Source organism: Ranitomeya imitator, chromosome 2, assembly GCF_032444005.1.
Source record: "Ranitomeya imitator isolate aRanImi1 chromosome 2, aRanImi1.pri, whole genome shotgun sequence".
In the NCBI taxonomy this organism is placed as follows: Eukaryota; Metazoa; Chordata; class Amphibia; order Anura; family Dendrobatidae; genus Ranitomeya; species Ranitomeya imitator.
This window is the reverse complement of record NC_091283.1, coordinates 375366718-375510896: the sequence shown is the minus strand read 5'-3', so window position 1 is coordinate 375510896 and position 144179 is coordinate 375366718. Positions and strand designations below refer to the sequence as shown.

At 44.8% G+C, this 144179-nt stretch overlaps 1 protein-coding gene across 1 annotated transcript; it reads right to left on the bottom strand.

The window, feature by feature from the left end:
• Positions 1-65880: 65880 nt before the first annotated feature.
• Positions 65881-135763, bottom strand: LOC138664013 (uncharacterized). The gene is made up of 13 exons (XM_069750414.1): positions 135706-135763; positions 113886-114036; positions 113580-113756; positions 113373-113496; positions 113192-113289; positions 112913-113003; positions 100907-101004; positions 100628-100718; positions 100462-100559; positions 100192-100282; positions 100029-100123; positions 98645-98735; positions 65881-67702 (listed from the first exon to the last, which is right to left on the bottom strand). Exons 2-13 carry the CDS (start codon positions 113961-113963, stop codon positions 66396-66398), a joined length of 2439 nt encoding a protein of 812 aa, XP_069606515.1. The 5' UTR covers positions 113964-114036; positions 135706-135763; the 3' UTR covers positions 65881-66395.
• Between the last annotated feature and the right edge of the window lie 8416 nt (positions 135764-144179).

Here is a 144179-nt window from a genome sequence, read left to right as displayed (position 1 = left end):
GGCTGTTATTGATAAGGAGAGTGACCATATTGGTCATATATATTTTGGAAATGTATTTTTGTTCATGTTAAAGTGTTTGGTTCTTATTCTCACTGTAACAGATGTAAAAAATTATGATTAAAAATGTACATTTTTCTTTTAACCCATTACTCGCCAATTTAGCAATTTTATTTTTTTTTTTAAATTACAGATTTTTAATGATTTTGGGTCCTAAAGAATCAGAAACAATTTGCCAAATTTTTACAAGTACGGATTTTTCAGAAGAGGGCGTCTCAATATTCAATTAAAAATGACAATGACACGATTTCCTGTTTTGAAAACTTTCATTTTACAAACACAACACAAAAAAATTGGACCTAATTATAAAATCTTAGTTGCTACAAGCAAAAAATTAGGCGTCCCAACAAAAGGACATTGGTAGATAAAGGGTTAATTGCATAATAATTCTGCTCACCAATAGTTGATTTTAGTGTGTTGCGAGCTTGCGTATTTTGGCCAAAATCTTGACCAGTGCCTAAAGCATATTATATGTATTTTACTGCACAATTTTTATGCAGGCTGCAACCAGGACCCCCTCAATGTTGGCTTTATAAACTTGGGTACATTGGGTGCATGTCACCACGGGGTGCTTATATAGTTCTTGGCAACCAGACTGATCTAATAGCATGGGAGTCACTAATAGGTCATACACTGGGCATCACATGTATCTGTATGAGCGCCACACTTTACAAGCCTTATTTGGGTACAATTTCAATGCTAATCAATCACACCCTCTATGGATTGGTGGGATGTGCAGGGTTGTCTCAACAGTATTTTGCATCTGTGTTGCCTCTGCCATTATCAAGGAAGGTTGTTGCGTCTTTACATGCATTCATTTTATGACTTGTGTTAGTAAATACAGCTATTACCATTATTCTGCTATTCTTTTATATTTTATGCCCCTTTGCTGTGTTTTTGATGTTAGTGTAGAGTCTTGCATCTGTTCTCATTAATAATGTATAAACCTTATTAATTATTCATCCCATATTGAATGAAAGGTTAATCTTGCAGCTCCAGTTAACACATCATCAGTCGTTGCTGCCAGTGTCGGAAAGGGAAGCCAAAGGCTCACCAGTAACCAACACTAGAGCCCATTTTTCAACTACATGCAAATGTAAAATTATCCTCAATCACAAATTTATATAACAATGAACTGGGTTGATTGTTAAATGAACAAGATGTTGCCTCTGTCTGCACATAGTGATGCAAGTATATTGTGCCAAGTACTGCTCATATAAGAGGGTGGTGGCCCACTCTAGCACAGGGGACCACTGGAAGATTCTCCTGCTCACCAATCCAAGCCTGGCTGCTGCCACCACTCAGACCGGTTCTGACCTTGACGCTTCTTTCTCTGAAGCAAATTGTCATAAGCAGGCAGTGATAGAGCCATGTTGATTGACACCAGCACTACCCCCTTATGAAGTTTCATTTGAGGGCAGAGACACAAGCTATGGGGAGGTTCTGCTTTCACTCACCCTGCTTCTATCACCACCCCCTGTTGACATCTCATTTAAGAAAAAAAGGTGACAGGGATATGTTAATGAAAGCTGCATAGAAGAGACTGCAGAGCCATCCTCCTGGATGACAGTGACATCATATTTGAGGCTCCCTTCAAATAAAACGTGACATGAAGTAAAGAAAAAAAGATGGCTCTGACAGTTTTCCTGCCCAACACATGTTGCCTTCCCACTAGGTGGCAGGTAGTGTTAGGTTTCCTATTACACAGCGGCATTGGCCCTATTGAGTGAGCTCCATTACTTAGGTGGACCTGCAGGAATGCCTCTTCCCTACCCAGCGTCCTTCTTAACAATGTCCTCAATCATGGTCAAGTAGGATGGAAGTAGGCATCCGCTGAGCATGTGCTTTGGCGGATCTCTGAATGCCAAAAGGACGTCACTGAAAGATGCAACCAGATGATGTAACAGCGCGAACCCGTAAGTAACTGAAACACTCAGGAATTTCATATGGAATTAGACAGAGGGCTCCTCCGGTGGTTACACAGCACAGTAAAGTGAGTTGGCAGCTGGCCCACGATCTCCTGAATCTGATTTAAAAAATGGATCCAGTAGCGGGAGGATAACTTCTCCTCATGAACACTTCGGCTTATAGTATGGAATGCCCAGGTGAAGTGAATCATCCTCTATGGCAGGGGTGTCAAACTGCATTCCTCGAGGGCCTCAAACCATGCGTGTTTTCAAGATTTCCTTAGCATTGCACAAGGTGCTGGAATCATTCTCTGCAGGTGATTAAATTATCACCTGTGCAATGCAAGGAAATCCTGAAAACATGACCTGTTTGCGGCCCTCGAGGAATGCAGTTTGACACCCCTGCTCTATGGTATCAGGGATGGTATGTGTGATTGGTTGCTGGCCAAACCTTTTTCTTCCTCTAATCTTTTTACATTCATGCCTTAGGGGAACAGACCTAGCAAAGCCTCAGCTAAAACAAGGTTTAAGGTTTGTACAATCTGCAAAGTTCACCTGGATGCCTGGCTAAGAAATGTACAGTATATATAGGCAATCTCTTTCTCAGAAACCACTGGAGTGGTGGGAGGCTCTGTCTTTTGTATCCAAAGGTTTCCTGTCCTAGGAGGCAGACCCTCTCTCATGGAGCTGTCATGGGGTTCGAAAAATCAAATTACTAGTTAATGAAATCATCATTTCCATTTTGAATAAAGTGAACAATGTTTGACTGAGCGATCATAAGAAGATGGAAGATTTCTTGGCTAATTTTTGTGATACGTAGAAGCTTTGTTTGGCGTCAAGTACTGATAATTTATTCTAATCGTATCGCTAATGGCTTACATTATTATCTACTCATCTAAACGGACTTTTATTACTATGTACACAAGAATACTAGAAGAAACGACATCCTAATCTCCATGTGTGTCTCATGTGAATAAGAGTGCTGCTAAATGATGTGTCCGGTTTAGACTTTAGCCATCTACCCACGTTGGGCCAATGGATGCACAATTTTGTTTCACAATCACGAGGCAAATGTCTTTCTTTGGTTGGATAGGGTTTTGACCAACAACCAGCTACATCATGGTTCCACACCCTAAAGAATGAAAGATTCAAACCATAACAATATTAGCACATACTGTTTGCAATATGTAATTTAATTTAAAAAATTGCAATGTCATGAAATTATTTTCAGGAAGTTGTCTTGTAGGATCGCTACTTCCAACAGGTGGCGCTATAGAGTTTAAGTCCTCTTTTTCTCAGAAGAGGCAATTTGCATATTTCAGGAAGTTTACATTTATGTCTTAGGTCTTACTATTGTGTGTTCTACAATGTTTCTAAATGGCTTTTCCAAGGTGACAAATTTGTGAAGAAATACAATTTTTAAGGTTACCCATCGGCAGGATTTTAAACAATAAACTACAATCACCATGGTTTGCAACACTAGATGAGAAAGAAGTTCAAGAAAACCTGACTGACTATGCAATACGAGTTCAGTAGAGCAGAATGCTGGGAATCTATGAGTTTTGAATGTGCTTCCCTCAAATGTGTAGTTTAGAGTAATTATCATACCATTAAAGTTTTTTTCAACTATTATGAAAATTAAAAAAACGGTATCTCTTTCTCAAACTATATTATGAAAATTAAAAAACTGTATCTCTTTCTCATATTACCCTCCACAAAGCCTAAGTTATATTTTAGAAATGTTCCAGTCCCACTGGGTACCTGGTATCCATCATCAGGTTTGTTGACATTCAACTCATCCGGTCGCAGCATTTCCTGGCTGAAATCTACATTTCTCAGATGTCTTTGCTTTGTAAAGCAGGCTTTTCAGTCTGTTCTCAACTCTGCCCATCCATCTATTTTCTATTTTTGTGTCTGCCCACTATAAACAGCATCAGCCATCTTAGTGCTGCATTCTATAAGTATCTCTGTCTCCCCCTCTGTTTTTTTGTGCCACCCTCTTTGTGCCAATCTAATTTCTAGGCACAGAGTGAGCAGAGAAACTCACTCAAGGAAATGGGTTTTAAATAGTATGGATTGTTGCTAAAACAGCAGTTCAAAGCATCTTCAAAAGGACATAAACTAGGCAGTTACAACAGCATCGTTTTGGGGAAAAAAATTAGGCAAATAATGTAATGGAGTATATTACAAAGATTAATAGCTTTGCAAAGGCAGATCAATAATTGAATAAAACAATGTTCAATTACTCCTTAACATCTGAAGGGGACATTCACTGCACACATAACTTAAATAATACTGTAAAGAGTTAATTCTCTTTTAACACTTACTCATATAATAACATATTGCATTAGACTAAAAAACAATTACATAAAGGGGTTGTCCCATGAGCAAAAGTTGATTTTAATCAATCTCGGAATAATAATAATTTCCACAATTGGGCGTGTTTACATAAAATGTCCCTGTGCTGAGCTAATCTTATAAATGTGCCCCCATTGTGTGCTGTGTAATGGCCATGTCTGACCGTGCAGGAACATGGTCTAATCATACCACAGATCCTGGGCGGAGGCAGACACAAAAGAATATACAGACATTACTGCATGCGATCACTACTGATCCTTCCTGTGAGGTAAAACATTTCACTGCCTGTTTTTAAACAATGTTTTACTTAAAAGAAAGAATCAGTTGTGATCCTGCGCTGTCTGTATACTCTCTTCTGCATCCTACCTTGCCCAAGAGATGCGGTATGATTAGACCATGTTCCTGTATGGAAACTTTTTTTTTTTGTTTAAATGATATCTTAGGATCCCCACATAGGTAAAAATCTATAGCCTCCAATCCCGAATTGTGTTCCAATAAGATGGCAATTAATAACATAGCCTTGCAAAAATAAATCTATATAATAGGACAGTGAACTGGTGAGTGACCCTATTCCTGAGATGCTGGGATATCCAGGAGGGTTATTTAAATGTTTTGAGTATTTTCTGGAGATGGTAAAATCCAGCTTGATTGGGACTGTTGTTTGTTAAATAAACTTTTTTCTTTTTATTACTTTTTTTATTTATATACCTCATCTATAAGTGAATGGTAATCTCTCTCGATTTGTCCTGAAGGTTCAGGAAAAATAGATTTGTAATATTTAGTTATTCTCATGGTCCTTAATTATATATTTAGGCAAATGGTCACTTTAAATACTTTGTTCCACATATTTCACAATGGTAAATTCCATGCAAAAAAAAAAAGAAGTGAAAGAAAGTCCCAAAAAAAAATGAAATAAAATTAATGTCTTTATTGATAACAACATCAAATTTAATTAAAAAATTAATTAAAAAGACAGGGTATGGGCCTCCAAAATTGGAGGGGGTAATCCTGTAACAAAATAGCTTTTCCCGGAGTGCGCAAAAATCCAAACTGACCTTACAGAAATTAGAACAGACTGCCAGGGAACTAATAGGCAACTTGAGGAGAACCACCTATGTGGTAATTTTTCCCCATCAAGTTTTGCAAAAGCAATATAAAACGCTATATATTATATATATACACTTGATGGTGGCCCGATTCTAACGCATTGGGTATTCTAGAATATGTATGCGTAGTGTATAGCACAGCCCACGCAGTACATGTTGTATATTGCGCAGCCCACGTAGTATATTGCCCAGCCCACGTAGTACATTGCGCAGCCCACATTGTATATTGCGCAGCCCACGTTGTATATTGCGCAGCCCATGTTGTATATTGCGCAGTCCATGTAGTATATTGCCCAGCCCATGTAGTATATTGCACAGTCCATGCAGTATATTGCACAGCCCACGTAGCATATTGCCCAGCCCACGTAGTATATTGCCCAGCCCACGTAGTACATTGCGCAGCCCACGTAGTACATTCCGCAGCCCACGTAGTACATTCCGCAGCCCACATAGTACATTCCGCAGCCCACATAGTACATTCCGCAGCCCACATAGTACATTCCGCAGCCCACATAGTACATTCCGCAGCCCACATAGTACATTCCGCAGCCCACATAGTACATTCCGCAGCCCATGCAGTATATTGCCCAGTATACTGCTGTCTAAAGCAGTGCAGGCACCATATCCCTGTTAAAAAAAAAAAAAAATTAAAATAAAAAATAGTTATATACGGTACTCACCCTCCGTTGGCCCCCCAGATCGAAGCGATTACCGACGATCCTCGTGCGCTCCGGTCTGAAGAGTGCATTGCTGTGTCGCGAGATGATGACGTAGCGGTCTCGCGAGACCGCACGTCATCATCTCGCGAGACCGCAATGCATGGAGCGGTCACCGGGGCATCGCAAGGAGAGTCGATAACCGCTTCGATCCGGGGGGCCACCGGAGGGTGAGTATATAACTATTATTTTTTTAAATTATTTTTAACATTAGATCTTTTTACTATTCATGCTGCATAGGCACCATGAATAGTAAAAAGTTGGTCACACAGGGTTAATAGCAGCGTTAACCGAGTGCGTTACACCGCGGTCAACGCTGCCATTAACCCTGTGTAAGCACTGACCGGAGGGGAGTATGCGGGCGCCGGGCACTGACTGCGGGGAGGAAGGCGCGGCCATTTTCTTCCGGACTGGGCCCGTCGCTGATTGGTCGTGGCTGTTTTGCCACTTGGATTTCCATGACAGACAGAGGCCGCGACCAATGAATATCCGTGACAAAGAAGGACAGACAGAAGGACAGACAGATGGAAGTGACCCTTAGACAATTATATAGTAGATATAATTATATAGTGCACTTTAGCCTGTAGGTATATTTAACCATTGGTAGCACAGTTGAAATCAATGAGTATTAAGAGTAAAGTCTATCCCAAAGAAAAGGAATTTTGCGAAAATATTCGCATCTATAGGAGTGAATACATCTGTAATGCTTGTTGGAAATAAAATTTTACCTTATATTGGATGGATAACTGAAATACTGCTGAAATGATGGTGTAGGAAAATGGTTGCTGCAGGAGTAGTCTCCTCGCCCTACGAGCGCCGTTTCGCTGTGTAGCTTCTTCCGGGTGCGTGGAGGTACATAGGTGTAGCGGTGATATATATACACTAAGGTGCAGGGAACACTATGTCTGTTTGTCAGGTGTGAAAGAAATGCCCCCTTGGTCCGATGTTGCGCACATCACCAGGGTCCGCCTCCTCAAAACCAATGGGACATCCGGAGCTGCACTCTGTGGCACGTAGTGGAACGCATTGCGGTCACCTATCACTTCCGGATATCAAAGGGAGAATACAGGACCCGTGCGTGCGCAGGAGACCAAGCAGGCAGCGGCAGGCTGGCTGTGAGATGAATCGCCGTGCAAGAGACACGGCAACGCAAGAAAAGGAAGCGGCGAGGGAACCCGCGCTTGTATGAAGTAGGAAAAAAGTGAAAAAGTATATGTGTGGGGAAAAGAAAAGTGAATGAATGGGAGGGCGGAGAATATGAAATGAAACAAAATTTAAAGGAGAAATGTGGGGATCAAAGAAATGTTTGAGTATTTTCAGGAGATGATAAAATATAGCTTGATTAGGACTGGTGTTTGTTAAAAAAAACATTTTTCTTTTTTTACTTATATACCTCATCTCTCGATTTGTCCTGAGGGTTCAAGAAAAATAGATTTGTAATATTTAGTATCAGAAAGTATATTAAGACCTTCTTCAACATAATCCTCAACATTTTGTACAACTGCTCTCCCCCTTTATAAAACAGTTTAAGTGATATCCTCTAATTTCTCTTGAGGCCATCCGAGTTTCCCCGATTCCTCTTGATATTTTTAAACTCCTCCATCACTAAGGCCATGTTCACACAGTGCGTTTTTTACCGCGGAACCGCGGCGGTTTTGCCGCTGCGGTTCCGCAGCTGTTTTCCATGCAGGGTACAGTACACTGTACCCTATGGAAAACAGGACACACTGTGCACATGGTCCGGAAATTGTAAAAAAAAAGCCGCGCTGAATAGCTCCCGGAAAAAAGAAGGAGCATGTCAATTCTTCTTCCTGAACCGCAGCGGTTCTGCACCCATAGACCTCCATTGTGAGGTCAAAATCGCAGTAAAACCCGCAGATCAAAAATATATCTGCGGGTTTTACTGCGATTTGATGTGCAGAACCGCTGCAGCAGGAAGTGCGGGGGAGCAGGCGGAAGTGCGTGGGCGGAGTGTGGCTGCCCCCCTGTGCTCCGATCCCGCCCCCCCGTGCTCCGATGCCCCCCCCGTGCTCCGATGCCCCCCCCGTGCCCTAATCTCCCCCCCTTATACTTACCCGGCGTCCCGGTGTCCGTCCGGCCGTCTTCTCCCTGGGCGCCGCCATCTTGCAAAATGGCGGGCGCATGCGCAGTGCGCCCGCCGAATCTGCCGGCCGGCAGATTCGCTCCAAAGTGCATTTTGATCACTGAGATATAACCTATCTCAGTGATCAAAATAAAAAAATAGTAAATGACACCCCCCCCACTTTGTCACCCCCATTGGTAGGGACAATAAAAAAATTAAGAATTTTTTTTTTTTTTCACTAAGGTTAGAATAGGGTTAGGGTTAGGGGTAGGGTTAGGGGTAGGGTTAGGGGTAGGGTTAGGGTTAGGGTTAGGGGTAGGGTTAGGGTTAGGGTTAGGGTTAGGGTTAGGGTTAGGGGTAGGGGTAGGGTTAGGGTTAGGGTTAGGGTTAGGGGTAGGGTTAGGGGTAGGGTTAGGGGTAGGGTTAGGGGTAGGGGTAGGGTTAGGGGTAGGGGTAGGGTTAGGGGTAGGGTTAGGGTTAGGGGTAGGGTTAGGGGTAGGGGTAGGGTTAGGGTTAGGGGTAGGGTTAGGGTATTTTCAGCCATTTTAGCCCTAAAAAACTTCCTAGGAAACACACAGTAAAAAAAGGATAAAAAAACGCATCAAAAAACGCATCAAAAAACGCATCAAAAAACGCATCAAAAACGCATCAAAAAAGGACAAAAAAAGGACCTGCGTTTTCTGCCAAGAGCTGCAGTTTTTTTAAAAAAACTGTCCTGAAAAAAAAAGGATGGAAATCCTGAACGTGTGAACATACCCTAAGGAATATAATGTAAATGCCAGAAGGGCCTGTCTGGTCTTGGGTCAACTTTCTGATACATTGTTCTCAGAATCTGCATCCTCAATGCACCAATACTGTTAACAGTTGTGATGGCGCACAAAGTTGCCGGCTCAGTCAATTGCCCTAGCAGACCGCGGGTGTGTCCTCTCTGCCTCAGACCTTCTGGAGGCCAGCACCAACAGGAGACGGCGGCGGTGGTGAAATTATGTCACTGCAAGAATGGATAGAAGATGAGTCAGATGCTGTGAAGGATGATGAGGTGTCTGGATTGAGTATAGAGATTTTTTTATTTTCTTTGGAGGGGGGGGGGGGGGGTTGGGGGGGACCATAACACTATATAGGGCGCTGCGAGTTGAACCATCATAATTTATAAGGGGCTGTGAGGCAGACCTTCATACTATATAGGGGCTATGAGATGACCCATCATACTATATGGGGGTGCTATTGGAGAGTCCATCATACTATATAGCGAGCTGTGAGGTGGACCATCAAACTAGGGGTTGTGAGGTGAAACATCATACATGGGTTATTGTTGAGGGGCAGCGCCCGACTGTCCATTTGGCAATTCTGGAAAATGCCAGAAGGGCCTGTCTGGTTGTGGGCTGCCTTGTCTGCTACGTTGTTAACAGAATCCGTGTTCTCAAGTTACCCATACTGTTAAGAGTTGCGACGAAACATAAAGTTGCTGCCCCCGTCACTTACCCCAGCAGGCCACGGGTATCATTAGATATATTGGTCTTGTAGTAAATCTTGCTTTCCTCCATCCAGGGTAATATCTAATATATAAAGCTGAATGTGTGTGTGTGTGTGTGTGTGTGTGTGTGTGTGTGTGTGTGTGTGTGTGTGTGTGTGTGTGTGTGTGTGTGTCCGGGATTGGCATCTGCACCGTCACAGCTACAGCCACAAAATTTTGCACAGTCACACGTCTGGACCCCGAGTGCGTCATAGGCTATGTTGTGAGGTGAAATTTTAACCCCGCGCTTTCCAATTCACCAAACAATTTTGCCCCTATCTACATAATGGGGAAAAAGTGAAAGGAAAAGTGTTGGAGGCAAATTGAGAGCTACCAGATGTGAACAAGGGGGATTTAAAGAATGAGAGCGATGGCGCCAAAGAGTATATACCGTACAGTTGCTAAGGTGGGGCCCGGACATGGGAAACTCACGACACACGGGGATATGAACACACACAAAATGCGCCACACACTACCACGTGCTTGAACACATATCACCCTCAGCACACATTTCACCACACATACACCAACCTCGCCACATAAAAGTCGAAACACAAAAGTCGCCGCTCAAAACTCGCCATGCGCAAAACTCACCACATGCAAAACTAGGCTCACGCAAAACTCACCACACGCGCAAAACTCACCTCATGGGAAAACTCGCCACACGCAAAACTTGCACCCGCGGAAAAATTGCCACATGCACAAAAGTTGCAACACATGCAAAAGTTGCCTCACACAAAACTTGCACATACTCAAAAGGCACCACACATAAAACTCGCCACGCACAAATCTCGCCATGCGCAAAATTTGCTGCACACAACTTGCTACACTAACCTGTCACATGCAACTCGACACACAAAAAGTTGCTACACGCATGTCGCCACACAAAACTCATCTCACAAAAGTCGCTACATGCATGTCACCACACGCAACTCAACACACACAACTTGACACACGAAACTCGCCCTAAAACACACACAAATCTGGTATTATCCTTCAAAAATAAAAATCTGATTAATAAGCAGACAAACTACAAGAGCAACAAATGTACCATATAGGATATCCGGCAGCTGTCAGTCACATGACCTGTCTATTATGTGTATGTGTGAGCTAATATATACTGCCAGGGAGGAGGGCTTCCTGTTGGCTGGGGATTTATCAGGCTGCCAATTTAGCTTACACAAATACTGAGGTAAAAATATTGACCAAATAACGTGTGAACGAGGTCTAATACAAGAGGAGATGACATACAGATATATACTATGTACAGGGGAGATAACACACAGATATATACTATATAGAGGAGGAGATGACATACAGGTATATACTATATACAGGAGCAGATGACCTACAGGTATATACTATATACAGGAGGAGATGACATACAGGTATATACAGGAGGAGATGACACAGGTATATACTATATACAGGGGAGATGACACACAGGTATATACTATATACAGGAGGAGATGACATACAGGTATATACTATATACAGTGGAGATGACACACAGCAGGTATATACTATATACAGGAGATGACATACAGGTGTATACTATATATAAGGGAGATGACAAACATGTATATACTGATGTGAAAATGAGAGGTGTGAGGTGAAAATGAAAAGGTGTGAGTGCAAAATGAGAGGAGTGAGGGAAAATAGTGGAGTGATCGGAAAATGACAGATGTGAGGTCGAAATGACAAGTGTTAGGGGGGAATGAGAGGAGTGAGGGGGAAAATGAGAGGTGTGAGGGAGAAAATGAGAGCTGTGAGAGGGAAAATGAAAGATGTGATGGGAAAATAAGAGAAGTGAAGTGCTATAACTAACCACAGATATTTACTATGCCCAGGCAACGCCGGGCTCTTCAGCTAGTTAGTAATATATCCCATCTCGTGCTTGGTGACAGTGACAGCATGGGCCTGTGCAGTTTCAAATGCCATGGCTGAGTTTCAGTCCCAGTCCGTACCTGTTGAGGGGTTCCATCATACTATATAGGGGTTGTTGAGGGATGATCATACTATATGGGGACTGTGAGGGTAATGATAAGGAGCCAGAATTGTGGGGGTTGTTATCATTATAGGAAAGCAAGGAGTCATTATTAATATAACAACGCACAGGGGATATTATATTATTATTTTGAGGCACAGGGTCATTTTTATAAAAGGTCAAGGTAGACCATTATTAACCCCCTAATGACCAGATATTTCTTTTTGCGTTTTTGTTTTTTTGCTCCCTTTCTTGCCAGAGTCATAACTATACTTTTCAGTCAAAATGGCCATGTGGGGGCTTATTTTTTTTTGCAGGACAAGTTGTACTTTTGAACAACACCATTGATGTTAACATTCTGTACACTGGAAAATGGGGGGGGCGGAAAAAAAAAAGTGTGGTGAAATTGCAAAAAAAAAAAAAAAAGTGCAATTCCCTATTTTTTTTTTTTTTTTTAATATGTTCACTAAATGCTAAAATTGATCTGCCATTATGATTCTCCAGGTTATTATGCGTTCATAAACACCAAACGGGTATAGGTTATTTTATTTAAGTGGTGAAAAAGGAAATCCAAGCGTTGGTTAAAAAAACAAAAAAAAATGACACTATTTTCCAATACCTGTAGCATCTTTATTTTTCAACATCTGTGGCTAGTGAGGGATTATTTTTTGCCCGCAGAGCTGAAGTTTTTATTTATACTCTTTTGGTGTAGATACGATCTTTTGATAGCCTGTTATTGCAGTGTAGTGGCAAAAAAAAGTCTGAAGTTTTTTTTTGTCCTTACGCCATTTAGCAATTGAGTTTTTTTTTTTTTTTTTTAATATTGATAGATTTGGTATCGCTGTGCTCAGAATTGCCCAATGTGTATATTTGATTTTTCGTTTGAATGGGGCGGGGGAGGGGTGATTTGAACTTATATTTTTTTATTTATTATTTTTAAAAACTTTACTCTCTCAATGCTCCAGTTGTCTGATCGGCTCTGCTACATACAGGCGATGATCAGATCGCCCGCGTGTAACATAAATGCTCACTTGCTATGACAACCATAGATGTCTGATGGAGACCTCTGGTTGTCTTGCCAGCCCAACGGTGACCCGCGATCATGTGACTGGGTCACTGATGGTGGGATTTATGACGTGCTTCTGGTAAGTGCGAGTTAAATGCCGCTGTCAGATTGACAGGGGCATTTAAACATGAGGAGTCAGACTTCGGCATACTATTATGCCCGATGCAGGGCTGGACTGGCCATTGGGCACTTCTGGCAAATGCCAGAGGGGTTGGTGCCAGGAGTGGGCCGCTGCTGCTATTAGCAGCGCCAGGGCCGATTTACCCCCACGACCGCCCGCCTGCAATCAACTATACAGTTGAATGCAATGATGGAGGAGAGAGCGTCTGCTGTTGCTCCCTCTCCCATCATTCCCCGCTCTGCCTCTGACACTGCGGGTGCGCGGTGACGTCATATCATCGCGCATCAGCTGTGTGTCGGGCGGGCAGACTGCAGCCGCAGAGACTGGAGCCGGGAGCAGCGCCGTGCACGGGGAGTGGTGAGGAAAGTTAATATATATATATATATATATATATATATATATATATATATAAGCACAAAAAAAACAGTGAGTGATAACTGGATTGTGGGGCAATTTGGGGGGGGCTGTATTACGTTCTATGGGGGCTGTGCATTACATTCTGTGGGGGGGATTTATTACATTCTATGGGGGCTGTGCTGCATTACATTCTATGGGGGCTGTGCTGCATTACATTCTATGGGGGCTTGCTGCATTACATTGCTGCATTACATTCTATGGGGCTGGCTGCATTACATTGCTATATTACATTCTATGAGGGGCTTTATTACATTCTATGGGGCTGGCTGCATTACATTCTATGGGGGGCTTTATTACATTATATGGGGCTGTGCTGCATTACATTCTATGGGGGCTTGCTGCATTACATTGCTGCATTACATTCTATGGGGCTGGCTGCATTACATTGCTGTATTACATTCTATGGGGGGCTTTATTACATTCTATGGGGGCTGGCTGCATTACATTCTATGGGGGCTGGGCTTCATTACATTGCTGTATTACATTCTATGGGGGCTTTATAACATTCTATGGGGGCTCGCTGCATTATATTCTATGGGGACTGGCTGCATTACATTGCTGCATTACATTCTATGGGGGCTGGCTGCATTACATTGCTGCATTACATTCTATAGGGGCTGGCTACATTACATTCTATGGGGGCTGGGCTGTATGACATTGCTGCATTACATTCTATGGGGGCTGGCTGCATTACATTCTATGGGGGCTTGCTGCATTACATTCTATGGGGGATGGCTGCATTACATTCTATGGGGGATGGCTGCATTACATTCTATGGGGGCTGGCTGCATTACATTCTATGGGGGCTGGCTGCATTACATTCTATAGGGGCTGGGCTGTATGACATTGCTGCATTACATTCTATGGAGGCTGGCTGCATTACATTCTATGGGGGCTGGCTGCATTACATTGCTGTATTACATTCTATGGGGGCTGGCTGAATTACATTGCTGCATTACATTCTATGGGGGCTGGCTGCAGTACATTGGTGCATTACATTCTATAGGGGCTGGCTGCATTACATTGGTGCATTACATTCTATAGGGGCTGGCTGCATTACATTCTATGAGGGGCTTTATTACATTCTATGGGGCTGGCTGCATTACATTCTATGGGGGGCTTTATTACATAATATGGGGCTGGCTGCATTACATTCTATGGGGGGCTTTATTACATTATATGGGGCTGGCTGCATTACATTGCTGCATTACATTCTATGGGGGCTGGCTGCATTACATTGCTGTATTACATTCAATGGGGGCTGGCTGCATTACAATCTATGGGGGCTGAGCTGCATTACATTGCTGTATTACATTCTATGGGGGCTGGCTGCATTATATTCTATGGGGGCTGGCTGCATTACATTGCTGTATTACATTCTATGGGGGCTGGCTGCATTACATTGGTGCATTACATTCTATAGGGGCTGGCTGCATTACATTGCTATATTACATTCTATGAGGGGCTTTATTACATTCTATGGGGCTGGCTGCATTACATTCTATGGGGGGCTTTATTACATTATATGGGGCTGTGCTGCATTACATTCTATGGGGGCTGTGCTGCATTACATTCTATGGGGGCTTGCTGCATTACATTGCTGCATTACATTCTATGGGGCTGGCTGCATTACATTACTGTATTACATTCTATGGGGGGCTTTATTACATTCTATGGGGGCTGGCTGCATTACATTCTATGGGGGCTGGGCTGCATTACATTGCTGTATTACATTCTATGGGGGCTTTATAACATTCTATGGGGGCTCGCTGCATTATATTCTATGGGGACTGGCTGCATTACATTCTATGGGGGCTGGGCTGTATGACATTGCTGCATTACATTCTATGGGGGCTGGCTGCATTACATTCTATGGAGGCTGGCTGCATTACATTCTATGGGGGCTGGCTGCATTACATTCTATGGGGGCTGGCTGCATTACATTCTATGGGGGCTGGCTGCATTACATTCTATGGGGGCTGGCTGCATTACATTCTATAGGGGCTGGCTGCATTACATTCTATAGGGGCTGGGCTGTATGACATTGCTGCATTACATTCTATGGAGGCTGGCTGCATTACATTCTATGGGGGCTGGCTGCATTACATTGCTGTATTACATTCTATGGGGGCTGGCTGCATTACATTGCTGCATTACATTCTATGGGGGCTGGCTGCATTACATTGGTGCATTACATTCTATAGGGGCTGGCTGCATTACATTGGTGCATTACATTCTATAGGGGCTGGCTGCATTACATTCTATGGGGGCTGGGCTGCATTACATTCTATGGGGCTGGCTGCATTACATTCTATGGGGGGCTTTATTACATTATATGGGGCTGGCTGCATTACATTCTATGGGGGGCTTTATTACATTATATGGGGCTGGCTGCATTACATTCTATGGGGGCTGGCTGCATTACATTCTATGGGGGCTGGCTGCATTACATTCTATGGGGGCTTGCTGCATTACATTGCTGTATTACATTCTATGGGGGCTGGCTGCATTACATTGCTGTATTACATTCTATGGGGCTGGCTGCATAACATTGCTGTATTACATTCTATGGGGGCTGGCTGCATAACATTGCTGTATTACATTCTATGGGGGCTGGCTGCATAACATTGCTGTATTACATTCTATGGGGGCTGGCTGCATTACATTCTATGGGGGGCTTTATTATATTCTATCGGGCTGGCTGCATTACATTGCTGTATTACATTCTATTGGGGGCCTTATTACATTCTATGGGGGCTTGCTGCATTATATTCTATGGGGGCTTGCTGCATTACATTGCTGTATTACATTCTATGGGGGCTGGCTGCATTACATTGCTGTATTACATTCTATGGGGGCTGGCTGCATTACATTGCTGTATTACATCCTATGGGGGCTGGCTGCATTACATTCTATGGGGGGCTTTATTATATTCTATGGGGCTGGCTGCATTACATTGCTGTATTACATTCTATGAGGGGCCTTATTAGTGGGGCAGCACGGTGGCGCAGTGGATAGCACAGCAGCCTTGCAGCGCTGGAGTCCTGGGTTCAAGCCCCACCAAGGACAACATCTGCAAAGAGTTTGTATGTTCTCTCTGTGTTTGCGTGTGTTTCCTCCGGGTACTCCGGTTTCCTCCCACATTCCAAAGACATACTGATAGGGAATTTAGATTGTGAGCCCCAACGGGGACAGCGATAACAATGTGTGCAAACTGTAAAGCGCTGCGGAATATGCTAGCGCTATATAAAAATAAAGATTATTATTATTATTATATTCTATGGGGGCTGGCTGCATTACATTCAATTGGGGACTTTATTACATTCTATGGGGGCTGGCTGCATTACATTGCTGCATTACATTTTATAGGGGCAGGCTGCATTACATTGCTATATTACATTTTATTGGTGGCTTTATTATATTTTATGGAGGCTTGCTGCATTACATTCTATGGGGGGCTTTATTACATTATATGGGGCTGGCTGCATTACATTCTATGGGGGCTGGCTGCATTACATTGCTGTATTACATTCTATGGGGGCTGGCTGCATTACATTCTATAAGGGCTGGCTGCATTACATTGCTATATTACATTCTATGGGGGCTGGCTGCATTACATTCTATGGGGGCTTTATTACATTATATGGGGCTGGCTGCATTACATTCTATGGGGGCTGGGCTGTATGACATTGCTATATTACATTCTATGGGGGGCTTTATTACATTCTATGGGGGCTGGCTGCATTACATTCTATGGGGGGCTTTATTACATTATATGGGGCTGGCTGCATTACATGCTATGGGGGCTGGGCTGTATGACATTGCTGCATTACATTCTATGGGGGCTTGCTGCATTACATTGCTGTATTACATTCAATGGGGGCTGGCTGCATTACAATCTATGGGGGCTGAGCTGCATTACATTGCTGTATTACATTCTATGGGGGCTGGCTGCATTATATTCTATGGGGGCTGGCTGCATTACATTGGTGCATTACATTCTATAGGGGCTGGCTGCATTACATTGCTATATTACATTCTATGAGGGGCTTTATTACATTCTATGGGGCTGGCTGCATTACATTCTATGGGGGCTGGGCTGTATGACATTGCTGCATTACATTCTATGGGGGCTGGCTGCATTACATTCTATGGGGGATGGCTGCATTACATTGCTGCATTACATTCTATGGGGCTGGCTGCATTACATTGCTGTATTACATTCTATGGGGGCTGGCTGCATAACATTGCTGTATTACATTCTATGGGGGCTGGCTGCATTACATTGCTGTATTACATTCTATGGGGGGGGCTTTATTACATTCTATGGGGGCTGGCTGCATTACATTCTATTGGGGACTTTATTACATTCTATGGGGGCTGGCTGCATTACATTGCTGCATTACATTCTATAGGGGCAGGCTGCATTACATTGCTATATTACATTTTATTGGTGGCTTTATTATATTTTATAGAGGCTTGCTGCATTGCATTCTATGGGGGGGCTTTATTACATTATATGGGGCTGGCTGCATTACATTCTATGGGGGCTGGCTGCATTACATTGCTGTATTACATTCTATGGGGGCTGGCTGCATTACATTCTATAAGGGCTGGTTGCATTACATTGCTGTATTACATTCTATGGGGGCTGGCTGCATTACATTCTATGGGGGGCTTTATTACATTATATGGGGCTGGCTGCATTACATTCTATGGGGGTCTGGCTGCATTACATTCTATGGGGGCTTGCTGCATTACATTGCTGAATTACATTCTATGGGGGCTTTATTACATTCTATGGGGGCTGGCTGCATTATATTCTATGGGGGCTGGCTGCATTACATTGCTGTATTACATTCTATGGGGGCTGGCTGCATTACATTGCTGCATTACATTCTATGGGGGCTGGCTGCATTACATTCTATAGGGGCTGGCTGCATTACATTGCTATATTACATTCTATGAGGGGCTTTATTACATTCGATGGGGCTGGCTGCATTACATTCTATGGGGGGCTTTATTACATTCTATGGGGGGCTTTATTACATTCTATGGGGGCTGGCTGCATTACATTCTATGGGGGCTGGCTGCATTACATTGCTAAATTACATTCTATGGGGGCTTGCTGCATTACATTCTATGGGGGCTGGCTGCATTACATTGCTGTATTACATTCTATGGGGGCTGGCTGCATAACATTGCTGTATTACATTCTATGGGGGCTGGCTGCATTACATTGCTGTATTACATTCTATGGGGGCTGGCTGCATTACATTCTATGGGGGGCTTTATTATATTCTATGGGGCTGGCTGCATTACATTGCTGTATTACATTCTATGGGGGCTTTATTACATTCTATGGGGGCTGGCTGCATTACATTGCTGCATTACATTCTATGGGGGCTGGGCTGTATGACATTGCTGCATTACATTCTATGGGGGCTGGCTGCATTACATTCTATGGGGGTTGCTGCATTACATTCTATGGGGGCTTACTGCATTACATTGCTGTATTACATTCTATGGGGGCTGGCTGCATAACATTGCTGTATTACATTCTATGGGGGGCTTTATTATATTCTATGGGGCTGGCTGCATTACATTGCTGTATTATTATTATTATTATTTATTATTATAGCGCCATTTATTCCATGGCGCTTTACATGTGAGGAGGGGTATACATAATAAAACAAGTACAATAATCTTGAAAAATACAAGTCACAACTGGTACAGGAGGAGAGAGGACCCTGCCCGCGAGGGCTCACAATCTACAAGGGATGGGTGAGGATACAGTAGGTGAGGGTAGAGCTGGCCGTGCAGCGGTTTGGTCAATCGGTGGTTACTGCAGGTTGTAGGCTTGTCGGAAGAGGTGGGTCTTCAGGTTCTTTTTGAAGGTTTCGATGGTAGGCGAGAGTCTGATATGTTGTGGTAGAGCATTCCAGAGTAGGGGGGATGCACGAGAGAAATCTTGTATGCGATTGTGGGAAGAGGAGATAATAAGGGAGTAGAGAAGGAGATCTTGTGAGGATCGGAGGTTGCGTGCAGGAAAGTACCGGGAGACGAGGTCACAGATGTATGGAGGAGACAGGTTGTGGATGGCTTTATATGTCATGGTTAGGCTTTTGTACTGGAGTCTCTGGGTGATGGGGAGCCAGTGCAGGGATTGACAGAGGGGAGAGGCCGGGGAATAGCGGGGGGACAGGTGGATTAGTCGGGCAGCAGAGTTTAGAATAGATTGGAGGGGTGCAAGAGTGTTAGAGGGGAGGCCACAGAGCAGGAGGTTACAGTAGTCAAGGCGGGAGATGATGAGGGCATGGACTAGGGTTTTTGCAGATTCTTGGTTTAGGAATGTGCGGATCCGTGAAATATTTTTGAGTTGGAGGCGGCAGGAAGTGGAAAGGGTTTGGATATGTGGTTTAAAGGTAAATGTAATGTGGTATTACATTCTATGGGGGGGCTTTATTACATTCTATGGGGGCTGGCTGCATTACATTCTATTGGGGACTTTATTACATTCTATGGGGGCTGGCTGCATTACATTGCTGCATTACATTCTATAGGGGCAGGCTGCATTACATTGCTATATTACATTTTATTGGTGGCTTTATTATATTCTATGGGGGCTTGCTGCATTACATTCTATGGGGGGCTTTATTACATTATATGGGGCTGGCTGCATTACATTTTATGGGGGCTGGCTGCATTACATTGCTGTATTACATTCTATAGGGGCTGGCTGCATTACATTCTATAAGGGCTGGCTGCATTACATTGCTATATTACATTCTATGGGGGCTGGCTGCATTACATTCTATGGGGGCTTTATTACATTATATGGGGCTGGCTGCATTACATTCTATGGGGGCTGGCTGCATTACATTGCTGTATTACATTCTATAGGGGCTGGCTGCATTGCATTGCTATATTACATTCTATGGGGGGGATTTGTTACATTCTATGGGGGGTGGCTGCATTACATTGCTGAATTACATTCTATAGGGGCTGGCTGCATTACATTGCTATATTACATTCTATGGGGCTGGCTGCATTACATTCTATGGGGGGCTTAATTACATTATATGGAGCTGGCTGCATTACATTCTATGGGGGCTGGCTGCATTACATTCTATGGGGCTGGCTGCATTACATTCTATGGGGGCTGGCTGCATTACATTCTATGGGGGCTGGCTGCATTACATTCTATGGGGGCTGGCTGCATTACATTCTATGGGGGCTGGCTGCATTACATTCTATGGGGGCTGGCTGCATTACATTCTATGGGGGCTGGCTGCATTACATTCTATGGGGGCTGGCTGCATTACATTCTATGGGGCTGGGCTGTATTACATTCTATGGGGGGCTTTATTATATTCTATAAGCCTTATAGTATAAGGGGTGATTGCATCATACTCTATGAGGGGGCTACATTATATTCTATGGGGAGCTGTATTATACTATATGAGGAGGGCTGCATTGTATTCTATTGAGGGGCTACATTATATTCTATGGGGGGCTGCATTATACTATATGAGGGTCTGCATTATATTCTCTGGGGGTTACATTATACTCAGGGGGCTATAATATATTCTGTGGGGTGGCTGCCTTATACTCTGTAGTGGCATCATTATACTATATGTGGGCTGCATTATACTGTATCGAGGACTATGAGGAATACATTATACTTTATGAAGAACTATGGGGTGCATTATACTATGGGAAGTGAATTGTACTACATGGATGACAATGGCGGTGCATTATACTCCATGGAGCACAATGAGGAGTGTATTATACTATTTGGAGGACTGTGGCAGTACATTATACTATATGCAGGGCCGTATTTGCCACTAGGCACTTGAGGGCATGTGCCTAGGGCGGCAGGATCCGGGGGAAGGGGGGGCGGCACCTGAGCAAGTTTTTTTTTATAAAGTCCGGCCGGGGTCACCTTAAACCCCCGCGCACCCGCCCGCTTCCTTGAAGACATCATACAGTATGATTCATACTCATCTACTCCAGCAATGCCTGGTCTGTTCTCAGCGACTGCAGCTCGTCCTGTGTGAGCGGTCACGTGGTACCGCTCATTAAGGTGATGAATATGGACGCTCACGCAGGCAGAAGGTGCTGCGCAGGGAGCCGGGACAGAGATGGAGCTGGAGGATTCCATTCTGCACGGTGTGGAAAGTGAATATGACAGCCAGCCAGGGAGGACGGGGGGAGGGGGGGGGAGATGAATGAGGATGAAGGAGGACAGGGAGCCGAGCCATACAAGATGGGAGCTTCGGGGAACCGAGCCGATGAGCCATGCATGGAGGGGACCAGGGGGGAGAGATGAGACATGATGCAAGATAGGAGTGGCGGGGAGCCGAGCCGATGAGCATGCATGCATGGAGGGGGCCAGGGGGGAGATGAGAGATGAGCCATACAAGATGGGAGTGGCGGGGAGCCAATGAGCTATGCATGGAGGGGCCGGGGGGGGGGAGAGATGAGCCATGCAAAATGGGAGCCGATGAGCCATGCATACAGGGAGGGGGGAGATGAGCCAGAGCCACCCATGCATACAGGGAGGGGGAGATGAGCCATGCACACAGGGAGGGGGGGGGGAAGAAGAGCCACTCATGCATACAGGGAGGGGGAGATGATGGGAGGGGGGCTGAGATGAGCCATGCATACAAGATGGGAGGGGGGGGTGAGATGAGCCATGCACACAGGATGGGGGGGGGTGAGATGAGCCATGCACACAGGATGGGGGGGGGGGGGGGAGATGAGTCATGCATACAAGATGGGAGGGGGGGGTGAGATGAGCCATGCACACAGGATGGGAGGGGGGGTGAGATGAGCCATGAACACAGGATGGGGGGGGGGGGGGGGGAGATGAGCCATGCACACAGGATGGGAGGGAGGGTGAGATGAGCCATGCATACAGGAGGGGGGAGATGAGCCATTAATACAAGATGGGAGGGGGGAGATGAGCCATGCATACAAGATGGGAGGGGGGGCATTATACAGTATGGAGCATCATGTGTGGCCATTATACAGTATTGAGCACTGTGTGGTCATTGTACAGTATGGAACACGGTGTGGCTATTATACAGTAAGGAGCATCATGTGCGGCCATTATACAGTATGGAGCATCATGTGTGGCCATTATACAGTATGGAGCATCATGTGCAGCCATTATACAGTATGGAGCATCATGTGCGGCCATTATACAGTATGGAGCATCATGTGCGGCCATTATACAGTATGAAGCACTGTGTGGCCATTATACAGTATGGAGCATCATGTGTGGCCATTATACAGTATAGAGCACTGTGGTCATTATACAGGATGGAACACAGTGGTCATTATACAGTATGGTGCACTGTGTGGCCATTATAAAGTATTGAGCATCATGTGGGGCCATTATACTGTACGCAGCATCATGTGGGGCCATTATACAGTATTGAGCATCATGTGGGGCCATTATACAGTATGGAGCACTGAGGCCATTTTTTTTTTTATAATTGTTTATGAAACAGTGTGATCAGCAGTGCTAAATGGGTGTGGTTGGGACATGGATGTGACGAGTTGTGAAATAGATGTGGTTAGAGGCATGGCCTAAAATTTGCCGCGGCGCGCATAGCGCCACAAAGTTTGTCCCTCTTTCTCTTCTTCAAAAGTTGGGAGGTATAATATGGCATTTGCCAGATCGCGGCAAGTGCCGCAAATCCCATAGGGAATGAATGAGGCCGAACTCAGTGTTGCCGTAAGTGATCTATTACGCAGCAGATGCGGAAAACCTCCCTGTTTTACTGGAAAAGGCTACTTTCACATCAGCGATTTTTTACAAAGTCACTGCCGATAGTGTCTTAGTCAACGAAGGGGGAGGCAGCACACGTAGAAAGCTCCTCTGCAGATTTTTCCGCAGCAGATTTGATAAATCCGCAGTGCAAAACCACTGGTTTTTCCTGCGGATTTATCGCGGTTTCTATTGCGGATTCCGCTGCGGTTTTACATCTGCAGTTTTCTATTGGAGCAGGTGTAAAAACGCTGTGGATTCCGCACAAAGAATTGACATGCTGCAGAAAATAAGACGCTGCGTTTCCACGCGTTTTTTCCGCAGCATGGGCACAGCGTTTTTGGTTTCCCATAGGTTTACATTGTACTGTAAACTCATGGGAAACTGCTGTGAATCCGCAACGTGTGCACATACCGTAAAAGTGCCTAGGGCAGCAGAAACTCTAAATACGACCCTGACTAGATGGAGGACTGAGGAGTGTATTATACTATATGGAGGACTGAGCAATGTATTTTAATATATGGAGGACTATGAGGAGTGTATTATACTATATGGAGGACTGAGGTGCACATTATAATATATGGAGGACTATGGGTTGTATTATACTAAACAAGCAAAATGCTGCCTATTCATCGAGTGATTGGATTGTTTATGTGGGAACAGAAATCCTTGTTCTCAGCAGCACATCACCGGTGTAAACTGTAGATGTGCTGCTGATAACATGATACTGTATGGGGACAGATTGATCTAATTGTGATTGATGGGGACAGAACATTCTTTTTCAGTTGGTGTAAAGAGACTGGGAAACAAGCGAATGACTTTAGTATTGTCGATCACACTCGTTTAGTGACCTGAGATCAGCGCATGTGAAAACAGCAGAAATGCTTTGCAGGGAGACCAGGCAAGGATGATGACAGTTGTAGTTAGCACCCAACGCCTGGGAATAGCACTAACTCTACTGCTTTTCCCAGCCGCCAAAGCATTTAATTCTGGCATGTGTAATGATTTTTAGAGTTGATGTCAGCTGCGTAATGTCAGCTGCTATCAATCCCTGCTGTAAGTAATAGAGAGGTGTCTATCAGACATCCCCACTACTAGCCCAGACCTGGCGAGACCCAGCGACTCTGAAGAGCGGTGACGGTAGTAACAGTACCGCTCTTCAGAGTTGCCAAGCTCAGCGCAAGACCTGGAATATCTGAAGAGGAGTGATGTTACTGATGATGGGAGAAACCTCAGTAAAGTGAAGATGTCTGTTACATTTTGCAGGGAGGGAATCGATGGATGGAGGTAGGTCATGGTGTTCTGGACAGAACGCAAAGCAAAAGGGATAATGAATGAATCAGCAAGACATTACTGGTTAGAACCTGTGTAGTATACACATATGGACTGCAGAGCACTGGTGGAAAACTAATATTATATGGTCACTGTATGGTCGTGATATCAGTCTTCATACAGGGGTTTTGGTTGTAGTAGTTGTCCAAGCTTGAGGTTGAAGTCTGCGGACTTCGGAATCCTCACAGAGCTTGCGCGCTGGGAGGATTTTCTCATGCAGGGAGTTGGTGATCATGTACAGTGGTGTAACTTGAACAGCATGGGCCTCAAAAGCTATAATGGGGCCACAATTACAAGTCTTTAACAGTATTGATCTTTATATAGGCCAAATGGCCTTCAGGGCCCAGGTACGATTGCAACTCACAGGGTGTGCCGTGAATATGGACTATAACCTCAACACCTTTATCAATGTGGTGGTATTAACACTGTATATGCTGGAAATAATTGGTTATGGTTTGTTAATATTTGTCCAATATTGAAATGTTATTTTGATATTGCAATAGAAGATTAAATAATTACAATATTAAAAATAGTTTTGTAGTAAATCTGGATTTCCTCCAGGCAGGGTAATGTTAGTAATATATCCCCATCTGGTGCTGAGGGACGGGGCCATTACAGACCTGTGTAATTTCGAGTGCCAGGGATGAATTTCAGTCCCAGCCCATCCCTGGTGATAACCTTTGTGGAAGGAAAAAAAAAAAATACACTTTGCTGCAGGAAGTAGTTAAAAGTTCTTTACATGATGTTATGTACATGTAGTTAACATTGGTATGCCATATAAAATGCTATTTTGAGATGTTGCCATTTTAAATAAATAATTTTCAAGAAAGGAAATTCAAACATTTATTAACAAAATTACAGAAAAGTTGCACATAAAAAAATATAATAATAATATATGGCCAGAAATTTAATATACAAATAAGTTAAAACCGTTATAACACGGGGTCATGAATTAAAGGAGAATAAGGGGCCAGAAGGTCAATGACCAGGCTCACTGCTGGTACAAGGAAGAACTTTAAGATTAGGATGTAGTGGATTAGGAAGGAGGAGAGGCATGGTCAGCAAAGAAAAGGGGGTCAGTTTGGGTGGACATAGTGATCACCCTTGTTTGAGGCAAAATATGTGGTGGAGCACTTCTAGCACCAGTTACCCATCGAAGGTGGTTAACAAGGTCTCTCACTTCTGGCATGGACTCTACTGACTCAAACACTGACGCCACGGAGGTGACAAAAGCACAGAAGTCATCTCTGATGTCAGCTGGCATGTGGCGGCAACGAGATGCAAGGCCAAAGTCAAAAGAATCTAAGTCATCAGTTTCAGAGAGCCTCGGGCTATAGGATAGGGATTCAGATTCCATCTTTAGTTTCTTATCCAATTCTCGAAGAGATAGTGTTTGCATATGAGTGCAATCAGTTTGATTAGAAATGGGGAGACGTGGAGGGGCGGCTGCCGATGCAGTAGCATCCAATGATGTAAAGGCTGTGTGAGCAGCGGTTGTTGCCTGGTTTCTTAAAGCTGTACAAGGTGATTGTGTAGCCAGCCTTGACTGTCCCATCTGCTCATTTTCCTTCCCCTCATCAACACAGGCGGTTGATAAAGACGTTGGCTCCAGCTTCTTCGGTTGCTGTCGACCATGCCGAACTGGGTACTCTGCCATTCCTAATTTTTCGTAAAAGTTTACAAATCTTTGAAAACAAAAAGTTGATACACATTTATACTGGATGTTTAGGCCTTGTTTAAAAGGGAATCTGTCATCCCAAAAATTGTATATGAGCTAAGGCCACCACCATCTGGGGCTTATCTACAGCATTCTGTAGATAAGCCCCTGCTGTAACCCAAGAGGCAAGAAAACAGGTTATATCAGGGGTGTCAAACTGCATTCGTCGAGAGCTGCAAACCATGCGTGTTTTCAAGATTTCCTTAGCTTTGCACAAGGTGCTGTAATCATTATGTGTGTAGGTGATTAAATCATCACCTGTGCAGTACAAGGAAATCCTGAAGACATGACCTGTTTGCAGCCCTTGAGGAATGCAGTTTGACACCCCTGGGTTATATTATACTCACCCAGGGGCAGTCCAGGTTCGTTTCAGGTCCAATGGGCATCGCGGTCCAGTGCCTCCTATCTTCATACAATAACGTCTTCTTGCCGTGGCTCCTGCCTAGGCGTACTTTGCAGACAAAGTACTTCAGTGCACAGGCGCCGGGCCTCTCTGACCTTTCCCAGCACCTGCACACTGTAGTACTTTGCTCTGCGCTCAACAGGGGAGACAAAGTACACCTGCGCCGGAGCGTGAAGACAAAAAGGACATCATCGTAAGATGGGAGGCGCCGGAACGGACCATGACACCCATTGGACCAGACCGCCCCCAGGTGAGTATAATATAACCGGTTTTTCTTACCTTTCAGGTTATATTGGGGGGCTTATCTACAGCATTACAGAATGCTGTAGATAAGCCCCCGATGGCAGTGGCCTTAGCTCATATACGATTTTTGGGGTGAGATTCCCTTTAAGTTTTATTTTCTGCAGTAAGCATTTTAGACAGCAACACCACCGTGTGGCAATAGAAGAAACATGTAGCAGAGCAGTAGTTGCTACTTAAACAGAGCCCCTGGCTTCATGAACAAAATGGCCCATTAATTAAAATATGTCATTCCAGTCATGAAGAAAAGCCTGTTTAACACAGCACTGTCCTTACAATTGCTCGTTTTGCCTTTCTAACCAGAAAAATTCTCTTTTCCCTGCATGAATCATCCCCTTTAACTCCTGATTCAGCTACTCTGCTCCTCCCTCCACCAAGGACTTTTGCAGGGATGACTCATGGAGGAAAAAAAAAATAAATAAAAATAAAAATATAGATTTCCTGTTCCTACATAGAGCTTAGAAGTATTCAGCTATTTGGTTTTTAATCAGGTTATAGATCTAATGGAAAAAGAGAAGAATTAGCTGGGTAGAAAGGCAAAATACAAATATATTTTTATTCTTGCAACTATTAATTTAACCCCTTCCCGACCCATGACGCCACGTAGGCGTCATGAAAGTCGGTGCCAATCCGACCCATGACGCCTATGTGGCGTCATGGAAAGATCGCGTCCCTGCAGGCCGGGTGAAAGGGTTAACTCCCATTTCACCCGATCTGCAGGGACAGGGGGAGTGGTAGTTTAGCCCAGGGGGGGTGGCTTCACCCCCTCGTGGCTACGATCGCTCTGATTGGCTGTTGAAAGTGAAACTGCCAATCAGAGCGATTTGTAATATTTCACCTATTATAACGGGTGAAATATTACAATCCAGCCATGGCCGATGCGGAAATATCATCGGCCATGGCTGGAAATACTAATGTGCCCCCACCCATCGCCTCCCCATCTGGCTGGTACACTGCTCCGGCTCCCCTCCATCCAGTGCTCCGCTCCCCCCGTGCTCCAATCACCCCCCCTGCATTCCGATCCACCCCCCCCCCGTGCTCCGTTCCACCCCCCGTGCTCCGTTCCAGCCCCCCCGTGCTCCGATCCCCCCCCCCCGTGGTCCCCCCCCACCCCATCATACTTACCGATCCTGCCGGGGTCCCGTCCGTCTTCTCCCTGGGCGCCGCCATCTTCCAAAATGGCGGGCGCATGCGCAGTGCGCCCGCCGAATCTGCCGGCCGGCAGATTCGTTCCAAAGTGCATTTTGATCACTGAGATTATATCTCAGTGATCAAAATAAAAAAAATAATAAATGACACCCCCCCCCCCCCTTTGTCACCCCCATAGGTAGGGACAATAAAAAAAAATAAAGAAATTTTTTTTTCCCACTAATGTTAGAATAGGGTTAGGGGTAGGGTTAGGGGTAGGGGTAGGGTTTCGGTATGTGCACACGTATTCTGGTCCTCTGTGGATTTTTCCGCTGCGGATTTGATAAATCCGCAGTGCTAAACCGCTGCGGATTTACCGCGTTTTTTTCCTGCGCATTTCACAATTGCGATTTTCTATTTGAGCAGTTGTAAAACCGCTGCGGAATCCGCACAAAGAAGTGACATGCTGCGGAATGTAAACCGCTGCGTTTCCGTGCAGTTTTTCCGCAGCATGTGTACAGCGATTTTTGTTTCCCATAGGTTTACATTGAACTGTAAACTCATGGGAAACTGCTGCGGATCTGCAGCGTTTTCCGCAGCATGTGCACATACCTTTAGAATTAGGCCATGTGCACACGGTGTGGATTTGGCTGCGGATTGGCCGCTGCGGATTCGCAGCAGTGTTCCATCAGGTTTACAGTACCATGTAAACATATGAAAAACCAAATCCGCTGTGCCCATGGTGCAGAAAATACCGCGCGGAAACGCTGCGTTGTATTTTCCGCAGCATTTCAATTCTTTGTGCGGATTCCGCGGCGTTTTACACCTGTTCCTCAATAGGAATCCGCAGGTGAAATCCGCACAAAAAACACTGGCAATCCGCAGGTAAAACGCAGTGCCTTTTAACCGCGGATTTTTCAAAAATGGTGCGGAAATATCTCACACGAATCCGCAACATGGGCACATAGCCTTAGGGTTAGGGTTGGAATTAGGGTTGTGGTTAGGGTTGCGATTAGGGTTATGGCTACAGTTGGGATTAGGGTTAGGGGTGTGTTGGGGTTAGTGTTGGAGGTAGAATTGAGGGGTTACCACTGTTTAGGCACATCAGGGGTCTCCAAACGCAACATGGCGCCACCATTGATTCCAGCCAATCTCGTATTCAAAAAGTCAAATGGTGCTCCCTCACTTCCGAGCCCTGACGTGTGCCCAAACAGTGGTTTACCCCCACATATGGGGTACCAGCATACTCAGGATAAACTGCGCAACAATTACTGGGGTCCAATTTCTCCTGTTACCCTTGTGAATCTAAAAAAAAATGCTTGCTAAAACATCATTTTTGAGGAAAGAAAAAGGATTTTTTATTTTCACGGCTCTGCGTTGTAAACGTCTGTGAAGTACTTGGGGGTTCAAAGTGCTCACCACATATCTAGATAAGTTCCTTGGGGGGTCTAGTTTCTAAAATGTGGTCACTTGTGGGGGGTTTCTACTGTTTAGGCACATCAGGGGCTCTGCAAACGCAACGTGACGCCCACAGAGCATTCCATCAAAGTCTGCATTTCAAAACGTCACTACTTCACTTCCGAGCCCCGGCATGTGCCCAAACAGTGATTTACCCCCACATATGGGGTATCAGCGTACTCAGGAGAAGCTGGACAACAACTTTTGGGGTCAAATTTCTCCTGTTACCCTTGGGAAAATAAAAAATTGCAGGCTAAAAGATCATTTTTGAGAAAATAATTTTTTTTTTTATTTTCATGGCTCTGCGTTATAAACTTCTGTGAAGCACTTGGGGGTTCAAAGTCCTCACCACACATCTAGATTAGTTCCTTTGGGGGTCTAGTTTCCAAAATGGTGTCATTTCTGGGGGATCTCCAATGTTTAGGCACACAGGGGCTCTCCAAACGTGACATGGTGTCCGCTAACGATGGAAATAATTTTTCATTCAAAAAGTCAAATGGCGCTCCTTCCCTTCCGAGCCTTACCATGTGCCCAAACAGTGGTTTACCCCCACATGTGAGGTATTGGTGTACTCAGGAGAAATTGCCCAACACATTTTAGGATCCATTTTATCCTGTTGCCCATGTGAAAATGAAAAAATTGAGGCTAAAAGAATTTTTTTGTGAAAAAAAAAGTACTTTCATTTTTACGGATCAATTTGTGAAGCACCTGGGGGTTCAAAGTGCTCACTATGCATCTAGATAAGTTCCTTGGGGCGTCTAGTTTCCAAAATGGGGTCACTTGTGGGGGAGCTCCAATTTTTAGGCACACGGGTGCTCTCCAAACGTGACATGGTGTCCGCTAAAGAGTGGAGCCAATTTTTGATTCAAAAAGTCAAATGGCGCTCCTTCCCTTCCAAGCCCTGCCGTGCGCCCAAACAGTGGTTTACCCCCACATATGAAGTATCAGCATACTCAGGACAAATTGGACAACAACTTTCGTGGTTCAGTTTCTCCTTTTACCATTGGGAAAATAAAAAAATTGTTGCTAAAAGATAATTTTTGTGACTAAAAAGTTAAATGTTCATTTTTTCCTTCCATGTTGCTTCTGCTGCTGTGAAGCACCTGAAGGGTTAATAAACTTCTTGAATGTGGTTTTGAGTACATTGAGGGGTGCAGTTTTTAGAATGGTGTATCTTCAGCCATATAGACCCCTCAAACTGACTTCAAATGTGAGGTGGTCCCTAAAAAAAATTGTTTTGTAAATTTCGTTGTAAAAATGACAAATCGCTGGTCAAATTTTAACCCTTATAACTTCCTAGCAAAAAAAAAAAAATTTTGTTTCCAAAATTGTGCTGATGTAAAGTAAACATGTGGGAAATGTTATTTATTAACTATTTTGTGTCACATATCTCTCTGGTTTAACAGAATAAAAATTCAAAATGTGAAAATTACAAAATTTTCGCCAAATTTCCGTTTTTATCACAAATAAACGCAGAATTTATTGACCTAAATTTACCACTAACATGAAGCCCAATATGTCACGAAAAAACAATCTCAGAACCGCTAGGATCCGTTGAAGCGTTCCTGAGTTATTACCTCATAAAGGGACACTGGTCAGAATTGCAAAAAACGGCAAGGTCTTTAAGGTCAAAATAGGCTGGGTCATGAAGGGGTTTAAAAAAAAAAAATATGTAACATTTATTATTGACAGATGAACAAATTAATCTTTAACAACAAGAAAACAGCAAGTATATTTTCTATTCCACAGATTTTCCTATTGGTGATGAGTGAACGTGTCGGAAAAGGCGCTATCAGATCATGCTCGGGTGCTAACCGAGTGTCTTCAGCATGCTTGAACAATATGTTCAAGTCCCCGCAGCTGCATGTCTCGCCACCGTTCGATAGGCAATCCCTGCATGTGTTGCGGCTAACAGGTAGGCATGTCGAACAGCCACAGGGACTCGAGCATACATTATTCAAGCACACCAAAGACACTGGTATCCGAGCGTGCTTCTTGTGCGCTAACGCATATTCGCTCATCACTAGTTACCATCTGTCACCAAAAATGGAAACAAATTACTCCTTTGTAAGAGCTTTACAATGCACCAACACCAGTGCATGCTTAGATAGTACTAGTACAACATTACACCCACCATTAGTTGCCTTTTAGATAAAAAAAAAAATATATATAATATGGGCTTGAGACAATTCTGTATTCTACACAATGTGAGCAGGCAGATGTGTGACCTCATGTATACAGTTTGCGTATTTGAGGGCAAGTGCTGACAAGACTCCTGCGTTTCTCTCACCAGAAGAAAAAAGTCAAAGATAAGTGGAATAGAAACCAGCCGGCAAGTGACCACAAGTATATACAGACTGGGAATAATGGACAGAATGCTGATCACAAAACAGTACACCTGTGAGATTTGCCATTTTTCAAACACCTTCATAGAATATGCACCAGTCTTTTCAGAGAAGAAACTCCCAGATTTTTGGTGGTTAAAAAGAACCTCCTTGTACAGATACCATTAAACACACCTGTATTTCCAGACACTTTAGACCACGTGCTCAAATTGAGCATTTGGTGATAAATACAGGCATGGGGACATGTTTCTATGATATATTTCATCTAGGTGTTCCACTCCTGGTATGGACTCATAAATACTGAGGTAAAAAGAACCCCTCAAATACTCAGTGTGCACATGGCCTAAGACCTTAATCAGAAGTTCATTATTTTTTCCTCTACATACACATTCTAGCCATGATCCTCATAAACAGAGCAGTCAGCCATTATAGTTTTGTGGGGATAAATACTATAAAAATGAACTATATAAAAAAAAAACACACCAGAAACCCCCACCCCACTTAGTCCAGCCATACTCACTAAAACAAAACTGGTCACCAACATAATAGAGAACCCAGCTATGCCCCACTTATATAGGGTGGAGGCAGCTCAGGTGTAGAATTCTGATCAACAATCTATACTAATCAGCCTCCGCATAGGCTTGTATTCTAGCAAACAGCCGGAAGCGCCGGATCCGGCGCTTCCGGCTGCTTCGCTAGAGACAAAAACGTTGACATTTTTTCTAGAAACCGAAAACGGCAGATTTGCTGGATCCGGCAAAAAACGGACGAAACGCAATGTCATCCGACGCAATCCAGCACTAATGCAAGTCTATGGGGAAAAAAAACTGAATCCAGCGGCAACATTCACCGGATCCGTTTTTTTTTTTAATTTAGCCAGATTTAGTCTGACAGTGAAAATCTTATGTGTGAAAGTAGCCTAATTGGGTGTGTGCTTGGTTGTTTTATCAGTATTTTGCACCTGAGCTGCCTCCGCTTTCATCGTGGAGGCTTCGGCATTTTATACTGCATTAGGCTATGTTAACACTTTGCGTTTTTTGGCAGCGAGGTTTTTATTTCATGTCAAGTTTAATATGCTTACAAAAAACAGGTTTTGCTTAGATTTTGCTGCTTTTTTCTGCGTTTTTGGTCCTTTCTTTACTTACTTTTTTGTCTGGGTGCATTTGTCTTTTGTGCATAAAAAAATCTGATTCAGCTTCATCAAGTTTTGACAGCAAAACACATGATAGCTGCGTTTTTTGCTTAATTTTTGCAGCATTTTTTTGCGCCACCCATGGCTTTCAAAGAGCGAAAAACGCTGAAAGAAGTGACATGCTGCATTTTGCAAAAAACAAGCTCTCATGACAAAATAATCAGAAAAAAAAACCAAGGTGTGCGGATGAGATTTCTGAATTCTCATTGATTTTGTTGCTACTGTCAAATGCAGCTGAAAAATAGCATAAAAAAGCCAAATAAAAACTCAAAGCACCATGTGTGAACATAGCCTTAGGCTCCTTTCCGATGATGAGCTCTTGTAGAGTTTTTCATGCTGTAAATTTCCTACAAGATTTTTGCACCCAGTAAGTAAGATAGGTTATTTATGTTTTTTACTAAAATACGGAGAATAAAATACTCATCGAAAACTCATTGTGGGAACGTAGCCTTAGGCCTCCTTCACTTGTATGAGAGAGCTATCCATATTTTTCACGGATAGCACTCGATAGTCTATGGGGTAGTCCACATGTCCAATTTTTTCCTCGGACCGAGGAGTACACACAGAGACTAGTCCGATATTGAGCCGACTATTCAATGAAACTCGCCAATGCAAGTCTGTGCAAAAAATTGGATGTTGCCAGCCCGCTTGTCCGTTTTTCCTGGACTGTTTGATAGGAGAATCTGGAGAAACTTCCATCAGTTTCTTTGTTTTGTTTTTTTCATTGGATGGTAAAAATTGACCAAACTCTTGAAACTCGGCCAGATTTTGCATACGAGAAAAATCACTGATTTGTGAAGGCTGTTTCTTTTTTTGTGATTTTCTTATTTTATTTTTTTGAGGTGGGGTTGCTGGGGTTTTCTTCATTGAATTGCTTTCAATTTTGGCGCAAACATTTGCAAGATGAGGACACTTGACGCGGGTTTTGAGCTTATATATTTTGACCAAAATATCGACCAATGGGGGTCAGGCTCTGTAGTGTCGGTGGGGGTAATGGGGTTTCTGTTCATGTAGGCTGCACTTATGGAGACTTAGGCAGCTCAACTGATCTAAGGCCGGCGTAAGACAATACGGTCCGTATATTACGGCCGTAATACGCTGAAAAGTCCCCAAAATAGTGGTCCGTAGCTCCTCCGTAGGCAGGGTGTGTCAGCGTATTTTGCGCATGGCATCCTCCGTATGTAATCCGTATGGCATCCGTACTGCGTGTTTTTCTCGCAGGCTTGCAAAACCGACATACGGCTATGCAAGGGATCCATGTGTAAAAAAAAAACATAAAAACATATATACTGTCTATATATATATATATATATATATATATAATGTCAGTAGACACATATATGTATATATATTAATATTTCATACAGCGCGAGACAGCTTTAAAGTCGGTAATTCAATTGCCGGCTTTTGCTATCTCCTTCCAAAACTCGACATGATATGAGACATGGTTTACATACAGTAAACCATCTCATATCACCTTTTTTTTTTGCATATTCCACACTACTAATGTTAGTAGTGTGTATATGCAAAATTTGTCCGTTCTAGCTATTAAATTAAAGGGTTAAATGGCGGAAAAAATTGGCGTGGGCTCCCGCGCAATTTTCTCAGCCAGAGTAGTAAAGCCAGTGACTGAGGGCAGATATTAATAGCCTGGGGAGGGTCCATAGTTATTGCCCCCCCCCCCTGGCTAAAAACAGCTGCCCCCAGCCACCCCAGAAAAGGCACATCTGGAAGATGCGCCTATTCTGGCACTTGGCCACTCTCTTCCCATTCCCGTGTAGCGGTGGGATATGGGGTAATGAAGGGTTAATGCAACCTTGCTATTGTAAGGTGACATTAAGCCAATTTAATAATGGAGAGGCGTCAATTATGACACCTATCCATGATTAATCCAATAGTAGTAAAGGGTTAAAAAAAACACAAACACATTATTTAAAAGTATTTTAATGAAATAAAAACAAAGGTTGTTGTAATATTTTATTCTACGCTCAATCCATCTGAAGACCCTCGCTCTGTAACAAAGAAAAAATAATAAACCAACAATATACATACCTTCCGAAGATCTGTAACGTCACACAATGTAAATCCATCTGAAGGGGTTAAAATATTTTACAGCCAGGAGCTCTGCTAATGCAGCGGTGCTCGTGGCTGCAAAACCCCTGGGATTGAAGGTAAAGTAGGTCAATGACCTATATTTACCTTCATTTGCGGTGAGGCGCCCTAGGTATATATACCTATTCTATGTGTACACATTTATTCTACCTATTCTACTGTAAGTTGTCAGTGTGATTTTACTGTACACCGCACTGAATTGCCGGCTTTTCTCTCTAACACCAATGCGTATTTCTCGCAAGTCACACTGCTGGTCCGTGTGTAATCCGTATTTTTCTGGCTTCCATAGACTTTCATTGGCAATTTTGTTGCGCAATACGGTGACAAACGCAGCATGCTGCGATTTTCTACGGCCGTACAAAGACTTATAATACGGATCAGTAAAATACGGCAGATAGGAGCAGGGGCATAGAGAATAATTGGGCCGTGTGTAATGCGTGTTTTACGGACGTATTTTATGCGCTCATACGTCCGTAAAACTCGCTAGTGTGACGCCGACCTAATAGTAAGGCCGGAGTCACACTACAGCGAGATACGGCCGAGTCTCGCAGGTTAAAACCAAGCTCTGGCACCGGCACTCCGGAGCGGAGCGTGCAGATCCATGTATTGCTATGCGGCCGTACGCTCCACTCTGGAGTGCCGGTGCCAGAGCTTGGTTTTAACCTGTGAGACTCGGCCGTATCTCGCTGTGTGTTATCCCGGCCTAAGGTTGTCACTAATAGGTTGCTGCCTACAATCCAAGGCACAGGTACGTCGGACCTACCCAGGACTCAGGTGTCATTTTGCAAGCAGGATATCCTTTACACCGTTCAGTGAACTTTGCCAACAGCGACTATATGAATAAGACACTATGAGGGTCAAACGTTATGTTCACCAGTTCCTCTATCCCTGCACTTATTCTTGAGGCTATGTGCACACGTTGCGGATTAGACTTAGGAATTTCTCGTGCGGATTCTGCCACTCCTGGCAGAAAACGCACCTGCGGATTTGTTGCGTTTTCTGTGCGTTTTTGCTGCGGTTTTCTTGTGGATTTGCTGCGTTTTTTACCCCTGCGGTTTTCTATAATGGAATGGGTACAAAAAAGCTGCAGATTCACAAAAAAGAAGTGACATGCTACTTTTAATCCGCAGCGTTTCCGCAGCGGATTTTCCGCAAAGTATGCACAGCATTTTTTTTTCTCATTGATTTACATTGTACTGTAAATCAATTGCGGATCTGCAGCGTTTCTGCACCTCAAAAAACGCTGCGGATCCGCAGAGAATCCACAACGTGTGCACATAGCCTTATTCATGAATTGTGTTATTGCTGCATCCACATCTGTATAATAAAGTCTTCACAGGCATCTATCAAGAATGTGTGGTGATTGAACATTACACTAATAGGTTGTAAGACGGCATAGCCACTACTTGTTTTGTGTGACTGGTGCCCTATACAAGCCTTTGGCTACTTTCACACTTCCATCTTATGACGGCCGTCACAATGCTTAGTTTTGGAGAAAAAACGCATCCTGCAAAGTTGCCCGCAGGATGCGTTTTTTCTCCATAGACTTGCATTAGCGATGCATTGCAACGTATGGCCACACGTCGCATTCGTCGTGCGACGGATGCGTCGTGTTTTGGCGGACCGTGGGCACAAAAAAAAGTTACGTGTAACTTTTTTTGTGCGAAGTGTCTGCCATTTCCGACCGCGCATGCGTGGCCGGAACTCCGCCCCCTCCTCCCCGAACATTCCAATTGGGCAGCGGATGCGTTGAAAAACTGCATCCGCTGCCCCCGTTGTTCATTTATTTCACAACCTCCGTCGGTACAGTGGGCCGACGCATGGCGACCGCCCCGTACCGACGGAAGTGTGAAAGTAGCCTTATCTGTATGTGTCTATAATTAGCAGCCATGTACAATGCATGGTGTGAGTGCTTGTTCATCAGTGTATACCCCTGTGCCTCCCCCACCATACAAAACTGCAGTACATTGTATGATGATTTTGGCCACACCCCAATCCTCGGCCATTTACCATTTCTTTCTCCCCTGGCAGGAGGAGATGTCTGAGGGGTGGTTGTTGTAGTGAGGGACACTCAGAAGACGGCCAAGACTGTAGGGCGTAGACCCAAATCCGGGACTGTCCGCTGTATCCGGGACGGATGGAACTAGAGAGGAGCTGATGGATTCATGGGTCTCTGGTCCAGGTCTGTGGTACATTGTGGCTGGAGGGAGGACGCAAATCTCTAACCATCCAGCGTCCCTGGAACAGCTTTTCATTAGAGATGAGCGAACATTGTCAGCTTCTTCCTTATTCAGCAAATATGGAGCGCTCTCGATAATCAGGAGTCCAGCGCCGCAGCTGCATGTGTTGTGACTGTGTGACAGTCACAACACACAGGCTGTCCATGCATGTGTTGTGACTGTCACACAGTCGCGACACATGCAGCTGCAGAACCGGACACCTGATTATTGGGAGCGCTCCAGGTATCCGGGTTCCCGAGGCAGCTAGTCTGTAAGCACTTTATGTAAGCGAGCTGAATATGGAGGGATCCAACGATATTTGCTCATGTCTACTTTTGATCACTCAGGACTGTCGGGACATCATCTGTGTGTCCTGCTCATCTCTAGTTGAGAACTGTGGATTATTTTTTGCTCCCTCATTCAGTCATCACAGCCAGAACTATCTCATCTTTATGTAGCTCCATTATGACATCTGGCTTTTTGGTCTCTATAAGGTTGTGTTCACACATTGCAGAAATGCTGTGGGTTTTTTGGTTTTCTGCAGGATCTTCACCAAACTACACAATAACAATCTTCTCTGATTATTGAATATTTGCTTCATTTTCAGTAAATGCTGCGGGTTGGACGCTGCGTACATCTGCAGTGTCCAACTCGCAGCGTCCAGATGTATCAAGAAATCCCATGCCCACTATGCGTCCAGAGACATCTGCAGATCACCCGTGGAGATGAACATGCGGCGCGTATTTCTAGACCGCACATGTCAATTTATCTTGTGGAGACGCGAGTCTCAGCAAGATAAATACCACCCGTACAATGTGTTGGGCGCTGTGATTCCGCACGGTTCAATGAACACATGCAGATTCACTTGCGTTCAAAAGACAACAGTGCTTTGGACGCAGCAGACATGTGCTGCCGATTCCTGACCCTGGGCACATACCCTTAGTTTCTTTCCCTATTTGATGCATTTTTGGTGCAGATGTGAAGCCGAGTTTTTAATGTGCTTTTTTATAGTACCGAAAAGATTTGATTCTGGGCTTAAAAAAATAACCACAGTTTTTTACATGTGTTTTTTTTAGGTCCACATAGAAAACAAGAGAGGAAAAAAAAGCACCAAAAACGCACAGTTCAGCAGTGTCATTAGATACACATGGGGCAGAGTCTTTAGATAACACTGGGTGCAGTCTTTAGATGCACAGGGGGCGGAGTTTTTAGATACACAAGGGGTGGAGCCTTTAGATGCACATGGGATGGAGCCTTTAGATGCACAGGGGGCAGAGTCTTTAGATGCACAGGGGTGGAGTATTTATATGCACAGGGGGCAGAGTCTATATATACAGGGGGCGGAGTCTTTATATGCACAGGGGGTGGAATCTTTAGATGCACACGGGGTGGAGTCTATCTACAAGAGGCGGAGTCTTTAGATGCACAGGGGGCAGAGTCTTTAGATACACAGGGGGCACAGTTTTCATGAAATCACATCCACTTTGCTTGGACAGGTAAACAACTGAATTTTAGTTAAAAAAAACTAAAAGCAGCAGGAGATATGCAGCATTTATGATGCATGTGAACACTGTCTAAATTTCCAAGCAATGTGGATGTGGTTCCATGATATCTCCTCCCTCTGTGGTCTAAAGACGCAGCTGTACTGTGCAGTTTTTTTTCTCTATAGGTTTCTTCTGGAAATCATGCATGGGAAAAAAAGTAAAAATTTTAAGTGCAGAATTAAAGCTTTTCTGTATTAAAAAAGCTTTGAAAACTCTGCTTCATATCTGCTCCAAAATTGCATCAAACAAGAGGGAAAACACATAATAGAAAAGCAGAAAACACCTAATAATCAAAGAAGATTGTTATTGCGTTGTATGGTGAGGACACCTGCAGCAGAAAGAATGCAGCATTTACGCTACATGTGAATATGTCCTCTGCGTTACATTTTTATAAAAATTTTTAATGCGTTTAATAGATAAAAAAACACTTTTTTACATAATTTCCCGTTGTGATTACACGGGCATAAATATGTCTGTTATTTGCTGATTTGTGTTTATAATATTTTTTTAAAAACTCGTTAAAAATGTAATTCTTTTATTCATTATCAAATGTTTTTAATTATTTTTAAGCAATTTTATAGGATTTATTATTATTATACATTTTTTTATAGGATTTTATAGGATGAAAAAAATGTATTTTATCCTCCCTCTAGAATACAAATACATAGAAATAAACTGCTGCGTGCAATCTATCTGTACAATCTGCCTGTGGAGTCAGAGCCTGCAACACAGATCAAGTATACAAAATTCTCCCAATCACCAAAGCCGGTGCCTCAATTGCTTTAGCTCCTGCCTGAAATGTTAAAGGTTGTGTGTTCAAATATCAGAGCAACTCACAATAAAAGAAAACACTACTTTTTTCATAGCTTTTTATTATTTTCAGTAGTATTCTGACTCCTTAACAAAGCTGCAAGCATAGGGTGCTAGAGACACCATTTCTAGGATGCTTCTAATAACCATTACAGATCTCGCCATTCTTTGTAGGTGGGAAAACTTGCAAAATTGGCAGTGTATCAAATACTTATTTCCCCCCCTGTATATAGTTTTTCTGTGCTTACCGGACCTGTCATGGTGTGACAGTCATGTGATCAGTCAGATGGAGGGGAGGAGTCAGGGTCACATGATCAGAGGCCTTAGCGCCTTTGCCCTTCAGTTTGTTTCTTGACAACAGTCTCAAACATAGAAAAAAGGTAATGGTGTGCACTCGGCCTATAGAGCGAGGTGCTGGTGTAATAGACCAAAGGTCTCCAATACAATAGAATATGAAATTCACCGCACACTCTGAAGTAGCATGAAGTATAGTGTGAATTTTATTAAACACACATTCTGGGAGCAAAACAGAATATATAACTAGTGCGACCTTTTAAACAACGTTTCGGCTCAACCTGAGCCTTTCTCACGAGATCGCTGTGAAAAAAAGAAAAGAAAAGACCACATACGTGGAACAAAAACAAAAAAACAATAAATAAAGTAATAAACAGTGACAAAACATTACAAATAATACAAAACATGAAAGCATCCGTCAGATGAATCATCCTGGGACAATAGTAGGCTAGATGAGTCCACCGTAAGCTTCCGCCATATATAAATGCCAGTGGAACAAGCGAGTAGCTATATATAAGACGAGTCGAAAAATGGCATCGAGAAATGGTGACACAGGGTAACGTAACATTCCAGAGTGCCCTGTGGGTAAAAGCGAAAGTTGTGAATAGTGCGTTAATCCAAGAGACAAAATAGCCAGCGGGCTATGAGGAAGGGTGCAATATATATAAAATGAGATCCATCTGCTCCCATAGGTACACTATCTGAATACACCCCATGGTGATGTGGCTAAGCGGCATATTCGTTACCTTAATGCACTATAAGAGATGTCTGGGTAGAGGAAAAAAATCCTATAGATAATGATCCCACACTGTAGAAAAAAGGTCAGTAGGTGTAAGTATAGAGGAACCAAAACACGAATGAAGTGCCCCTGGAGATGTATATGATACCTAATGAGATGTCAAGACTCCACCTGAAGCAGCCAGGAATCTGGTTCTGAAAGGGCAAATAATATAAGTGAGCTCGGTCCCACGGAGAACGGACTGAGAGGCTGTCAGGGATGTCCCGTGTTACCTGCGGTATGCTGGGTAGTAAGAGGCGCTCCCGCGCCCTGCTGTAATCGGCGTGTCCATGTAGCCGTGCAGGAACTATATAAAGGGGAGCCCCTGGCCGCCGCACCGGAAGTGCGCGGTATGGACCGGAAGTGACGTGTCGCGATACCGTGGTAATGATTGCGCATGTCCGAAAGTCGTCATGACAACCGCTAAGCATGTACGCTGCAGGGCACGAGTAATGTGAGCAAACTGAATGCGTTATCTATTGTGCCTGTTAGCGAATCAACCTAAGGGACATAGGATTGGTAAAGCATGGGTAGCATAAATAGTGGGATACACTGCGCATGTCAGTAAATTAATATATTGTAGGTCTCGCTGTAGGATACGGCTCCAGTAGTACCTATTATACCAAGATAGTGGGCAAAGCGTATGTAGTAAAGACTGGATGGTGCAAGATATATGGTATATGGAGGTACCAAGGGGCTATAGGGGATCTATATATAAAAAAGGTGACTGTATAGGGGCATATGAGCTTATCCGAACCCTTATCTAAGTGTACATAAGTAATCTCTATGGGGAATCTTATCATCTAAAGGTAAAAGGCCTATTCGGGCCGGTACACATGTAAGTATAGACTAGAGATAAATGTACTGGTAAGGCACTAAGCAGGTGTTGATGCTCGTATGTAGGTAAGGGGGTAACTCACCAAAAGGGGAAGAGGATCTACTGTCACATCGGATTAACGAGTCTGGAACAAGATAGCAAAAACGGTTAGTGGAGGAAAAAAAACTTATTATGAGAGAGAAAAAAATACAAGAAAAACCAACAACAAATGTTCACACTACCCAGTCAATTTCTCTATTAAGTCCCTTTGGGGTCAAGGTATCCAGCTTATGGATCCAATAGGTCTCCCGTGACCTGAGGATTTTAATGTGATCACCCCCTCGTCTAGGGCGGGGGACATGCTCAATTACTTGAAATTTTAATTGGGCCACCGTGTGCCTGAATCTTGAAAAATGGTCTGGAAGCGGTAGCCAATTCTTGCCACATCTAATGGTAGATTTATGACTGGCGATTCTGTCCTTAATGTGTTGTGTGGTCTCGCCCACATAAAGGAGCCCACAGGGGCATTTTATCAAGTAAATGACAAAATTGGAGTTGCATGTAAAGAAACCCCGTATGGGATAAGATTTACCGGTCATGGGGTGGGTAATGCAATCTGATTTTATGATGTTAGAACATGCTGCGCAGCTAAGGCAGGGGAAGGTACCGTGCCGTCGGGTGGTAAGGTATGTCTGTGTGTTGGTGGGGCGTGTACCGCCTATGTCTGCCCTAACAAGCCTATCCTTAATGTTGGTGGGTCTTTTACTGCACATGAGTGCCGGTTCCCTAAACGGGGAGATATCGGGATATGCCTTTGCCAGAAGGGGCCAATGTCTCCTGATAATTGAGTAGACCTTGGGCATTAGAGGGTGGAAGACATGGACAAATGGAACCCTTTCGGTGGGTCTGTTGCATGGAAGAGGAGAGATGCTACTTCAGAGTGTGCGGTGAATTTCATATTCTATCCCAACAGTCTCAAACATGGCAGCTTTTCCTATATTGTGTACAGATGTAACATTGCGCCCCCAACATAATGGCCAAAGAAATTAAGAAGATTGAGTCACTGTAATCACAGGAGAGGTATAAACATATTCCCATACCTGGACGATTGGCTATCAAGGTCTCATCAGAACACACCCTCTCTATTCACCTGGATTTAATATTCAGACATATCCAGGTACTTAGATCAGTGTTTCTCAACTCCAGTCCTCAAGACCCCACAACAGGTCATGTTTTCAGGATTTCCTTAGTATTGCACAGGTGATAATTGCATCACCTGCACAGGCATTAATTCCATCACCTATGCAATACTAAGGAAATCCCAGACCAGGGTCACTTCGACAGATGATGATAGGGACTGATGGTAGCAGCCAAGTGGGCTATGTGGCACAGGTGCCCTTTACAACTGGATATACTGCAAAAATGGGGCTGAGACTTAAGTTCTCTGGACGAGTTGTCCTTTTCGAGTCATAGAAATGAGATCCTCACAGAGATGGTGGCTTGACTTTAAGAACAGCAGACCATTTTCTCTCCTTGTATGTACAGAGATCGCAATGGATGTATCTTTTAAAGCAGTGTTCCCCAACTCCGATCCTCAAGAGCCACCAGCAGGTCATGTTTTCAGGATTTCCTCAGTATTTCACAGGTGATGGAATTCCTGCCAGTGCAGGTGATTCAATTATCATTTGGGTAATACTGAGGAAAACTTGAAAACATGACCTGTTGGTGGCTCCTGATTATCGGAGTTGGGGAACACTGTTTTAAAGGATGGGATGCCAAAATAAAGGGCAAGGGAACAAGGAGTAAATAGGGAGAGAAACTCTTGTCATCTAACCTCAAATTTGAGAGCAGTTCACAAAGCATGCTCTCATTTTTATCCATCCATTGGAAAGCCGTAAGGATCATGTCGGATAATCAGACAACCGTATCCTGTATAAACAATCAGAGAGGTACAAGATCCATACCACGCTCTCTAGAGGTGGCACCAATTTTTATCTGGGCAGAGACGGTTGACAGCCGTACATATCAAGGCGAGCCAGAATGTCCTTGTAGACAAAATAAGTCACGATCTACCCCTTCCAGAGAAGTGGACTTTGGACCAGAGCATTTTCCATCACATTTGAAATTATGGGGGAACCCTCAAAGCGACTTGATGGCTACCAGAGAAAATGCGAAAGTAGTGCTCATAAGGGCTTTTTTGTTGAGGTTGTAAGCACTGTTTTGAAGCTGGCCAGGATCACGGATACCTCTTAACCTGAGCCAGCATCAGCACAGTACTTACAAGCTAGACTACAGCAGTAGTCAATCTCCAAGACAAAAAGCTGTAAACAAGCATTAATATTTCGAGAACAGCTGCAGATTTTAACAAGCAATAAACTTTCAACACTATCCGAGAATACAGTGGGATGTAAAAGTTTGGGTCCCCCTGGTCAAAATTACTGTCATTGTGAGCAGTTAAGAAAGTTGAAGATGAAAATATCTCTAAAAGCCTAAAGATAAAGATGACACATTTCCTATGTATTTTAGGGGGGGGATATATTTTCATTTTTTACATTTTAAAAATTTCAAAAAGGAAAATGGGCCTATGCAAAAGTTTGGGCACCCTTGGAGATGTGTGTGCTTGGATAACTTTGACCAAGGTTTCAGACCGTAGTCAGCCTGTTAGGGTTATGGCTTGTTTACCATCGTTACGAAGGGCCAGGTGATGCAAATTTCCCAGCTTTTTAAAAACCCGGCCGCCTCTAACCTGTTAAAATACAGCAGCCATGGGTTCTTCTAAGCAGCTGCCTAGCAGTCTGTAAATGCAAATGTTAAAAGACTACAAAGCAGGAGAAGGCTATGAGAAGATAGAAAAGCGTTTTAACGTTGCCCTCTTCTCAGTTCGAAGTGTAGCTAAGAAATTTACAGGAACTTTGGAAGTCAATATAAGATCTGGAAGACGAAGCAAAATTTCAGTAAGAGCTGCTCATATTATTGCTAGAGATGCAAATCAGAATCTCTGCTAAACTGAAAAATACCTTCTGAAAGATTTGGCAGACTCTGAAATTGTGGTACATTGTTCTACTGTTCAGAGACATCTGTACAAATATGGCCTTCATGGAAGAGTCATTAGAAGAAAACCTGTTTTGCGTCCTCAACATAAAATTCAGTATCAGATGTATGCAAAATATCATCTAAACAAGACTGATGCATTTTGGAACAAGTCCTGTCGACCAATGAGGTTAAAATAGAACTCTTTGGCCACAATGATCAAGGTATGTGTGGAGAAAATAAAAGAGCACAGAATTTCAAGAAAAGAACATCTCGACAACAATTAAGCATGGGGATTGATCAATCATGCTTTGGGGTTGTGTTGCAGCCAGTGGCATGGGGAACATTTCACGGGTAGCGGGAAGAATGGTTTCAATTAAATTTCAACAAATTCTTGATGCAAGCATAACACCATCTGTAAAAAAGCTGAAGTTGAAAAGAGGACAGCTTCTACAAATGGATAATGATCCTAAATACATATCAAAATCCACTAAAGACTACCTTAAAAGGCGCAAGCTGTGGGGTTTTACAATGGCCCTCACAGTCCCCTGATCTGAACATCATTGAAAATCTGTGACTAGCCTTCAAAATAGCAGTGCATGCAAGACGACCCAGGAATCTCACAGAACTGGAGGAATTTTCCCAGGAAGAATGGGTGAAAATCCCTCAAACAAGAATTTCAAGACTTTTGTTTGGCTACAAAAAGTGTTCACAAGCTGTGATACTAGCAAAAGGGGGTGCTACCAGGTACTAACCATGCAGGGTGCCTAAACTTTTCGCCCATTTTATTTTTTAAAAGGTAAAAGATGAAAATATACATATTTTTGCCTAAAATACAAAGGAAATGTGTCATCTTTAACTGTAGGCCATTTAGAGAACATTTCATCTTCAACTTGCTTAACTGTTCACAATAACAGTAATTTTGACCAGGGGTGCCCAAACTTTTACATGCAGGTGAAAGTTCATAAAAAAGTAGAAAAATCTGTGACAAGCCCCAGCCTTCTCATTAACACTGTAGGGCATTATGCAACATTAAGAAGGAATTTCCTAATTATCCCCAAGGGTTCTCCTAGTCTTAACCCTTAATTTTGTCTTAACCCTTAACTTTGGCAAGATCTGCAGGTCATGGTCTCCAAAATGTTCATGGATTGGTGGCGGTAGAACGGATTAGAACAATAATGATAATACCTATACTTTTTCATGTATACAGTACATTGTACAATGCCACAAATATTATTATTATACGTTTTTATAGCGCCATTTATTCCATGGTGCTTTACATGTGAAAAAGGGGGCAAATATAGACAAATACATTAAACATGAGCAAAAAACAAGGCACACAGGTACATAAGGAGGGAGGACCCTGCCCGCGAGGGCTCACAGTCTGCAGGGGATGGGTGAGAATATACAAGGAGATTGTAGAGCTGGTTGTGCGGCGGTTCAGTAGGTTGAGGATCACTGCAGGCTTGTTGGAAGAGGTGAGTCTTCAGGTTCTCCACATCTCATCATCCACCGCCACTAGATCACAAGGGTTAACGTGTTCTGTGCTGCTACAGCCAGTCAATTTTTTGGCAAGGGTGTCTATGATGCCCATAAAAAAAATTTTAAAAAATGTACCCGCCCCATGGGGAAATGTTTGTCAGCCCATGCTCTTATGTAGGCAAAGTGTCATCTCTTGTTTTGCCATCTATATTCTAAATTAGCTAAACAGTATATTTTTAATAGGAATGCACCAAAACACCAGCCTAGAAAGGAATGTAGCTCCAACACCCTTTGAATATGTTGACATCTCTTGCATCTTCTTGACTTAGCAACTTTATTTCTGCTGAGCGTTCAGAAGAGGAGAGCAATGGGCTTCTCAGGCAATGGGCTTCTGCAGCAGCAGAAAACAGGAACTGGATTGACAGCAAAAGAAGCCTTTAGTTGTCTAGCAACCAGCGGTACCCTCTCCCTAAGCCTGAAGCTGGAACCAGGTGAGATGAGTAACAGTACCTGCCTCCTCATAGGCCAATCTCAAAGGGATTTTGCAAGGCTTGAAGGGATATTTCTGATGGATGGTCATGAACTTATTTCTTACCAGCCCAATTTCTCTCCGTGTTATCAGATCCCTTATACTAGAAAAAAAAGTACTTAGTATGGAAATTATTGCATTGCTCATAGGTTGCAAAAGAAAAATGTGAAAACTAATGATGTGAAGCCCTTAAATTCTTCCAAATCTCTTGGTTATGCATACATGCAAGAATGGAGTAAAACAGTCCACCAATAGAGTATAAAAAAAAATATTTAACTCAATACATAGAAGGCACGTATAAATGGCAATTAAAAGACCATAACAATGACAGGGCTATTTTATACAAAGGATTGGGTGCAACAAGAAAAATCAAGTGTGACACCACAGGTGCAGTGCAGTTAGGGAGAGCCTAATGCGAAACGCGTGTTGGGGCCGTGTGTGCAACACCACAGGACAGATATGGGAAAGAGCCACTACCTCTTGTGATGCTCGTGCTGCTGTATTCAATGCTCATATACTTTAATATTGTAACTTGTGTACGATGTATTAAGTACCTTACTTGCATTGACACAGTCGCATGAGTCTTTCTGATTTTTGCTATATGGACTTGGTGCGCTGTCACTTTATTCAGCATATAGGTCCCTCTACCAGGCTCTCCCTAACTACACTGCACATGTGTTTAAATATTTTTTGTACTCTATTGGTGGATTGTTTTACTCCATTCTTGCACGTATACATTCTGGTGGGAGTAATTCCATGACTATTGCATTTAGTGGTCCAGTTACAAAGGCCAAGAATTGCGTGATATATGATGTTTTCTGTCTTAAAGATTGTGTGTTATATAAATCTCTTGGTTGTCTTGGAAATTGTAACAAATATCTTGTCACGTCGCCTCTTCCTGCCGACGTGCCTGCCGCTGCCTTCCCTGATTCCCGGTTTACTTACCTGTCTAGGCACGCTGCTAGAGTGTGCGCGCATCACCCAACGTCCTCTCTTCCTGTTTCACCGTCGGTCCCTGAGTCTTGTCTGGTGCGCGTGCGCATCTCGCACTCCAGTCTCAGCAGCACACACGCACCTCCTCGGTCTGGCCTGCGGTCGCTCCGTTCCTCCACTCTATGTTCCTGGAGGATCCTAACCCGGAAGTCCTGCCGCACACATCCTATTTCAGGTAGCCTCTTCCTCTGCTCCATGCCTGTCAATTGTGCTTCACGTTTGATCCAGGCCCCACGCTTCCTGCGCTCTCTTATTTACTCTCCTGCGTGCATTGCCTTGTGCGCTACCCTGTATCTTGCGCCTTCCTTCCCTGTGTTCTCTTCGTCTCCTTTCCTAGTTTCGTCTGTCCCAGTCTACTCCTTTTCAGCTCCGTGTCTCCAGTCCCTCCAGAGTGTTCATCTCCGTCGTTCTCTTTCTGATTTTCGGTAGCCTTCCCTGTGGTTCCCAGGCTCGGCCATCTGTTCCTAGTCCGTCCTTGCTTGTGTCTCCTATCTCCTGTCCCCGGGTATCAGCTTCCGCGGCAATAGTCTCCCTTGGGCCTGCCCCTGACGCTCCCTGTATTGGGGGTGGCCCACTAGGTCAGCTCACCCTTGGGAGGTTCATTGTCGTGGTCCTGCGGGTTCACCCTAGGAGTTTCACAAGTCTCACACACAGACGTTACATATGCAAGCTGGTACTTAACCCCGTTTGACCAGGCCAAATTTTACAATTGTGACCAGTATCACTTTATGTGATAACTCTGGAACGCTTCAACAGATCCCCGTGGTTCTGAGAATGTTTTTGGTGACACATTGTACTTTATGTTAGGGGTAAAGTTAGGTCAATTTTTTTTAAATTATTTTGTGAGAAATATCGGAATTTTGGCACAAATTTTGAAAAATTTGCAATTTGGAAAAAGTGATCAATTTTAATGTTTCCCACAAAAATGTTAATTTAGTCCCACATTTTGCATTTTTATAAGGGTAAAGGAAGAAAATGAAACATACAATTTGTTGTGCAATTTCTCCTGAGTACGCTGATACCCCATTTGTTTGGCCACATAGAAGGGCTCAGAAGGGAAGGAGCGCCAATTATAGATGGAATAGATTGCGGATGCCATGTTACTTTTGAAAAGTCCGACATGCCAAAACAGCAGAAACCCACACAATTGACCCCTTTTTGGAAACTACACTTCTTGAGGAAGTCATCTAGGTGTGTAGTGAGCATTTTAACCCTCAGGCAATTCACAGAATTGTATAACATTGGACTGAGTCAATGGAAAATTAATTTTTTTTTCCAATTTAAATGTTGCTTTGGACCCAGTTCAGTTTTACAAAGAGACAATAGGAGATAATGAATGGTACAATTGTTAAGTAATTTCTCCTGAGAGCGTCAATACACCATATATTAGGGGTCTCAAACTCGGCTGGGTATATGGGCCACACATAGAAATGTTTTTAATTTGGTTGCCACATTCTTTGAAGGACAAAGTGACATCTTTAGTGATACAATTTTTTTTATATATACACCTTTTGATCATTTTTTTGGAAGATGTTAGTGTTGTTATGGCTGTGGCGATAACAAATGTGCACTTTTTTGTTTACTTTGGTTTATATATAAAACAGCATTTTTAGTGGCAAAATATTTTTTATGCTTTATTTTGATTTTAACAATTTTGGTTTCCTCTAATTGGCCACATACAGTAATACGGTCTTATACTTAGCACCATACAGCAATTGTCAAACATCTTGAAGAAATGTGCCCCATCTTAGTCCTTATCTTGTAGTAATTTACCCTATCCTTGTCCCTATCTTGTAGTAATTCCCCCTTCCTAGTTGCCTTCTTGTATTAATGCCCCATCCAGGTCCCCATATTTTAGTAATGTCCCCATCTTGTAGTAATGTGCCCCATCCAGGTCCTCATATTGTAGTAATGTCCCTGTCCTTATCTTGCAGTAATGTTCCATCCTGGTCCCCTTGTTGTAGTAATTTCCCCATTCAGGTCCTTATATTATTGTAATACATCATCCTCGTCTTCATGTTGTAGTAATGCCCCATTCTGGTCTTCATATTGTAGTAATAGTCCCCTATTGTGCCGTTCTTCATATGCACATGAAAAAAAAAATCTCACCTATCCTGTTTCCTCGTCATCCTCTTTTCCGCACGTGGCCCACAGACAATGTAGACCCCTTGATGATCGTGACATGGTCCAAGGGTCCGCCGACGTTAAGGCTTTATTTAAGTTGAATGTGCGTCTTTGGAGACATATTCAAATACACGGGTATTACATACCTGGTAATGTGTTTTTTCATGAGACATGACGGCACCACGAGAGAGGGGATCTGCCCATCAAGGACAGGAAACCTTCAAGATAAAAGGGGCGGCTCCTCTCTCCACATCAGTTGTTTTACAGAGTACGAGAGGAACTCCGCTGGTTAGTGTACACATAAATAATACATCCTATACAGTTCTATTCACCGATACCCCAGGGAGTGTATAATACAAATAATGCACCCAACTAATGATGTGATCAAAAGGGTGGGAATATAAGGGTGCCGTCATGTCTCATGAAAAAACACATTACCAGGTATGTAATACCCGTGTTTTTCCATCATACATGACGGCACCATGAGAGAGTTACAGAGATTTGTATTCTCTTCTAGGGAGGGATCACTGCTTGTAACACTCTTCTCCCAAAAGTGAGATCAGAGGTAGCAGATAGGTCTAGTCTATAATGTTTAAAAAATGTAGACGGAGAGGACCAAGTGGCCGTCTTACAGATTTGGTCGATGGTAGCATCTGCTCTCTCCGCCCACGACGTCGCCATGGCCCTCGTGGAGTGGGCTTTCAGACCCTGTGGAACAACCCTGCCTGCACTACTATATGCTAGAATAATGGCCTCTCTCACCCATCTAGTTATAGTCTGTTTTGAGGCTTTAAGGCCCTTCCTTGACCCCTGGAACGAAACAAATAAAGCCCTCTGCTTCCTCCAGGATTTTGTACTCTCTAGATACTGTAGGATACATCTCCTAACGTCTAGGCAATGGAGTCTCTCCTCTTTTTTGTTACTAGGGTTGGGACAAAAAGAGGGTAGGGTTATATCCTGAGCTCTATGGAATCTCGATACCACTTTGGGGAGATACGCTGGATCTAATTTTAATACAACCCTATCGTCCATGATTTGTGTGTAAGGGGGGTCAGCTGACAACGCGTGTAAATCCCCCACCCTACGGGCCGATGTAAGTGCCACTAACAAAGCTGTTTTTAATGTTAGAATTTTATCAGAAGTTGTATTTAACGGCTCAAATGGGCTTTCCGTCAGGGCAGTTAACACTAGATTTAGATCCCATGGTGGAGGAGTAGGAGATGGGACAGAGTCAGCTCTACTACAGGCTCGGATAAACCTCACCACCCACCTATTACTTGCCAGGTCACAGTTGAATAGGGCTGCTAAGGCTGAAATGTGTACTTTGAGGGTACTAACAGCTAACCCCAGATCTAAGCCCTTCTGCAGGAACTCCAGTATTACCACTATCGGGACCTCCCCTTCCCGTATTGGCCCTGAGCTGGACAGGAATTTCTTCCATATCCTCCCATAGATCTTGGTCGTTACTGGTTTTCTGCTGCTGAGCAAGGTGGATATTAACCCAGCTGAGAACCCCTCTTTCTCTAGTAACGACCGCTCAAATGCCAGGCTGTCAAATGAATCCCGGAGTTCTGCAGGTGGTTGAAGGGACCCTGAGTTAGAAGGTCCTGGTCTTCCGGGAGAACCCACGGGTCCGTCACTGACATCACTCTCAGCCAGTAAAACCACGGTCTTTTCGGCCAGAAGGGCGCTATCACGATCACTCTGGCCTTGTCTTCCCTGATCTTCCTCAGAACCACTGGGATTAGACATATCGGTGGGAAGGCATACAGGAGTCCAGATGTCCATTTTATGCTGAAGGCGTCTACTGCCAACGGCCTGTCTGTAGGGTTCAGGGAGCAGAATTTTTGGACTTTCTTGTTGACTTTTGAGGCAAAGAGGTCCACCCTGGGTTTACCCCACATGTGCACTATCCGTTGAAAAACGGACTTTTTTAGGGACCATTCCCCTTGCCTCAAGTGGTTCCTGCTTAGAAAGTCTGCCTTTATGTTGTCCACACCTCGGATATGCAGGGCCGATAATGACAGGAAGTGCTTTTCGGCTAGAGACATGAGTCTTGTGGTTATGTGCATCAGTGCCCGAGAACGGGTGCCTCCCTGGTGGTTCACGTATGCGACCGCTGTTCGGTTGTCCTATAGGACTCACACATGATGCCCTGCCAAGTGTGGAAGTAATCTCTCTAGCGCCCTTTCTATTGCTAGGAGCTCCCACTCGTTTGAGGATAGATCTTTCTCCTCTTGAGCCCAGGGGTCTTGGACCCATAGTGTGTCTGAGTGAGCTCCCCATACCCATGGACTGGCGTCCGTTGTGATTACCATGGAGGCTGTGAATGTCCAGGAAACTCCTCTGGGGGATGACTCTATCTGTAACCACCATCTGAGAGATTGGAGCACAGAGAGTGGGAGAGTGAGCTTCTGCTCTAACTGTCCCTGAAGTTCTCGGTCGTTCTGCAGCACACACCATTGCAGTTCTCTTGCATGGAACTGGGCCCATTTTACTGCCGGTATGCAGGAGGTTAGGGACCCCAACACCGACATGGCCCTTCTTAAGGTCATTTCCGGCTTTTTTAATGTGGCCATAATCATGTGTTTGATTTTTTCTTCTTTTTCTTCTGGGAGGCGGCACTCCTGTGCCACGGAGTCCACCGTTATCCCCAGGAAATTCTGGACCATTGCCGGCTCTAACTTGGACTTCTTGAGATTTAGTTGCCATCCCAGTGTCTGAAGAGTGTCCATCACTATCCTGACCTGCTCCTGACAGTGAGAAAAGTTCTTTCCCACTATCAGGAAGTCGTCCAAGTAGGGAATTATTAGAGTGTCCTTTTCCCTGAGATGTGCTGTGACCTCTGCAATCAGCTTCGTAAATACGCATGGGGCGGTTGCTATCCAAAAGGGCAGAGCCCAGTACTGGAAGTGACGCAGCTGGGACCCCATCTGAACTGCCACTCTGAGGAACTGACGATCTTGTTGTCTGATTGGGACGTGATAATAAGCGTCCTTGAGGTCGAGGACGGACATGTAGCACTGGGGATAGAGAAGTTTCACCGCCGATTTTATGGTTTCCATCTTGAATGATGGTACTACAAGAAATTTGTTGAGGCCTTTTAGATTTATAATTGTCCTCCAAGAGTTGTCCGGTTTTTTTATGAGAAAAAGAGGGGAATAAAATCCTTCCCTCCTTTCGTCTATAGGAACTTCTTCCAAGACGTGCTTGTCTAGGAGTGATGTTACTTCCCCCTCCAGACTGTCTTGCTTCTCTTGGGAGGACTGTACCGGGGTCTGCATATACCTTCTTGGAGGCCAGTGGTGAAACTTTAGTCTTAGGCCTGACCCTACGATCTGCCGGATCCATATGCTGGAGGAGATCCTCTCCCAGGCTGGAAGGAAGTGAGAGAGCCTCCCTCCCACCTGAGAAGGACCGTCACTGGGAGGGTTTTTTGGTGTCTCTGGGGGACTTGCCGAAATAGAAGCCCTTTCCTCCCCTGGGTCGCTTGTCCAGGTTGCTTCTGTCTCGGTCCCTGTACTGCTGTCTTCGGAATCTTTGGCCTCTCCGAAAGGAGCGACGAAAGGGCTGAAACGGCTGTCTTGGAAAGTTCTTCTTTTTATCCCCGGCCTTCTCCAGTACCTCATCTAATGCTGGTCCGAACAGGAAGTTTCCCTCACAAGGCAAAGAACAAAGCTTCATTTTGGCCTGAGTGTCCCCTGGCCAGCATTTAAGCCATACGGCACGGCGTCCAGTGTTAGCTAACGCTGCTGATTTTGCTGCCAGCCTAGCAGAGTCTTCTGATGCTTCAGCCAGAAACATAGCCGCTGCCCTCATAGTTGGAAGTGACTCTAAAATAGCTTCCCTGGGAGCTTTTTGCTCCACCTGTTCCTCCAGGTTGTCTATCCAGATCTTAAGGGATCTGGCGACACAAGTGGCCGCGATAGCTGGCCTTAGTGCTCCCGCTGAGGCTTCCCAAGCTGTCTTCAGGGAACTGTCCACCTTCCTGTCCAGAGGTTCTTTTAGAGAACCTAGGTCCTCGAACGGCAGGGAGGATTTCCTGGCCACTTTTGAGACCGCAACATCGATTTTTGGGGCTCTGTCCCACGATGAGGATGCTTCCTCTTCAAAGGGATACCTTCTTTTTAGGGAGGTAGTTATCTGGGACCTTTCTTCTGGCTTTTGCCATTCCCTTTTGATCAGTTCTTGTATTTGATCGTTAACAGGGAATGATCTCCGTTTCTTCTTTTGTAGGCCACTGAACATGAGTTCTTGGGCTGTCTTTTTGGCCTTCTCCTCTACCAGCCCCATGGTAGAGCGAACAGCTTTAATAAGTTTATCTGTAGCCTCTGCTGGAAAGGTGTCTTCCTCCTCAGAGCTACTATCAGAAGAGCGGGCCGTATCAGAATCCTGCTCTGACCCCGAGGAATCCCTTTGGGATGCTATAGAGGGGCTGGATCTGTCCCTAGATCTGGCATCTGTGTCAGGTGTCTGTAATGCTCTTACGGACTTAGAGACTTCGGACTGAATCAGAGATCTTAGGCTGTCCGTAAAGGAGGGTGTTTCCTCCGCCACAGTCTGGTTAATACAGTCCTGACACCGTCTTTTACCCCAAGATGACATTAAAGGCTTTTTACATAAGGGACATTCTCTATTTTTAGTCTTCGCCTTATACTTTTTGGGGACCTCCTATACTCCACCCCGCAATGTATGTAAGAAAAGAGGGGAGAGACGGAGATAAGAGAAGAGAAAAGAACAGACATTAGCGTGCTGGACTTTCTCGTAGTTCACTCACCACTTGGACGTTTTCAAAGTACGGGTACTGGATCCGGAGGTTGGCTGGTTTTCTACGTGTCTCCCAATGAGACTAGGGACCCCTCCTTGTTACGCCGATCCGTCCGTATACTGTCCGAGCGGCTTTTGCTGCTGACATGGCGGGTCTGGCTCTTTTCGCTTGAGCGAGACCGCCTCTCCTGCACCTGCTGCTGTGGCATCAAATGCTCTGGCGAGAAACTCTCCACTATACACACCAGCACACAACAAGAGTAGTCACCTTCAACCTGACCTGGTTTTAGTGACACAGGGCAGCACTTCTAGCTCGTTTAAATAGATTCACTTTTTTTTTTTTTTTAAATGAATCACCTGGTTGATCCTGCCTGTATTGGCTGCTCAGCACCAGGTGTATTTAATCCAATTAACTACCTGGATGATCGTGCCTGCACAACCTCCGTGCATGTAATCAATCAAACACCTGGTTGATCCTGCATCTGCCACCGCTAGCGCAATGCTGCTGTATAAACAAAGCGTGCCCCTGGCACCACTTCCGGGGAGCGCTCTTAATCATTCACCTGGTTGATCCTGCCTCAGACCCAAGTGCCACCGCTGGGTTCTGCACGCGCACCCCTTCCGATGCGCGCTGCTCTGTCGCCCTCCAGCGTCCATGCACTCACCTTCCAGGCGCGCATCCGGCCCTTACTTCCGGTGCGCGCCGAAGATTCCTGTCCTCCTGCCCCAGTGCCCTGCACAAACGTTCCGAGCGCTGCTGCCCAGCGATGTGCGCACGCGCGGCCGCCTCCTGGAATCATGGCGCCGGCCAGGCAGGAAACTCTGCAGTGTCCCCTCCGTCCGACACGCCACGCTCACCTCCAGATCCATGCTGTCAGATACCGCTCCACACCTCTCCGCTTGTCTCAGGTACCGATCCAGGAAGGAAGGAGAGGGGGGAATGGGGAGGGGGTGGGCTGGGGGGACCATCTGCAGTGCTCAACAGGGATGGCATAAAACCTCCAAGGAGCCTTACCTAGCCTGGGCACCGATGTGTCTCACAGGCTGCATGGCCACCATAGTCAACAGGGAGGGAGCACCTTTGTGACCTCCGAGGACAATTGGCAGGTGGATTTTTTTTTTTTTGGTAAAAGGGAAGGCCTCCGAGGCTCCAACTTCACCTGGGCATTCGCCTCGCGGGCTGTGGCCAGGCTTCGCTCAGGGGGGGCATGGTATACATTGACCCCCAAGGCGACTACTGGTACCTGGTGATGGGTGCAGCAGACAGCGCCTGCCCAAATCCACCCGACCCAGATCCCGGCATCCTCTTCAATCTTCATCAGATCTTCCATCTTGAGGGTTCCCCGTCAAGGACAGGAAACCAACTGATGTGGAGAGAGGAGCCGCCCCTTTTATCTTGAAGGTTTCCTGTCCTTGATGGGCGGATCCCCTCTCTCGTGGTGCCGTCATGTATGATGGAAAAAAAATGTTTTCCCGCCCAGAGACAAGCTCTTTGCACAGCAATACCAAATCCAGCAGTTGATACAGGCGTGTCGGCGCATGGCAGTGAGGTCATATGCCGCCACACCAATTTCACCTGCTCGCCTCTGGCCTGCGGCTGGCATTCATATTGTGGATAAGACAGCTTGTCTCTGAACAGCAATACATTTCAATTGAATATGCGTCCAAGGACACACATTCAACCGAAACACAGTGATTGAGGTGCCGGCCTCTCTGCCCTCTGCGCCTTTTCCCTGGCTGAGACACCGACTTACTCACCACCGCAGCCTCCGTTCCTCACTTCCTGCTTCGGCTGCTGATACTTAAGGTGCGCAGATCTCCGAGCATTGTGCTTAAGCATTGTTGGTAAAATATTTGAAGGGTTTCTGAGGGATGTTATTCTGGATTATCTCAATGAGAATAACTGTTTAACTCCATATCAGCATGGGTTTATGAGAAATCGCTCCTGTCAAACCAATCTAATCAGCTTTTATGAAGAGGTAAGCTATAGGCTGGACCACGGTGAGTCATTGGACGTGGTATATCTCGATTTTTCCAAAGCGTTTGATACCGTGCCGCACAAGAGGTTGGTACACAAAATGAGAATGCTTGGAAAATGTGTGTAAATGGGTTAGTAACTGGCTTAGTGATAGAAAGCAGAGGGTGGTTATAAATGGTATAGTCTCTAACTGGGTCGCTGTGACCAGTGGGGTACCGCAGGGGTCAGTATTGGGACCTGTTCTCTTCAACATATTCATTAATGATCTGGTAGAAGGTTTACACAGTAAAATATCGATATTTGCAGATGATACAAAACTATGTAAAGCAGTTAATACAAGAGAAGATAGTATTCTGCTACAGATGGATCTGGATAAGTTGGAAACTTGGGCTGAAAGGTGGCAGATGAGGTTTAACAATGATAAATGTAAGGTTATACTCATGGGAAGAAGGAATCAATATCACCATTACACACTGAATGGGAAACCACTGGGTAAATCTGACAGGGAGAAGGACTTGGGGATCCTAGTTAATGATAAACTTACCTGGAGCAGCCAGTGCCAGGCAGCAGCTGCCAAGGCAAACAGGATCATGGGGTGCATTAAAAGAGGTCTGGATACACATGATGAGAGCATTATACTGCCTCTGTACAAATCCCTAGTTAGACCGCACATGGAGTACTGTGTCCAGTTTTGGGCACCGGTGCTCATGAAGGATATAATGGAACTAGAGAGAGTACAAAGGAGGGCAACAAAATTAATAAAGGGGATGGGAGAACTACAATACCCAGATAGATTAGCGAAATTAGGATTATTTAGTCTAGAAAAAAGACGACTGAGGGGCGATCTAATAACCATGTATAAGTATATAAGGGGACAATACAAATATCTCGCTGAGGATCTGTTTATACCAAGGAAGGTGACGGGCACAAGGGGGCATTCTTTGCGTCTGGAGGAGAGAAGGTTTTTCCACCAACATAGAAGAGGATTCTTTACTGTTAGGGCAGTGAGAATCTGGAATTGCTTGCCTGAGGAGGTGGTGATGGCGAACTCAATCGAGGGGTTCAAGAGAGGCCTGGATGTCTTCCTGGAGCAGAACAATATTGTATCATACAATTATTAGGTTCTGTAGAAGGACGTAGATCTGGGGATTTATTATGATGGAATATAGGCTGAACTGGATGGACAAATGTCTTTTTTCGGCCTTACTAACTATGTTACTATGTTAAGGCGTGCACTGTCCTAAGTGTCCTCAGCCAATGGCTGGGAGACACTCATTATTTAAGGCACCTCACCTGTAGGTGGAGTTCATCTGTTTGTCAGCCGGTCCAGCCGCTCTTGCTAAGAATCATCTGTGTCTGCCGGTCCCATCTACACCCGTGGCTCTCGTGTTCTTACAGCGCCTGCTTGCATCTACTGGACCTTCCTTCGGGCCCTCACAGCTACCCGTCCCTAGAGGGTCAGCTGCCACCTTCCCAAGGTGTGTTCTGGAGTAGTACCTGGTTCACCTCCTTAGTCCCTCCATGGATCACGGTATCGTATGCCGCTGTGCATCCGAGGTCGGATTTGGTGAGGTGCCTTGTCGCGCCCCTCCAGGCTTTCCTTGGTCCACGGCACAGTGAGTCCACCACCAAACCAGACGTCAACGTATCCCTGGACCGGGCTGCTATCAATTGGTTTATGGTGCCTTCGGGTCACATGAAGCAGCCTCAGGGGCCGCATGCATTTGAGATCCTCGCCATATGTGTTTGAAAACTACTGTTGAGGCACAGTGCAAAGCTCAAAATTGAAGGAGCATCATATTATAGTGAAGATTTAGCTGGAATGGTTTGAGGGTGAATGTCACATCGGTAGAGCCCATGAGGTGCCACAACAGCAGAACCCCTCCATAAGTGAGCCCACTTTACAAACTACATCTCTCAATGAATTCATATAAGGGTGCAGTAAGCATGTTGACAACATAGGTGTCATCGAATTTTCTACCATTGGGCAGTGAAGAAAAAAAATGATTACATTTTTGCCGCAAAAATGTTGTTTTAGCAACAGATTTTACATGTTCACATGGAAAATGGTTAAAAATTGCACCAAAATTTGTCAATTTTTACTGAACGTGGCAATCTATAATATAACGCTGGGAGCGTCACTCTGTCCGAAGCCTCTATAGACTGCGCAAGCGCCGGCGCAGTCTGGGCCTCACAGAGCGACGCTCCCGGGAGATCGCGGTATGCGTAAGCACTGAACGCATACCGCCATCTCCACCGGAGAGTCAGGGACCGCCAGGAGGGAGGGTAAGTATACTCACCTTTCCCGGTTCCAGCGCTGCTTGCGGCTCCGTCTCCCGGCTCCTCTGCTCCCGGCTCCGGAGGGCGCGGACTGCGCAGGCGCCGATTCCTGCTGCCGGAATCGGCGCCTGTGCAGTCCGCGCTTTCCGGCGCCATTTTCTTGAAGACATACCTGCAGTGGAGCCGGACGATAGGTGAGTATGGTATTTTTTTTTTTTTTTTTATATGGCAGCAGCATTCGGGGGCATACACACTGGAGCGGGGGGCATATAATACAATGGTGGCGCAGGATGGCAGCAGCACATGACAGAACGGGCGCAGGATGGCCGCAGCACATGACAGAACGGGCGCAGGATGGCCGCAGCACATGACAGAACGGGCGCAGGATGGCCGTAGCACATGACAGAACGGGCGCAGGATGGCAGCAGCACATGACAGAACGGGCGCAGGATGGCAGCAGCACATGACAGATCGGGCGCAGGATGGCCGCAGCACATGACAGAACGGGCGCAGGATGGCCGCAGCACATGACAGAACGGGCGCAGGATGGCAGCAGCACATGACAGAACGGGCGCAGGATGGCAGCAGCACATGACAGAACGGGCGCAGGATGGCAGCAGCACATGACAGAACGGGCGCAGGATGGCAGCAGCACATGACAGAACGGGCGAAGGATGGCAGCAGCACATGACAGAACGGGCGAAGGATGGCAGCAGCACATGACAGAACGGGCGCAGGATGGCAGCAGCACATGACAGAACGGGCGCAGGATGGCAGCAGCACATGACAGAACGGGCGCAGGATGGCAGCAGCACATGACAGAACGGGCGCAGGATGGCAGCAGCACATGACAGAACGGGCGCAAGATGGCAGCAGCACATGACAGAACGGGTGAAGGATGGCAGCAGCACATGACAGAACGGGCGAAGGATGGCAGCAGCACATGACAGAACGGGCGCAGGATGGCAGCAGCACATGACAGAACGGGCGCAGGATGGCAGCAGCACATGACAGAACGGGCGCAGGATGGCAGCAGCACATGACAGAACGGGCGCAGGATGGCAGCAGCACATGACAGAACGGGCGCAGGATGGCAGCAGCACATGACAGAACGGGCGCAGGATGGCAGCAGCACATGACAGAACGGGCGAAGGATGGCAGCAGCACATGACAGAACGGGCGAAGGATGGCAGCAGCACATGACAGAACGGGCGCAGGATGGCCGCAGCACATGACAGAACGGGCGCAGGATGGCAGCAGCACATGACAGAACGGGCGCAGGATGGCAGCAGCACATGACAGAACGGGCGCAGGATGGCAGCAGCACATGACAGAACGGGCGCAGGATGGCAGCAGCACATGACAGAACGGGCGAAGGATGGCAGCAGCACATGACAGAACGGGCGAAGGATGGCAGCAGCACATGACAGAACGGGCGCAGGATGGCAGCAGCACATGACAGAACGGGCGCAGGATGGCAGCAGCACATGACAGAACGGGCGCAGGATGGCAGCAGCACATGACAGAACGGGCGCAGGATGGCAGCAGCACATGACAGAACGGGCGCAGGATGGCAGCAGCACATGACAGAACGGGCGCAGGATGGCAGCAGCACATGACAGAACGGGCGCAGGATGGCAGCAGCACATGACAGAACGGGCGCAGGATGGCAGCAGCACATGACAGAACGGGCGCAGGATGGCAGCAGCACATGACAGAACGGGCGCAGGATGGCAGCAGCACATGACAGAACGGGCGCAGGATGGCAGCAGCACATGACAGAACGGGCGCAGGATGGCAGCAGCACATGACAGAACGGGCGCAGGATGGCAGCAGCACATGACAGAACGGGCGCAGGATGGCAGCAGCACATGACAGAACGGGCGCAGGATGGCAGCAGCACATGACAGAACGGGCGCAGGATGGCAGCAGCACATGACAGAACGGGCGCAGGATGGCAGCAGCACATGACAGAACGGGCGCAGGATGGCAGCAGCAAATGACAGAACGGGGACGCAGGATGGGAGCAGCAAATGACAGAACGGGCGCAGGATGGGAGCAGCAAATGACAGGATGGGAGCAGCAAATGACAGAATGGAGGCGCAGGATGGGAGCAGCACATGACAGAACGGGGACGCAGGATGGGAGCAGCACATGACAGAACGGGGGCGCAGGATGGGAGCAGCACATGACAGGATGGGGGCGCAGGATGGAGCAGCACATACCAGGATGGAGACCATATACCAATATAAATGCTCGCCACCTGGGCGTAGAACGGGTTCAATAGCTAGTAATCCATATGTGGCTGTACAGTACTGCTTAGCCACACAGTGAACTCGAAACAAGAGGAGTGCTATTTGACTCTGAGAGAACAAATTATCGTAGAATAGTTAGCTGACTCCATATAGAAAGCCCCTAAGTGCCAGAATCCCCCCTCAAGTGTCACCATTTTATAAATTACACGCCTCTGGGAATTTATCTTCAGGTGTAGTGATGATTTTGACTCTGTAGATATTTTCCACAAACAAGCAGTAGTGAATATTGTTGAGTGAAAAGTGCAAACTGCCACTGTAGTGACCAGTAAGTTGTAATGACCAGCTCATGTTTCTGGAGACACGCACTTGTAAATTAGGCGAGCTGTCATCGCTACAGAAATGCCAAACATGTGGAAGCTAAATGTAGTTTAAAGCACACTTTAAAGGGGGACATTTGGATTTGAGAGAGAATTCACTGGCTTTCTTTTGAGGGGCGAGGAGCCATAGCTCTTTTCAAGAGACTTTGTGCTATCAGTACTGTGAAAGCCCCCTACATTTATCTGGCACTCTCTGCTGAGCACTCACATCGGAGTTTCCATCTAAATCTCCACATGACACGATTCAGATGATACCTCCGAGGGATCCACTCACTATGATGAGGCATTAGAGATACTATGGATTTCATCTAGCCTCTGTTCAGTGGTGTCCTTTTCAGAAGTGCACAAAACTGTAGCCCGACCACATGATTTTATATATGTCTTAACAGATGGACAAAGTGTCTCCTTCTGCTAGGGGTTGTTGGAATCACGTATTTCAGAGATTTACATGGAAACCCCGGTGTAAGTGCTCAGATAAATGCGAGTTGAGCCTTACTGCGATCTTTGGGAGGCAGAATGAAGAAATCAACAGAAGCTGAAGAATTAGTTTTCGTTTTTTTTACGCCTTTCCTCATGCGGTATAAGTGACTACATGACTTTATTCTTTGGGTTGGAGCGATTACAGCGATACCAGATTTATAGCGGGTTTTTCTGTTTGGCTTCTGTTGCACACTAAACAATTTTTTTTTGCAAAACAAAGTTTTTGCATTGCCCTATAATTTTTCCATATTCCTGCTGCCAGTCATGTGATGGCTTTTTTTTTTTGTGGGACGAATTGATGCTTTCATTGGTACCCTTTACAGTTACTTAACATTTTTTGATCTCTTTGTATTATGATTTTCACGAGTCAGAATAGAAAAAAAAAACAGCAATTTATTTACTGCATTTATGCCGTTCCACATTTGGTAAAATTGACAGACAAATTTATTCTTCAGGTCACTACGACTACAGTGGTACCACTTTATTATGTTTTGCTGCTTTTACACAATAAAACCAATTTTATAAAATAATTATTTTTGCATCGCTGTATTCTGAGCGCTATAGCTTTTTTATTTTTCCTCTGATGGAGTTGTATGGCAGCTTGTTTTCTGTGGTACAAGATGACATTTTCAAAGATATTTTTTATTTCATTCGACTTTTTGTTCCACTTTTTGTTTGTCGGTATGATTAAAAAGCATTGTTTTTTGACAGGGTTTTTCTTTATGGTGTTCACTGAAGGGGTTAGTTAGCGTGACAATTCTATAGGTCGGGTCGTTCCGGACGTGGCGATTTAAAATGTGTACGTTGTGTTTTTTTGTTTTTTTTACATAAACACATGTATTTATTGAATTTTTTTTTCTTTTTTTACCTTGTCCCAGGCTTGGACATCAGCTTTCCCTGCTCTGATCGCTGACCTAATACTCTGCAATGCATCTAATGCAAGGCAATAGATCAGTGAATGGGACACAGGCAGGAGACGTGTCAGCTTCTACTCTCAGCAGAAGCTTATAGGCCACTGTATCTGCATAACGCCCTGGCCATCTTTCGGCCTGAGGTCACCATAGAGACTATCGGCACAACGCGATTGCGATAGTGTTGTGTCGATCGGAGCAGAGAGGGTGCTCCCTCCCTCTCCAACCGAATCAATGTCGCTATTGAAAGCTGAATCAAAGTGGTTACGCGCCCTTGATCGGCAATAGTTCTGATCATGGGTGTTGCCGCAGGGTGTCAGCTTTCTTATAACACTCACATCCGCGATTGACTGAGCGCGCATGCGCGATAGTCAACGCACCTCCTGTAGTGAGTACATTTATGTCCGATGTCAGGAAGAGTTAATTCTGGGCAGAGACCAGGAATACTTGAGCTCCATTTTAAATTTCTCAAATGATGATAAACCAGTGAATAAAACATAAAACAGATAAAAATCAGTAACATTTTAATGCAAAAAATGTGAATTTTGGCATTTATGGCACTATTGGTCAGCTCTGTCAACATTGTGATAAGTGGGAGAAGCTGGGCATGGTTAAGTGCACCCAGATAATTCATGATGATTTACACCATTACAGTGGCGTAAATTACGCTAAAAGTGTACTTACTGGATTACCATTTTTTGGCAGTGGAAGGCAGTCCCCAGAAAAAATGCTACTAATCTGCAGATATGGGGTTAATCTGTAGGTAATCAGCAGCGTTCCCGTTTCAGTCACGAAGAAAACGGCTGTAACCGCTCAACCCGTCATTAAAGCTGTATTTCTGTCAGAGCAGTGACTGAACCAGCGCCGCCCCTGTGACTGAAACGGGGACACTGCCGGGAGAATAAAGTTAATTTTCTACCCGCAGCGTTGGGCGACGTGCAGGCGCCTGCCAGTATAACGTTATTAACCCAATATCTGCAGGTTAATGGCATTTTTGTCTGGTGACATGCGCCCTTTAAGAGGGGCTCACCTCTCTGGCACATTTTACTACAGCGCACAGTGCAACGATAATGGTGTACAAAATGCTGGATGAATTGGGATGTTAAGAGAAAACTTTGCACAGATCTAACCAGTAACAAGTAACATCACTGGCTGGCAGTTTCACATGTACGGAGATATTGCTCAAGGATGTGGTTGCTCAAACAATTAGTCTGTGGATGAGAAACAAAATAATAGCATTATCCCTCCTCTACCAAACTTTATAGCGGGCACAATGCGGTTAGGTAACGTTCTCCTGGCCTTCAGTAAATCCAGATTCATCCATCAGAAGCCAGCTAGAGAAGCGTGACCCCATCACCCAACAGAACACATTTCTCCTGCTACAGAGTCCAGTGGCTTTCCATCGATCCATCTGACGATTGTTGATGCAAGGGTTGAATGCCAGGTCATGATGCTCCCATCATGTGGAAAGTTGTTATTTTTTTAAATAATTTTAGACTATTCTGCCCAAATCTTTTTCCTGAAAACTGGTATCCAGATGCCATTCATCCACATAGTTTGGACTCGCAGATTGCTGAGGTTATAATCGCCAAGACACCAACTGATTCCGAGAATGGGGACAACATGCCCAGTTGGATTGGTCTATGTGCCTGCTTTTTCATGTAGTTCCATAAAGAATGAAAGGAGCAGTGCTCCACGTGTGGCCACTGCTCTTGTCTTACGGGACACTTCAGGGCATCATTCTTAGGACACCACTAGTGATGAGCGAGTATACTCGTTGCTCGGGTTTTCCCCAAGAACGCTCGGGTGGTCTCCGAGTATTTATGACTGCTTGGAGATTTCGTTTTCATCGCCGCAGCTGCATGATTTACAGCTACTAGTCAACTTGAATACATGTGGGGATTCCCTAGCAACCAGGCAGCCCCCACATGTACTCAGGCTGGCTAGCAGCTGTAAATCATTCAGCTGCTGTGATGAAAACTAAATCTCCGAACACTAACAAATACTCGGAGACCACCCGAGCGTGCTCGGGAAAACCTGAGCAATGAGAACACTCGCTCATCACTAGACACCACCAATCTACAAGGCAATATCTATGCCTTGGAAACATAGACAACAATATACACCATTAGTTCCAGCGATGAGCCCCCAATGATGCTTTCCAGCAATATACGGTTAACATTGTCTGAACACGTAACTCCCCTTATACCATGTGCTAAGTTTGCAGTCAATTGTCAAGACGGCTTTGGGCCTTACACAATTGAAGCCAGTGATTGTCTGCTGCTGTTACATGGGTTATACAGGCTGTAATATCTGCAGCCAATGACTGCTAGAAAAAGCTGAGGATAACCGAATTTAAGGAACAACTCCTTTAATTCTGTTATTCTCAGTTATTTTCTAATGTACACGCATTACTATTATTGCTCTCAATGCTGAAAGGGAATCTGTGAGCAGATATGTAATTTTAGAGCAGTATGATGTATTGTATGAGACCCTGATACCAGGGATGTGTCACTTACTAGGCTGGGTTTTGCGGTTTCAATATAATCAGAGTTATAACAATAGATTATCAATGTGGGACAACTGGCCTTGTGCCTCCTAGTCCAACCCCTCCCCCAACACTGATCAGCAGCTCTCTGTCACTATACAATGGACAGAAAAAGCTGTGGTGTGGGTAAGATTATACACAGCTCAACAACTGATCTGTTCTAAACCTGCAGAGAAAACTGAAACTATCATAACTTCTGCACCTAGTAAACTAAGTGACATATAGATGGAATCAGGGTATATGTCCCTACCTCAGGCTGCTGTTAGATTACAAAGCAAAAGTCTGCTGATAGATTCCCTTGAAGGAGAACATTAGAGTTAATTATTAAAATGAGAGGAATCGAGAGAAAAAAAATCCAACAATGGCAGGCAAATTATAGGTACTGGGTATACAATTGGTGCAAATTTGATTAAGACAAAAACATTCACATGACCAATATTTAGATTTGTGCTTTCCTTCTCAGAGAAAGTTAGGTTAGTTGAGCAAGAAATTTTTTTTATATATTTGGGATTTTTCAGAGCATAAAATGCAATAAAGTTTTAGAATGAAGTAAATGAGAAAAAAAAAGTTTCAGTTTCACTCTAAAATGTTTAATTGAGTAAATGTATAAAAAGTCAACAAAGGAGATCAGCAGTCTGCTGGTCATTAACGAAAAAGCAAAAAAAATCTTAGGCTTTAATTACACTACTTGTCAGAAAATTAAGAACTCCTACTTAAAGAGGAGCGAATGTGCTCAAATAAGGCGTTATCCGACCATGCTCGTTGGCTAACTGAGCGACTTCGGCATACTCGAAAAATATGTTCCGAGTTCCCGCACTTGTTCAACAACCACAACATATGCGGGGCAATCCCTGCATGTGTTGCGACTGTCGAAAAGCCGCGAAACATGCATGTGCGGGAACTTGAACACATTTTTCGAGCATGCCGAAGTCACTCGAGTACCACACGAGCATGTTCTGATAACACCTTATCTGAGCACATTCGCTCATCAATGCTCATGATCTCCATCATTATTCTCAAAGCTTAGGAAACTTCAGTTTATTATTAACAAATAAGGAGAAGCTTTCATAATGAAGTTCTCTGCTAGTTGTCAGGAAACTCTAAATATTCCTCATCACTGGTCTGACTGTTAAGAAAGTTCTCCTCACATTCGCTGGTATCTCTTTCTTCACTATCTTCGTGTAGGACATTATCTTCAGAGCCTTCCAAGGCATTGCTAATGCCACATTTTTCGAAGGCTCTTACAACAGTTTCATCCTTTATTGACTGCCATGAGGTTTTCACCCATTTACAAACTTGTGGGATAGTGGGACTTTTCAATTGTTCAGCAGGCGTTAAGTCATGATGGTCAGCAGCCATCCAATCGTTCCACTTTTCTCGCATAAAAGCTTTAAATGGCTTGTTAATGGAGACATCTAGAGGTTGCAACTGGTTGGTAACGTCTACAGGAATTATAGCTAAATCAGTTTTAACATCTTTAAATCTCTTTTTTGTACATTCACTTATATGTGCTTTATACTGGTCAAGCACTAGTAGGGCAGTTGTTTTCCGAAGTCCTCCAGGACGTTTGGACCACACTTTTTCAATCCATACCTTCATTCCATCTTCGTCCATCCATCCTCTCTCGTGAGCATGCACAATAATTCCTCTTGGGATATCCTCTTTTGGCATGTCTTTCCTTTTAAAAATTATCATCGGTGGCAGTTTGGTGCCATCTGCACAGCAAGCCAACACAACTGTGTAATGAGTTTCCTCTTTTCTAGAGATTTTCACACCTTTTGCATCCACCGTTCTGTTTGATGGGACACCAAAGGTTATAGGGACTTCGTCCATGTTCCCAATCTGGCTCAGTTCAAATCTATGTCTTTTCATAGCATCGATTACAAATTTGTGAAAAGACAAAGTCTCAGTCTCATATTCTTCTGGCATTTTTTGAGTAATTCTATTATTAGTGCCCTTATGAAGGCCAGATCTTTTCAGAAATCTGTAACACCAAGAATCTGTACCAATAAAATCCTCAATCCCTTTCTCTGTTGCGATACGTTTGGCTTCTTCGATGATCATTTTTGAAGAGACTGAAAATCCGTAATTTCTGTGGTTTACGACCCATGATTTCATTTCCAGTTCCAGCTGTGGCCATTGTGCAGGATGGCCACGGAAACCGCGCTTGGTTTTATCCATTTTTTGAAGCTGGTTCTCTTGTTTTCTCCATTCTCTTATCATTTTTTCAGTCGGCGGTCGCCCAAACTGTCTCTCGGCTGCTCGGTTTCCATGTTGTTTAGCAAATTTTACGACTTTCAGTTTAAAAGGAATTTTATACGAAAGCCTTTTCTGCTTTGATATCTTCCAGCAATGTAATGTATTCGGCAGGGAACTAGAGGGCTTCACTGCTACAAAAGTAATAGGAATATAGTAATTAAAATACTGAAAAATATAGCTGCCAAGGTTATGGAGACATCTATGTCTGAAACAGTATAACAGCAGATTTATAGATAAACGTGTTATGGAGAATCAGTAAATGACGCCCTGTCAGGGTATGTTCCCAAGATCAGTGTTTGCTCAGGCTTTCAGGCAGCTGAATTTCTGCATGAATCCCGAACCTCAGCTCACTTGCGTTTTTACACGCATCCCCTCAGCAAAGCATCTAGAAGAAGCAGTTAATCCATGGCAAGGAATTAACATCCATCTCTCTTCACACAGCTATAGAACTCTGCTTGCTGTCCATCATCTACTGCCTTGTTATCCTGCAACAACTTTAACCCCTTACTATTATGCCCGATGTCGGTATCCCTCCCTTTCATGTGGGCTCCGGCAGTGAGCCCACATCTTTCCTGGGACATGTCAGCTGTTTTGAACAGCCGACATGTGCCCGCAATAGCCGCGGTTGGAATAGAGATCCACCCACGGCTATTAACTAGCTAAATGCCACTGTCAAACACGGACAGTGGCATTTAAAATGACGCTTCCAGCAATCGCGCCGGAAATACACAAACCGGTGACCAGCATCATGTGATCTCGGGTCACCGGTGTGTCGGCATGATAACCAGATATCTCCTGGAGACCTCTATGGTTGTCACTGTCAGATTGTTTTCAGCGCCACCCAGTGGTTGGCGCTCATAGCAATTCAGCAATTCTACTACATAGAGGCGATCTATCACCTCTATGTAGCAGTGCCAATCGAGTAATGCCAGCTTCAAGTTCAAAATCACCACCCTTTCGCCCCATTCAAAATTAGTGATGAGCGAGTATACTCATTGCTCGGGTTTTCCCGAGCATGCTCGGGTGGTCTCCGAGTATTTGTGAGTGGGGGTTGCCTGGTTGCTTGGCATTCCCCAAATGTAATCAAGCTAACAGTCGCAAATCATGCAGCTGCGGCAAGGAAAACTTAGGGTATGTGCACACATTGCGGATTTGCCTGCGGATCTGCAGCAGCTTTCCATCCAGTTTACAGTACCATGTAAAACAAAATCTGCAGTGCACACGCTGCGGAAAATACCGCTCGGAAACGCTGCATTGTATTTTCCACAGCATGTCAATTCTTTGTGCGGATTCCGCAGCGTTTTACACCTGCTCCTCAATAGGAATCCGCAGGTGTAAAACCGCAGGTGAAATCCCCACAAAAAACGCAGGAAATCCATGGTAAATCCGCAGGTAAAATGCAGTGCGTTTTACCTGCGGATTTTTCAAAAACGGTGGGGAAAAATCCGCACAAGAATCCGCAACATGGGCACATAGCCTAAATATCCAATCAGTCACAAATACTCGGAGATCACCCGAGCGTGCTCACGAGCAACGAGTTTACTCGCTCATCACTATTCAAAATAAAACAATAAAAATAAAATCAAACCTACACATATTTGGTATCGCCGGGTTCAAAATCGCCTGATCTATCAAATAAAAAAAAAAGTATTAACCTGATCGCTAAGCGGCGTAGCAAGAAAAAAAAAGTCAAAACGCCAGAATTAAATTTTTTTGGTCGCCGCTACATTGCATTAAAATGCAATAAAGGGCGATCAAAAGAACATATCTGCACAAAAATGGTATCATTAAAAACCATCAGCTCGGCAAGCAAAGAATAAGCCCTCACCCAACCAGAGATTGCAAAAAATGGAAATGCTGTGGGTATCGGAAAATGGCGCAAATTTATTTTATTTATTTTCTAAGCAAAGTTTGGAATTTTTTTTTCACCACTTAGATAAAAAAAGACATGTTTGGTGTCTATGAACTTGTAATGACCTGGAGAATCAGAATGGCAGGTCAGTTTTAGCATTTAGTGAACCTAGCCAAAAATCCAAAACAACAAGTGTGGGATTGCACTTGTTTGCAATTCCACCGCACTTGGAATTTTTTTTCCCCTTTTCTAATACACAACATAATAAAACCAATGGTGTCATTCAAAAGTACAACTCGTCCCGCAAAAAGTAAGCCCTCACATGGCCATATTGATGGAAAAATAAAAAAGTTATGGCTTTGGGAAGGAAGGGAGCGAAAAACGAAAACGCAAAACCGAAAAATGCTCCGGTCATGAAGGGGTTAATGGTATAGAACTCTTCTTGCTGAATCCTTGCTATATTTCATCTCTTGCATTGTACTCAATACTGACTGCTGTATATCCATGGTTGGGGTTACTGTAGATATCTTGGGAAAAGTGTTACAGCATAGAGAGGGAGCAAGGACTGGTGTCTTTGATCATCTATCCACCACCTGGTGTGTTGAGCAGCTGCTAATTTATCTTAAACCAGCTTCCACAATCCCTCTCTCCTGATCCTGCAGTGTGGCCTATACATTTAGAAGCATTCTAAAGCCCCCGTCACACAAAGCGAGATCGCTAGCGACATCGCTGCTGAGTCACAAGTTTTGTGACGCAACAGCGACCTCAGTAGCGATCTCGCTATGTGTGACACGTAGCAGCAACCAGGCCCCTGCTGTGAGATCGCTGGTCGTGTCGGAATGGCCTGGACCTTTTTTTGATCATTGAGGTCCCGCTGGGTAGCACACATCCCTGTGTTTGACACCTTACCAACGACCTCGTTGACAGGACGTCCCTCATTGAGGTCTGAATTGTCATGAAATAGCTGCCGTGTGACATCGTTGTACAGGTCGCTGCATCGCTGCTGCGTCGTTGGGGAGATCTCACTGTTTGACATCTCAACAGCGACCACATAGCGACGCAGCAACGATCCCTGACAGGTCGTATCGTTGTCGGGATCGCTTTAGCGTCGATAAGTGTGATGGGGCCTTTAGGGATCCACACAGTGTGGGGTGCATGCACGCATCCCCTCAGCAAAGCATCTAGAAGAAGCAGTTAATCTATGGCAGTTAGTCAGGGCAGAAGACAGGTAACCCACACTTTGCTCTCCCTTTTAGCCATGTGCCTTATTTCAATTCTCCTGTGTTCCCTTGCCATCCACTTTCACAGCACCATTCCCCCTCCATCACAACTCACACATCAGCCCCTCCATACTTCCCTCTCCCATGTACAGCTCCCAAGCACTTCTAAGCCTTCCTGAAAAACCTCAGCCCATCTTGCCGAAACACATTGCACAAAAAAACTTCTTACTATTCCAATAACTACTTGCTCTCTATCTTCCTACTCCTACTGATTTCAGGAGACATCTCCCCAAACCCTGGTCCACCATCCCCCAACCTTAACCCCTACCCTACCCTACCTCACATCGAAACCTTACTAACATTATTAATATTAGTTTTACTCCATCTCCTTTTGTGTCCTCTGGGATCCACTGTCTGTATGTAACAATCTTCCTTTCCTGCACAACTACTTTCTGAACAACTCTTAATCTGTTGGCCCTCACTGAAACCTGGATTCAGGATTCTGACACTGTCTCCCCTGCTGCCATTTCCCATGGTGGCTTACAATTCTCACATTCCCCGAGACAGATTTGTGGAGACAGAAGTATGCCAACTCCACTAACAATGCACTTTCCAGGTCACCCCCCCCCCCAGTTCCATCACACTCATTCCCTTCTTTTGAGGTCCACACCATCAGGCTCTTCCACCCCCTCTCCCTCAGACTAGCGGTCATAAACTGGCCCCCAGGCTCACCCATACACTTCCTTGACCATTTCTCTGCCTGGCTGCCGCACTTCATGTCCTCCAAACTCCCAAGCCTTGGGGGGGCGTGGCCTAGCGACGAATGTGAGCGGACGTGCGAAGGGTCTCTCTCCCTGCACCGCTCCTTAAACCTACCCTTTCAGGCGCCGCCGAACGCCGAAAACCGGGCAGAGGGACCCCGCAAGTCCCCGGCGAGGGGAAGAAGGCTCCGGAGTTGATAAGCGGTGAGGAGCGGAGATGCCGCGCCGCAAACAGTCGGCGCCTGCAGCCGGCGCGAAAATTCAAGATGGCGCCGTGGCCGAGGAGGAGGCGGCCAGGGCCAGCGCTACATACCGCCGGAGGCTGGAGGTAATAGCCCGGCTGGAGCGATTTGCCCGCACGGAGGAGGGGGGAGCCCTGCTGCTGGGTCCAGAGGGACTTGAGGTGGAGGAAGCCCTGATGAGGCAAGAAAGTGGAGGGGACGCTGGGACCGGTGAAGTGGAGGTGCAATGTTCCCCAGGGAGGGCGCAGGGAGCGCACAGTGCAGAAAGTGTGACACCTGCTGCTAGCCCTGTGCAGACCAATAACTCTGATGTGGTACAGCAGCCAAGGATGGGGGAACCAACACTGCAGGACATTTTCTCTGTCGTTATTCACTGCAAATCTGCCCTGGCCGCGCTGAATCTGAGGGTGGATGATCTGACAGTTGAAATAAAGTCCCTTAACTCTGCTATGCGCAAAGTGGAGAAAAGAGTGGAGGTGGTGGAGGAGCGTGTGGGCAGTGTGGAGGATCAGACAAACGAACTGTTAAAAAGAGAAAAGAAATATATTCAACGAATTGCAGAGCTGGAATTTAAGACAGATGATTTGGAAAACCGATCTCGGAGAAACAATTTAAGAATAATTGGGGTGCCGGAGAAGGTGGAGGGAAATAATTCCACTGAATATATTGAGGCATGGCTCAAGAACTCGGTGGGAGGAGCAGACCTTACCAAACATTTCTCGGTGGAAAGGGCTCATCGGGTCCCCACTCGCCCTCTGCCGCCCGGCTCGGCCCCTCGTGCCATATTGGCAAAAATTCTGGACTACCGGGATCGGGAGACTTTACTGAGAAAGGCCAGGCTGAGTGATGGCCTGAGTATAAATGGGAATCGGATCTCCATTTATCCGGACTACTCGGCATCGGTGCAGAAACTTAGAATGAAGTTTGGGGAGGTCAAGCGACGGCTCCGTGAACTGGACCTAAAATACTCAATGCTCTACCCAGCTAAGCTTAGGGTCGTGGCGCTGGACCGTGTTCAATTTTTTCAAAATCCGGAGGAGGCGATGCAATGGCTGGACACCAACGCCAAGAAGATTGGCACTGAGCGGAACCGTTAAGAATGTTTCGGAAGGATTGTGACTCTGCTGGTTCTGCCTCTCTTCGTTGGAGGGGTCCTTTCTGAATGTTACTGTTGTAGATGGTTCAACTGCACCTAACGTTTACAGTATTATGTTCGGCGGCGTAATGAATATTTCATATTGGTCGCGGTGTGGGGGGAAGAGATGGACGGCAAAAGACTTAGTTCTAGGGTATACTAAGTGCCCTCGGTTCTCATATAGAGAAAGAAAGTTCGGAGTATCTGAGTTATCTTGAGTTTTAGATGGGGAAGGTTGGGTTAGTTGTTGGGATGGGGGGTGGGAAGGGGGGGGAGGAGGGCATTGGGGGAGACCTGGGAGAGACGATTCTTATTTTATACCTTTTTCTAAGGAAATGGGAGGGAAGGTTAATATTATAAGTTGGAATGTTAGGGGGCTAGCGGACGCTACTAAACGTGCGGCAATATTTCAGTACTTAGTGAAACAGAGGCCCTCGGTGATATGCCTGCAAGAAACTCACTTAGTGGAGGAAAAAGTAGATATGTTACAGAAAAAATGGGTGCGCAGGGCATATCACTCGACTTTCTCTAATTATGCAAGGGGGGTGTCTGTTTTGATCCATACTAGTACTCCATTTGAGGAAGTTGAGGTTAAAATTGATAAAGATGGTCAGTATGTCCTTTTGGTGTGTAAAATTCTTAACCGTCTGATTTGCATTGTTTCAATATATATACCCCCGCCGTATTCTGGTAAGAAAATTCAAGAGATTTTGGGGCATATGAGAGGGTGGGTCGGGGTTCCTCTTCTGGTGGTTGGAGATGTGAACAATATTGCCGACGACCATTGGGATAAGAGTAATCACGCTCCGCTACGTAGGGACGGTAATGGCACTCCTTTTGGGAATTACCTTAGAGAAATAGGCTGGATTGACTTATGGCGGGTTCGAAACGCTAATACTTATTCTTATTCCTGTTACTCGACCACGTATGGTTCTATGTCTCGTATCGATGTCGCCATGGGCAATGATGGGATGAACGAATTGTTAAGTGAGGTGGAATATAATCCCAGGATTCTATCAGATCATAGTCCAGTTCGGGTATCATTAAAATTATCTGAACAGGTTGGTTCACGGAAGATGGGATGGAAGGTCCACCCCTCCTGGTTACAACTCTTGGACATGGAAAGGGTGGGGGCTGAAATAGAGGAGTTTTTTAGAATTAATGATGGGAGTGCGGAATGCCACGTAGTATGGGACACCATGAAGGCGTATTTAAGGGGGATTCTGTTTCGTGACATTTCACGACATAAGACTAGGACTAGAGTACAGGATCAAGCTATTCTGGAAGAACTGAAGGCAGCTGAGGCAGCATTGGGGGCCCATTGTACTAAGGAGTCTCAGAGTCGGATGAGGAAGGCCCAAGAGGAGGTCAATCAATTATATTTGAGAAGGGCGGAGAGATTGCGGGCCTTTCAAAAAGCGTCTTTTTATTCAGAGGGGGAAAAGGTGGGGCATTTACTTTCGGTAGTGGCGTCTGCACAGAGGGACTCCTCTCATGTCTACTCCATTAGGAGGGAAGATGGAATATTGGTTACTCAGGGGGAGCAGATTTTGGAAGTGTTTAGGAAATTCTACAATAAGCTATATACTTCAAGTGTGGACAGGGGGGCTGAGGACATGACGGACTACTTGGAGGGGATTGACCTGCCTAGGTTGAGTAAAGAAGACTGTGAGTTGTTGGAGGAGCCGATTGGGGAGGAAGAATTGGGGGCCGCTTTGGCGGGGGTTGCTGGGGGTAGGGCTCCGGGGGCGGATGGTATTCCAGCTGAGATGTACAAGGTATTGAAAGAAACTTTGTTGGCCAAACTGTCGGAGGTGTATAATAGGTCATTGGAAAGAGGGGAGTTACCTGTTTCAATGAGAGAGGCTATCGTGGTCGTTATCCCTAAGGCCGACAAGGACCCACAATTACCAGAATCCTATAGACCAATCTCACTTTTGACGGCTGACATTAAGATACTGGCAAAAGCTCTGGCAAACAGGTTATCTAGGGTGATTGACAGACTGGTTCACCCGGATCAGTCAGGCTTTATGCCCAATAAATCAACGGCACTTAATCTGAGAAGGTTATTTTTAAATTTGCAAATCCCTTCTGACAATGTTGGCAAACGGGTTGTGGTATCCTTGGACGCTCATAAGGCTTTTGATTGCGTGGAGTGGAGTTATTTGTGGTCAGTACTGGAACGAATGGGGTTTGGACCTAAATTTATCTCATGGGTGCGGCTGTTGTACTCTTCTCCGGTGGCCAAAATTAGAGTGAATGACGCTCTCTCTGAGACTTTCTCTTTATCTAGAGGTACTAGACAGGGCTGCCCTCTGTCCCCGCTGCTCTTCGCCTTGGCGGTGGAACCCCTTGCCGCAAAGATCAGAGGGTCCCGGGAGGTGAAGGGTTTTATGTACGGGGAGGCGGAAGAAAAAGTAGCGTTATACGCTGATGATATCCTGCTCTTCTTGGAGGATTCCGAGGGGACCTTGGTAAAGACGGAGGCCATTATTGAGGAATTCGGGAGTTATTCGGGCTTAAGGATCAATTGGGACAAATCGAATATGATGTTGATAGATGGGGATAGTGGGGACGGTGATGGGGGGGACTCTGTCACAAGGTTGAGGCTAGTTGAGAAATTTAAGTACTTGGGGATTCAGATCGCACTCCCTCTGACTAGCTTTGAGGAACTGAATTTGGCACCTCTTCTGCGTAAGATACGTACCAAGGTCCAGGCGTGGAAAAAGCTACACTTATCGGTAATTGGTAGGATTAACCTGATAAAGATGATTGTGATGCCGCAGTTACTCTATGTGTTGCACAATTCCCCTATATGGATATCGCAGAATAGGTTTCGGAGGATTAGATCTTTGTTTGGTGAGCTGATCTGGGGTGGGAAGAGCCCCAGATTTAAACAGGAAACCCTACAGAGACCAAAGACGGAGGGAGGGGTGGCATTGCCCAATCCGTGGTTGTATTTTTTGGCCTCACAGTGTCAGCATTTCAAGGGATGGGGAGATGGGTCAGGTGGGATGCGGGCACCTTGCAGCCTGAGATCATTGATTGGGACAAAGGTGTTGAGTGAGGGCCTAGAGGGGGGACATTTCCGTGAGAAAGGTTCTAAATTTTGCACTGTAAGGCTCATTCACAAGGTGTGGGATAAAGTTAAAGGAATTAGGGGTGTACGGGCACTCACTAGATTCTCACCCATTTGGAACAACTGTGTCCTACAGGAGTTTAGACAGATGGAGGGATTTCATATTTGGAGGGAGGCAGGCATCTCTCGGATGGGCCAGATTTTACATCAGGGTAGAATTAGAGACTTTGAGATATTGCAGGAAGAATTTTTACTCCCGGAGTCTGAGATGTACCAATACCGTCGTCTTTCTCATGCGTACCGGGCACAGTGTAAGAGAGGGCCTGTTGAAATCCAGGTGGATCTTATGCTGGATTTTATCCTTGAAGGGGGAGGCACGAAGGGGGTGATTTCGGGTATATATGAATTCCTTCTATTTTCTTTTCTGGCGGAGCACCCTATTAGAGCAAGGGCGAAATGGGAGGCTGACCTGGGGGCGATTGATGATGACCGATGGGAATCAGTATTGGATTATGTGCCCAAGATATCAATGAGTGAGCCTGGTAGGCTGTCACAATTATTTGTCATTCATAGGGCTTACAGAACCCCAGACATGTTGTTCAAAGCCGGATTAAGGCCTAATTCAGAATGCCCTAGATGCTCGCAGTCCGAAGCAGGCATCCTTCATATGTTGTGGCAGTGCCCCAGGCTGTCCTCCTTTTGGGTGGTGGTGTTGAATAAAGTGGGTTTGGCATATAGTTGTAATGTGCCTCGGGATCCTCTGGTATGTGTTTTGGGCTATGTGGAGGAGGTAATAACTGATAAGCTGTATAAAACGGTTATAGCTAGACTGTTATTTATTGCGCGAAAGTTGATCGCCAAATTCTGGATTAGGGAAGAGCCACCAACAAGGAGAGACTTTATGAAGCAAGTGGACCATATCATTGCTTTGGAGAAGAGTATCTACGTTAGGAGGAATAAGATGGACCTCTTTGACAGGTTGTGGAGCCCGTGGCTTGAATCAATGTGACCTGAAGACCTTTTGCCCCTATGGAAATATTTTTTGACAAGTCATCTTCCTCTTCTTGTACTTTTGTATGTGATAATTTAGTGGGGGATGACTCTTGACAGGTCTCTAGTGGGTGGGGGGAAGGGGGGTGGGAGTTTGGTTTGGGACTAAATAAGTTTTCTAACAAAAAAAAAAGTATTGTGTATTTGTATATTGCTGAAAACAAACTATTCCTTTTATTGTCTATGCACAATTTTGATGGTTTAATAAAAATATCTGATTCAAAAAAAAAACTCCCAAGCCTTATACTGGGAGACTTCAACATCCCCCTCAACAGCCCCCCTTCCACATCTGCATCCCAGCTTCTATCACCACTTCTCTCAGCCTCTCACAGTTCTCAACCTCTGAAACACACAAAGACGGTAACACCCTTGACCTGGTCTTTTTCCAGCTCTGTTCAATCTTCTACGTAGATAACTCACTGCTTCCCCTCTCTGACCACAACATTCTGTCCTTCACGCTCACAAATCCTCCCCCAACCCAGCACACTCCTACCTACCACACATTCAGAAATCCACAAGCCATTAACCCTCATACACTTTTAGACTCCCTACACTCATCACTGTCCCCAATCTCCTCTTTTTCCTGTCCTGATCTGGTTGTACATTACTACAATGACACTCTCAGAAGCACCCTTGACCAAGTAGCTCCTCTCACCCTCAGAACCTCCAAGCATAGAGTGAAATAGCCCTGGCTCACATCATAAACTCTTTCTTCAGCGATGCTCTAGGAGTGCTGAACGCTTATGAAGGAAAACTCGCACACCAGAAGACTTCAACAACTTCAAATTTATGTTAAGAACCTATAAACTCTGCCCTTCACCTCATCAAACAGACCTACTACACCACCCTGATCTCCTCACTATCCAACAACCCCAAGAAACTTTTTGACACCTTTCATTCAACTCCGCATGGACGCAAGCACATGCCCCTATCACAGACATTTGTGCTGATGACCTGGCCTCCCACTTTATACAGAAAAGAGATAATATCTGTCAGGAAATCCGCTCCCAGCCACCAGGGGCCGTGACTCCTATCCCTCCATGCATTTCCACTGGCTCACTCTCCACATTTCATCCCATCATAGAAGAAGTCTCCAGGGCTACTCTCTTCTCATCTGACTACATGCACTAATGACCCCTTTCCCACATCTCCTTCAGTCTCCCTCTCCAGTCGTCACAACTCACTTAACTACAATCTTTAATCTCTCTCTCTCTCCTCTGGCATTTTCTCCTCCTCTTTCAAACACTATCATTAATCCATTATTAAAGAAACCCGTTCTTGACCCATCCTGCACAAACAACTACAGACCAGTCTCCAATCTCCCCTTCATCTCTCAACTCTTGGATCGCCTGGTCTACTCCCGCCTTACCCGTTACCTCTCCACTCATTCCCTCCCTAGACTCTTCACAGTCCGGCTTCCGCCCCCTACATTCGACAGAAACTGCACTCAACGTGACCAATGACCTTCTGACAGCAAAATGTAATGGTGACCACTATGCTCATTCTTCTTGACCTTTCACAAGATTTCAACACTGTTGACCACCACCTCCTACTCTCTAGGCTCCAAACACTAGGCATTAAGGACACTGCTCTCTCCTGGTTCTCTTCCTATCTTTCGGACAGTCCTTCAGTGTTTTGTTTGCTGGCTCCACTTCATCTCCTCTTCCTCTCACTGTTGGGGTACCTCAGGGCTCAGTCCTTGGCCCCCTTCTCTTCTCGCTCTCTACAAGGCCCCAACTAGACAGAACATCAGCAGATTTGGCTTTCAGTACCATCTTTATGCTGATGACACACATCTATACATCTAGACCTTACCCCCGCTGTACTACAGAATGCCAGCGACTGTCTGTCAGCAGTCTCCAACATCATGTCCACTCTCTATCTGAAACTCAACCTTTCCAAAACTGAACTACTTTTGCTCCCGCCATCTACTAACCTCCCTAAATCTGACATTTCCCTCTCCGTGGGTGGCACCATAATAACACCCCGGCAGCAGGGGTGCTGTCTGGGTGTTATGTTTGACACCAATCTGTCCTTCACCTCCCACATACAATCTCTTGCTCTACACCTAAAGAATATCTCTAGAATTCGCCCTTTTCTCACCATGGAAACAACAAAAACCCTTAGGCCGCCGTCACACATGCGAGTTTTACGGACGTAAGAGCGCAGAATCTACGTCCGTAAAACTCGCAAAAAATACGGCACAATTATTCTCTATGCCCCTGCTCCTATTTGCCGTATTTTACTGATCAGTATTATACGGCTTTCTACGGCCGTACAAAATCGCAGCATGCTGCGTTTGTCACCGTACTGCGCAAGAAATACGCCAATGAAAGTCTATGGAAGCGTGAAAAATACGGATTACACACGGACAAGCAGTGTGACTTGCGAGAAATACGCAGCTCTGTTAGAGAGAAAAGCCGGTAATTCAGTGCGGTGTACAGTAAAATCACACTGACAGCTTACAGTAGAATAGGTAGAATAAATGTGTACACATAGAATAGGTATATATATATATATATATATATGTCAGTGAGACACATATATGTATATATATTAATATTTATTCCAGCGCTATACAGCTTGAAAGCCGGTAATTCAATTACCGGCTTTTTCCTTCTCCTTCCTAAAACCCGACATGATTTGAGACATGGTTTACATACAGTAAACCATGTCTTCTCTCCATTTTTTTTGCAGATTCCACACTACTAATGTCAGTAGAGTGTATCTGCAAAATTTGGCCGTTCTAGCTCTTAAAATAAAGGGTTAAATGGCGGAAAAAATTGGCGTGGGCTCCCGCGCAATTTTCTCCGCCAGAGTAGTAAAGCCAGTGACTGAGGGCAGATATTAATAGCCTGGAGAGGGTCCACGGTTATTGGCCCCCCCCTGGCTAAAAATATCTGCCCCCAGCCACCCCAGAAAAGGCACATCTGGAAGATGCGCCTATTCTGGCACTTGGCCACTCTCTTCCCATTCCCGTGTAGCGGTGGGATATGGGGTAATGAAGGGTTAATGCCACCTTGCTATTGTAAGGTGACATTAAGCCTAATTAATAATGGAGAGGCGTCAATTATGACACCTATCCATTATTAATCCAATACTAGTAAAGGGTTAAATAAAACACAAACACATTTTTTAAAATTATTTTAATGAAATAAAAACAATGGTTGTTGCAGTATTTTATTCAACGCCCAATCCAGTCACTGAAGACCCTCGTTCTGTGAGTAAAAAAACATAATAAACCAACAATATACTTACCCTCCGCAGATCTGTAACGTCCAACGATGTAAATCCTTCTGAAGGGGTTAAAACATTTTGCAGCAAGGAGCTTTGCTAATGCAGGCTGCTCCTCGCTGCAAAACCCCAGGGAATGAGGCTAAAAATAGATCAATGATCTATATTTAGCTTCATTTGCGGTGAGGCGCCCTCTGCTGGATGTTTATAGATCGTGGGAACTTGCCTAGAAAGCCTGGGAGCTTTCTAGGTAATTTCCCACGATCTATGAACAGCCAGCAGAGGGCGCCTCACCGCAAATGAAGCTAAATATAGATCATTGATCTATTTTTAGCCTCATTCCCTGGGGTTTTGCAGCGAGGAGCAGCCTGCATTAGCAAAGCTCCTTGCTGCAAAATGTTTTAACCCCTTCAGAAGGATTTACATCGTTGGACGTTACAGATCTGCGGAGGGTAAGTATATTGTTGGTTTATTATGTTTTTTTACTCACAGAACGAGGGTCTTCAGTGACTGGATTGGGCGTTGAATAAAATACTGCAACAACCATTGTTTTTATTTCATTAAAATAATTTTAAAAAATGTGTTTGTGTTTTATTTAACCCTTTACTAGTATTGGATTAATAATGGATAGGTGTCATAATTGACGCCTCTCCATTATTAATTAGGCTTAATGTCACCTTACAATAGCAAGGTGGCATTAACCCTTCATTACCCCATATCCCACCGCTACACGGGAATGGGAAGAGAGTGGCCAAGTGCCAGAATAGGCGCATCTTCCAGATGTGCCTTTTCTGGGGTGGCTGGGGGCAGATATTTTTAGCCAGGGGGGGGCCAATAACCGTGGACCCTCTCCAGGCTATTAATATCTGCCCTCAGTCACTGGCTTTACTACTCTGGCGGAGAAAATTGCGCGGGAGCCCACGCCAATTTTTTCCGCCATTTAACCCTTTATTTTAAGAGCTAGAACGGCCAAATTTTGCAGATACACACTACTGACATTAGTAGTGTGGAATCTGCAAAAAAAATGGAGAGAAGACATGGTTTACTGTACGTAAACCATGTCTCAAATCATGTCGGGTTTTAGGAAGGAGAAGGAAAAAGCCGGTAATTGAATTACCGGCTTTCAAGCTGTATAGCGCTGGAATAAATATTAATATATATACATATATGTGTCTCACTGACATATATATATATATATATACCTATTCTATGTGTACACATTTATTCTACCTATTCTACTGTAAGCTGTCAGTGTGATTTTACTGTACACCGCACTGAATTACCGGCTTTTCTCTCTAATATATGTGTCTACTGACACACATATATATATATATATATATATATATATATATATATATATATATATATAGACAGTATATATATATTTTCTTTTCTTTTTGGGACACATGGATCACTTCTATAGCGGTATGTTGGTTTTGCTAGCCTGCGAGAAAACCACGCAGTACGGATGCCATACGGATTACATACGGAGGATGCCATGCGCAAAAAACGCTGACACACCCTGCCTACGGAGGAGCTACGGACCACTTTTTTCGGGACTTTTCAGCGTATTACGGCCGTAATATACGGACCGTATTGTTTTACGCTGTGTGTGACGCCGGCCTTACTGTCACCCTGATCCACTCCCGCCTGGACTACTGTAACGCTCTATTAATTGGCCTCCCCCTCACTAGACTTTACCCTCTCCAGTCTACAGTTTATCCTTAATGCAGCAGCCAGGGTCGTCCATCTGGCTAATCGGTACTCAGAAGCGTCCGCTCTTCGCCAGTCATCTACCTCTCTGGCCCAGACGTCACCGCTCTGCTGTCCAGAATCCCAGAGTGCCTATCAGCTATATCCTCCTTCTCCTCTCGCTTCCTCAAACTCAATGTGGACAAATCTGAACTCATCATCTTTCCTCCATCCCATAGATCTTCCTTACCTGACCCATCTATCGCAATCAATGACATCATGCTTTCCCCCGTACCAAGGTCCGCTGCCTCAGAGTAACCTTCGACTCTGCCCTGTCCTTCAAACCGCACATCCAAGCTCTTTCCACCTCCTGTCGCCTCCAGCTCAAAAATATCTACAGAATCCGTCCTTTCCTCAACCGTCAATCTCCTAAAATGCTTGTGCACGCCCTCATCATCTCTCGCCTTGACTACTGAAACATCCTTTTCTGCGGCCTCCCTGCTTAACACCCTTGCACCTCTCCAATCCATCCTTAACTCTGCTGCCCGACTAATTCATCTCTCTCCTCGCTACTCCTCTGCTTCCCCCCTCTGCAAATCCCTTCACTGGCTCCCATTCCCTCAGCGTATCCAGTTCAAATTACTAATTCTGACCTACAAAGCCATCCACAACCTGTCTCCTCCATATATCTCTGAAATAATCTCCCGATATCTTCCCTCACGTGATCTCTGGTCCTCCCAAGACCTCCTTCTCTCCTCCACACTTATTCGCTCCTTATCCAACCGCCTCCAAGACTTCTGCCGAAAATCCCCCATCCTCTGGAATTCTTTGCCCCAACACGTCCGACTATCAAACACATTCGGATCCTTAAGACAGAACCTGAAAACCCATCTCTTCAGGAAGGATTACAAGCCTGCACTGCCTCCTCATCACTACCGAAGCTACTGCCTCACCAACACCGGAGCTCCTGCAACCCCCAACCTATTGTCTCCTTCCCCATAATCCTGCAGAATGTAAGCCCGCAAGGGCAGGGTCCTCGCCCCTCTGTATCAGTCTGTAATTGTTAGTTTGTTTACTGTAAGTGATATCTGTAACTTGTATGTAATACCTTCTCATGTACAGCACCATGGAATCAATGGTGCTATATAAATAAATAAATAATAATAATAACCATCAAAGGTAAAGCAGACAGATGCGGGCTTATATTATCAGGCTGGGAAGGTCCCTAGTTATTGGGGTCTTTCCAGACTAAAAATACAAGCTTGCAGCTACCCGAGAATTGGCACATTACATTTGTCAAAAATCACAACTGCCATCAAGCCCTGGGGTTAGTAATGGAGGGGTCCACATTCCTGGAATCTTGCTCTAGTGTCTGAATAGCAGTAAAGTTACCGCTATTCACAGGCCGTGTACTGATGACAACGCTCATCATCATTGCCAAGTATTGCTGAAGACAGCGGGACCCGGCGGCTCTGATGAGCATTGTAGTGACTACCCGCCTGTGAATAGCGGTAACTTTACTGCTATTCACAGTTCCTGGTTTTGGATTTGGGGAACGTGGACTATGGCGGAGCTTCATGGGAATTTTTCTTACAAATAAATTGGTGAATGAGTGACTGTCTCATTTTCTTTCTGTAGTTTCGTGTTTTTCAGGTATTAATTTCTGGACTACATCAGATCTGGTGGATTCCTGCACACCTGCGTGGATTTATTTTTATTTTTCAATAAACTGGTGAAGGAGGGATAGTGTGGGGGACTGTTTACTCAAATAAAGTATTTTTTTTTCTGTGTGTATTTTTATTTACCAGGTATGTAATGGGGGTGTCTTATAGAAACATCTCCATTACTAACTTCAGGGGTTGATAGCAGCTGTCATTTTCAACAAACTACAGCTGACATTAACCCCAACTACCATTACTCCGACTGCCACCACTCCAGGGAAATCTGGCAAGGCGCCAGAATTGGTGCATCTAATGTGATGCGCCAATTTTGCGGTGTCCAATAACCAGAGTCCTTCCGAGCCTGATAAGCTCACATCTGTCTGCTTTACCTTGGCTGGTTATCACAAATAGGCGATCCCCAAGTCACTTTTTTAAAATTATTTATTAGATCAAACTAGACTAAAAACACCTGTGTAAAACACACTTACAGCGCATGTGCTTTTGTTAACTGTGGATTTGCTGCTTCTTATGCAAGTCTTAGGGGAAAAACTACACAGAAGACTGAGCGCTCCTGCAAAGAAATTGACATGCTGTGGCTTGAAAACACGCACCGCAGCGGAGTTTACAAAGAGTAAAAATTAAAGCACAGTAGGCATGGGATTTCTATTAATCCCATCCACTATGCTTGTACTATACAACACAGCGTTTTGGAAGAAAAAATACGCTGCTTCCCGAATGCTAGCAATACAGATTGTGGAAACGTATGATGGGCGGGGGGAATCTGTGGATGACACACTGATATGGGAGAGTCTGTGGATGATGAAATGGTATGGTGGGAATTTGTGTATGTCGCACATTTGTGGGGAATCAATGAAAAATGCATTATCCTTTCACACACTCTATCCTATCAGCCCTTCTCAACTCTCCTATGTACAGCTTTCACGCTCTTTTCACCATCTTAAAAACAGCACAGACCCATTCACTCACACCATAAAACAAAAGAGACGCTCTCACAAATCACTTAACCATCTGCTCTTTCTTTATATTCCTTAGTCTAGTCGCAGAAGATCTTTCCCAAGCCTTCTTATAATAGTAAGTTTAACTCCTCCCCTGCTACACTATGAAACCCTTGCATGTTTTCTCTCTCTTAACTGTGCTCTCCAGAACTCACGGTCAGCAGGTAACAAATTCTCCTACAGCCATGACTTTTTCCTTTCAAATTTCCTTAACCTTCTGCCTCTTACTGAAACTTTGATCCAGCAGTCCGACATCACCGCTGCTGCTCTCTCATACAGTGGCCTAAATTTTTCAGACACCTGAAAACACACCAGGTGGAGGTGTTGGTCTGTCCCGTTCAACAAAATGTACTTTTCAGGTTAACTCCCCAGTACCCTCACGCATCTTGCTTTCTTTAGCGGTCCATGCTGTCAGATTCTGCTGAACCCATCAGCCTGCAAGTGGTCGTTTTGTATTGCCGTCCAGGCCCTTCCTGGATCAAATTGCTACCTAGCTTCCACAGTTTCTATCCTATGACATACCCACCTTCATCATGGGAGTCATTAACATCCCCATTATTGATCCCCTCTCCCATTCACCATTTATCTCTAACCTCCTCCTTTGGTCTTTCACAGCTTACTAACTCTCCTATGCATGAAGATGAGAATACGATGGACCTGGTCTTCTCTCGACTTTGCTTAGTGCAGGATTTTACTAACTCTCCTCTCCCGCTCTCTGACCACAACCTTCTTTCTTTTTCTGTCAAGAACTATCACCCCACTCAGTGTACCCCTCACTTAAAGAAATATTGACCTTAACACCCATATGCTTATGAAGAATTTGCAGTTATCATTGACTCCAATCCTCCCTGTCCTAACTCTGCACTGAAACACTGTAAAGTGCCCTGGATGAAGCTGCACCTCCTACATGTAGAACTCCTCAGCTCAGATGGTGACAACCCTGGCACACGCTGCAAACAAGTTTTCTCCAGCGGTGCTCCAGGTGCACCAAACATCTGAGGAGAAAATCCAATCTGGCTGAAGATTTCATCCATTGTCCCTCACATCTCACATTATTACACTTACTACACTTGTAGTATGTGTAATAATAATACCAAATACCTAGAATTAGAAATCTAGCATAGTCTTTCTGATTCGCTGTGTCTCTTTCCTTATGTTCAAGCATTGCAGAACCTTAGGTATCCATGGTTATGTCCACTAGCAACTACCTAACTAATTGCCACTATATCAGTGGTTGTAACCATGGTACCCAAATTCCTTCAAATGAGGAAAAACAGGGAATTAAAAAAACAAACAAACCTATACTACATTTCTAATTGGAGGCATTTGCGAATATTATTACACCTTGGGATAGAATCTTGGAGATGGGAATACTCCTTTAATCTATCATCTGATATCTTTCCCTCCTCATTTAAACATGCCTGCTGAGGACTTTGCCACACACTTTAAAAATAAGATCGACCAAACAAGGCAAGTCTTCATTGTTCAACTACCACAACCCCTTTGTATACCAGACCAATGCCCAAACTCCATACCAACCTCCCTCTACAAGATCACTGAAGGGGGGCTTAATTGTCTCCTCTCCAAATCGCACCTCACCACCTGTGCGCTTGACCCCATCCCATCCAACCTCCTCCCCAACCTCACCACCACACTTATCCCATCCCTAACCCACCTCTTCAACCTATCACTTCAACTTCTGGCACCTTCCCTTCTGCTTTCAAACATGCCAGAATCATGCCTATCTTTAAAAAGCCAAACCTCGACCCAACAGCTATGTCCAGCTATCATCCAATATCGCTGCTCCCATTCACTTCCAAACTCCTGCAGTAGCACATCCACGCTGAACTTTCCTCCCACCTCTCATCTAACTCACTATTTGACAATCTACAATCTGGTTTCCGCCCCCATCACTCAACTGAGACAGCCCTGACCAAAATCACTAATGACCTACTTACAGCCAAAGCTAATGGACAATACTCTGTACCCCTCCTTCTAGACCTGTCCTCTGCTTTTGACAGTTGACCACTGCCTCCTACTACAGATCCTCTCCTCCTTTGGCATCAAAGACCTCGCCCTATCCTGGATCTCCTCATACCTTTCCAAACGCACATTCAGCGTCTCCCACTCCCACACTACCTCCTCATCCCACCCTCTCTCTGTTGGAGTCCCCCAAGGCTCTGTTCTAGGACCTCTACTCTTCTCAATCTACACACTTGGCCTGGGACAACTCAAAGTCCCATGGATTCCAGTACCACCTTTATGCTGATGACACTCAGATCTACCTTTCTGGCCAAGACATCACCTCTCTGCTGTCCAGAATCCCAGAGTGTCTATCAGCCATATCCTCCTTTTTCTCCTCTCGCTTCCTCAAACTCATTGTGGACAAATCTGAACTCACCATCTTTCCTCCATCTCATAGATCTTCCATACCTGACCTATCTATTGCAATTAACGACATCACGCTTTCCCCCGTACCGGAAGTCTGCTGCCTCGGAGTAACCCTTGACTCTGCCCTGTCCTTCAAACCGCGCATCCAAGCTCTTTCCACTTCCTGTCGCCTCCAGCTCAAAAATATCTCCAGAATCCGTCCCTTCCTCAGTCGTCAATCTACTAAATTGCTTGTGCATGCCCTCATCATCTCCAGCCTTGACTACTGTAACATCCTTTTCTGTGGCCTCCCTGCTAACACCCTTGCACCTCTCCAGTCCATCCTTAACTCTGCTGCCCGACTAATTCATCTCTCTCCTTGCTGCTCCTCCGCTTCCTAATACTGACCTACAAAGCCATCCATAACCTCCTTGATATATCTCTGAACTAATCTCCCGATATCATCCCTCACGTAATCTCCGGTCCTCTCAAGACCTCCTTCTCTCCTTCACACTTCAACATCCATTCCTCACCCAACCGCCTCCAAGACTTCTCCAGAATATCCCCCATCCTCTGGAATTCTTTGGCCCAACACATCCGACCATCAACTACATTCGGATCCTTCAGACGGAACCTGAAAACCCACCTCTTCAGGAAAGCCTACAGCCTGCACTGACCCGGCTGCCTCCTCACCAACACCGGAGCTCCTACAACCCTCAACCTATTGTCTCCATCCCCACCATCCTGTAGAATGTAAGCCCGCAAGGGCAGGGTCGTCACCCCTCTGTATCAGTCTGTAATTTTTAGTTTGCTTACTGTAAGTGATATCTGTAATTTGTATGTAACCTGTATGTAACCCCTTCTCATGTACAGCACCATGGAATCAATGGTGCTATATAAATAAATAATAATAGCTAATACACCCATTACTTTAAAAAAAAAAAAATCCCTTGACCAGAACTGCGCTGCTACTACAGACCTGTCTCTAATATTCCCTTCATCAAATATCTGTCAGATAACGCTCTTCTCGACCCTTTACAATATGGTTTTTTCTTTTTTTCACACTCTACTGAAACTGCCCTCACTAAAGTCTATAATTAGACTTATCTAACAGATAAATCTAATGGTCAATACTCCCTGCTCATTCTCTTTGATCTCTCTGCAGCATTCAACACTGTGGACCACCAGCTCCTCATCACCATGCTCTGCTCTAACGAACTCAAGGCTACTGCTCTCTCCTGGTTCTCCTCCTACCTCTCTGACAGCTCCTTTACTGTATCTGTTGCTGGCTTCTCTTCCACTCACTGTCAGGGTTCCACAAGCATAAGTATTAGGCTGCCTCCTCTTCTCTTTATATACTGCCCCAATTGGACAATCAGTAGATTCGGTTTTCAGTACCATCTCTATGCTGATGACACCCAATTATACATATTGTCTCCTGACATCACCTCTGCATTACCACAAAATACCAGAGAGTGTCTTCCGCTGTTTCTAACATTATGTCCTACCTCTATCTAAGGCCTTCTTCACATGTCCATTTTTTGTGTCTGTATTCGGTCTGTTTTTTTAGGGGGCAGAAATACGGACACATGTACACCGATTGTATTCAATGGTGGTGCGCATGTCAGGTTTTTGACATGTGTCCGTGTGAACAACCCACAGATATGTCAGTTTTTTGCGCAACCCAAAAAAAATGCACGCTGCACATGGATGACACGCATGACATCCGTGTGTCAGTAGCGTGACAAGTACCAACGCCTGGGAAACACCAAGGGACCTTACCGGTAGACTGTCAGAGGGATCCACCGAGCTAGGACAGGAAATAAAAGGGTGGTACCTCTCCCCAACTTCAGTTGGAAAGAGCATGAGAGGACCTCCTGGTTAACTTACACATATAACCAACACCACATTATAAAACACCCAAACTATAGTGCACACCCATAAGATGAAAAAAGGGGGAAAATATGGGTGCTGTCATGGGTTCTGGAAAAAAGGCTACTGGTAAGTAACCTTGGTGTTTTTCCTTCACCCATGACAGAACACCTGAGAGACTTCTGGAGAATTTGAAACACCTTAGGGAGGGACCACCACTTGCAGCACCCTTCTACAAAAGGTTAAGTCAGCAGAGGAGGATAGATCCAATCTATAGTGCCTAAAGAAGGTGGATGGTGAGAATCAGGTAGCGGCCTTACAAATTTGATCAACTGATACCTCCACTTTCTCTGCCCAGGAGATTGCCACGGCTCTGGCGGAATGAGCCATGATGTCATCAGGGATCATATCACCACTAGTAGAGTAAGCTAAATTAATGGCCCCTCTAATCCATCTGACAATGGTACCCTTACCCCGTAACCCTTCCTACTACCTTGGAAGACTACAAAAAGGGACTGGGCTTTCCTCCACTGGCTAGTCGTAGATAAATACTGTAACAGTGCCCTTCTATCATCAAGATTATGAAACTTCCTCTCCCCCGAATTCTTAGGGTTATTACTGAAGTAGAGTAGAACAATCTCGTTGGGATTGTTGGGGGTTTCGAAAATGAAGAAACTTTGTTTGTAACAAACTGGAAGATGGATAAAATGTAATGTTTATGTTTATTCTTAATAAAAATCTATTTAAATTAAAAAAAAAAAAGAGTAGAACAATCTCTTGACTTCGATGAAACTTCAACATTACCTTAGAAAGATAAGCCGGAACCGGTCTTTACACAACTCTATCCTCACATATTTGTTGTGACATAGCGATCACTAAGATGATTGGGGTACACTCACTTGGGTGCGATGGGAGGAAAACAGGAGGCACGTTCCTTTAAAGTTCATGTGGGTTTATTGCTTCATAAACCCCCAGAAGCACAAACAGAAAGTAATCAGCCTTTAGATCAGGCAAAACAAAACTACAATATTCATAGCAGGGCTCTGCTCTGTCAGGCCTGTGGTAACACTGGATTAGTTAGTGTCCAGTATTCAGACTCTGTCTGGAGCCAAACACACACACACAGTTCCCCAGTCTCTGGGTTACCTGCTCACCAGATTCTCAGGTTTTCCCAGTTGGCACTCTAGACCTGCGCAGTGGGGACCCCGCTCGTCGGCGGCTATCCCTCCCTTTCTCTAAGTAAACCCTGAAAGATATAAATAGGGTGCAAGGGAATCAACAGTAAGGTACCATATGTTTTAATCAGGTCAGTGTACACATCCTATTTCTGATATATGGTAAGTGCACTATATCAGAAGAGAACAGAGATGACTGCTTTTTTCATATCTGGAACACAATCGCGTTCCTTATCTGGATAACTTTCTCATAGTAGGAAGATCAGAGGACCACTGTGCTACACAGTTGAGAGGTTACAGTAGTTTTACAAGATCTGGGCTTGATGGTAAACACTTGAAAATCAAGACTGCAACCCTAACGGGTCCCAATTCCACACCAGGCAACTGCAGTGGGAGATAATGTCTGCACAGAACAGGTGTTTAGAAGGGAAGATCTTTCTTCAGAGGTCAGAAACTCTCTCAGATGGTGGGCAGACAGGGCGAATTTAACATCAGAGGCCCCATGGGTGAGGCCAGTAAACAACATAATCATGACAGACTTGAACATCTCAGTTTGGTGGGCACGCCTGAGAGGTCAGGCAATTCAAGGGTCTTGGACACCTCCTAAGTAGGGAAGGTCGTCAAAAGGTCGTGGAAAGGGCTCTGGAAAACTTTGTTCCTCTCCTCCTGGGTTACCACGTCCACATTATATCAGACAACTGGGCCACAGTGGCGTATATCAACCACCAGGGGGGAACGAGGTCCCACTCCCTAATGGAAGCAGCAAATCACATCCTCCAGGTAGCAGAACAGAATATTTTGTCCTTTACAGCACTACACATAAGGGGAGCAGAAAACGTTGAGGCAGACTTTCTAAGCCGCAACAGGCTGAAACAGGGAAAATGGGCCCTGAACCCCAGTACATCTATGGGGGTTGCTGGAGATTAATTTTCTTTGCTGACAGGCAACAGAAAGGTAAAAATGTTCTGTCCTCTGAACCCCAGGGAAAACCCATTTGCAGTAGACTCCCTCCAGATTCCCTGGGAATTCAGGATTGCCAACCCCTTTCTTCAAATAGTGATGGTTGCAGCGGTCTTGACAAAGATCAGGGAGGATAAGGCTACAGTGATTATGATTGCCCCCTTCTGGCCAAAAAGACCATGGTTTTCCCTGCTAAGAACAATGTAATTGTCAGATCAATGAATCTTGTACCATTTTTTTTTTTGCAGGGACCAATATTCCACACTCAAAGGGCTTGCATCTAGCAGCGTAGAATTTGAAAGGGCAGTACTGAGTAACAGGGGGTTTTCTCCAGGGTCTGTTTCCACCTTGCTAAAAAGTAGAAAATCCATAACGAGAATCTACAGCAAGATACCCTTAAGGTTCAGGTGTCTGCTTTGAGTGCATTGTATAGTTGTAACCTGGCGGCTAATACTTGGATAGCAAGGTTCATAAAATCCGGTGATAGATCCAGACCAGTCCCAATCCTGAGGGTTCCCCCATGGGATCTGCAACTGGTACTAGAGACTTTGCGTGGCCTGACGAAAGCCTCTTCTCAGTGCAAGACATGAAAGCCCACAGAGTTTGCTTAAAAAAAAACAAAACAACAACACACAAAGGACTCCCAGACTATGAGAAATAAGCAGAGATATCTTGGATGAAAACCTCTTCCACAGTGCTCTGGACCTCAGACTTGGCCGAAGGTTCACCTTCCAACAAGACAATGACCCTAAGCGCACAGCTAAAATAACAAAGGAGTGGCTTCAGAACAACTCTGTGACCATTCTTGACTGGCCCAGCCAAAGCCCTGACCTAAATTCAATTGGGCATCTCTGTAGAGACCTGAAAATGGCTGTCCACCAACGTTCACCATCCAACCTGACGGAACTGGAGAGGATCTGCAAGGAAGAATGGCAGAGGATCCCCCAAATCCAGGTGTGAAAAACTTGTTGCATCATTTCCAAGAAGACTCATGGCTGTACTAGATAAAAAGGGTGATTCTACTCAATACTGAGCAAAAGGTCTGAATACTTATGACCAAGTGATATTTCAGTTTTTCTTTTTTTAATAAATTTACAAAAACTACTACATTAGTGTTTTTTTTCAGTCAAGATGGGGTGCAGAGTGTACAGTGATGAGAAAAAAAAAGAACTTTTTTGAATTTACCAAATGGCTGCAATGGAACAGAGTGAAAGATTTAAAGGGGACTGAATACTTTGTGCCCACTGTATATTTTTGCCATGTAGAAAACCCTTGAAAAAGGCCATAAAGGCGGAAACGTTGGGATAATTCTTTTCTGGTTTTCATGGTCGGCTGTCAATTCCCTAAATAAAACACATATACTTTACTTCACTTATTATGGACTGAAATCATTTGAGTGCTTGAGGTTACCTGGCTGCAAATACTGAACTCATATTTTTCCTCTGAAGCACCAACTACTATTTTAGGAGTGCAATATTAAACTCTGACCAAAATATTACTAGCTGCTAAAAATCACAGAGTCAGCGGATGTGTCTGCCAGGAATGCTGCGGCTACGTGCAATAGAGGCATGTTTGACAAGTTCCTATCCATTGGCTCCTTGGACTTAAGCGGTTCCTCCAGCTGTTGTAGCCAAATCATAAGGAAACGTGAGGTACATGTTTCGGCGATTGTGGGTTTCAGACCTCAGGCTGCCCCTTCCCATGTGTATCACCCAAAAGGCCCCCAAGAATGTTATTCAGGGCCCAGAATGTTTTGGTTCAAAAATATAAATTTTTATTGATCCATAAGAAACAACTTTATAAAAAAACATATAAAATATGACAATTTGTACATGTACCTCCAATCCAAAAGAACAACAATTGACATGTGCTTAATAATAATACCTGACATGCATATTTCTCTTTGGTTGAATACCTTATTTCAAGTCAATTTTTAACATTCTAACTGAGTATGTGCAGGACTATTAAGGTGACCACTAAGGGACCTTCCAGTGAGGTTGAGCCAAAAAAACAGTCGATTTACTTTACCTTTATATATATTAGCACTTCCATAGTGGATTTTGGCCGCCAAATTCTGGCATACAAATAAGCACATTGGCACTTTAGTGATTTTTAAGGCAGCCACCTTGCAGTAATAGTAACTTAGAGCCTGCATAGCATTGTCATATAAAAATTGACTTGAAATAAGGTATTCAACCAAAGAGAAATATGCATGTCAGGTATTATTATTAAGCACATGTCAATTGTTGTTCTTTTGGATTGGAGGTACATGTACAAATTGTCATATTTTATATGTTTTTTTATAAAGTTGTTTCTTATGGATCAATAAAAATTTATATTTTTGAACCAAAACATTCTGGGCCCTGAATAACATTCTTGGGGGCCTTTTGGGTGATATTAGATTTTTGAATGTGTTCCAGCAATAATTATATGGACTAATATGTATAAACCCTTCCCATGTGTGCCTGAGATAAGTATCTGTCTTTTTATCCAATCAATCCCTGAGTACCCCTGAATCTTCAAAGGGAAGTATAATAAATAATAATAATAAGGATTGTGTAAGTGTGTATTATTGGAAATGTAAGAAAATAATATCGTTGATATACTCATACATGCTCATGTAGGTATTGATATTCTTTACACTTTCTTCAATAAAAATTACTCGATTAAAAAAAAAATGGTCCTGTGGATGCAGTGGAGCAGTGGTCCTTCTGCCGATCCCCCGCTAGTGGGTTTTGCATAGCACACACTCCCTATTCCTCTTCTTATCGCTAGCATTCCTAGGCCCCTCCTAATGATTTAAACAAACAATAAGGGGTCTATTAGCAAATGGTGACATTTACGAAGGTCACTCGCCACCTGTTGTCACTTAAGGGTACCGGATTCGGAGGCTGTGGTGGGACCCGTAAGGTACCCTCTATGGACACCGAGGAGTCTTGGGATGCTCTGTTCCTCTGGGTGGGATGGCTGCTGCTTCTACTACTCGAATGGCTAGCTCCCTTGTGTCCATGCTGATGGTAAGCTGTTGGCTGCTGCGGCTGATGACTGACTTTGTCCATGTTCACCAGGTACGATGACTTGGAGCCTTAGCAGCGACCTGCTCCGCTGCTTACCCTTATTAAGGGGTAGCGAGCGCAATCTTGTGGGGCCCTCCCTTCCAGTCTTGACGATTTCCCTCCCCATCTCCCTCAAAAGCTGACAGGGCATGCCGTCCCGAGTGTCTCGGCTAGCAATGCGTAGAGCACCGCCATCATTTTGCCGGCGCACCCAGTGACTTCACTCGGGCTTGCCCATACAAGATTCAAGATTCAAAGAAGCTTTATTGGCAGGACCAAATACACATCAGTTTTGCCAAAGCAAGTGTATAAAGGCAATAGGGATAGGGACTGTGGGGATGTTGGGTAGGAGCTGTAGGGAAGGTGGATGGGGCAGATCCATTGTGGGGGCTATAGTCCATGGCATAGGGGAGGTGGATGGGGGCAGATCCATTGTGGGGGCTATAGACCATGGCATAGGGGAGGTGGATGGGGGCAGATCCAGGGTGGGGGCTATAGTCCATGGCATAGGGAAGGTGGATGGGGCAGATCCATTGTGGGGGCTATAGTCCATGGCATCATAGTTCTCTTTCTCGCAGTCTATGACATTCGCTCACATACCGCGCTGCTATCTCCACCGCTCTCTCTCCTTCTCCCAGCAGGATATATGTTTTCTCTTCCTCCTTCATGGTGATGAAGTCTGGGAAGAGATGTGAGAGTCTCCTGAAGTGAGTGTCCCTCACTGCTGAGTATTTGGAGCAGTGTAGCAGGAAGTGGGTTTCGTCCTCTATGGCCTCCTGGTCACAGTGTTGGCACAGTCTTTCCTCCCTGGGCTTGTAGTTCTGCCTGTGTCGGCCACATTCGATGGCCAGACTGTGGGCGCTGAGTCTATATCGGCTCAGGATCTGGCGGTCTCTGGGGTTCCGGGAGTTTCTCCAGATATGGCGCCAGTCTGTAGTCTCTCTGTAGGCTCCGGTACATGGTCAGTTTCTGTGAGCTGATGATATCATTCTTCCAGTCACGGACATACCTCTCCTGGCCTTCGTCTGCCATCTTCCTGATTCCGGCTTTTGTCAGGTTGTTGTGATTGGTGTTCTGGTCCGGTTGGGTTTGGCTGGGCTGTCCGAGGGTTCTGGTTTTTCTGTTTCACCTACATGTATCAGGGCTTTATAGTGATGGGAGCTTGGATTGCTCCTATGCAGGTGAGCCCGGAATGACAGCGCCCTCTTTAGAACTGTTAGGTGTAGAGGGAATCTGCCCAGCTCGGCCCGACAAGCACTGTTGGAGGTGCTCCGATGGACCTGGAGAAGGTGCTTGCAGAATTCCAGGTGGAATATTTCTGTTGGACTGGAATCCCACTTTGACCAGTCTGGGTAGGTGTGAGGACCCCAGACTTCGCTGCCATACAGGAGGATTGGGGCGATGATGGAGTCGAAGATTTTTAGCCAGACCCTCACTGGTGGCTTCAGATGGTAGAGTTTCCTTCGGATGGCATAGAAGGTTTTGCAGGCCTTGTCTTTCAGGGTCTCATGCCCTGCGCCCATGACGTCAGTGGTACTTGCCACTTCTGGATATCGCGCCGGCCGCACTACCACTCTGAGACCAGAGGAGAGCAGGCACAGGGAGAGCAGTAGGGGGAGCGCAGTGCGGCACAACCGAGCCAGAACAGTGCTTACTTTGTCGCCCGCACGTACACCAAGCCCCCGAGGCATCTATGGACGGGGCCACAGGTACGCAGCCTGTTCTTCAGATGCCGGGACAGACCTGGGGCAATAGTTTTCTCTTCACCCATCACAGGTTACCACCGATTTCAGCATTGGAATTCCATTAAGGACATGAACCCAACTGAAGCAGGCGAAAGGTACCGCCCTTTTATTTCAGTAGGTTCCTGTCCTAGCTGGGCAGATCCCTCTCTTAGGTGTGATGTTATCGGTGAAGGAAAAAAAGAGGTACAGTTGATGCTGTTCCCAGGCACCGGCAGCTGAAGGCAGCTCTCATTGTCTCCTGCTCATGCTGCGATCAACAAGACCAGAAAACAATGATGGTAGCTGTATACAGCAGAAGCTGCATAACTCCTGTGTAAAATAAAGAATAAAATAAAAACGATGGCATGGGCTTCTGTGCATTTTTTAAAACAAGCAAAGGGAAAACCCCATGGCTGGGGACTGATGTAAATAATCTAGGGCAAGGGATAATATTCCATGATGTTCCCAGGAAATTAATAACAGGTCACAGCTGTTTGCTTAGCATTTACTGGTAATTTTTGCAGGGGAACCCAGAAAAAAAAATGACGCAAGTTCTTCCTATAAAATCAAACCATTCCTCCTATAAAATAGACAGCTGTCGGTTGATATTAATAGCCTTGGAAGGGATCATCGATATTGGCCCCCCAGGTTACCAAAATCAGCCCTCAGCCGCCCCAGAAATGACGAATCCTTAAGATGCGCCAAACCTGGCGCTTAGCCTTGCACTTCCAACTTGCCCTGTGGTGGTGGCAATTGGGATAATAGAGTTGGGGATGATGTCACCTTTGTATTGTCATCAGGTGTCATCAAGGCCAGGGGTTAGTGATGGAGAAGCGTCTATAAGACACCCCCCATTACTAACTCCATAGTAAGTTTGGAAATAAATACAGCATGAATGAGATCCTTTATTTGAAATAAAAAAAAAAAAACAACAACATTTAAGTCAAAATTAAAAACAAAGTTATACTCCGCTTTTCATTGAAGCCTTTGCCCTCTATTAAAAAAAACGAAAATAAACAAACATAATACTCACCTTATGCCTAACCCATTGAAGTCCTTGTCCCCTGTAAAACACAAAAAAATAAACAACCATATCCCTCACATGTCTGGGGTTAAGATAGGTCATAATGTCCCACGCCGTAATCCATGTTTGAAATATCTTGTCTACAACCTGATTGGTGGCATGATGCGATTGTCCAGTCTGACAACCAGGAGACAATGAGGTGTTGCGAGCGCAACTTCAGTGATGAGAGTAATGTCAAAGAGGTTACCACAGGTCACTGAAGGATTGTTTCCAGGCTCACTTGACTGTGAGCAAGGACCATTAACGACCGTGACCTCAATGAGATCACCGTGAGAATTTGCACACTGAGGCCACCGCAGTTCATTTAGCCGCTCACAGTGAACTGCGCTGGTTGTTTATTGTTTTATTTTTTTTTAACCGGGGACAAGGGCTCCAATGGATAATTTGTAAAGGTGAGTAAGAATATTTTTAAATAAATGTGTAAAACAGGGTGTTTTATATCAAATAAAAGGATTTTATTCTTGAAGTGTGTTTATTTCAATATTCACTATTGGGTTAGTAATGTGGCATCTTATAGACGCTTCTCCATTTCTAGCCCCTGGGCTTGATGTCATCTGACAACCCTAACCCCATTTGCCACAGGGCAAGTGGGAAGAGCGAGGCTAAGGGGAAAATTTGGAAATTTTTGGGGCGGCTGAAAGCTGATGTTTTTGGCTTGGGAGGGAAGGGGGCAGTATCTCTGACCCCTTTCCAAGGCTATTGATACAGCTGTCAGTTTAGCTTTACCTGGTTTGATTTTATAAGGGGACCATACATGTTTTTTTCTGGGGTCCCCTGTAAATTCACCAAGAAAGACTAAGCAAACAGCTGTGAGCTGCTATTAACATCCTGAGAACCTTTTGGGATATTGCCCCTTTTAACAAATTATTATCATCAGCCCCAAGCCGTGGTCTTTCCCTCAGCTGGTTGTGACAATTACGTGGGAGCCCAAAACATTATTTTAAATTTAATTCTTTATTTTACACAGGAGGGACACAGTTGCTGCTAAATACAACTCACATCATTGTCCCAAGGTCAGGCTGATCTCAGGGAGACTAAGTGACAATGATGAAAGCTGACTTCAGCAGACGGCGCCTAGGATCAGCGTGAACTGTACTGTGCGCTGGAACATGTCACACGGACCGCATATGGATGTGAAACACAGACAGCAGACACTGGAATGTCACACAAACCATCTCTCTCACCGGTACTGTTTTTTTCCAGTACAGGAATCACCAGGACGTTTGAAGGAGGCCAAAAACTGAATGTTAAAAACTGAACTCCTTATGTATGCTCCCTCCACTAACCTACATATGCCCGATATGACCATTTCCAAGTGTGCGGTTCTACTATTACTCCCTAAGAACATGCCTGCTGCTTTGGGGGTCATACTCCATTCAAATTTTACATTTAGTGCTACAGAATGTGTAGGCGCTATAGAACTAATTTTTTTTTTTATCTATGGATGAAGCACTGTTATTGGGAATCTGTGGATGATGTTATGGGGAGATCTGATTATTAAATGGATATTGACATACATGTGTGGCTGACACAGAATACATGAATTAAAAAGGATGGACTGGTGAAAACAAATTACAGAATCCCTTATCCACAGGATCAGTGAGAATCTATAGATTATGGGTCTACGAATGGTGGGACCACACTGACGGACACCTTTATTCTCATTACAATAGTTCAAGTATGGTTCCATTCATTCCCTCTGGGGCTGCTGAGCACTGCACAAGGCTTTTTCATGCAGCCCCATAGACAATGAATGGAGCAGTGGTCAGGTATCTAGAAATGCTGTAAGGTGCACCAAAGTTTTAGACCTATTTTCTGGGGCATACAATGTGCGTTTTATCGTAAAAGAAATATAGTAAGCAATCTCGGCATTTAGTGCTTACTACTCACCTGTGCAGTTATCTGTAGGAATCGCCTCTTTACACCACTCATCACGCCTCACATATGTCTCTGTAGTATTAATATGGGTCAGATCTTTATCCTGAAACAAATATTCTAAAAGTCACATCTATAATCAGCTCTAATCCTGCCATGTACACTGTTCTTATTAAACAAGTAAAAAACATATACCGTATTTTTTGGACCACCAGAAAAAAAACGGGTGAAAAATACGGGGAAAAAAAAAGAATTTTATAAAGGGGATACGTCTTACAGTATGAATTTAAGGTATATTATCTGGGGTCCGGTGGCAGTAGAGAGAGAAGAATCACAAGAGACATGGTCCCTTTCTCAGGAAGCCGGCAATGGCAGAAGTGGACCAATACTACGAGCCCTGGGTGGGACGAGGGGGTATCCTAGTGGTGCGATGCTGCAGCCCCGATGTCAGCAACGAGACAAAGCAAAGTGCGTTGTGTGGAGCAGGGTCCCTTCCTCAGGAAGCTGGTGGCAAAAGTGTGGCGATATTGTGGCCCTGGTGAGCAGAGTGAAGTGCATCATTGGTTTCCCGGTGGCTATTTTCCTGAGACTGTGGGCTTCAGGGAAATAGCTTCTGAGGCCAAGATCCCAATCTGCGTACGCGCTGCTTCCAGTTGGCCACGGATTCAGGAAAATTTCCACCAGGAAACCAATGATGCACTCCGCTCTGCTCACCGTCGACACTGGACCCACAGCATCGCCACACTTATGCTAAGGAAAGGACCTTGCTCCATCACTGCCACCACTCCCCAGTAAGTCTGCATTTGGACTAAAAAAAAGCATCCGCCATTTTTTCTCCAAAATTTTTGGCAAAAAAATGTGCGTCTCATTGTCCGAAAAATACGGTAATACTGATGGATAAAACATGACTGATATATGCAAGAAAAAAGGAAAGCACTCACCAGTCTAAAATTCCCAACTTTATTTCATCTTCATAACAACTTCATGGCCGGGGGAGTGAGGAAAGCTCTTGTGAGCAGGAAGCTCAAGCACAGCGCGAAACGGCCGTCGTTTGCTCCTGCTCACAAGAGCTCCTTTCCTCACTCCCCCGGCCATGAAGTTGTTATGAAGATGAAGTAAAATTGGGAATTTTAGACTGTTAAGTGCCTTCCTTTTTTCTTGCATATACCAGTGGAATCGTCTGCTTTTTCTCTTCAAGAGCACCCGGTTTTACTGTGTGTGTGGCTGATGGACTAATGACTGTTGAATGACACCTGGCTCCAGGATTGGAGCAGCCTCAGCTTTGTTCAGACAGTGCCGTTTTTGTTGCTTTTTGCCTGCAAAACAAGACTGAGCCCAAGACTGTCACAGCTGTGAACACATTATAGGGGAGATCTCAGGACACCTTCTCTTTATCTACCTGATGATCCTGAGGAACATTGGGATCTTCTCGTTTACAGTCCTGTGGAAGAAGAGGATGTGGACATCTATCTGGTGTCTTCTTACTGGATAGAACTAGAGGAAACACAGCCAGTGACTGAGAAGAATCTGTGATTTCTCCGCATTTAGAAGTTACTACTCACCTGTGCTGTTATCTGTAGGAATCTCCTCTTTACACTGTTCCTCACCCCTTACAGATCTCTCTGTAGTATGAATATGGGTCAGATCTTTACCCTGAAACAAATATTGTAAAAAGTCACAGACCGATGGAGAAGTCACATCTACGATTAGCTCTAATCCTGCCATCACAAGTATAAAACATACAATACTGATGGATAAAACAAGACTGAGCACAAGACCTTCACAGCCGTCTACACATTAAAGAGATTCCATGACACCTTCTCTCCATCTACCTGATGATCCTGAGGAACATTGGCATCTTCTTGTTTACATTCCTGTAGAAGAAGAGGACGGGGACATCTCTCTTGCGTTGTCTTCTTACTGGATAGAACTAGAGGAAATACAGCCAGTGACTGATAAGAATCTGTGATTTCTCCGCATTTAGTGGTCACTACTTACCTGTGCTGTTATCTGTGGGAATCTCCTCTTTACACTGTTCCTCACCCCTTACAGACCTCTCTGTAGTATTAATATGGGTCAGATCTTTACCCTGAAACAAATATTGTAAAAAGTCACAGACAAATGGAGAAGTCACATTTACAATTAGCTCTAATCCTGCCATCACAAGTATAAAAAGTATAAAACATACAATACTGGTGGATAAAATAAGACAGAGCACAAGAACTTCACAGCTGTCTACACATTATAGAGACTTCATGACACCTTCTCTCCATCTACCTGATGATCCTGAGGAACATTGAGATCTTCTTGTTTACAGTCCTGTGGGAGAAGAGGATGAGGACCTCTCTCTGGTGTTGTCCTCTTACTGGATAGAACTGGAGAAAACACATACAGGGACTGAATTCAATATTTTCATGCAGAACATTATTGGCAGTGTGTATTTAGTCCTGGCATGGGGAATCTGGATGATGCACCATTCTTTCACACTGTTTGTGCACTCCATCGATATCAGCCCCTCTCTCCTCTACTACCGCCCAGGTCCATTCACTCCCGCCATACAACACAAGAGACGCTCTCAAAAATCATTTACCATCTGCTCACTATCTATACTCCTTATCCTAGTGGCCAGAGATCTCTCCCAACCACGGCCCTTCTTGCAATAATAAGTTTATCTCATCCCCTGCTACACTCAGAAACTCTGCAAATCTCTGACATTCCTTGCATGTCTACTGGAACTCTCGGTTCTTTACAGGTCAACCCCCCCTCCCCCTAGTACCCTCACTTGCCTTCCCTTCTTTTCAGGTCCACACTGTCCGAATCTACTGGAACGTCTCCCTACGAGTTGCAGTTGTGTATCGCCCTCTAGGCCCTTTCCGTCAGTTCCTTCATCACTTTGCCAACTGGCTTCCATAGTTTCTATCCTGTGACATCTCCATCATCATGGGGGGGTCTTTAATATACCAATTGTTGATGCCCTCTCCCAATTTGCCACTCACCTTATATCTAACTTTCTCCTTTGGTTTTTAACAGCTTAGTAACTCTCCTACGCATGAAGACGGGAATATGCTGGATATGGTCTTTTCCCAGCTCTGCTCAGTGCATGATTTTACTAACTCCCCTCTCCCACTCTCTGACCACAACCTTCTTTCTATGTCAAGAACTGTCACCCCACACAGGACACCTCTCACTTAACACACTTCGAGAAATATACGTGCCATTAACACTCAAACGTAAGAGAAATTTGAAGTCATCATTGGCCAAATCTCCTCATGTCCTGATTCTGCACTGAAATATTGCAAAGTGCCCTGGATGAAGCTGCACCGCCCACATTTAGGACACCTCAGCACAGACGGCGACAATCCTGGCGCACGCTACAAACACATTTTCTCCAGTGGTGCTCCAGGTGTGCCAAACATCTGCGGACAAATCAGGCCCGAAGATTTCATCCATCATAAGTTTATGCTTAAAACATATAACTCTGCCCTTCACCTCTCCAAACAAACCTACATCAACACCCTAATCACCGCACTATCCAATAATCCTAAACGTCTGGACTTTTCATTCTCTTCTCAATGCAAGAGTACAGCCCCCCCCACCCCCCATCACCGACCTCAGCGCTGACGATCAGGCCAATTATTTCAAAGGAAAAACTAACCATATTCGACAGTAAATTCTCCAAACCCCATAATATCATGCATTCTTATCCCTCACGCACTGCATTTAGCTAATTTTGTCTTTGAACCATATAAAAAAAAACACTGCAGGAGAGAAAAAGCGCAATAGGGTCTTATCCGATGGAGATTTCAAATGCATAATAGGCGTACACTCACCTATTTTTTGAGCAAAAAAAAAAAAAAATCGCATAACAAACTTAAGAGTTCCTGACCAAATCAGAATATTCAATCTAGGCGTTTTGTGGATATGATCAGCGCTGCTATAGTGATAAATGTCCAGGCGTATTGCAGATACAGATGATAGTGACTTTGAAACGCGTTGGGAATAAAACTATCATCTTTATCTGCAATACGCCTGGACATTTATCTCTATACTAGCGCGGATGATATCCACAAAACTCCTAGATAGAATATTCTGTCTTTGAACCAGTCATAGAAGAAGTAGTAAACATGCTCCTTGCATCGAATTGCCCTACTACCTGCAGTAGTGACCCTCTTCCCTCACATCTTCAGTCCCTTTCACTGGCTGTCACCACTCATTTAACTAAAATATTTAATCCCCCTCTCTCTCTCATCTTTTCCTCTTCATTTAAACACGTCAGCATACATCCATTACTTGAAAAAAACAAAAACAAAAAAAAAAGCAAAACACATCCCTTGACCAGAATTGTAATGGTAACTAATCTTCACTTCACCTATAAACTGGAACACTTTGTCTACTCCTGTCTGATCTGCTATCTCTCTTCTTGACTCTTTACAATCTGGTTTCTGCTCTTTACACTCTACTGAAACTGCCCTCACAAAAGTCTCTAATGATCTAGTAACAGCTAAATCTAAGGTTCCTCAGGGTTCAGTCCTAGGCTCTTTCTCTTCTCCTTATACAGTGGGTACATAAAGTATTCAGACCCCTTTACGTTTTTCACTGTTTCATTGAAGCCATTTGGTAAATTCAAAAAAGTTCATTTTTTTCTCATTAATGTACATTCTGAACTCCATCTTGACTGAAAAAACAGAAATGCAGAATTTTTTGCACATTTAATAAAAAAGAAAAGCTAAAATATCACATGGTCGTAAGTATTCAGACTCTTTGCTAACTCATTTAAGTCACATGCTGTCCATTTCCTTGTGATCCTCCTTGAGATGGTTCTACTCCTTCATTGGAGTCCAGCTGCGTTTAATTAAAATGAAAGGACTTGATTTGGAAAGGCACACACCTGTCTATATAAGACCTCACAGCTCACAGTGCATGTCAGACCTAATGAGCATCATGAGGTCAAAGGAACTGGCCAAGAAGCTCAGAGACAGAATTGTGGCAAGGCACAGATCTGGCCAAGGTTACAAAAAGAATTTCTGCAGTACTCAAGGTTCCTAAGAGCACAGTGGCCTCCATAATCCTTAAATGAAAGTTTGGGACCACCAGAAGTCTTCCTTGACCTGGCCGTCCAGCCAAACTGAGCAATCATGGGAGAAGAGCCTTGGTGAGAGAGGTAAAGAACCCCAAGATCAAGGGAGATGAGAGAAAGTTCCACAAAATCAACTATCACTGCAGCTCTCCAACAGTCGGGCCTTTTGTGGCAGAGTGGCCTGACAGAAGCCTCTCCTCAGTGCAAGACATATGAAAGCCGGCATAGAGTTTGCTTAAAAAAAGACAAAAAAAAAACACATGAAGGACTCCCAGACTATGAGAAATAAGATTTTCTTGTCTGATGAGACGACGATAGAATTTCTTGGCGATAATTCTAAGCGGTATGTGTGGAGAAAACCAGGCATTGCTCATCACCTGCCCAATAGTGAAACATGGTGGTGGCAACATCATGCTATTGAGGTGTTTTTCAGCTGCAGGGACAGGACGACTGGTTGTCATTGAAGGAAACATGAATGTTGCCAAATACAGAGATATCCTGGATGAAAACCTCTTCCAGAGTGCTCTGGACCTCAGACTTGGCTGGAAATTCACCTTCCAACAAGACAATGACCCATAGGGTATGAGCTCACGCTGCGGATTTTGCTGCGGATCCGCAGCGTTTCCGCAGCTGCGGGTACGCAGCAGTTTCTCATGAGTTTACATTACAATGTAAACCTATGGGAAACAGAAAACGCTGTGCCCATGCTGCGGAAAAAACTGCGCGGAAACGCAGCGGTTTACATTCCGCAGCATGTCACTTCTTACTGTGGATTCCGCAGCGGTTTTACACCTGCTCCAATAGAAAACCGCAGTGAAATCCGCACAAAAAAACGCGGTAAATCCGCGATAAATCTGCAGCAAAAACGCAGCGTTTTTGTCCTGCAGATTTATCAAATCCGCTGCAGAAAAATCCGCAGAGGACCATTCTACGTGTGCACATACCCTAAGCACACAGCTAAAATAACAAAGGAGTGACTTCAGAACAACTCTGTGACCATTCTTGACTGGCCCAACCAGAGCACTGACTTAAACCCAATTAATAGTGATGAGCGAATGTATTCATTGCAACCAGGCAACCCCCACATGCACTCAGCCTGGCTAATAGCTGTAAATCATTCAGCTGAGGCGATGAAAACTTAATCTCCGAATACTAACAAATACTCGGAAGTCACCCGAGTGTGCCGAGCAACGAGTATACTCGCTCATCACTACCAATCTTTGGAGAGAGCTGAAAATGGCTGTCCACCAACGTTCACCATCCAACCTGACGGAACTGGAAAGGATCTCCAAGGAAAAATGGCAGAGGATCGCCAAATCCAGGAATGAAAAACTTCTTGCATCATTCCCAAGAAGACTCATGGCTGTACCAGCTCAAGAGGGTGCTTCTACTCAATACTGAGCAAAGGGTCTGAATACTTATGACCTTGTGATATTTCAGCTTTTCTTTTTGAATAAATGTGCAAAAATTTCGACATATCTGTTTTTTTTTCAGTCAAGATGGGGTGCAGAGTGTACATTAACCCCTCTGTGACCTTAGACGTACTATCCCGTCGAGGTGCCCTGGGCTTATCTGACCCTGGACGGGATAATACGTCATAGCGATCGGCAGCGCTCACGGGGGGAGCGCCGCCGATCGCGGCCGGGTGTCAGCTGCTTATTGCAGCTGACATCCGGCACTATGTGCCAGGAGCGGTCACGGACCGCCCCCGGCACATTAACCCCTGGCACACCGCGATCAAACATGATCGCGATGTGCCGGCGGCGCAGGGAAGCATTTATTTCCATTTTCCCATTAGGGCTAGGGTTAGTGCTAGGGCTAGGGGTAGGGTTAGGGCTAGGGTTAAGGCTAGGGTTAGGGCTAGGATTAGGGCTAGGGTTAGGGCTAGGGTTGGGGCTACAGTTAGGGTTGGGGCTAAAGTTAGGGTTAGGGTTTAGATTACATTTACAGTTGGGAATAGGGTTGGGATTAGGGTTAGGGGTGTGTCAGGGTTAGAGGTGTGGTTAGGGTTACCGTTGGAATTAGGGTTAGGGGTGTGTTTAGATTAGGGTTTCAGTTATAATTGGGGGGTTTCCACTGTTTAGGCACATCAGGGGCTCTCCAAACACGACATGGCGTCCGATCTCAATTCCAGCCAATTCTGCGTTGAAAAAGTGAAACAGTGCTCCTTCCCTTCCGAGCTCTCCCGTGTGCCCAAACAGGGGTTTACCCCAACATATGGGGTATCAGCGTACTCAGGACAAATAGGACAACAACTTTTGTGGTCCAATTTCTCCTGTTACCCTTGGGAAAATACAAAACTGGGGGCTAAAAAATAATTTTTGTGGGAAAACAAAAAGATTTTTTATTTTCACGGCTCTGCGTTATAAACTGTAGTGAAATACTTGGGGGTTCAAAGCTCTCACAACACATCAAGATGAGTTCCTTAGGGGGTCTACTTTCCAAAATGGTGTCACTTGTGGGGGGTTTCTACTGTTTAGGTACATTAGGGGCTCTGCAAACGCAATGTGACGCCTGCAGACCATTCCATCTAAGTCTGCATTCCAAATGGAGCTCCTTCCCTTCCGAGCCCTCCCATGCGCCCAAACGGTGGTTCCCCCCCCACATATGGGGTATCAGCGTACTCAGGACAAATTGGACAACAACTTTTGGGGTCCAATTTCTCCTGTTACCCTAGGGAAAATACAAAACTGGGGGCTAAAAAATAATTTTTGTGGGAAAAAAATTTTGTTTTATTTTTATGGCTCTGCATTATAAACTTCTGTGAAGCCCTTGGTGGGTCAAAGTGCTCACCACACATCCAGGTAAGTTCCTTAGGGGGTCTACTTTCCAAAATGGTGTCACTTGTGGGGGGTTTCAATGTTTAGGCACATCAGTGGCTCTCCAAACGCAACATGGCGTTCCATCTCAATTTCTGTCAATTTTGCATTGAAAAGTCAAACAGCGCTCCTTCCCTTCCGAGCTCTCCCATGCGCCCAAACAGTGGTTTACTGCCACATATGGGGTATCAGCGTACTCAGGACAAATTGGACAACAACTTTTGAGGTCCAATTTCTTCTCTTACCCTTGGAAAAATAAAAAATTGGGGGCAAAAATATAATTTTTGTGAAAAAATATGATTTTTTATTTTTACGGTTCAGCATTATAAACTTCTGTGAAGCACTTGGTGGGTCAAAGTGCTCACCACACATCCAGATAAGTTCCTTAGGGGGTCTACTTTCCAAAATGGTGTCACTTGTGGGGGTTTCAATGTTTAGGCACATCAGTGGCTCTCCAAACGCAACATGGCGTCCCATCTCAATTCCTGTCAATTTTGCATTGAAAAGTCAAATGGCGCTCCTTCCCTTCCGAGCTCTCCCATGCGCCCAAACAGTGGTTTACTGCCACATATGGGGTATCAGCGTACTCAGGACAAATTGGACAACAACATTTGGGGTCCATTTTCTCCGGTTACCCTTGGTAAAATAAAACAAATTGGAGCTGAAGTAAATTTGTTGTGTAAAAAAGTTAAATGTTCATTTTTATTTAAACATTCCAAAAATTCCTATTAAACACCTGAAGGGTTAATAAACTTCTTGAATGTGGTTTTGAGCTCCTTGAGGGGTGCAGTTTTTAGAATGGTGTCACACTTGGGTATTTTCTATCATATAGACCCCTCAAAATGACTTCAAATGAGATGTGGTCCCTAAAAAAAAATGGTGTTGTAAAAATGAGAAATTGCTGGTCAACTTTTAACCCTTATAACTCCCTAACAAAAAAAAAATTTGGTTCCAAAATTATGCTGATGTAAAGGAGACATGTGGGAAATGTTACTTATTAAGTATTTTGTGTGACATATCTCTGTGATTTAATTGCATAAAAATTCAAAGTTTGAAAATTGCGAAATTTTCAAAATTTTCGCCAAATTTCCGTTTTTTTCACCAATAAACGCAGGTACTATCAAAGAAATTTTACCACTATCATGAAGTACAATATGTCACGAGAAAACAATGTCAGAATCACCAGGATCCGTTGAAGCGTTTCGGAGTTATAACCTCATAAAGGGACAGTGGTCAGAATTGTAAAAATTGGCCTGGTCATTGACGTGCAAACCATCCTTGGGGGTAAAGGGGTTAATGAGAGAAAAAAAAAACTTTTTTGAATTTACCAAATGGCTGCAATGAAAGAGTGAAAAATTTAAAGGGGTCTGAATGCTTTCCGTACCTACTGTATACTGCTCCAATTGGACAAACTATTAGTAGATTTGATTTTCAGTACCATCTCTATGCTGATGACAATTATACACATTGTCTCCTGACATCACCGCTGAATAACAAAATACCAGTGATTGTCTTTCCGCCATCTCTAACATTATGTCCTCCCTCTATCTGAAAATGAATCTGTCAAAAAAGGAACTCCTTATGTTTACCTACCTATGCCCAATATTGCCATTTGCCATTTCTGTGTGTGGTTCCCACACTCCCCCGCAACATGCCCGCTGTCATGGACTCATACTATATTCAGACTTTTTAATTTACTCACTCGTCACCTATAACTCAAAAACATCTCTAGAATTTGACCTTTTCTTACCTTTGATACTGCAAACACTCTTACTGTGGCTCGTATTCATGCTTGTCTGAACTATTGCAACTCTCTACTAATCGGTGTCCCTCTTACTAAACACTCCACTCTCCAATCTGTGCTGAATGCTGCAGCCAGGATCATATTCCTTTCAAACTGCTACACCGATGCCTCCACACTGAGTCAGTTACTGCACTGGCTAACCACCCGCTACAGAGACGAATACAAACTTATCACGCTCACCCACAAAGCAGCCAAACTTTCAGCCTCACACTACATCTTCTCCCTAGTCCTTGTCGACCACCCTACCCGTGCCCTCAGTTCCAATAACCCAAGACTAACACCCTCAATAATCTGAACCTCTCACTTATATCTCCAAGGCTTCTTACATGTTGTGTAAATTCTTTGGAATGAACTACCCAGGACAATTAGATTAATTCCTAATATCCAGAGTTTTAAGCATATCCCAAAAATAATTTTTTCCCCCCACTGGCCTATTGCCTCACCATACTTATCTAACTATCCCGTTTTTTACTACACAATTTTCTTTAATATCAGGACCCTCGTAGCATTGTAACATTTTTATGCACCTATGTACTCCGTGTCCTATCTACTGTTCCTCGTAGCATCTGTTCACACACCCTACATGCACTTTATAGCCCTCTGTCTGTACTGTACACTGTAACAACTCTGCCGGCATCACTGCATGGCCTCCCAACGCTCACACACCATCTTATTTATTGCTCTAGGTCATGTTGTGGTCTCTTTCTGCTGCCGGCTCCACGCTCTGTGTCTCTTGCTTTCTGCCTGCTCTCTGCATGCTTCCTGGCTGTGTGCATAGGGGGGCAGCGCCAGAACTCTCTGGTTCTCTAGAATTTCGTTAGAGACACTTTCCGGAATGCCTTTGATTCTAACGTTTTTGCTTCGGCTCCAGTTTTCTTGGTCTTCCAAGAGCAGGGATGCGGAGTTTAATTGTGACCTGTGAAACTTTAGATTATCCTTGATGATGTTTGAGTGGCTTATTATGGAGGATTGTGTAGTTTTCAGGGTCTCTACCCTATTGCAAATTTGCTGTATGTCCATTCTAAGGCCTGAGACCTCTGCTATTAATGGCTTCATCGCCAAAGCTAGTGCTTTTTTGAGGAATGATTTTGATATTCTTTCAGAATCAAGATGTGGAGCATCACTCTCCGATGCGACATCACTAGAGTCAGAGTCATCTATGTGTTCCTCCATTGCACTGTTAGAGTGAGAATTTTTATGTGCTGAACGAGCTGAAAGGATTTTATGTTTCAGGAATTTCTCCATTTTATTTTGTTTGTCTTGCTGTGAGATAGTAGCAGAGGTTTTGCAGCGCTCTTTATTATTTTTGACCATTATATCTGTGTTAAGCGTCTGTTGTAAAAAATATCACCTGCGCGCCAGGTTGGGATTTAGCTCATCTTAGTTGTTGGGAAGCTCATCCCAGCTTCATAATATATGATGCATGAGTCAATGTAGGCCATGTTCACACAATGCGTTTTTTACTGCGGAACCGCCGCGATTTTGCCGCTGCGGGTCCGCAGCTGTTTTCCATGCAGGGTACAGTACAATGTTACCCTATGGAAAACAGGAAACCGCTGTGCCCACATTGCGGAAATTCACTAAAAAAGCCGCGCTGAATTGCTGCGGTAAAAAAGAAGGACCATGTCACTTCTTTGTGCGGAACTGCAGCGGTTCTGCACCCATTGACCTCCATTGTGAGGGTCAAACCCTTAAGTAAAACCCGCAGACGAAAAAAATATCTGCGGGTTTTCTGCGGTTTGTGGTGCAGAACTGCTGCAGCAGGAAGTGCGTGGGCGGAGTGTGGCTGTCCCCCCGTGCCCCAATCCCACCCCCCCATGCTCCGATGCCACCCGCCCGGGCTCCGACGCCCCCCCTTGCCCTTATCTCTCCCACTTATACTTACCGGGCCTCCCGGTGTCCGTCCGTCCGTCCATCTTCTCCCTGGGCGCCGCCATCTTCCAAAATGGCGGGCGCATGCGCAGTGCGCCCGCCGAATCTGCCGGCCGGCAGATTTGTTCCAGGCATATTTTGATCACTGTGATAACCTCACAGTGATCAAAATAAAAAAAAAAGTAAATGACCTTCCTCCCTTTATCACCCCCATAGGTAGTAACAATAATAAAATAAAGAATTTATTTTTTTTCCCCCCACTACAGTTAGAACTAGGGTTAGGGGTAGGGGTAGGGTTAGGGGTAGGGTTAGGGTATTTTCAACCATTTTAACCCTAAAAAACTTCCTAGAAAACACACAGACTCTGCAGAGAAAACTGCATAAAAAAACGCACTAAAAACCGCATCAAAAAACGCACCTGCGTTTTCTGCCAAGAGCTGCGGTTTTTAGTGCAGAAAAAACAGCAGGGAAATCAGGAACGTGTGAATATAGCCTAAAGCAGATTTTATTAGCTGGGTGCAGGGCTGCAGGATATGCCAGGGTATAGGCCAGGCTGATGAGAGAATAGAAAGGCCGTGAGCACTGAGGCTGTAGAAGCAGTTTGTCTGGAGGAGATCCTCTCTGTTTGCTATGTTCCAGCCTTCTGGCCGAGGGGGCGGCGGGACTCGGGTAGGAACGAGGGGAAATGGCAGCGGGGCCTCTCCCTTATCTGGGCACAGTAGCAAGGCTTCAGCCGCAGACAGCCCCCTTCAGAGACCCAACAGCTTCACATCTTCTCGGCGGTGTACAGCGGGCCTCTCCCCCGCCCACCCACTCCGCTGACCGGGCTCTCAAGACTCCCCGCTCTCACCTGGACGGCCGTCCCACATGGGGTGAGTATGGCGGCAGTCGGTAGTAGCTGCCGAGGGGATCCCGGCGGGCGGGCCTTCTCCCCGGTGTGTAGTCGCGGTCGCAGCACCCTCTCTCTCCCTGCGATCTCCACGCTCGCGTGCGGCTGGATGTGCTGGGCGCGCTGCAAGATGGCGTCCGCTCCTGCAGGCCGGAGCTCCAACGCTGTCTCCTCCGTCCTCCGCGAATCTCCCACGGGCGTCTCGGTCTCTTCCCCCGGCACTCCTGCGCCTGTTCTAGTCCAAAAGAATTCAGCCAGCAGGCATCAGCTGAGTGTTTTGTGGCCTGATTGCAGGAGCAGTTTCACAGCACGTCTTCCCTGCTCAGGGTTCAGTCCACGCCCCCAGAACTCTCTGGTTCTTATGGAATCAGGATGCACCTGTCTAATGGGTCCCTGACCTATTATCAAGAGGCCTTTAGTATGTAGGGCAGTTCCACCCTGTGCAATGTGTTAACTCAATTAGTGTCTTGCTACTGAGCTGCCAGGTCTTGCTCTGTGTTCCTCCTTCTGTGGAGGTTCTACTCCTAGCTTTGCTTTGTGATTCTCTGTCTGCCCTCCAGGAGGCTGTATATCCTGGTCTCAGTGTCTTTGTTCTTGCCTTGCTTCGTACTTGACTGTTCGCTATCCTGGAGGCAGAATATCCTGACCCCTGTGTCTTTGTTTCTGTACCTTGTCTCGTTCCATTACCTTGTCTGAACTCCGTACTACCTCTGTCTACTTGTTTCCTAGTCTGTGGCTTCTTTCCCTGTCTCTCTGTGCTTCCTTGTGTTAACTCCTTCTGCTCTCAGCTCCACATCCTGCGCCCTTACGCTGCTTCTGGCTCCGTACTCTGCGGCTTTGCTCTCGGCTCTGCACTTTGTGTCTTTGCTTTGCTCTGTTCTCGGTTCAGCACTCTGTTGCTCTGCTTTGCTCTCGGCTCTGCACTCTGTCTTTGCTTTGCTCTGCACTCTAGCCTTGCTTTGCTCTCTGCTCTGTCCTCGTTCTACCCTGCTCTGCTCCTAGCGGTTCTACCCTGCTCCGCTCCTTGTGGTTCTACCCTGCTCCGCTCCTTGTGGTTCTTACCTGCACTCGTTGTGTGAACTGGTGTGTGTGAACTGGTCTCTACCTGTTTCTCCATACACCATTCCTTCCTATCAGTTCCAGTACCTGCACCCGATGTGTGAACAGGACACTACCTGTTCCTTCACACACCACACAAGCCTGCCCTGTATCGCAGCCGTGTCTGCCTGCCAGAGTCTCAGCCATGCCCACCTGCTCGTGTCTCTGCCGTGACCACCTGCCAGAGTACCAGCCGTGCTCACCAGCCTCTCTGCTACTTGTACATGTTCTAGTGTGCCATCTCCCCAAGCGGGATCAGCAGCCACAGCCAGACACCACCGTGGAGTGGCACCTGGTAGCTGCCTGCGGCACAAGTCTGACCTCAGCATCAGAGACTCCAGAGAAGACCAAGGCAGTTGTCCTAGTCACGCCCCTTCCAGGGTAGTCTGGTTTGTGGCACAGTGGGGCCACAACCCCCGGGCTCACGCCCACCAGTCAGGGCGTGACCGGTTCATGAAGCATTATGTAAATACTCCATTTATTATATTGATGACTGGACCATACAACGCAAGCTCACTCCTTTAGACATTTGTTGATTTATGGGTTATTCTGTAATGTCTTTATTGTCTGTACAGGACTGTATAATATATATGGCTGACTCAAGGAATATATGCATGAAAAACAGGCTATCCAGTGAAAAGATACATCATATAAAGTGTGTCTTATCGTACAAGAAATATACGATAATAAACAGCATTGTCTGCATTTAGTGGTTACTACTCACCTGGATGGTTATCTGGAGGAATCGCCTCTTTATACTGCTCATCACCCCTCACACTTGTCTCTGTATTATTAAGATCGGTCAGATCTTTATCCTGAAACAAATATTCATATTCTAAAAGTCACATCTATGATCAGCTCTAATCCTGCCATCTCCACCGCTCTCATTACACGAGTATAAAACATATAATACTGGTGGATAAAACAAGACTGAGCACAAGACCTTCACAGCCGTCTACACATCATAGGGGAGATCTCATCATGACACGTTCTCTCCATCTACCTGATGATCCTGAGGAACACTGGAATGTTCTTCGTTACAGTTCTGTGGAGGAAGAGGATGGGGACATCTCTCTGGTGTTGTCCTCGTAATGGATAGAACTGGAGGAAACACATACAGGGACTGAATTCATTCTTTACATATAGATAATTATAGGCCGTGTGTATTTAGTCCTGTCTATTACCTGGTGATGTGAGAGGCTGGGGAACCTCCATCATGACGTCCTTGTACAGATCTTGGTGTCCTTCTAAATACTTCCACTCCTCCATGGAGAAATATACGGAAACATCCTCACACCTTATAGAAACCTGACACATACAATGATACATCACACCGCTCGTTCCTTTTACAGCGTTACTGTATAATGTCCCAGCATTCCCAGCAGTGTCACCTCTCCAGTCAGCAGCTCAATCATCTTGTAGATGAGTTCTAGGATCTTCTGGTTATTGATGTCCTCATGTATCAGGGGGTGAGGTGGAGGCCCCGTGATTGGGCTCAGGGGTCTTCCCCATCCCGCAGACACAGGGACCTGACAGCGCTCACTAGATGTCTTCACTAATATGTAATCCTGGTTATGGAGAGACACATTAATAAATCTCACTACAGACACCTCCAGAGTCCTCACCTCTCCATTTTTGTCCATCTGTTATTCCCATAGATAAGAATGATGTAATGTGACGTCATCAGAATCTCTCACCTCTCCCGTAAGCTGGAAGAGAATCTCTAGGGTGAGGTGTAATATCCTCTCTGCCATCTTGTCCCTGTCCCTATCCATCCTTGACCGGTCAGTTGGGAAAATTCTTTTATATAGAAGATCTTTACTAAAAAAATCCGATATTGTAAAGGACCTGAATAGAAAGAAGATGAGCCGAAGTAAGATCATAAAGAATCCCATGTAATAATACAATTTCTGGAGAAATATATGAAGAGATACAACCTATGTATGCTATAATCTCTCTTTGTATGGACTGGGACATGAGCTTAATTTCTTATAAAAGGTAGTTTCTTCATGCCTCTTATATTACATGCCCTTGCCCTCTACTGTGCTCCACTTCAGGTTTTACAAGTGGCCCTGTGTGCTTTCATAACATTATCTGCCTAAGCCTATTTAAGGCCTGCTAAGACACACACCTGTGTCTTGGTATTAAAGCGAGCCTGTCAGCAGAATTTTGCTCAGTAAACTACAGACATTGTCAAATCGCTCCTGTCAAACCAATCTAATCAGTTTTTATGAAGAGGTAAGCTATAGGCTGGACCACAGTGAGTCATTGGACGTGGTATATCTCGATTTTTCCAAAGCGTTTGATACCGTGCCGCACAAGAGGTTGGTACACAAAATGAGAATGCTTGGTCTGGGGGAAAATGTGTGTAAATGGGTTAGTAACTGGCTTAGTGATAGAAAGCAGAGGGTGGTTATAAATGGTATAGTCTCTAACTGGGTCGCTGTGACCAGTGGGGTACCGCAGGGTTCGGTATTGGGACCTGTTCTCTTCAACATATTCATTAATGATCTGGTAGAAGGTTTACACAGTAAAATATCGATATTTGCAGATGATACAAAACTATGTAAAGCAGTTAATACAAGAGAAGATAGTATTCTGCTACAGATGGATCTGGATAAGTTGGAAACTTCGGCTGAAAGGTGGCAGATGAGGTTTAACAGTGATAAATGTAAGGTTATACACATGGGAAGAAGGAATCAATATCACCATTACACACTGAACGGGAAACCACTGGGTAAATCTGACAGGGAGAAGGACTTGGGGATCCTAGTTAATGATAAACTTACCTGGAGCAGCCAGTGTCAGGCAGCAGCTGCCAAGGCAAACAGGATCATGGGGTGCATTAACCCCTTCCCGACCCATGACGCCACGTAGGCGTCATGAAAGTCGGTGCCAATCCGACCCATGACGCCTATGTGGCGTCATGGAAAGATCGCGTCCCTGCAGGCCGGGTGAAAGGGTTAACTCCCATTTCACCCGATCTGCAGGGACAGGGGGAGTGGTAGTTTAGCCCAGGGGGGGTGGCTTCACCCCCCGTGGCTACGATCGCTCTGATTGGCTGTTGAAAGTGAAACTGCCAATCAGAGCGATTTGTAATATTTCACCTATTATAACGGGTGAAATATTACAATCCAGCCATGGCCGATGCTGCAATATCATCGGCCATGGCTGGAAATACTAATGTGCCCCCACCCCACCGATCGCCCCCCCAGCCCTCCGATCTGGCCGGTACACTGCTCCGGCTCCCCTCCGTCCTGTGCTCCGGCTCCCCCCGTGCTTTTGTCCGCTCACCCCCGTGCTCCAATCACCCCCCCGTGCTCCAATCACCCCCCCTGCACTCCGATCCACCCCCCCCCGTGCTCCGTTCCACCCCCCGTGCTCCGTTCCACCCCCCCGGTGCTCCGTTCCACCCCTCCCGCGTTCCGATCCACCACCCCCGTGCTCCGATCCCCCCCCCCCATGCTCCCCTCCCACTCCACCCCATCATACTTACCGGTCCTGCCGGGGTCCGTCCGTCTTCTCCCCGGGCGCCGCCATCTTCCAAAATGGCGGGCACATGCGCAGTGCGCCCGCCGAATCTGCCGTGATCATGATATAAATATAGATAGATATAATCTATCTCAGTGATCAAAATAAAAAAAATAATAAATGACCCTCCCCCTTTGTCACCCCCATAGGTAGGGACAATAAAAAAATAAAGAATTTTTTTTTTCCCACTAATGTTAGAATAGGATTAGGGTTAGGGCTAGGGTTAGGGTTAGGGGTAGGGTTAGGGTTAGGGTTTCGGTATGTGCACACGTATTCTGGTCCTCTGCGGATTTTTCCGCTGCGGATTTCATAAATCCGCAGTGCTAAACCGCTGCGGATTTACCGTGTTTTTTCTGCGCATTTCACTGCGGTTTTACAACTGCGATTTTCTACTGGAGCAGTTGTAAAACCGCTGCGGAATCCGCACAAAGAAGTGACATGCTGCGGAATGTAAACCGCTGCGTTTCCGTGCAGTTTTTCCGCAGCATGTGTACAGCGATTTTTGTTTCCCATAGGTTTACATTGAACTGTAAACTCATGGGAAACTGCTGCGGATCCGCAGCGTTTTCCGCAGCGTGTGCACATACCTTTAGAATTAGGCTATGTGCACACGGTGCGGATTTGGCTGTGGATCCGCAGCGGATTGGCCGCTGCGGATTCGTAGCAGTTTTCCATCAGGTTTACAGTACCAAGTAAACCTATGGAAAACCAAATCCGCTGTGCCCATGGTGCGGAAAATACCGCGCGGAAACGCTGCGTTGTATTTTCCGCAGCATGTCAATTCTTTGTGCGGATTCCGCAGCGTTTTACACCTGTTCCTCAATAGGAATCCGCAGGTGAAATCCGCACAAAAAACACTGGACATCCGCGGAAAATCCGCAGGTAAAACGCAGTGCCTTTTACCCGCGTATTTTTCAAAAATGATGCTGAAAAATCTCACACGAATCCGCAACGTGGGCACAAAGCCTTAGGGTTAGGGTTGGAATTAGGGTTGTGGTTAGGGGTGTGTTGGGGTTAGGGTTGTGGTTAGGGGTGTGTTGGGGTTAGGATTGTGATTAGGGTTATGGCTACAGTTGGGATTAGGGTTAGGGGTGTGGGGGGGTTAGTGTTGTGTAGAATTGAGGGGTTTCCACTGTTTAGGCACATCAGGGGTCTCCAAACGCAACATGGCGCCACCATTGATTCCAGCCAATCTTGTATTCAAAAAGTCAAATGGTGCTCCCTCACTTCCGAGCCCCGACGTGTGCCCAAACAGTGGTTTACCCCCACATATGGGGTACCAGCATACTCAGGACAAACTGCGCAACAATTACTGGGGTCCAATTTCTCCTGTTACCCTTGTGAAAATAAAAAAATGCTTGCTAAAACATCATTTTTGAGGAAAGAAAAATGATTTTTTTATTTTCACGGCTCTGCGTTGTAAACGTCTGTGAAGCACTTGGGGGTTCAAAGTGCTCACCACATGTCTAGATAAGTTCCTTGGGGGGTCTAGTTTCTAAAATGGGGTCACTTGTGGGGGGTTTCTACTGTTTAGGCACACCAGGGGCTCTGCAAACGCAACGTGACGCCCGCAGATCATTTCATCAAAGTCTGCATTTCAAAAGTCACCACTTCCCTTCTGAGCCCCGACGTGTGCCCAAACAGTGGTTTACCCCCACATATGGGGTATCAGCGTACTCAGGAGAAACTGGACAACAACTTTTGGGGTCCAATTTCTCCTGTAACCCTTGGGAAAATAAAAAATTCTGGGCTAAATAATTATTTTTGAGGAAAGAAAACGTATTTATTATTTTCACGGCTCTGTATTATAAACTTCTGTGAAGCACTTGGGGGTTCAAAGTGCTCACCACACATCTAGATAAGTTCCTTGGGGGGTCTAGTTTCTAAAATGGGGTCACTTGTGGGGGGTTTCTACTGTTTAGGCACACCAGGGGCTCTGCAAACGCAACGTGACGCCCGCAGACCATTCCATCAAAGTCTGCATTTCAAAAGTCACTACTTCCCTTCTGAGCCCCGACGTGTGCCCAAACAGTGGTTTACCCCCACATATGGGGTATCAGCGTACTCAGGAGAAACTGGACAACTTTTGGGGTCAAATTTCTCCTGTTACCCTTGGGAAAATAAAAAATTGCAGGCTAAAAATCATTTTTGAGAAAATAATTTTTATTTTTTATTTTCATGGCTCTGCGTTATAAACTTCTGGAAAGCACTTGGGGGTTTCAAGTGCTCAATATGCATCTAGATAAGTTCCTTGGGGGGTCTAGTTTTCAAAATGGGGTCACTTGTGGGGGATCTCCAATGTTTAGGCATACAGGGGCTCTCCAAACGTGACATGGTGTCCGCTAATGATTGGAGCTAATTTTCCATTTAAAAAGCCAAATGGCATGCCTTCCCTTCCGAGCCCTGCCGTGCGCCCAAACAGTGGTTTACCCCCACATATGGGGTATCAGCGTACTCAGGACAAACTGGACAAGAACATTTGGGGTCCAATTTCTCCTATTACCCTTGGCAAAATAGGAAATTCCAGGCTAAAAAATCATTTTTGAGGAAAGAAAAATTATTTTTTATTTTCATGGCTCTGCGTTATAAACTTCTGTGAAGCACCTGGGGGTTTAAAGTGCTCAATATGCATCTAGATAAGTTCCTTGGGGGGTCTAGTTTCCAAAATAGGGTCACTTGTGGGGGAGCTCCAATGTTTAGGCACACAGGGGCTCTCCAAACGCGACATGGTGTCCACTAACAATTGGAGCTAATTTTTCATTCAAAAAGTCAAATGGTGCTCCTTCCCTTCCGAGCCTTACCATGTGCCCAAACAGTGGTTTACCCCCACATGTGAGGTATCGGTGTACTCAGGAGAAATTGCCCAACAAATTTTAGGATCCATTTTATCCTGTTGCCCATGTGAAAATGAAAAAATTGAGGCTAAAATAATTTTTTTGTGAAAAAAAAGTACTTTTTCATTTTTACGGATCAATTTGTGAAGCACCTGGGGGTTCAAAGTGCTCACTATGCATCTAGATAAGTTCCTTGGGGTGTCTAGTTTCCAAAATGGGGTCACTTGTGGGGGAGCTCCAATTTTTAGGCACACGGGGGCTCTCCAAACGTGACATGGTGTCCGCTAAAGAGTGCAGCCAATTTTTCATTCAAAAAGTCAAATGGCGCTCCTTCCCTTCCAAGCCCTGCCGTGCGTCCAAACAGTGGTTTACCCCCACATATGAGGTATCAGTGTACTCAGGACAAATTGGACAACAACGTTCGTGGTTCAGTTTCTCTTTTTACCATTGGGAAAATAAAAAAAATTGTTGCTAAAAGATAATTTTTGTGACTAAAAAGTTAAATGTTAATTTTTTCCTTCCATGTTGCTTCTGCTGCTGTGAAGCACCTGAAGGGTTAATAAACTTCTGGAATGTGGTTTTGAGTACCTTGAGGGGTGCATTTTTTAGAATGGTGTCACTTTTGGGTATTTTCAGCCATATAGACCCCTCAAACTGACTTCAAATGTGAGGTGGTCCCTAAAAAAAATGGTTTTGTAAATTTCGTTGTAAAAATGAGAAATCGCTGGTCAAATTTTAACCCTTATAACTTCCTAGCAAAAAAAAATTTTGTTTCCAAAATTGTGCTGATGTAAAGTAAAGTATACATATGGGAAATGTTATTTATTAACTATTTTGTGTCACATAACTCTCTGGTTTAACAGAATAAAAATTCAAAATGTGAAAATTGCGAAATTTTCAAAATTTTCGCCAAATTTCCGTTTTTATCACAAATAAACGCAGAATTTATTGACCTAAATTTACCACTAACATGAAGCCCAATATGTCACGAGAAAACAATCTCAGAATCGCTAGGATCCGTTGAAGCATTCCCGAGTTATTACCTCATAAAGGGACACTGGTCAGAATTGCAAAAAACGGCAAGGTCTTTAAGGTCAAAATAGGCTGGGTCATGAAGGGGTTAAAAGAGGTCTGGATACACATGATGAGAGCATTATACTGCCTCTGTACAAATCCCTAGTTAGACCGCCCATGGAGTACTGTGTCCAGTTTTGGGCACCGGTGCTCAGGAAGGATATAATGGAACTAGAGAGAGTACAAAGGAGGGCAACAAAATTAATAAAGGGGATGGGAGAACTACAATACCCAGATAGATTAGCGAAATTAGGATTATTTAGTCTCGAAAAAAGACGACTGAGGGGCGATCTAATAACCATGTATAAGTATATAATGGGACAATGCAAATATCTCGCTGAGGATCTGTTTATACCAAGGAAGGTGACGGGCACAAGGGGGCATTCTTTGCGTCTGGAGGAGAGAAGGTTTTTCCACCAACATAGAAGAGGATTCTTTACTGTTAGGGCAGTGAGAATCTGGAATTGCTTGCCTGAGGAGGTGGTGATGGCGAACTCAGTCGAGGGGTTCAAGAGAGGCCTGGATGTCTTCCTGGAGCAGAACAATATTGTATCATACAATTATTAGGTTCTGTAGAAGGACGTAGATCTGGGGATTTATTATGATGGAATATAGGCTGAACTGGATGGACAAATGTCTTTTGTCGGTCTTACTAACTATGTTACTATATTGCCACTGTTAGGCTTCTTTTACACATACTGGGTTTTTTGCTGCCCGTTATTGCGGACCGCAATTTTCAAGGTCTGCCACAATAGCGAACCGCAAAAAACTTGCGGATCGCCATTTTTCAGGTTTCCAATATTATGAAAATAGTATTGGAAAAAAAAAAAACGGCGTTACGCAAAACCAGAAGTCATGGTGCACCGCAAAAACAAGTTTCCATTGTTTTTGCGGCCCTGTTGATTTTCAATGGGGGCCGTGTCCGTAAGACGTGAAAAAGATCGAGCAGGCTCGATCTTTTTTCACAGCCATGAATACGGCCCACCGTGAAATTATTGAGGCCAGTCTTTACAGCCCCATAGAAATCTACTGGGGCCGCAAAAACAAGAGTATGTGTAAAAGAAGCCTTATACGGATTTAACCCCTTTACCCCCATGGGTGGTTTGCACGTTAATGACCAGGTCAATTTTTACAATTCTGACCACTGTCCCTTTATGAGGTTATAACTCTGGAACGCTTCAACGGATCCTGGTGATTCTGACACTATTTTCTCGTGACATATTGTACTTCATGATAGTGGTAAAATTTCTTTGATAGTACCTGCGTTTATTGGTGAAAAAAACGGAAATTTGTCGAAAATTTAGAAAATTTCGCAATTTTCCAACTTTGAATTTTTATGCAATTAAATCACAGAGATATGTCACACAAAATACTTAATAAGTAACATTTCCCACATGTCTACTTTACATCAGCACAATTTTGGAACCAACATTTTTTTTTGTTAGGGAGTTATAAGGGTTAAAAGTTGACCAGCAATTTCTCATTTTTACAACACTATTTTTTTTTTAGGGACCACATCTCATTTGAAGTCATTTTGAGGGGTCTATATGATAGAAAGTACCCAAGTGTGACACCATTCTAAAAACTGCACCCCTCAAGGTGCTCAAAACCACATTCAAGAAGTTTATTAACCCTTCAGATGTTTCACAGGAATTTTTGGAATGTTTAAATAAAAATTTTACTTCAGCTCCAATTTGGTTTATTTTATCAAGGGTAAGAGGAGAAAATGGACCCAAAAAGTTGTTGTACAATTTGTCCTGAGTACGCCAATACCCCATATGTTGGGGTTAACCACTGTTTGGGCGCATGACAGAGCTCGGAAGCGAAGGAGCGCCATTTGACTTTTCAATGCAAAATTGACAGGAATTGAGATGGAACGCCATGTTGCGTTTGGAGAGCCCCTGATGTGCCTAAACATTGAAACCCCCCACAAGTGACACCATTTTGGAAAGCAGACCCCCTAAGGAACTTATCTAGAGGTGTGGTGAGCACTTTGACCCACGAAGTCCTACACAGAAGTTTATAATGCAGAGCTGTAAAAATAAAACAAAAAATTTTTACCACAAAAATTATATTTTAGCCCCCAGTTTTGTATTTTCCCGAGGGTAACAGGAGAAATTGGACCCCAAAAGTTGTTGTCCAATTTGTCCTGAGTACGCTGATACCCCATATGTGGGGGGGAACCACTGTTTGGGCGCATGGGAGGGCTCGGAAGGGAAGGAGCGCCATTTGGAATGCAGACTTTGATGGAATGGTCTACAGGCGTCACGTTGCATTTGCAGAGCCCCTGATGTACCTAAACAGTAGAAACCCCCCACAAGTGACCCCATATTGGAAACTAGACCCCCCAAGGAACTTATCCAGATGTGTTGTGAGAACTTTGAACCCCCAAGTGTTTCACTACAGTTTATAACGCAGAGCCGTGAAAATAAAAAAATCTTTTTTTTCCCCCACAAAAATTATTTGTCCTGAGTACGCTGATACCCCATATGTTGGGGTAAACCCCTGTTTGGGCATATGGCAGAGCTCGGAAGGGAAAGAGCACTGTTTTACTTTTTCAACGCAGAATTGGCTGGCATTGAGATTGGACGCCATGTCGCGTTTGGAGAGCCTGATGTGCCTAAACAGTGGAAACCCCCCAATTATAACTGAAACCCTAATCCAAACACACCCCTAACCCTAATCCCAACGGTAACCCTAACCACACCTCTAACCCAGATACACCCCTAACCCTAATCCCAACGCTATTACCAACCGTAAAAGTAATCCAAACCCTAACCCTAACTTTAGCCCCAACCCTAACTGTAGCCTTAACCCTAGCCCCAACCATAGCCCTAACCCTAACGGGAAAATGGAAATAAATAAAAATTTTTAATTTTTTAATTTTTTCCTAACTAAGGGGGTGATGAAGGGGGGTTTGATTTACTTTTATAGCGGGTTATTTAGCGGATTTTTATGATTGGCAGCCGTCACACACTGAAAGACGCTTTTTATTGCAAAAAATATTTTTTGCGTTACCACATTTTGAGAGCTATAATTTTTCCATATTTGAGTCCACAGAGTCATGTGAGGTCTTGTTTTTTGCGGGACGAGTTGACGTTTTTATTGGTAACATTTTCGGGCACGTGACATTTTTTGATCGCTTTTTATTCCGATTTTTGTGAGGCAGAATGGTCAAAAACCAGCTATTCATGAATTTCTTTTGGGGGAGGCGTTTATACCGTTCCGCGTTCGGTAAAATTGATAAAGCAGTTTTATTCTTCGGGTCAGTACGATTACAGCGATTACTCATTTACCATATAAGCTGACCCGAGTATAAGCCGACCCCCCTAATTTTGCCACAAAAAACTGGGAAAACTTATTGACTCGAGTATAAGCCTAGGGTGGAAATGCAGCATTTACCGGTGAATTTCAAAAATAAAAATAGATCATTCTTGCCCCATAGCTGTGCCATATAGTGCTCTGCACCGTTCATTATTGCCCCATAGCTGTGCCATATAGTGCTCTGCACCGTTCATATTGCCCCATAGCTGTGCCATATAGTGTTCTGCACCGTTCATAATTCCCCATAGCTCTGCCATATAGTGCTCTGCACCGTTCATATTTCCCCATAGCTCTGCCATATAGTGCTCTGCACCGTTCATATTGCCCCATAGCTCTGCCATATAGTGCTCTGCACTGTCATATTTCCCCATAGCTGTGCCATATAGTGCTCTGCACCGTTCATATTGCCCCATAGCTCTGCCATATAGTGCTCTGCACTGTTCATATTTCCCCATAGCTGTGCCATATAGTGCTCTGCACCGTTCATATTGCCCCATAGCTCTGCCATATAGTGCTCTGCACCGTTCATATTTCCCCATAGCTGTGCCACATAGTGCTCTGCACCGTTCATATTGCCCCATAGCTCTGCCATATAGTGCTCTGCACCGTTCATATTTCCCCACAGCTCTGCCATATAGTGCTCTGCACCGTTCATATTTCCCCATAGATGCTCCACATATATCTGTGCCATTGCTGCTGCTGCTGCAATAAAAAAAAAAATGCCATACTCACCTCTCTTGCTTGCAGCTCCCGGCGTCCAGTCCCGGCGTCTCTCTGCACTGACTGATCAGGCAGAGGGCGCCGCGCACACTATATGCGTCATCGCGCCCTCTGACCTGAACAGTCAGTGCAGATAGACACCGGGAAGATGGAGCGGCGCCGGGAAGATGGAGCGGCGCCCGGCGGCTGGAACGTGGACGGGTAAATATGCGATACTTACCTGGTCCCGATGTCCGGCTCCTTCTCCCGGACAGCTGGTCTTCGGTGCCGCAGCTTCTTCCTCTATCAGCGGTCACCGGCACCGCTGATTAGAGAAATGAATAGGCGGCTCCACCCCTATGGGAGGTGGAGCCGCTTATTCATTTCTCTAATGAGCGGTCCCACGTGACCGCTGAACAGTGGAAGAACTGCAGCACAGAAGACCGTGGGACAGGCACGGAGCACCAGGATCGCTGGAAGCAGGTAAGTATGCCTCAGCGCCCTCTCCCCCTCACCCGCCGACCCTGCCGCCCACCTTGACTCGAGTATAAGCCGAGAGGGGCATTTTCAGCCCAAAATTTTGGGCTGAAAATCTCGGCTTATACTCGAGTATATACGGTATATCTTTTTTTATGTTTTGGTGCTTTTATATGATAAAAACTATTTTATAGAAAAAATAATTATTTTCGCATCGCTTTATTCTCAGGACTATAACTTTTTTATTTTTTGCTGATGATGCTGTATGGTGGCTCGTTTTTTGCGGGACAAGATGACGTTTTCAGCAGTACCATGGTTATCTATATCTGTCTTTTTGATCGCGTGTTATTCCACTTTTTGTTTGGCGGTATGATAATAAAGCGTTGTTTTTTGCCTCGTTTTTTTTTTCTTACAGCGTTTACTGAAGGGGTTAACTAGTGGGGCAGTTTCATAGGTTGGGTCGTTACGGACGCGGCGATACTAAATATGTGTACTTTTATTGTTTTTTTTTTATTTAGATAAAGAAATGTATTTATGGGAATAATATATATATTTTTTTCTTTATTTAGGAATTTTTTTACACATGTGGAAATTTTTTATTTACTTTGTCCCAGGGCGGGACATCACAGATCGCTACGGGCCCACCCCACCTCGACGGGATAGTACGTTATATGTCAGAAAGGGGTTAAACAATAGCTGGGATGAAGAAATGTGTCTTGTATAATCAGTGTTAGAAGTTTTCAGTTAATGATATGCCTGTGCTGTGGGGCGGGACCATAGGCAGAGACTTGGTTTCTCTGGCCTAGAGCAGGAAAGTAAGGAAAGACCTGCCCACAGACTGCCCCGAAGCACAAACATGTTCCTCATCATAGAGACAGACTGTTTCTGCTTCAGGGCGGCTTGTGGGCAGGTCTCTTAGTTTCTCTGGCTTACAGCAGGAAGATAAGACTCTGCCTACAGTCCCGCCCCGGAGCACGGGCATCTCATTAACTGAAAACTTCTAACACTGATTACACAAGACACATTTCTTCACCCCACGTATCATTTTACTCAGTATAACAGCAGCAACATGACAATGTCTGTAGTTTACTTAGCAAAATCCTGCTGACAAGTTTAAGTTTAAGACTCCTAGTCTTGTGTCCTATTTGTATGCTGTGCTCTTCTAGAAGTTCCTGGTCTGCATCTGCCTTGTGACCCTACACATCAGCTGCCTTTGTTGCTTTGAACTTGCCTGCACCCTCTCTACACCTGTCCTCCTGTGGTCTCCAGTGCGCCAAGTCCTCACTTGACAAGTGCCATTCTGCCGGCTACAACAACTTCCGGGGTATGCGTGTCCACTCAGGATTGAGGCTTAGTGGATCTTAGCCTTTTCAAAGAAGCCTTAGATAAAAAGGTACGTTTTTCCAGAAGAAAAACCTCAAGTCTCCCATCTTTTCAGAACCCCTATACTCAGACAAGACAGGAGCACAAGTGGAAAAGAAAATGGGCAGATGGAGTTATCCCAAAGGCAGAAAACAAAAGGATTCCTGCTTATTCCCAATTCATAGTTTCATAGGTTGAAAGACCTAGTTCCATCAAATTCAGTCTTTCTATACCAATTAAAATGATGCAATAAGTGTAGGCGTCAGACTTCCGGAATTTTACAGCAAATGGACTATCGTAAAGTTAGAATACTTGGGTATGCAAGTGATAAAAGAAGTATACCAAATAGAATTTTCACATTATCCTCCTGAAAAATCAAAAGGTTTTGGATGATATAAAACTACGACTGTCATCTAAATCCCAGGGCCAGAAGAATACAAAGGTGATTATTTACATTTGTTCACAGTGACAAGCAAAATGGCACTTTCAGAACTATTAAACAAATGACTAATTTACAGGAAGTTCAAAATTGAGTCAATCCCCTGTTATTCCTCTGCTCATCAAGCAATAATGTGAATGTTGGATTTAGGGAGTGCATATTATTATTATTTATTGTTATAACGCCATCTATTCCATGGTGCTTTACATGTGAGGAGTGGTATACATAATAAAAACAAGTACAATAATTTTAAACAATACAAGTCATAACTGGTACAGGAGGAGAGAGGACCCTGCCCGCGAAGCCTCACAATCTACAAGGGATGGGTGAGAATACAGTAGGTGAGGATAGAGCTGGTCATGCATCGGTTTGGTCGATCGGTGGTTACTGCAGGTTGTAGGCTTGTCGGAAGAGGTAGGTCTTCAGGTTCTTTTTGAAGGTTTCGATGATAGGCGAGTGTCTGATATGTTGGGGTAGAGGGTTCCAGAGTAGGGGTGATACGCGAGAGAAAACTTGTATACGATTGTGGGAAGAGGAGATAAGACGGGAGTATAGAAGGAGATCTTGTGAGGATCGGAGGTTGCGTGTAGGTAAGTAACGGGAGACGAAGTCACAGATGTATGGAGAAGACAGGTTATGGATGGCTTTGTACGTCATGGTTAGGGTTTTGTACTTGAGTCTCTGGGCAATGGGGAGCCAGTGAAGGGATTGACAGAGGGGAGAGGCCGGGGAATAGCGGGGGGACAGATGGATTAGTCGGGCAGCGGAGTTTAGAATAGATTGGAGGGGAGCGAGAGTGTTTGAGGGGAGGCAACAGAACAGGAGGTTGCAGTAGTCAAGGCGAGAGATGATGAGGGCATGGACTAGGGTTTTTGCAGATTCTTGGTTGAGGAATGTACGGATTCGTGAAATATTTTTGAGTTGAAGTCGGGAGGAAGTGGAAAGAGCTTGGATATGTGGTTTGAAGGAGAGATCAGCCTCAAGGATTACCCCGAGGCAGCGAGCTTGTGGGACTGGGGAGAGTGGGCAGCCATTTACTGTAATGGATAGGTTCGTTGGGGGGGGGGGGGTCACGTGAGATGGGGGAAAGATTATGAATTCTGTTTTGTCCATGTTAAGTTTCAGAAATCTAGCGGAGAAGAAGGATGAAATAGTGGACAGACATTGAGGGATTCAATTATCACATCCCCATTTCTTCTCTACACCAAAACTACCAGATAGTCACAATAGCAAAGAATTCCAGAATTCTTCATTATCAGTTCAGTTGCTCACCCTTTGGGATTGCCTCAACCCCATGTGTTTTCACCAAGCTCTTTGTAGAAATCATTGCATATTTAAAGGGGTTGTCCACTACTTTCAATTAACTCCCCAATGTATCCCCCGGGGCTCCTAATGAAATTTGCAAATACCTTATATTGCCGTTTTCGCCTGTGAGCGGCGCTATGCTGAGTCCGGGTCACGTGACCCCCAGGCTGCAGCCGCCGCTAATTTCCGCCGACGTCACGTCAATTTCTAGACTCTGGAAATTGACGTGATATCAGCAGCAGGCATGACCTAGCCTCCACAGACAGCGGTCACTAATCAAGAGTTACTGGGCTGTGGGCGGTGCTGGGGTCAGACTGCGGGGCTGTGCTGGGGGCGGGGTGGGCTGCTCTGCTGGCTGTGCTGGAATATGCGGCCGGAGCCGGGATCCACGTGCGGCGGGGGGTCATTGGTGTGTGTGTCTCTGTGTGCAGGCATCGTCCGATGGGACTACAAGTCCCATCGAGCTATGCCTGCTACAATGACAGTGAGTAACACGTTAGCCAATGATGGGACAGTAGTAGTCCCATCATCCAGCTAATGTGTTGAATGTAAAAAAACAAACAAACACATATACATACAACATACATTACACACATACAGTACATACATGCAACATGTGACATACATCATGCGACATGCACCATGTGACATGCGACACAACATGCGACATGTGATAGGCAACATGTGACATACATCATGCACCATGCAACATACAACATGCGGACATGCAACATGTGACATACAACATGCACCATACATACAACATACATGCAACATACTACATACCTGCTACATATTACATACAACACACATACAACATACTACATACATGCAACATATAGACATACAGTACATACAACATAGAGTAAATACTCACCATCACGTGTCACTTTGATCCCCGAAGCCAGTGTCATCAGTAAAAAACATTAAAATAATAAACAAACACTATACTCCCTGATCCGCAGATATCCAATTAAAACGAGTGTCCCACGACGATCTCCCGTGGAGAGCATCAGCTGATGCGACCGCTCTCCAGGGGCTCCAGGGATACAATGATGGAAGGTATCCTTCCGCAATGTATTCCTCCGCCACTGTGAAAAATAGTCCCTAGTCTCACTTGTGGCACTGCTGTGTGAGAAAGTTCCCACGCAGCAATGCCATAAAGTGAGACTCTGAGCTAAGGTAACCTCTGTGATACACAGCAGGAGCCATTGTCTCCTGTCAGTGTATCACTGAAGGTCTATAGAGCATTGACATCACCCGATGTCACTGTTCTATAGGGGAGATTGTCGTGGGACACTCGTTGTTAATTGGACTGCGTCAGACAGGGAGTATACGGTTTATTATTTTTAATTTTTTACAGGCGATCGAGTCTGGTAAGTATGGTTAACTTAAGAATATTAAAATACTTTTCTGGCTGTGTCTTTATTTTTTAACTCTTTCACTACTCTAGAATTAATAATGGATAGGCTTCTTATTGACGCCTCTCCATTATTAACCCGGCTTAATGTTACCTTACAATAGCAAGGTGACATTAACCCCTTATTACCCCATATCCCACCTCTACTCGGGAGTGGGAAGAAAGGGGCTAAGTGCCGGAATTGGCGCATCTCACAGATGCGCCATTTCTGGGGCGGCTGGGGGCTGGTATTTGTATTTGTCTTCTTTTGGTGCTGCTTTTTGTTTTCTTTTTCTAGATAGAAAGAGATATATCTGTAGATACATAGATATATCTATCCATATATCTATCTGGCTACTTTCACACATCAGGTTTTTGCCATCAGGCACAATCCGGCGAGTTTTGAAAAAACGGATCCGTGTTTTTTTTCCCCGCTGTATCCGTTTTTTCTCATAGAGTTGTAGGATTGCGCCTGATGTCCACACCTTTCATCCGTTTTTTGCCGGATCCGTCTTTTTAGAGAGAATGGAAAATGTGTATGATTTCAATGGAAAAAAAAAATGCATGAAAAACCGGGTTCGGAAGCCGGATTCATCATTTCACATCCTCTGTACGTTTTCTCCGTCCGCCAGAAACAGTTTCTTTTGACGGATTTGGCAAAAAAGGGATGAAACGTGAGGCCATCAGGCGCAATCCGGCACTAATACAACTCTATGAGAAAAAATACGGATCAGGTGAAAAAAAATTCAAAACTCGCCAGATTATGCCTGACGGCAAAAACCTGATGTGTGAAAGTAGCCAAACTATCCATATGGCCGGCGTCACACTCAGCGTATAATAATACGGTCCGTAATTTACGGCCGTAATACTCAGAAAAGTCCCCAAAATAGTGGTCCGTATCTCATCCGTAGGCAGGGTGGGTCAGCGTATTTTGCGCATGGCATCCTCCGTATGTAATCCGTATGGCATCCGTACTGCGAGATTTTCTCGCAAGCTTGCAAAACTGACATACAATGGATCCATGTGCTTCCAAAAACATATGTACTGTAATATATATATATATGTCAGTATATATGTCAGTGAGAGACACACACACATATATATATATATATATATATATATATTAATATTTCATCCAGCGCGAGATAGCTTAAAAGCCGGTAATTCAATTGACGGCTCTTGCCATCTCCTTCCTAAACCCGACATGATATGAGACATGGTTTACATACAGTAAACGATCTCATATCCCCATTTTTTTTTGCATAATCCACACTACTGCTAGTAGTGTGTATGTGCAAAATTTGGGCGCTCTATTAAAGGGTTAAATGGCAGAAAAAATTGGCGTGGGCTCCCGCGCAATTTTCTCCGCCAGAGTAGTAAAGCCAGTGACTGAGGGCAGATATTAATAGCCTAGAGAGGGTCCACGGTTATTGGCCCCCCTGACTAAAAGCATCTGCCCCCAGCCACCCCAGAAAAGGCATATCTGGAAGATGCGCCTAATCTGGCACTTGGCCACTCTCTTCCCATTCCCGTGTAGCGGTGGGATATGGGGTAATGAAGGGTTAATGTCACCATGATATTGTAAGGTGACATTAAGCCAGGTTATTAATGGAGAGGCGTCAATTATGACACCTATCCATTATTAATCCAATAGTAGGAAATGGCTTAAAAAAAACACACACAATATTGCAAAGTATTTTAATGAAATAAACACACAGGTTGTTGTAATATTTTATTCCACTCTCAATCCACGTGAAGACCCTCGACCTGTAACAAATTAAAAATAATAAACCAACATCTCATACCTTCCGTCGATATGTCCCACGATGTAAATCCATCTGAAGGGGTTAAATTATTTTACAGGCAGGAGCTCTGCTATAATGCAGCTGTGCTCCTGCCTGTAAAACCCCAGGGAATGAATGGAAAGTAGGTCAATAACCTGTAGTTACCTTCAGTCGCGGTAATGCGCCCTCTGCTGGATGTCCTCATATGACCTCGAGTGTGGGAACTTTTCTGAATATTTTCCCAGGCTCGAGTTCATATGAGGACATCCAGCAGAGGGCGCCTTCCATCTGCAGCGTTTTTGTACCCATTCCATTATAGAAAACCGCAGGGGTAAAAAACGCACAAAAAACGCAACAAATCCGCAGGTGCGTTTTCTGCCAGGAGAGCCAGAATCCACACCAGAAATTCCTAAGCCTAATCCGCAACGTGTGCACATAGCCTTGATGCGTTTTTGATGCAGTTTTGATGCAGTTTTTGGTGTGTGTTTTTGCGTGGTTTTGATGCAGTTTTTTATTCGTTTTTGGTGCGGTTTTGCGGCAGTTTTTAGTGCATTTTTGCTGCAGTTTTTGCGTGGTTTTGCTGCAGTTTTTGGTGTGGTTTTTGCGCGGTTTTGCTGCAGTTTTTGGCACTTTTTTATGCGTTTTTGTATACGTGTTTGAAAGCTAAATAAAGATGTATTATTGAACAATAAAAAAAAAAAGATTTGTGATGTCATTATTGTCCAACCTCCTCTTTTACATTGGTCCACCCCACACTCCATTAGACACACAGATAGATGAGATGGATAGACAGATCTGCATATAGATAGACCTATAGATGCATACATCTATCTATCTATTCATATATCTATCTATAGATAGACGGCCGAATCCGACACAAGTGTCAAAGTAGCCTTAAAGACCACAGAGCTACATAGGAAGCCCTGACGAATTATCAGTCATGTTCAAGATAAACAAGTAAGAAATCTAACACGCAATATGCCAGAAGTAGCATATCGCTGCCATCAAGTGGGCACAAGAAGTGACCATCTGCAAATTCTAGATTTAAAGATATTCTACTGAGCAGAAAAGACAGTTCAATCTCATCAATCTAAATGTCTTACAGAATCACTCAGGAGATTTTCTAAGCCCTAACACCTCAAGTCCATCAGAATTGTTCCTAAACCCAGAGGTGTTCTTTCACTTGTGCCAAAGGTGGGGTCTTGTCCAAATTTGCATCAACATCCAATGCAAAATTGGCATTTGTTTTCCGTAGACCCAAGAGACAACCAAGTAAAGGTGGATGCCTTAGACAAGAATTGGAACCTCATTTATTCCGGCAAAAGTATACTTCCCTTTCGGCCCCCAAACTAGCTGTTTCCACTTCTAAACCTTCCACTGGTCAAAGGACCGGTTGTTCTAACTCTTCGGGAAGCTCTCCAATCAAAGAGTATTTTGTATCACGCTTGAATAGAGTCAATAAACTTAACAACCTTAGACAAGCCTGGAATTCAATCTGTGCATGCACCGCCTCTGGCGCCATTGTATTGAATTCCCGCAGGAAGATCAATGTGCACATATACCTACAACCAATTTAATACAGGAAAGATATATATCTTGGTATCGTGTTAGCCAGTGGATAGAAAAATATTTAGAAATGAGAGTCCTCAGTGGTTGATACCTTTTAATGGCTAACTGAAAAGATGGTAACAAATTGTAAGCTTTCAAGACTACTCTGGTCCTTTCTATGCCTGATGAAGAGACCTGAGTAGTCTCGAAAGCTTGCAATTTGTTACAATCTTTTCAGTTAGCCATTAAAAGGTATCAACCACTGAGGACTCAATTCTAAATATTTTACAACCAATTTACTATGTCCGCTTCAAGATGAATGTGACAGTTGGGACTCAGCTCCTGCCTCAATTGCTTTCCGAAAGCCAGGACACCCACTCCTCCCAGCCCAGAGCCAGCAGCATAGCCCCATTCCTGCTGCCACCGGCTTCCTGTAGCAGCGACCCTGCTCCTGCCTCCTGTGACCCTACTTGGATTTGAAATTGGTGTTAAAAAGTCTATGCAACTTCATATTGGGGCCTCTTTCTTTGCTCAGTCCAACATTTTTATCCCTCAAGACAGCATTCCTGGGAACCATTATATCCACAAGAAGGATTGGAAACATGCAGGCCCTCTCTATCAGAGAACCATAGCTCATGATATGGGAGGACAGGATTGCCCTAAAACTAGATCCTTCCTTCCAAAAGTAGTAAGAAAATTGCATAGGGCAGAACAGTGGCTTAGTGGTTAACATTGCAGCTTTGCAGTGATGGGGTCCTGGGTTCAAATCCCACTAAAGACAACATCTGCAATGAGTTTGTATGTTCTCCGGTTTCCTCCCACACCCCAAAGACATATGGATAGGAAACCTAGATTGTGAGCCCCAATTGGGACAGTGCCGATAATGTATGTAAATCCCTGTGGAATTAATGGCGCTATATAAATGAGTAAAATAAACAAATAAAATAGAGATCAAGAAATTATACTTTCATTTTCTGCCAAAATCCAAACTATCATTGATGTAACGAGAAAAGTCCTTCCATATTTTGACATTACTAATCCTTGGCACCTAGATACCAACCTTTGGAGGCAGAACAGGAATAAGACCTCTGAGGCTTCTCTAACTAGCGAAGACATCATTTAGCGAAGACATTTACTAGCGCGACATCATTTTTAGGGAGCCCCCACTGGATGTGATGTCAAAACATCAAGACTGGAGAACTTTGCATCTAAAGACAATCAGGGGTCACTCGGTAAATGTAATCATTTGTTATTGTTCCGATGCACTGTCAGGAGGGACGTCCTGAAAAGGGGGAATTAGTCCTACCGGTAACTGGGTTTTAATGAGTCCATCCAGACTAATTCCTTACTAGTGTTGAGCGATTGTGCTCAGATAAGGTGTTACCCGAGCAAGTTCTGGTGCTAACGAAGTGTCTCCGGCGTACTCGAATACTATATTGGAGTAGCCGTGGCTGTATGTCTCACGGCTGTTCTTGAGCCACAACACATAGGCAATCCCTGCTTGTGTTGCGGCTGACAAACAGCCATGGCGACTCCAACAGAGTACACCGAAGACACTCGGTTAGCATCCGAGCGTGCTGAGGTAACACCTTATCCGAGAACGTTCGCTCAACACTTCCTTACCTGTTGCTTCTCGCAGTATGCAGATTAATATTTATGAATTAAAAAAAAAAAAAAAAGACAGTCCTCTCTGTAAAACAGGGGTCCCCAACCTGTAGCTTGTGAGCCACATGTGGCTCGCGGACAGTCACTGGAAAGAAGACTGTGTTCAATCCCCAGGGAGCCGCCCCACCACCTTTAATACCCGCCCTACCGATGGTAATATGCCGCCCATCCTGTGTATGTATGTCAATCACTGACTGCATTCACGTCTGCGTAGTGGCGTGGGTCATTGTGCTCTATTGATGTCTCGCGAGACTTCACAAATCTCGCAAAACTTTGGTTACTGCGGCTTCACTAAAGCACAGTGACCTGCGCAACTAGGACCGCCATCAGGGCATTACTGCCCTGACTGGCGTATGGGGCCTGATCAGCAGAGGAGGCCCATATCGGGTCCCATCTCTTCTGCTGATCGGGCCCCAGCGGCAGGCTTCTGCTCCATGCAGTTACCTGCGTCTGAGACGCAGGTTTAGTTACTCTATGAAAATAGAAAGAAAAAAGTGGGCCCGGGGCAGGATGGAGACAAGGGGGCAGAATGGGAGACAAGGGGGCAGAATGGGAGACAGATGGGGCAGCAATATGGGGAAGGATGGAGACAGATGGGGCAGGAACATGGGGCAGGATGGAGACAAATGGGGCATCATCATGGTGCAGGATCATGGGGCAGAATGGAGACAGATGGTACAGAATCATGGGGCAGGAAGGATACGATGGAGACAGATGGGGCAGGATCATGGGGCAGGATGGAGACACATGGTACAGGAATATAGGGCAGGATGAATATGATCGAGACAGATGGGGCAGGATCATGGGACAGATGGGGAAGGATCATGGGACATCACATGGAGGCAGGATGGGAGAACATATGGCTGGAGCAAGGAATGAGACACGGGGGCCAGGATAGGGGATATTATTACTGCAGTGAGGTATCTTTTATTTTTTGAGGATAGCGTTTTAAATGGGGGGGTGGGGGGGGGGGGCGGTCCTGTTACTGTGCAGAGCAACACTGTTGCCTTTTTTTCTTTATTTGGTGTAGTTTAGAATTTGGGGGAAAAAAAAGTAATGTGTTCTACAAGCGGAGCTCTAGATAACTGTTATTTCCTGCAGAGACAAGCCCTGGCTGGAAGAAGTGATGGCGGTCTGTGCTGGATGAAGATGAAAAGCCAACATGAATGACTCACCTAGAGACATCACTGGTGACTCAATGTGTTACCTGTACACTGACACTATACACTGTACTACAATGTGGCTCGCAACCAACTTTCATAGCAGAATGTGGCTCTCAAGGCAAGAAAGGTTGGGGAACCCTGCTGCAAAACACTGAAGGGAGGAGGAGTGGCCCAAAGTCATTTAACCCCTTAAAACATGCTACTTAATCAAATGTGTGATATTGGGCTGTATGCCCACTTTGATGCCAGTTCTGATGCCCAGAACCCATTTGGGCCAGGCTGGAGGGACCTGGTTTCGATGCAGGGCATCACTATCTGTGTGTACCTAGTGTGAGATCAGTTGCACAAAATCATTTAACCCTTTAACTCCCTTCAGTGCCCACTTTTGTGCCAGTTTTATAATTTGTGTAGCTGTTTTTAACTGTATGCACATCAGGGCACATTGCTGCATTGTATGTTATTATTGTGATGATTATTTTTTGTTGTTAAACCTATAAAAAACAAAAGAAAAAACTGCTGAATAAGAAACTAACTTTGGCCTCCTACAGTCTGCTATGTCCCAGAGTCCGCCTCCAGTAGGCACAGCAGAGCACATGGTCACACTGCATGCTCCATTATAGTCTATGGTCCCGTCCGGCAAAACCCCGTTTTACAGGGGTTTGGACGTAAACTCCGACGAGGCCATTGAACACACTGTGAAAGCCCCCAAATTCAGCGATTATTCTAGATGGCGCTTTATTGGGTAATCACCTGTGCCCTCAGCTTTTAGGAGATTTACCTATGAGGAAATGTAGCTTACAAAAAGTTGCTCTTGGGATGAAGAAACATAAGAACGCCCAAATAGTCACATTCCAGGAAGAGTTATTGCCCCCCCCCGCCCCCCGCCCAGTAATGGGGAATCTCCAGCACCTACCTCCACCTGCAGAGCCGCACACCACATATATGGCTGTTCTGTGCGCACAGGACCTGTGATGAGGTCACAGGAGGGAGGAGTCAGGGGTCACATGATCAGGAGCCTCAGTGTATGCAGGACTCTGCTGGTTGTCATGGTGCTGGATGAGGGGAAGTTTATCTGTGGGGTCAGGAGGGGTTTTTATAGGGTGGATGTAGCAGAGCCGTGTGTGTACGAGGTGTACGGAGCGGAGCCGTGTGTGTATGAGGTGTACGGAGCAGAGCCGTGTGTGTACGAGGTGTACGGAGCAGAGCCGTGTCTGTATGAGGTGTACGGAGTGGAGCCATGGGTGTACGAGGTGTACGGAGCGGAGCCGCGTGTGTATGATGTCTATGGAGCGGAGCCGTGTGTACAAAGTGTACGGAGCAAAGCCGTGTGTACGAGGTATTCGGAGCGGAGCCGCACAGGTACGACGTCTATGGAGCGGAGCCGCATGTGTATGAGGTCTACTGAGCGAAGCCGTGTGTGTACGAGGTCTACTGAGCAAAGCCACATGTGTACGAGGTGTATGGAGCGGAGCTGCGTGTGTATGAGGTGTATGGAGCAGAGCCGCATGTGTACTAGGTGTACGGACCGGAGCCGCGTGTGTACAAGGTGTACGGAGCGGAGCCATGGGTGTACAAGGTATACGGCGTGGAGCCGTGTGTATGCGAGGTGTACGGAGCGGAGCCTTGCGTGTGCGAGGTGTACGGAGCAGAGCCGTGTGTGTACGAGGTGTACAGAGCAGAGCCATGTGTGCGAGGTGTACGGAGCAGAGCCGTGTGTGTACGAAGTGTACGGAGCAGAGCCGTGTGTGTACGAGGTGTACAGAGCAGAGCCGTGTGTGTACGAAGTGTACGGAGCAGAGCCGTGTGTGTACGAGGTGTACGGAGCGGAGCTGTGTGTGTACTAGGTGTACGGAGTGGAGCCGTGTGTGTACTAGGTGTACGGAGTGGAGCCATGGGTGTTCGAGGTGTACGGAGCGGAGCCGCATGTGTATGATGTCTATGGAACGGAGCCGTGTGTACAAAGAGTACGGAGAAAAGCCGTATATACGAGGTATTCGGAGCAGAGCCGCACGGGTACGACGTCTATTGAGTGGAGCCGCGTGTGTATGAGGTCTACTGAGCGGAGCCATGTGTGTACGAAGTGTACGGAGCGAAGCCGTGTGTACGAGGTATTCGGAGCGGACCCGCACAGGTGCGAGGGCTACTGAGTGGAGCCGTGTGTATACGAGGTCTACTGTTGCCAGGAAACAGACTAGATCAGTCTGAGGCAGCAGGGGGTTTACGGAGCTGTGTAGCTGCAGTACAGCAGTTCCTGGAAAGAGACATTCAGAAAGCAAAATTGATTGCAGTGAACGTGCAGGAGAGCAAAGCACAGGAGAGGATATAAGGCTGCCTCCTTCTGAGGCTCAGAGACCGTAGCCGGAACACCGAGGTTGTAAGGACCTCTATGACTTACATCAGAGACCGGCAGGACAGGTGAACTCCAAGTTACCTGTCCGACCTAATACCCAGGAGGCACAGTGACACCCATAGAGGCTGGGGCGTGCTTGAGTCCCTATAAACCGCCTCAAGTCACCAGTCATACGGGTTTTGTCCTATCCTAGCCGGAGACAGAGAGAGAAAACATCTGTGAGGACCTTATATGAAGCCATAGGCAGTAAGGGACTACACCACCACAGCGCTAATGGAAGGCTTTGATTTCCACCTGGATAAGGGGACTCCTAACTTGCCTCCAAGCCAGCCGGACCCTGCCTGCCCTGTGATCTGGTGCCATGGACTGTGGCTGCCTGAAGACTTCAGTAAACCAGGTAAAGAGACTTCAAACCTGTGTCCTCGTTCTTTACTGCGCCATCCAGCATCTTCCATCTACACACCGGGAGCCCTGGGGACACACTTCACCTGAGGGAAGTTATACCATCTTAGCTGCCATAACATCACCCCAGAGGACCCCTTAAAGCAGCGTCGGTCACCGTGACCGAATACCACAGGTGGCGTCACAAACCTACACTTTATTCCCTTTAAAGACCTTTCCCTTTTACATGGGCGCCCAGGGCCACGGACCGGGTCGCCACCGAGACATCCCCGTGAACTCAGGACCTGGTACCGAATACCCTACGGCCCAGGCGGGGCGACTCACTGACAAGCAAAATATCATATGGGGACAGAAATGAGGGTAGCAAACATTAAAATTATGCAGTTAAATTGAAGCAAAACGTACTAATTTCAATTTGGACATCCCAAGGCCTGTCATACTCCAGGTACATTTGACTGAAAATGTTCTTCCATTACGCATCCGGCTTCTGTTTTTCCCAAGTAGCCTTAGATCCTTGTACACCATAACTCAGGCCACTCCCATTGATTGGCCTCTATTTTACTTCTCTCCATAGAGGCGTGTATGGCTTATCTTGGCTCCAGTTAGGGGAGAGTGCCAACACTTCCCTGTGTGTGTGGAACTTGTCATGGGATGATTGAATATACAGTAATTTTTTTTCTTGCATGCAAAGACTTGCATTGGCGAGCGTCATCTGGTATACGTGACCACCGGCAGCATGCTACAATTTTTTTCTCATGCCAAATACAGCTGAGAAAATATAAGCAGATCCTCACTTAACCCCTTCACGACCGTGGGATTTTTCATTTTTCCGTGTTCGTTTTTCACTCCCCTCCTTCCCAGAGCCATAACTTTTTTATTTTTCCGTCAATTTGGCCATGTGAGGGCTTATTTTTTGCGGGACGAGTTGTACTTTTGAACGACATCATTGGTTTTAGCATGTCGTGTACTAGAAAACGGGAAAAAAATTCCAAGTGTGGTGAAATTGCAAAAAAGTGCAGTCCCACACTTGTTTTTTGTTTGGCTTTTTTGCTAGGTTCACTAAATGCTAAAACTGACTTGACATTATGATTCTCCAGGTCAGTACGAGTTCATAGACACCTAACATGACTAGGTTATTTTTTACCTAAGTGGTGAAAAAAAATTCCAAACTTTGCTAAAAAAAAAAAAAAAAAAAAAAAATTGCGCCATTTTCCGATACTCGTAGCGTCTCCATTTTTCATGATCTGGGGTCGGTTGAGGGCTTATTTTTTGCGTGCCGAGATGACGTTTTTAATTATACCATTTCAGTGCAGATACGTTCTTTTGATCGCCCGTTATTGCATTTTAATGCAATGTCGCGGCGACCAAAAAAACGTAATTCTGGTGTTTTGTTTTTTTCCCGCTACGCTGTTTAGCGATCAGGTTAATGCTTTTTTTTAATTGATAGATCAGGCGATTCTGAGCATGGCGATACCAAATATGTGTAGATTTGATATTTTTTTATTGATTTATTTTGATTGGGGCAAAAGGGGGGTGATTTAAACTTTTATATTTTTTTTATTTTTTTTTAACATTTTTTTCAACTTTTTTTTTTTACTTTTGCCATGCTTCAATAGCCTCCATGGGAGGCTAGAAGCAGGCACAACTCGATCGCCTCTGCTACATAGCAGCGATCTGCTGATCGCTGCAATGTAGCAGAAATGCAGGTGTGCTGTGAGCGCCGACCACAGGGTGGCGCTCACAGCCACCGGCGATCAGTAACCATAGAGGTCTCAAGGACCTCTATGGTTACAATGGAGACGCATCGCCGACCCCCGATCATGTGACGGGGGTCGGCGATGACGTCATTTCCGGCCGCCTGGCCGGAAGCGGTGGTTAAATGCCGCTGTCTGCGTTTGACAGCGGCATTTAACTAGTTAATAGGTGCGGGCAGATTGCGATTCTGCCCGCGCCTATTACGGGCACATGTCAGCTGTTCAAAACAGCTGACATGTCCCGGCTTTGGTGCGGGCTCACCACGGAGCCCTGCATCAAAGCAGGGGATCTGACCTTGGACGTACTATCCCGTCCAAGGTCAGAAAGGGGTTAATAACACTAGCAAAAGTGCAATCTCATATTTCTTCGCATTGCACATGTCCAATTTATATGCCAGTGTGAGCGAATCTAAAGGGAGTAACTGTCTGGGAATTCAAAATTGCCAGCGTCATCAAACTACAAATCAAATGAATTTGATGTCTTTGTCTTGAAAAGATGTGTATGATGGCCTTAGGTCTCCTAGGATTGAATCTAACCACTTTAGCAAAAAGGCAGTCTTGCTAACATGAAAGTGAACTGAACATGGTTCTACTCAAAATATTGCCCCAGTGGACCATGAAAATTAAAACATGTACTGTCACTGGCCATAATTGTGGCTCCATGTGTCAATGGTAGCATGCACCTTGCTACACAATGACAATATTAAGGATTGGCCCACCACAATATCAGCCATAGGAGTGTTCAGAGCAGCGGCCTGGAAAAATAAAGGCAGCCATTGAGTATCCTCCATTTAGCAGCTATACCAATGAATTATTACCCCAATCTTTATAAGCTCCCTCCCCAAACTAATAAGGCTTAGTTTTTAATCTATTAGGTACAAAAAGGTTTCTTCAGATAGTCTTGACTTTCCATAGTTTTGCTAATTAATGTTTTTTACGATGTCTATAAATTTTGAATATTTGCATTTACCGCATTTGAATGTTCCAAGCGCTCTGTTCTCCAGCCATTTCTGTTCTTTTTGCTTTATAGAGGCTGGGCACTAGTTGGTCATCTATTGACTTCCCCTCTTTAAATGTGTTCAATGGTTTTAAGATAATAACCCTAACTAGGTCTGAGTCAGCTGTTAAAATACCCCAGCGTTTTCTTTCTATATATCCTGATCCACCATCAAAATTCCCAATAAGTCTGATCATTAGTTCACTCTTTATTTTTAGTTGTGGCTTTAGCAGGGACATCCTATCACATTTAAAATACTCTTAACACATGCAGAGGTTAACATCTCTCCTTGAACCTAACCCAAGGGTTATATGCTTGGTGATGGAGCACTAAGTTCGGAACAGTTTTTCCTGACTTGATAATATTGCCCTTTAGGTATATTGTTCTTTAAGTTATGGGGTGGTGGCTTTTCCACTGTAGTAAGTTTGGCTTCCAGGAAATGCTACTGGTTTATTGTCCCAATTGATTCCTTACTAAAGTAATTTTGAGAAATTGTGTTTCTTTTAAATTATTTATCTCACTCACTTGTGAATTTAAGCCCGATATCATTAGTGTTCAAATATTTTACATACTCTTGAAATGATTCAGTACTGCCAGACCAAATTTCAAGAACATCGTCTATGTATCTCCCCAAAAACAATATCTGGGGGACCACCGGGATGATTTGTCTTCCTTGAAAATGATTGTGTTCTCCCACCAGCAAGAAACACCATCTATCCAGGTTATATACCAATTTTGTCTCCTATATGGAAGCTGGAAAAAATTCCCCAATTATATTGATAGTCTAAAAGCACTGCTAAGAGTTATCCCTTTGGTTGATACAAACGATATACCTGTCAGCCCGCAAGCCATTGAGCATGATATAAATATGAGAAGGATGACAGTTTATCCCACAGTTGTTCATACTGACAAACTTAGTACATTCTTCGAAGTTCCCAGTAGTCAAAATGTGTCTCTCATCAGCTGTCAATGGAGGATTTCAAAGTAACCCAAGCTCCAGTTTGTCTGCTGCAGCTGGTCTCCACTTTACAGTCCTTGTACCCATGCTCCAACATATGTAGCATTGTAATATAGGCGGTAATTGCAACATCTCAACTCAGGTGATGCTCAGGCAGACCATTCTGTTTCTGCAAAGATTAGGTTATGTATCAACACGTACGAATGGTTAAAATGCCCAGATACTTTCCTGGCCATGGACACCACCATCTTCATTTGTTTAAATTTTAATCAAAAAAGTTAGCATAACAAATTTAGGACATACACCATGCAGAAAACATATTTTTGCATTACTTTGCCTAAATGAAGTGCAGCTACAATGTTGCTGGCATCACGCTTACTATAATGCTAAATTGTAGTGATACATTAGGTGCTTGATGCATACGAGTATCTCTTCCACTTTGTGGCTTTTGTCACCAATACTCTTAAGCTGTAAAACAGCCTAGGATTACTACAGACTATGAGAACCAAAAGTCAGAGGGTGGGGAGTGGATGCAACATTCTTCCCTGTTGTAACTGGGGATGGGAAGATGTCTGTTAATTTGTACTTAAAGGTGTAAAACGTGGAGATAGAACCAAATCTAATAATTAACTGTGGAGGTGTCACCACCTGTCTTGGTTTTGGTGATGTATCACCGGCGCTAAAAACATTGACCTACTGGGACCTGAACGACATGTGCTGTCCCTGGCCGTAATTGCTTCTCCAGTTGTCAATTGTGCATTGCACTTAGAGCACACTGACATGTCCAAGAGTGGCACACATTCTCCTGCATGTGAGAACCCAGAACAAGAACCACTTTCTAAGAGAAATAATTACAGCTAGGAATCCTGCATGTAAGTAGTTTGGCATTAACTGAAACCATCAGCAACTTGACCAGGTGGGAGTTGAACAGGCAAACAGGTGGATGACTGGGTGTGTATTACTGTTTCCTGGCCAAACAATCATGTATGGATAACTGACAGTACAATGGAGTAGATTATCTTATTAATCATACTGACCAAGTACTACTTGATGACATGGACTGGCTACCAGTAAGATCTTTTGGCCAGATGTTGGCTCCCCTCTTCCTGCCATCACCACCACCGTCCTTCTACGATGACATTACCTTCTCGCTACCCCATTTGGTCCCGTTTCAAAAATCATCATCATCCCTGACTAGGCTGACAGTTGTCGCAGTGTGGGAAATGTCCTGAGTTCCTTTCCCTCCTTCTTGAGGGTCACCATCACCACAGCAACCAGTGCCACTACCATCATTGCTCCCGTTGCTGCTACTACCAGTACAGATAGGCATTTCCATCATGTCTTCCAACTCTTCTGCCCATCTCACTCAAGTCCAAAAGCTATTTGTTCTCATCCAATGTATCACCTATTCAGTTAGAAGTTAAAAGATATCAATCACTAAGGACTCTCAGTTTTTATAGTTAATCCTTGTTAGTATAGTGGTAAGTATCCCCACCTGTCATGTGGGAGACCGGGGTATGACTCCCTGAGTGGGAGGTTCCTTATATTAGGATTCTTAATTTTTTTTTTTTTCTACCTAATGGGTAACATGTTTTTTTCTTCTTCTAAGATTCTTGGATAAACTGGCAACCATACCAAAAGTATGATCATCTCGGTAACTAACGGGCGTAATATGGTTACTTCAGATATGTCTTTTTATCTACATCTATGTACAGACAAAGTGTCTGTGATGGGTTGGTGATCTATGCTATTCATATGGTGACCCACTTATTACTAAAATATTTATTTAACTGAACAGTCCGATATGAAATTTGAACCATACATAGTATAGTGCCTTGTTAAAACCTAAGCGTGCCTTGGCTACCACATCTGTCTACACAAAATGGCCACCCCATCTCATAAACTCTAGTCTCTGAGACCATAGCATCTAAAGAAGAAAGAAAAGCTCTAATGTCAGCACGTACGGTAAGTTTCAAAACAAAATATTATTAAATGGCAACAAGTAATAAGACACAAAACCAATGAAAGCCAGGTATTGAGACACAGTTACAAATATATTAGTGTAAATAGTCAGTGCGCATGGTCTTTATTTAGGTGCGGTACAATTTTTGGATAACAAATATTCATTAACTTGCAGATTTCTTATTCATCGCTTAGTGATCTAAATTGCTGTTCAGTTAACATGTACAATGTGATTTTAGGTTTGTCTGTAAGTGTAGCATTTTTTTTTACTGGAGAAAAAAAACAAGTTCTTTGAGGTTTAAGATTTTTTTTTGCGATCCAAACATGTCATGCCATTTGGAACATAATTAGGTCTTGATTTGAATGTTGAACATTTGCCAGTATGAAGCGAGCTCTCTGATATGTAATAAATTCTGACATAAACATTTCCAATTTTTTCTTCACTAAATCTGTTACCCCCCTCGATTGTTTATAACACTTTGCACTTCTCTTATACACACTGTACCCACTTCCATGTAGTTCAACCTCCTGTTGTCTTTGCCTAAAGGTACCGTCACACTCAGTGAGGCTGCAGCGATATAGACAACGAGCCGATCGCTGTAGCGTCGCTGTTTAGGTCGCTGTAGAGACGTCAAACACGGCAACACCAGAACGATGCAGGAGTGATCCAGTGACGTAACGGCGACTCACTTATCGTTCTCGCTGGTTGTTAGCTCCATGTGAAACGTTGCTTGCATCGTTGCTTTTGATGTCAAACATGACGATACACGCCGACCTGACGACGAAATATAGTTCTGGACATCTAGCTCCGACCAGCGATGGCACAGCGGGATCCAGATCGCTGCTGCGTGTCAAACACAACGAGATCGCTATCCAGGACGCTGCAACGTCACGGATCGTTGTCGTTCTCGTTGCAAAGTTGCTGAGTTTGACGGTACCTTAAGCCTCCAGCTTTCATCCTGTA

Excerpts from the sequence above, each read along its gene's own strand:
- LOC138664013 (XM_069750414.1), bottom strand. The coding sequence starts at position 113,963 with ATGGATAGGGACAGGGACAAGATGGCAGAGAGGATATTACACCTCACC. Across the intron at positions 100,560-100,627 it reads TCCCACAGATAACAGCACAG|TTCTATCCAGTAAGAAGACA; the intron begins GTAAGTAGTGAC and ends TATTTCCTCTAG. Across the intron at positions 98,736-100,028 it reads ATGTTCCTCAGGATCATCAG|GATAAAGATCTGACCCATAT; the intron begins GTAGATAAAGAG and ends TATTTGTTTCAG.